This window comes from Eurosta solidaginis, chromosome 4 (genome assembly GCF_040869045.1).
Source record: "Eurosta solidaginis isolate ZX-2024a chromosome 4, ASM4086904v1, whole genome shotgun sequence".
NCBI lineage: Eukaryota > Metazoa > Arthropoda > Insecta > Diptera > Tephritidae > Eurosta > Eurosta solidaginis.
This window is the reverse complement of record NC_090322.1, coordinates 13,119,585-13,238,355: the sequence shown is the minus strand read 5'-3', so window position 1 is coordinate 13,238,355 and position 118,771 is coordinate 13,119,585. Positions and strand designations below refer to the sequence as shown.

The 118,771-nt window shown below is 36.4% G+C and overlaps 2 protein-coding genes and 1 long non-coding RNA gene across 12 annotated transcripts; 2 read left to right on the top strand and 1 right to left on the bottom strand.

The window, feature by feature from the left end:
* Nucleotides 1-2,164: 2,164 nt before the first annotated feature.
* LOC137247640 (uncharacterized) lies at nt 2,165-4,220 on the bottom strand. Of its 2 annotated transcripts, XR_010951872.1 has the most exons (5): nt 4,023-4,220; nt 3,679-3,955; nt 3,360-3,611; nt 2,813-3,289; nt 2,168-2,634 (listed from the first exon to the last, which is right to left on the bottom strand). It is a non-coding gene; the product is annotated as an uncharacterized lncRNA (long non-coding RNA). The 2 variants fall into 2 exon arrangements; XR_010951871.1 differs by having other exon boundaries at nt 2,165-2,634; nt 3,679-4,220.
* A 10,346-nt stretch (nt 4,221-14,566) lies between these two features.
* Nucleotides 14,567-32,189, top strand: LOC137247639 (uncharacterized). 4 transcript variants are annotated; one of them, XM_067778611.1, is made up of 4 exons: nt 14,610-14,691; nt 19,725-19,797; nt 24,711-25,066; nt 31,443-32,189. In XM_067778611.1, the coding sequence occupies exons 3-4, from the start codon at nt 24,729-24,731 to the stop codon at nt 31,981-31,983; spliced, it is 879 nt and encodes a 292-aa protein (XP_067634712.1). In that variant the 5' UTR covers nt 14,610-14,691; nt 19,725-19,797; nt 24,711-24,728; the 3' UTR covers nt 31,984-32,189. The 4 variants fall into 4 exon arrangements, with proteins under 4 accessions (XP_067634710.1, XP_067634711.1, XP_067634712.1 ...); XM_067778609.1 differs by lacking the exon at nt 19,725-19,797 and having other exon boundaries at nt 14,567-14,691; XM_067778610.1 differs by lacking the exon at nt 19,725-19,797 and having other exon boundaries at nt 14,599-14,745.
* An 8,891-nt stretch (nt 32,190-41,080) lies between these two features.
* Nucleotides 41,081-82,946, top strand: LOC137249077 (GATA zinc finger domain-containing protein 10). 6 transcript variants are annotated; one of them, XM_067780231.1, is made up of 4 exons: nt 41,081-41,266; nt 43,093-43,164; nt 78,925-79,415; nt 79,475-82,946. In XM_067780231.1, exons 2-4 carry the CDS (start codon nt 43,144-43,146, stop codon nt 81,132-81,134), a joined length of 2,172 nt encoding a protein of 723 aa, XP_067636332.1. In that variant the 5' UTR covers nt 41,081-41,266; nt 43,093-43,143; the 3' UTR covers nt 81,135-82,946. The 6 variants fall into 6 exon arrangements, with proteins under 6 accessions (XP_067636332.1, XP_067636331.1, XP_067636330.1 ...); XM_067780230.1 differs by having other exon boundaries at nt 41,081-41,279; XM_067780229.1 differs by having other exon boundaries at nt 41,081-41,299.
* Nucleotides 82,947-118,771: the final 35,825 nt, after the last annotated feature.

Sequence of the window (118,771 nt, the reverse complement as noted above, 5' to 3'; positions counted from 1 at the left end):
GCAGTCGCCATGTAAAATCATGCATGTATATGTATTTGGAATGGATATTTTTTTTGCATTCCGTTTTGAATACGGTTTCTATTGATGTGAATACGTCTGTTACATACGTTCTGAAAATCGTTTCATTTTTAATTTTCGCGTATTGACTGGACTGGGGAGATTTGGAGTGTAGCACTTTAAGCTTAAAGTTTTATAAAAATTAATTATTTATGAAAGATGTTAAAAAAATCCAAAACCAGTTTCCTATGGCAGTTTTTTGAAAAGGTGGATCATTCTTTTTCCACATGCAATATTTGCAAAAGCAAAATATCTTATAAAACATCGACCAGTAATTTGAAGAGACATATGATTCGGAGGCATCCGACCGTACAACTGGAAGAGCTTGCGGTAAATTTTAACGACTTCCAAGATTTGTTAGTGTCCCTGTGTATGTATGCATTTCCCTTTGCAGGGTAAACCTCAACCTATCGAAATTGAACCTGTCATTGATACCACCGAAGAGCAGCCATCAACTTCCAGTGCAGCACCAAAACGGATGACACAATGCAAAATTATAAAAAAAACTATCGCCCAATTTCAAAAGAGGGTTTGAATATCAAGCTTCTGCAGTTATTTACTATAGACTTACAACCATTCAGCGTTGTAGACGACAGAGGATTCAGGGAATTTGTGAAATCTTTGAACCCTATGTACATACTCCCAAGCAGACGGGTAGTTTCCAAAACCATGATTCCTGCTTTGTACGAACAGTGCAGACATAAAATGCAAGGAATGACACAAGGCGGCAACAAATTTTGTATTACAACGGATTTTTGGACTTCAAGAAATGTTTCTAGCTTCATTGCTGTGACAGCACATTTTGTATCACCGGAGTTGGAGCTGAAATCCATACTATTGTCGGCTTCAGAGCTCAATATTAACCATACGGCCGAAAACTTAGCTAACGCGATACACAAAATTGTCTGTGACTGGAATGTAGAAAGAAAAATTTTGCTTTCTGTTTCCGATAATGCCAACAACATAAAATGTGCCCTTACAACAAAGTTGAATTAGAAACATTTTGGATGTATGGCTCATACAATGAATTTGATTGTTAAAGATGGGTTGCGTGTAACGGAAGTTGCTGAAATAATCGATAAGATCAAAGGTATAGTTACCTATTTTAAGAAAAGTTCTTCAGCCAATTTTTTTTTCTTCAGCCAACGCAGCCTTTCTGAGCTATCAACGAAACAGTGGCAGGGACCCGTTGAAGCTGATTCAACAAGTTGGGACTAGGTGGAACTCTACTCTTGCAATGATGGAACGATTCGCTGCGCTTGAGGAAGCAGTAAAATGTACGCTAGTTATTTTAAACAGGGGCCTTTTAACCTTGTCCAGTGAAGAATGGAAAATAGTCAAAGATTTATGTATAATATGTCAACCATTCAAAGACGCTACAGTAACCATAAGTGGCGAAACGTATTGTACGGGATCCCTGGTAATACCGATTACAAATGGTCTTCAGGACGTCTACAGGCATTTGCTAACAAAAGTTTGGCCCTATCCTGTGCGCAAGGTTATAGACATTTTTGTAAATGGTATTCGGGAACGATTGGGCAATATCCAAAAAAGCAACACATTTTCTGTAGCTACATTTTTGGATCCTAGGTTTAAATTAATAGCATTGACGGATGAACTAGCTGCAGAAAATTGTAAAAAAATTGTGAAAAGTAATCTTGTGGAACTGTACAGGGCAGAATCGGCTCCCTTGTCTGAGAGTGTAGACGAACCTGCAGAATATTTTCATTCCATTTGGAGCACTTTCGATCAATATGCCAACCAAAATAGACCGAAAGGCAGTGCTGAAGCAAAAAGCATCATTGAAATGCAGCGGTATTTAGAGGATGGAATAGTTTCCATAACAAACAATTCATTTCAGTGGTGGCGCGAAAATAAATATAAATACCCTAAGCTAGCAGATTTGGCAAGGAAATATTTATGTGCACTAGCATCTTCTGTTCCATGTGAAAGTTTTTTCGAAAGCAGGCCAAATAGTTAGTGACCGTCGCTCACGACAAAGTGAAAAAAAACTGAGATGCTTATCTTCTTAAACAGTAATCAAAGTTTTGTATAACATTTTTAAATTAAACGCATCCAAAAAAATATTTTACTAAGATTGATTGAATATGTATTTATATTTAATTTTTTTCTGTATGTACGAATATATACAATTTTTGCAGTTTTATTTCATAAAATATTTTTGGTACCTGTATTTAAATGTTAATTGAACTAAAGGCTGACTATGATAAAATAAAAAGAATTTGATAACAAAAAATTGGGTTTTAAAATTACCACTTATTTATTTATTTAGTAGTCTACCAATTTAACAATTAATCAGATTAAATATAGTTACGGATTACAGATAAATTACAGAAGCATACAAATTGAACAAAATTATATTATAAAATATGTATATATTATTAAAGCAGTTGTCGGGATGGACTGTGATGCCGAGTAACAGGAATTGATTATTAGTGCTGTCGGAATGGAATGCTGTCAGCAGCTGATGTATATTTGTCCAGATGTTGCGATTTATTGGGTTTTAAAAGACGGCGAACCCCCCTAATTATCCACCTCGACCTCCTTATCATGTATCTAAAAGCGAAATTAAACATTTAATTCCTTTCATTATATATACAATGGTGCTTACAAATTATAAATAACGAGTACTCTACAATAACAACAACCTGCTACAACAACACCAACCCAAATCTTAAAATTAATAACTGACGCCTTTATTAATAGATGAAAAACGATTGCAATAATCTCTTACTTGTTCGGCGCACAACCACAGGTGCCCATCCTTTAACAACTTGAGAAAATCGAAACGCTCCTGTATTTGCATATTATGCGGATAACGTCCATCAATACATAAAGTTTTCCGCTCAACATTCGGCATTTCAACAATCATGTTGAGAATTTTATCCATATATGTAGTTAAACTGTTCGTAACAAGTATGATGAAAGTATAATCATTTGGCAAACGTTCAATTACTTGTTGGCGATTAAGTGTTTGCTGAGTGCGCGGAGCACGACTGGGCGAATAAACATACAAGCAACAAATTTCGCGTATTAAACGCTGGTAATACTTGACCTAATACTTATGGCGGTATTTTCTGGTTATGGGCAAGCGTTCAAAAAATCTTTAACACTATTTAGCCTTTAAACCATTCTTATCGTCCTCGGCAAGGCGCCTTATTAGTTCGAGAAGCCGTTCACTCTGACCCTTATTAGTGGCGGTCATACTAGCCTATAGTAAGAAAACATAGTGAAAATTTTAATTATTCTTAAATATCAATTAATGTTAATTTTGTATCTACTTGGAATGATTCAAACAGATGATCCAATTGTTCGGGCGTAAAATCCCAAGCTAATTTCGCCAAAAGGTCATGCACATTCTTAACAATTGCTTCATGTTTGTTAATCTGTGCACGCCATACTGCATCTAAATCTTCAAGTGTTGAGGCGTGTTCTTTTATAGAAATCGTATTTTCTTCTCCAGCTTTTCAACATATTGTAGCTGAGCAAGGCAAGTCTTTCGAGCACAAAACATCAGAAAGTTTGATATAATTCTAGTACCAAATAAAATCGCAATGAAAAAGCCAACATTTTTATATTAAATTGTTTACGTGTACTTACGCTCTGCCGTCAACCAATCCATTTCATCATCGGGCATACAATGCTATTGTTGTTGTGTACGATGTGAATATGAGCTTAGCACTATATTGATTTCATTTAGCGCATTCATTTTACCATTGAAGCTAGATACGTGTAATAGGCGCAATATCATTTTGAGACGAAACAATTCCAGATCACGTAAGAAATCCTCTTCTCCAGGCAAACGACTTGCTAACACACGTGCCGACTTTACAATACCATTAATATATTCGTTCCACCCCTCCGGTTTGGCTTCACACTTCAATTCATCATCAGAGAAACTATATAAGAAATCCAGCATAGCATTCTAAATTTGCATAAAGTACTTAGCAATGGTTGCAGCTGATGTCAACAGCTGCTCGTAGCATTGCTCAAATCAATGCAAGTGTCAATTGGTTATCCAGGCTCTTGTCGGACGTGCCGCCTTTTGTTTGCAGACCACAATGATACAGTTCCAACCAATCCTTTTGGATTTTTTAGTTTTTTTAAATATGACACTGTCATTTCGATGACAGTATCAAATGTTACATGTTTAGTGGAGAGCAAAAAAAGCTTTGAATGTGTGCGTGATCAACCACCGTCCGGTTGGTGATCAACCACCGTCTTGAAGGGTAGCTCTTCCTCTTCCTATGTCACAGTCACAGTCACGGATAAAATACGCCGTGACTGAGAGGTCACAATCACAGATAACATTGTTCCTCAAAAATCACGGGATCTGCCAACATTAATGACTACCGCAAATTTTGAAAACGGATATCGTCTACTTAGTGATGGATTGAAAGATATCGAGAAGTCGATTCTTCTTCAGAGTTGCACAACCAAAATATACGAGCATAATTCCATCATGAATGTGAACCATTGTGAATCAAACTAAAGCCCCCATTACTGATACTTAGCATCAGGCATGCTTAACCAACGAAACGATATCATTTCGTTACGATAATCAACGTTAATAAACGAAACGAAGTCATTTCGTTTCGTTTATTAACGTTAAGATCGTCAAATTAACGAAATGATTTCGTTTCGTTTTCTGCCATATCAAAACGAAATCAAATCGTTTATGTTGATTATTAATTTCAAACTATGCTGGCAAAGCTGATTGATGGCGGAGTCATTAAAGGTGAAAGCATTATCCAAGCTGATTGCAACTTTTCTCATGAATTTTGACAGTACGAACATTTCTCAGAGTATTTTTGACATTACCACCAACGAATTACACAAACAAATTACATAGAGTTTGTGTGTGTATGTGCGCTCGTTGTTGCCACCTTACGGCTTCACCATGGCTATAGCATTGCCAGCACAATTCAAACATAAAGTATCACGTTTTCGTTAACGTTTTTAACGTTAACGAAAGCTTTTCGTTTCGGTTAAAAACGAGATACAATTTATCTTGATAATTTCTTTATCGATAATATTTCGAAGTGTTTCAACGGAAACGGTGGAAATTTTTTGATAAACGATTAGCTTAACGTTAAGGTGCATCCCTGCTTAGCATAGACTTGACTTGACTTGGTGTAGACTTGGCAACTTAGCCACGATTATACTCCACTTGGCGCATACAATCTGGCATCATAATCAGCGTTGGAATTTATTTTTAAATAAATGTCAATTTGTAAGCCAAAATGTCAAAATGAAAAGGAAACAAACAAATGGCATCTCAAAATATAAACGTCACTTAGAACTTACATAGAAAATCAAAATTCAACAGATTTCTAAGTCAAGTTAAGTGTTGCTAAGTTTTGAGTAATCAGTAACATGCAATGTTCATTTAACAGAACTGTAAGTGACAGTTCTCAAGCCGTCAAGTCTATGCTAAGTATCAGTAATGGGCCCTTAAGTGTGATATCTTATCTGTCAACTGCCTGACATGATGTTCAATATGGCTACTTTTTAGCGTTTTCACAGGGTGTTCAATATGGCGACGCATAGGGCCGGCTATCTTCAGCGGATACAGAATGAGACAGCGATAGTCAATTACAAATCAGGTGATCGAATCACTTTGGAATTTTGACGTCTATACAGAAGATATCACACTTAGTTTGATTCACAATGATGTGAACCATATGGATCAATTTGTTGTTGCTTTTGCATGTTAAATTTCTATCCGTATCAGGATCACGCTTCATTGGAACGTAACAGATATGAGGTGAATAATAATTTCAAGTTACTATTGGCAAAGTGAGTAGATTAATAAGAGGGAGCATTGTAGTCGTTCATTCCCCACAAAAATTTGCCGTGTTTTTTAACACGCGTATATCCGTTTACGCTTAAACTTTATATTGACTGCTAAGAGACAAACTATAAATACACCTCTGAAATTGCTGCGCATAAATTTTGTCCTACTAAATTTCAATACGCATTATACTCAGATGTAACTGAAATATGTGTCTTTGTTTCACCCTGTACACTAATTCTATGTATTATATGTGTGTCCACAATTCATCGCAACTGATTCAGCTATATGTTATACCCTATGGCCATCAGAGCGTTGCGTCTCCGCTTTTCGCTACACCCTGTTGCTGTAGCTAGTTGTTTTACCACAGCCGCTAGATGGGTCTCCTAAGCATTATCTAAGCGAAGATAGGCGTTTTTTAACACGCGCAAACGGAACTTATACGCGCGTGTTAAAAAACACGGCTATTGTAAATTTTACCAAGTAGCGCAACGAACAGCTGATCGGTGAAAATTCGCACATTCAAACGCACAGTTCTCGACTCAGTTTCAAAAAAAAACTTTAGATTATTTAACTCAAATTTTAAAGTGAGATAATCCTTACGAATTTATGTGTATAGAATATATAAGGCGTTTTTGTTGTTATTAAAACAATAGTTTTATTTATATTAAAGCTTTTATCATGTTTTTTTTTTTTAACTTTGAAAAAACTCCCAACACCATTCCTTCATTATATGACGTTCGACTGCCTATTCCACTGCCTTCCACTCTATTCGCAACATAACCTCTATTTAAGCTGCCAAACTATATAGTAAACAATGCCCACAATTTGCCCCTGCTTCGTTTTCACCATCAGGATTAAAAAAGTCATGAGCCTAGATATTCGCGCAATTTTAGTGATGTAAATTCCATGGCGCCAGCGCCAATGCGGTGCCAGCTCAATGGTAGCTCCTTGACGCAATGACTCCAAGCGAATTTTTGGCGCTACTTAGTAGTGAGTGCGTTGTACATTTCACTTGCGCTATTGAATGAAACGATCTTTGTGTGTCAGGCACGAGTTTGGTGTTATTGGCGCTACTGGCAATGATGACACTCAGCTGATGACGGTAGCGCTGATACTTCAGCTTTTGAATCAGAGAAAGAATTAATGACCCGTGTAAATTATTATGTCTTTGGCTATTATTGGCTGTGACTTTGAACTAAATAAATGCTGCGGACATAACAACCAAAGTCATTTTTGAGTTTTATATTTTAGATTTAATGCACAATTAATATGGGTATGTTTCAGCAGCCAAATAATAACAGTAGTATTGCTAAAGTGCAGCTTAGTTGATGGAATGTAGCTAATTTCGTTGTGATGATCAATAGATTGTCAACATTTCGTTCAACGAACGCGCGAAATTTCCACATCTGCTCAAATTTTCCGAGATTTTCCATTGTTGATTTCACTTAAGCTGTTATGCCAATATTTTTCAGCCAGCTTACTTCAAATAGGTCACTTTTCCAAAAGCAAAATAAATTACAGCAAAGATTATAGAGTTAAACAGCCTTAAAAAATCAGCTATGTTGAGGCGGACAGCATAGCAAAAAGTATGGTGAATTTCTCTCGCAGCCGTCCTACAAATTCCACAAAGTTTTACAAGTCTACAATGTACCATCTTATAATTTTTAAAACCTTTGCTATTGGAAAAAATTCTCACCATAGGGCCTTTGTCAATCGGAAGTAGTTTACCATAGCGAGAAACCCTTCTACCATTGTGGATAAAACAAGTGTGATATCTTATCCGGTAATAGCAAAGATTATCGAAAATAAAGATGTTGCAGGCGCAAACTTCGGTGGAAAGCAGCGGAGCGTAACAAAATTCTAGTAGGTCACTTTCACCCCACCAAAAACTTCAAATAATTATTAAATAACAAATACAGACAGTGGTAGTTAACAAATTCTGCTGTGGGAAGTGGTGAATGTGACCTACTAGAAGTTTTGTGAAGCGATTTTTCGTCCCTGCAACATCTTTATTTTCGATAATATTTGGTAATAGTCTAAAACAGGGGTCGACTGCTAACCCGACAACAATAATTGGTAATTCTATACGACAGCATGACACTGGTAATACGCGTCCAAAAATATCGAAAGAGGAGTCAAAAGACGCGTATTAATCCTGAAAACAATAATCCGAAGCCCGAAATTAAAAATTGTATCTCTGTCCGGAGATATTTGCAGTTGAAGTTGACGATTTTCATAAGTGTTTTGCGCGGATATAGTTTTGGTCTCCAAAACGGTGTTGGACCCACCCAGGGTAATTTTTTTTTGCGCAAAAATACTATGAATACCAGCCCCCCCCCCCCCCCCCCCCCCCCCCCCTCCCCCCGTTTTCGGAGGGACCCGCGGGCAATTTTTCGGTGTTTCGTTAATATCTTTTGAACAAGTTAAAATTTTTATTTTCCGGTTTCGGATTATTAATACTGATGTCAAGACGCATCATTTGACACCTCTCTCGATATTTTTGGACGCGTATTAGCAGTGTCATGCTGTTGTATAGAATTACCCAATAATCCGAAGGCGGAAAATAAAAAGTTTAACTCATTCAAAATATATTGTTACGAATATTAGCAAAACTAAGGAGTGCTGCCATCTCCAGGCCGATGCTAAGCAGTGACGTGAATTCACATCAATAATTCAATCATTATGTATCTACATAAACGAATCAATAATTGCGTCTACACATATGTACACATTCCGACGAGCAACATTTACATACAAGGCAGCGAGAGATGAGATGTCACACACAGATGAATTTCCTTATACGCTTATGTGTGTGCGGGAGACTGTAAACTACAAACTCACATATGTACATCTGAGAAGCGCTAAAAAGTAGACAATTGTAAACAAGTAGGAACTATATGAGAACTATACACACACGAATATAGTTGGTAAGTTCTGGAAATGGAAGAGCCTAGAAGTATGCAGCGTAAACTATAAAAGCGGGGCAGGCGAGCAAGAAGTGATTCAGTTTGATTTGAGTTGTCAAGCAGTTTGATTAACACGATATCTAGCGAGCAATAGCAGTATTATTTTGAATAGTGGAGTTTCATTTGAGCTATCAGTTTGGTTATTAAGCTATTCGTTGCACAGTTTGAGTGTTATTGTGAAGTATTTTAATAAAGGCCATTTTTCCATTATTCAATATTGGAGTTATTTATTCAACAGTTTAGCGATACGAACCTAGCAAAAGGGCAAATAAGAGGATTTGCAGCAAATTCGTTACAATTGGTGTCAGAAGAGGAATTGTTGAATAAATTCTAGAGGACAACAAGGACATGGCAAAGTTAAGTGAATTGAAGATCCCCCAACTGAAGAAGGAGTTGGAGAGCCGTGGATTGAATACAAGCGGCGTTAAACTCGAACTTCAGGCACGGCTACGAGAAGCAATGGAAGCAGAAGGAATTGATGCGGAAGAGCATGTCTTTCATCTTGATGGCGAGGAGACAACAAAAATTGAAGAGAAGAACGAAATATCGCAGACGGTTACCAGTACAGACTTGAACATGATTTTAGCTGCAATATCTGCTCAAACATCGACAGTGTCATCTCAACTGGCATCACAACTAGAATCGCAGGAGACACTTTTAACATCCAAGATGGAAGCACAAGAGGCACGTATAACAGAAATGTCATCACAAATATCCACAAATATGTCATCACAGCTAGAAGAACAAAAGACATATATGGCAACCCAACTGAAAGAACAAGAGACACGCATAACAGTACAACTAGAAGCACAAGAGGCGCGTATATCATCAAAACTCGAAGCGCGCATGGACGAAAAAATAATGCAGTTTGAAGAAAAATTCGAGGCAGAGGTGGATGCGTTGAGAGGTCGTATACAGGAATTGCAACTTAATCGGCCGGCTGCTTCAGCGAGTAATACAAAGGTAAAAACTCCATCTTTTGACGGTTCTGTTCCTTTCCAGGTCTTCAAGCTTCAGTTTGAGAAGACCGCAGCAGTGAACAACTGGAATGCGGAAGATAAAGTTGCTGCATTGTTCGTGGCATTGAAGGGGCCAGCAGCGGAAATCCTACAGACGATTCCCGAAGGAGAGCGGAACAATTATGAAGCATTGATGGCTGCTGTAGAACGACGTTATGGAAGCGTGCATAGAAAACAGATATTCCAAATTGAGTTGCAAAACCGCTACCAAAAAGCAAATGAGACATTGCAGGAGTTTGCTTCAGATGTTGAAAGGTTGGCTCATCTCGCAAATGCGGACGCACCCGTGGAATACACCGAGAGGGTAAAAATACAGAGTTTTATAAATGGCATAAGGGACGTCGAAACGAAGCGAGCCACATACGCGAACCCAAAGCAAACATTTTCTGAAACGGTGTGCCATGCATTGACTCAGGAAACAGCGTCGCTTCTGTGTAAGCCAGTTTTCAAAGCACGCCGTGTGGAAGTAGAAAGGCCAGAGTGGGTAGACGCAATATTGGAGGCGCTGAAAGGATCGCAAAAGCGGAGTGAAAAAGTTATCAAATGCTTCAAATGCGGGAAGTCCGGTCACATTGCACGTCATTGCGATCTTGGCCTTAATAGTTCCAACAATGTGGGTGGGCGTAAACGCAAAGCTGGAGGAGATGAGCAAGAGCGAGTAAGAGGTAGAGAGCTAGATCCAGCTATTGAATGCCCTGTGATATCTGTGTCGCAAATTGGTAGAAAATCGAGCAGTCTTACTGTCAGAGGGAATGTGGATGGCAACGAACGAATACTGACTGTAGATACGGGCGCATCTCATTCCTTGATCCGATCTGACTTGGTCAACAGGAGAGTAAAACCGTTACCTGGAGCAAAGTTGCGTACGGTCACTGGCGAGTATAACCAAGTTCAGGGAGAAGTGATATGTGAAGTATTGATTGGGAAGGTCATGGTTCTATACAAATTTGTTGTGGCGGAGATTGTTGATGAAGTTATATTGGGAGTGGATTTCTTGGTTGACCATGACATCAAGATCGATATGCAGAGAAGGGTGATGCGTTATGAGAACCAAGATGTGCCACTTAACTTTAGTTTGGAAAAAGGGTTCAGCAGTAATCGGGTACTGGTGGAGAAGACTCGACGAAGGCCACGAAATTCAAAGGTAAAGGTTGATGGAACAAATGGGCCAAACAAATCAAACCCGGAGGTACCTGTGAGAGAAACACTGGCATTGAAAAGCCCTAACGGACGTACTAAAACGAAGAAAGAATGCAAGGGTGGTTTCAAGCCAAGGCACACTACTGTTGTGAAGCGTCGGAACGATACTGATTATGCAAAGCAAATCCGTCCAGCGCAAGCTCTGCGAAGTAGTTCTTCATTGGCCGAGCAACAGAGTGCGAGGGAACGATCGAGGATAATGAGTAGTAAGATGAAACACAGGTACGACAAGGAAAATAATTCGGAAGGTTTCCGGGAGGGAAATTTGGTACTGTTATATAACCCTCACCGGCGGAAAGATGTTCCATCCAAATTTCGGTGCAGTTGGGAAGGCCCGTACAAGGTTGTGAAGAAGATCAGTGATACCATCTACCGCATACAAAGCATTGAGAAACCACGGAGTAGAAGAGTGGTACATATGGCGATGCTAGCGGCGTTTAGATTGGGAGATTTGTCTGATCGGGACGATCAGACTTAGGTGGAGGGCAGTGTTACGAATATTAGCAAAACTAAGGAGTGCTGCCATCTCCAGGCCGATGCTAAGCAGTGACGTGAATTCACATCAATAATTCAATCATTATGTATCTACATAAACGAATCAATAATTGCGTCTACACATATGTACACATTCCGACGAGCAACATTTACATACAAGGCAGCGAGAGATGAGATGTCACACACAGATGAATTTACTTATACGCTTATGTGTGTGCGGGAGACTGTAAACTACAAACTCACATATGTACATCTGAGAAGCGCTAAAAAGTAGACAATTGTAAAGAAGTAGGAACTATATGAGAACTATACACACACGAATATAGTTGGTAAGTTCTGGAAATGGAAGAGCCTAGAAGTATGCAGCGTAAACTATAAAAGCGGGGCAGGCGAGCAAGAAGTGATTCAGTTTGATTTGAGTTGTCAAGCAGTTTGATTAACACGATATCTAGCGAGCAATAGCAGTATTATTTTGAATAGTGGAGTTTCATTTGAGCTATCAGTTTGGTTATTAAGCTATTCGTTGCACAGTTTGAGTGTTATTGTGAAGTATTTTAATAAAGGCCATTTTTCCATTATTCAATATTGGAGTTATTTATTCAACAGTTTAGCGATACGAACCTAGCAAAAGGGCAAATAAGAGGATTTGCAGCAAATTCGTTACAATATTAACGAAAATCCGAAAAATGGCCCGGGTGCCTCCGAAAGCAGGGGTAGTAGTAGCATTGTGAATGATAACTAAGTGGGATATCTTATCTGTCAACTGCCTGACAGGATGTTCAATATGGCTGCTTTTTAGCGTTTTGACAGGGTGTTCAATATAGCGGCGCCTATCTTCAGCGGGTGATAGAAAGAGATACAGAATGAGACAGCGATAGTCAATTACAAATTAGGTGATCCAATCACTTTGGAATTTTGACCCTTTTCCTTCACAAATCACACAAGAAGATTGCGAATTGCGCATGTAAAAATTTACTCTTTTCCTTTAGCTCTTTCTTTTTCTCGCTCTTTTTTTTTATTAGCTCAAGCGTCAACTATGACGTAGATGCGCAGAACGAAGCAATTTTGAACTCGTGAATGCGCAAACTGGGTAGGTGATTTGTGGCACTATAACACGTCGTAACGTGGTTGCATCATTGAAGGGCCACGATGACATGCTTTAATGCGCACGTTCCACCAGTTCATAAAATTGACTGTTTTCTTTTTCTTTCTAAAACCGCCAACAAAAGCTAACCGGAATCCAGCATTGAGTTGACTTGTACTACCGGAAAGCAGATTTTGACAACTCAATAGGTAAAGATTAGATAGTGATACAGTCTGTATTAAACATCTGAAATATGCCGTCCATCTCTTGCACCATGTTTATGTAGTTGGATGCTTTTCGACCAGTGGACAGCCAAGTAACTTTATGAACCTTTTAATCATTGCATGTCGTAATTTTTAACCGATCTTGAAATTTGAAATTATAAAAAAAAGTCGAAAAAAATGTTTTTTCGGTAATAGTCTAGTTGAGGGGTCGACTGCTAATACGCTACCAAAAATATCGAGAGGTATCAAACAACGCGTCTTGACATCAGTATTAATAATCCGAAGGCGCAAAATAAAAATTTTAACTCGTTCTAAAGATATTAACGAAAACCCGAAAAATGACCCGCGGGTCCCTCCGAAACCAGGCGTGGGATCCACAGTATTTTTGCGCAGAACACCTCTCTGCATTGGCGGCCTTCGGTCGCGCTTATAAAAAATTACCCTGGGTGGGTCCAACACCGGTTTGGAGACCAAAACTATATCCGCGCAAACACTTATGTTCACAACTTTTTTTGTGGGTACAACATTACAACAACCACATGAAAATCGCCAACCTCAACTGCAAATATATCCGGACTTAGATAAAACTTTAATTTTCCGCCTTCGGATTATTGTTGTCGAGATTAATACGCGTCTTTTGACACCTCTCTCGATATTTTTGGTAGCGTATTAGCAGTCAACCCCTCAACTAGACTTTTACCATTTTTTCCTTAAACGTTTCGAAAATTTTTAGGTATGTAACTGGCCGTTCCATGAGGACTAAGTGAGTCCGTTGTGTTACCAGAAATCTGTTTAGCGACCAAACTGAAAAACCCTATAAAAAACCAGGACTTATGTTATAAAATAACTCCGTTCTCTTGGCAAATACAAATAAGCTTTCTAGGACCTATGTCACTTGCTGCTTCTAGATATGACAGCTGTATTACTCCTAATAGCTGGAGTCTTAGCATGGCTAAAACGTATGCAATTTGAAAGCCCATAAAATTTTAGTACAAAAAAGAGCAGGTTTCAAGTATCCGAGAGTTTTCGTTAATTTTTAATGATTTTTTCTGTGCAGTTATTGCTATATATGCCTTGCTTTTGGGCAGGTTATTGTTAGCCGACAGGTGTGAACAACAATAATTGGGGTCAAAGTCTCTCTCTGGGTATTCCAGGGCCATGTCCCCACTTGTTGGCTGGTTGGCTAAAAGGTAACTGCCGTGCACATCACCAAAATAAATGTTTCCCTTATCCGAAGCACCTTGGATTTATGTGCTGGGTGACATGTTCAACGCATTTCCTGGTGGTGCGGAAGCGGCATAAATATGCTCCCATTACTCGCCTACATCGTTTTTGTCGAAGATTGCTTTCAGAAATAAGGTGCGAGAGTCAACTACTTCGCTAAGAAGGTCGCGTCGAGGAGATGATAAGCAAGTCAGTACTGCATTGGGAAATCATATAAGTAATGACTTGAAACTTATGGGTCTTCCATGCGCATTTTTTGATCGCCAGTGTTAACTGTTCACAAGCATACTCTAACTTCAACTTTTAAACATAGTTTAATATTTTGTTATTTACGATCGCAAGTCTTACCGTCTCACTTTGCTCTGGAGGAAATGAATGTTAAAGACATCTAACTGCTAATACAACAACAACTCACAAACTTAAGAAGCGCTGTGCGGGTCAAACCAATCAACGTTTGTTGCTGGCAATTAGTACGAAAGGAAACTCAGAAGTTGACGGTTGTGATTTAAGAAAATTCAAATTGTTCGGAATTGTAAAGTAGAAAATAAAAAAGTATCTCGTAAATTCATGAACTAATTACTAAAATCCAAGTTAATAATTTCTGGTAAAAAAATTAATTTTCTTTTGAAAAAAAAAAAAAATCTAAAAATTAAAAAAAGTAAGAAGTTTGTGCTTCACGCCATTCTAAACATAGAAGTGCGCGATTGTAACATCACGGTTTATATTTATTCATGAACGGCAGAGCTATCGAAACGTGGTGGTGGTGGTGGGGAGTTACTGCCTACTTATCAATAATACTCCACAGAAAGTTTTTTAATACTCTCTAAAGTTGTATCTGTGTTCACTTAATAGACAGTACGGATCTTGTGGACTAACTGTTGGCCTAAGTAAGAACGAGCTTGTTCTTCTCGTGGGAGTGCACAAGATCTTTGAATTCATACCACCTTTCATTGGGATCATACCCTTTAAAAGCGTACGTTAAGCCTGCTGGCTTGCTATAACTCCACTGGTGAGTTGGCTGATCCTCTTTCTTGTCTTAAAGATCTATACAACTACGAACATATTAAATGTTGCTTAACACTTTTACCTTGTGTAGTAGTAACGGCAAAGCCAACACCCACAGATATTGGATACGTATATTTTCACTGCTAGTCCTACCGATTTAATTTGGGCCAGAAACTTGAAGACAGATATTGAAAGTAAGATGTGGGAAAAAGCGTCATATCCGTGGATCAGCGGGCGAGATACAAGCAAATAGTTATTAAGGAATTTAAGTTTGATATGTACTGCCGAGTAGCTTACGGCAGTAGCTTAGGGGCAAACAAAGTTTTGAGGCCTTTGCCTAAGTGCGCGAAAAAAGTTTTCTATAGTCCAGTCTTTCGTCCGATTATCTAGGACTCCGAATGTACACAGGCGGATATCGGAGCAGCTAAACCTATTGATGTCACACCACCTTTGTGAAATGTGCTCAGCCAACCAAAGTTAGAATGAAACGATATTGAAGCTAAGACCCAAACTGTAACCAAAATTCTAAGTGAAGCAGAAGGCAAACAATACCTTAAATTCTAGTCTATTATACTAGTATATTTTGCAGAGAGATGGATGCGTACACTTTTCAAACTCCTCGACGCCGTATTTGAATATCTCCGCACATAGTCATCAAAGTCGATTTGGGGAACTTTGGAATCCTTTTCGGGCGCTACATTGCTACCTCCATTTAAGAGGTCAGAGAAGTCTTCCCTGTGCAATCTACCCACTACTGGACATGTGTTACTGGAAGGCCTTGTTTAGTTCTTGCCGGAATACACCCGAGGTTTTAAACCGTACGCCTTTCACCGAGTTTTGGCAAAACTTTCGGGCATTATTCTTTTCTGTAAGTAGCTCTAGCTTTTCTCACACTCACGCCTTTCTGCGTATATTTTTCTTTAAGAAAAGAAGACTCGCTTCCTTTTAAACAGTAATGTTCTCAAAATCTGGGTAGATTGATGCGTGTGGGTAGATTGATGCGTGCTCACCTCCCACGATAAAAGGAGACATCTCTGTTGACGCTACGAAGTCTTTCGGAAATTTAACAGAGACTGTTTTTTCAGCATTGCATTTGTCTCCTTTATGGGGATTATTTCCACGTTGTTGTGTGAATGATTTTCTTGCGGATTCTTCTGGTTAATTTCTTTAATGCTCAGCGCCCATACCGGGCACAAGTAGCATATGAGCGGCTAACCAATTGCTTTATAAGTTAGCAGCGTTTCTTTGTCTTTACGCCAAGTGCTGCCAGCAAGATACTTGAGGATTTTGGTAAGGTATCTTAGATGCAATCGCGTGTGCATGTTCATGGAAGTGTGGGTCACAATCGAACGTCACATCTAATATTTTTATTTGACAGACGTTAACTGTGGATGTCCCATAATACGGACATTTGCTTCGTCCACGTGAAAAATAAGGACGCTGATTTTTAAAGCACAGCTCATCTACAGAAGGGCCAAGCCCCTTGTAATTATCATGCAAAGGCAACAATGGTGGCGCCTTCTGTTAGGGAGGGTTTAGATGTTTCTAAACTGTACCCGATGGCAGCCGCTCACCCAATAATATGCAGTAGACCTTTCAGGACATATATCATTTTAGGTCCTGCAGTAACGTGCCGTGTTTGACTGTTTCGAAGGCTTTCGCCATTCTCGACGTTCAAATGAGAGGCATCCTTTATTGCACCAAGTGTTTTTTGGATGGGCCGGTATCTCATGCTTCCCATCTGGTGAACTTGTGCTCTGAGACAGAATATGCGAGCGGATTTTGGCGATGGCAAGATAGTGATTCAAGTTTTTTGTGGGAACCCCGAAGTTTTTTACCAACACATACAATTTTAAACCAAAATTTTTACCCAAACATAACAAGCCGTTTCTAAATAAAAAGCGGAAATAACTGTTATTTAAGAACTAAAAAAATAAAAGTAAAAAGATAATTTTAACATCAAAATTGTTAATCAAATAAAAAAATAAATATAAATCAAAACAAAGAAGCTGCCCATTTGAAATTCTAGGCTTCATCCGTTTGTTACCAAATTCGCTACAAAAATAATAAAAGAGTACATAAAAGTAATAACAAAAGACAAAGGTGTTTGAAACAGCTAGCCGAATATTTTTTTGTGATTGTGTGTTTTTTTTTTTTAATTTATTTACTTGCTGGCTTTGACACTCGCTCACATTGATATCATATCACCTTTGCAAAGTTTGTTTTGCTCTTTTAGGCCCCTTGATTATTTTTTTAAATTTTTTTGTTTGCTGTAAAAAGTGAATGTACAGCATAGATGGTAATTTAAGAATAATAAAGAAACAATAACAACAAAGTAATTTTCTGCTCAAATACAAGCTTCTAATACGGCAAAGCTGCTGCTTGCTTTATGCGATAGGATGCGCGTTGATGTGACTTTACATGTAGACAGAAATTAATGTTTATTTATAAGCGAATTTTGAAAAGCATGCCGGTTTTCGTTGTTGTTGTTATTTTTTTCAGATTCTTCATTTATGATTTTTGCGTTGACCACGTGATGTGTGGAGTTGCAGCCTATTGGACTTGTTCGCATTTGGCCAAATAAATTTAGTGCACTTATGGCTACAGCTGCATTGTATATATGTATGTAGATGATCATGAGCACGCATGCACATAAAGAAACAATGTCATGCATATGTGTGCGTATATGTCTATGTGTCTAAGCATATTGCTTGTCTTGTTAAAATCAAATTTAGACTTTTTTTGACTTTACGCAATTTCGTAATGCGCTTTTGTTCAAATTAAATAATTTTTGGTACCTTTTTATTATTTATTGCATATTTTACTTAACCAAAATGGTATAAGTATTTCAGCGTAAATAGAGAACAACTTTAATCGATGTGTCTATGTAGTAAAATGATCACCACTAGTGCATATTTTGCAAGACTTCTTAAGCATTTAGAGTGACTGTGTGTTTAAAGGAAGTCAAAAAAAAAAAAGAAAAGCAAGAGGAATTGATTACTAAAAAAAAGTTAAGAAAATTGTGCGCGTTCGTTACAGCAAGTTCAAATCTCATAATGTGATAGAGATATCACATGACAGAGCAGCATACGACTTTAGCAACATACAATACAAGTCCAACTCGCGTAAAGTATTGCAAGTTGTTTGTGAGCTAACAAAAATAAATAAAACGGTCACGTGATAAAACATCAACATATCATAAAAAGTCATATCACTTCTTTTTTGATTCAAAAATGAACAAACACACATTACATGATAAAACATCATATGACATTATACCATATGACAAAAAAGCAAAAAAATTTTGAAGACCGATTAAATACCATTTCAAATCACTTCTTCTATATCACATCGGGGAGTATAATATGAAATCAGGTCTCATCGCAACACGTTGTTGTTGTTGTTGTAGCGATAAGGTTTTTCGCCGAAGGCTTTGGGGAGTGTTATCGATGTGATGGTCCTTTGCCGGATACAGATCCGGTACGCTCAGGTAACACAGCACCAATAAGGTACTAGCCCGACCATCTTGGGAACGATTTATATGGCCACATTAAACCTTCAGGCCATACCTCCCTCCCGACCACCAAGTTCCATTGGGAGCTTGGGGTCGCCAGAGCCTCGTCTTTTAGTGAAACAGGATTCGCCGCGGATAGGAGCGGTTGACAATTGGGTTTGGAGAAGCTATATATGGTGCTGGCAACCTGAAAGGGTTGCGCTACATAGCCCCTTGAATCTGCTATTTTAGTCGCCTCTTACAACAGGCATACCTACGGCGGGTATATTCTAACCCCCTAACCCGCTGGGGGTCATACGACTTAATACCGACAATTTAGTTTAGAATTTTATATTTATGCACAGCTATGTGACTAAAACTAACAAAATATCATGTGCCTAAAAAAAAAATAAAAAAACACGTCTTATAATAAAATATCGTGAGGCAAGAATATAGAAATAACACATCAGGTGATAGGAATATCATATTACAGAATATCACAGGTTAAATCGTGTAATGTAATAAATCATAATAATAAAAAATATATACATTAAAAACAAACGAAATTAATAGAAAAAGTTTCGTGGAAAATAGTCACCTGTGCTCAGTATTTGCTATATATTTGCAGTTGGTTAAAATCAAATGTTATGATGTGATAAATTATCGCAGCGTAAAAAAGTCATAGTCCAATGTTCAAGATTTAACATGGCTTAAATGAAAAAATTAAACGAGTTTCGATAGGCAACAAATTAATAAAAGCATTACATGAACAAAATTGTTCCAAAGGAACTACTACTAATAAATGAAAGATTATATGATTAATATTTGTACTAAGCTGCTCAAATATATTGGAAATTAAGAGTATGAAATAAAAATAAATAACACGTGATGAAAAATCATGTGATAGAAAGCCATATCAAAGCATTCGGAGCTTTGATAATTATATCCAATTCAAATTACGATAAAAAAAATTACCGCATCATTGATTCAGGAAAACTCCTCAAAAATGTAGAAAGATTATAAAATATCTCATGTGATAAAATATCGCGCGATGATAAATCATGTGATTAAATATCATACTATACAATCAAACTGAAATCTAAATTTTTATAATCATATTTATGCACGGGTGTTTGTAGGTATACAACTGTGATTGGACATTCACCAAACTGCTTGCTGCATATGTCCTCATATTGATACGGCTAAATATATGTATGTATACAATTATGTCATATGTATTAGAGGTTTACGCCGATCACTTTATCGGCGGCGGCGGCGTAGGCGGCGCGCCGGCGTACGCCGGTGTTCTTACTTTAAAAGCTTGATTTTTCTACTTAAAAAAATAATATTTAGGAAAGTTTTTGTTTATATGTATTTAAGGAAATCAACGTGTTGGCCATTTCGGAAAGATCCGGGGTTTTTGCATCAAAATCTCGCAGACCGTTCAAAAATTTTCAGGCGTACCTCCTTGCGAAGGGATTGTCCCTCGTTCGCATGCTCCAGAGAGGCTTCGAACCTAACCCCGGTCTTTGAAATTGGTACTGCTGCGTCTGCTGAAAAGATATAGAGATACATAAAATAGTCACACTTTTGTCTGTATATCTCGTGCAAAGCGTAGTTTCACCTAGGGTTAACTCCTAATAATCGTCGCGAACACAATTTCTTTAAATCATTTGTCGCTCCTTGGTGGTCACGCATAAAGGCGACTTAGGGTTGCTATGAATGGTCTATTAGTACTCATTACTATCGTGGCACAGGGCGCCTCCAGTTTTTTCGGCTGTTTTTAAGAGCTAAAATTTCCGATGTGCGAACAGTAGGAATCCCTACCACCAGTCGCTACCACGCCTCCTGAGCCTCACACCATATGCCAGTACAGAAGCTATACGACTGCGACTTCGAACTCATACCTTCGTCGACGTCACTTTCCTAGAAGCTCTAGGTGTAGCTCCGAAGACATTCCAACGGATGCTTTTGTTGCGTTATGCTGCCGAGCTACACTTTGAAACGTTAGGGAGTGACTATTCGGCCAAAGATGCCGCCCTCGAAATCATAAGCAGTCTAAGTGGATGTCATTGCGTCATGGGTGAAAATCCGTATAATCCTCGGCGCATCTACATAATTAAAATTTTACAAGGACCCTGGATAAAATTTTTAAAATGTAGGCCAAAGATTGCAGACGTTTGTGTTCACAACATTGATTTCAATAGTCTTCGTTAAATCAAATTTAGAATGAAAGTCGATGGATTTTAAGTTGAAAGTTGTTAACTACTGTTTTCCGGCCTTACGATATAGGAGCTCATTATGGATGACCGCGTAGCTTCAGTTTTCAGACAAGTTCAACTGTCCACTACGTTAGGGTAGTATCACACACGGTCATTAGTTCCACTGTCTTGGGAAAGCTTTTGCTTCACCACTTTGAGTGTTCTTGCGAAGGACAAAGCCTCACCTGATAGATATATGTGCCTAAGTATTCACAATTTTAAAAGGAGCCGTAACGTGTAGGTGATATTTAAACTTGGTTGATAGGCTATAATCAATGTGATTCACTCCAAGGGACTAGTTTTGGATAGGGCCGCCAACTTTAGGAAATGTCAAACCGGGAGACTTGGGTGTTGAAGGATGAAGTGTGAAAATCAAAATTAACATTTCATACGCTATTGTATAGTTTCGCAAATAAACAACAGATGTTTGAATGTAAGCCCAAGCGATTTTTCAAACCCTTCTCATATGTACATATATCCTCAACTTAAGTATGAGGTAAGAATAATTTCAAAGGAGTGTTTATGCCCCTAAAACCTACCAAAGGATTTTGCGTCACTGATTTCGCTTATTCTTGAGGACAGTTTAAAAACATGTTCGCCTTGGGTCATTTTATTTGAATTAATTGTTCATTATTAATTTTTTCAAAAATACGAAGTGAGTGTATAAATTTATTATATAACTTTTCTTTTAGTATTTTGTTTTAATAACTTGCTGAATTGGGTGATGGAAAGTCCGTGTTAAGCTGACATCGAAAGCGCCTTTTATTTTAAATAACTTTTGAATAGTTATAAAGAGTTAAATTTCGCAATTAGTTGATACCGCTTTCGACTATATCCGACCAATTTTCGACATGAACAATAAATGGCCTAAACAGTCTTAAACGAGTAGAAAATATAGTAACGCGCCGGACGCCGCGCCGCCACGCCGATATTTTTGACATTGGCGTCGCGCATGCGCACGCGGCGTGCGAAAAACGACCAAAATCGGCGGCGGCGGCGGCGTTAATCGGCGGCGTATATCTCTAATATGTATACAATAGCTTAAAATTGGGTTTTGGTAGAACAAGTTTCAAATTTTAATAGATTCATATTTTATTATTCATAACGTCAACCCATTATATCGTTTATAGTTCATAGCAAATAAATGTGTGCTTTAAGTCTTTATTGTGGCGTTAAGGAGATGTTTTTTCGTAGAACTAAAAGCTTTTTATTTTTAAACGGAGATATAAAATTTGAACTAAAAATTTATAAAAAAATGTTTACATTTGAAAAAATTTAATCTTTCTAAGATTTCAATTTTACTTTTCCCTTTAAGTGCTACTTTTTTTTCGTATACCTTTTCGTTATAAATTCACACCCGCTGCGCTTACGCTGTGGTATGCGCTGACCGTGATTCGTGGTTATCTCTTTCACTACTTGAAAAATATGCTATTTTAGAGAGTCATGGGAAATATGTATGTAGCCTTTCTTCTTTTTGTTCGACATCACCTGGTGTCAATCGTAACATATTCAATTTTGGATTTTACTTATGTATCTGTCATTCAACGGCACTCAAGTATTGATCTACTTAACATGAAGAGACAAAAATCTTATTAAATATTGATCGACTTTAAAAGTGCTGAAAATTAATGGAATAAGTGGTGATAAGATTTCATTATAAATTTCGTTTAGCCTTAAAAACGTAAACCAGTTAAATAAAAAGTAAAAAGTAAGAAAGTTTGAGTGAAACTGCATGTTGTACTTATACTCAGCTGTGATACTTATACTAAGCTGTGTGTGTGTCATAACAATTGTTCACGTTTAGCAGACTTTTCTGTTTTTGTTTAATTATATTTTTTAATTTTATCGTTTTTATTTTCTTTTTGTACTAAATTTTATTAAAATTTTTAATTTTTTTCTTAGTTTTATTGAGATCTAGTATTTTTATAAAAAGTTTCCATTGTCTCAATTTAAAATAAATATAAATATAAATTTATATATATTATCTATTTTATTTTATCTATACCAATTGTTTTTGTTAACAATTATTTTTGTTTTATTGGCCATTTGATAAATGATTCCAGTATACAATCCGAGCTCAAGGCCAGAACCATAATTTATATGATAATCATCTTTTTCTCTGTAATTGAAAAATAGTTTTTCGATATTTTTTTTTTTTCATTAAACTATTTTTTCCTATTTTATTTTTTAAAGCTTATTTCATGTTTTATTTGTTTTTTTTTTAACTACTCAATTTTCTTTTTTTATTTTAAAAATATTTTAAACTTTTAATTCTTTCAATTTTAAATCTTTTATTTAATTTAATTTTTTAATTCTCTTAATTTTTTCTCCTATTTTATTTTTTCAAACTTTATTCTATTTTTTGTTTTTTAACTTTTTAATTTTCTTGCTTTGTTGGTTTTTTGGTTTTAAAAATATTTAAAATTTTGTTTTACTTCAATATTTTGGTTTCATATTTCATTATTTTCCTTTAATATATGTAATCTTAATTTTCTTGTTTTGTTTTGTTTTTTTTTTTTTTTTGTAAAATTTTGTTTTATATTTATTTTTTTCCTTTCATATATGTAAGTTTGTTATTATACTTTTTGAATTATTTTTATTTCTGTTTTTAATTTTTTTATTTCTGTAAATTTTTTCCCCTATCTTATTATTTTAAATATTTTTTTCGTTTATTTTTTGATGTTATTTAATTTCTTATAACTTTTTTTTGGTGTTAACATAATTTTATATTTCATTTATTATATTTATTTATTTATCTCAATATTACCTTGCATTTTTATTTATTTTTTTTATTTTTATATATCTTTTAAAATTGATTTAATTTTATTAAAATTTGAAAGTTATTGTTTATTTATTTGTTTTATAATTAAATTTTTTTACTTATATATTAATAATTTTTTATTTGATTATTTTTTTTTATGTTTGAATATTTCTATTTGATTTTCTTATATTTAGTTTTTTTATGTATGCCGTTTTATATTTTATTTTACTTCAATGTTATTTTTCCTTTTTATTAAAATATTTTTTTCCACCGGTCTGATTTTTAAAACAAGTTTTTTTTGATTTAATTTAATCTTAGTAATTTTTTTTATTAGATTTTAATTTTATTATCCTAAATATTTTTTATTACATTTATATTATACACTTGGTTTTAACTCTTCATTTTTTATTCTATTTTATTTCGTAAAGCTCGTCTTTTTTATGTTATTTTATATTTATTTTGTTTCAATATTATTTTTCCTGTTTAAAAAAAACATTCTTCTCACCCGTCTGATTTTTTTTAAATGAAATTTAATTTTATTTAATTTATTCTTAATTTTGTTTTCTTAATTGGCTTTCTATCTTATTACATATTCGGCTGCCACCGTGGTGTGATGGTAGCGTGCTCCGCCTATCACACCGTATGCCCTGGGTTCGCACCACGTGCAAAGCAACCTCAAAGTTTTAGAAATAAGGTTTTTCAATTAGAAGAAAATTTTTCTAAGCGGGGTCACCCCTCGGCAGTGTTTGGCAAGCGCTCCGGTTGTATTTCTGCCATGAAAAGCTCTCAGTGAAAACTCATCTGCCTTGCAGATGCCGTTCGGAGTCGGCATAAAACATGTAGGTCCCGTCCTGCCAATTTGTAGGGAAATCAAGAGGAGCACGACGCAAACTGGAAGAAAAGCTCGGCCTTAGATCTCTTCGGAGGTTATCGCGCCTTACATTTTTTTATTTATTTTTTTTATTTATCACACATTTATGTAAAGTTCATAATTTTTATGTTATTTCATATTTCATTTTATTACAAATTTGTTTTTTTATTTTGCATTATTTTTTACTACACTCTATATATGTAATATCTTCCTCTTTCCCTTATTGTTGCAGAATTCAATAACCAACCATATGACTTCTATTTTATTCATCACATTTTCTTTCATCGCCTTGCTTAGTCAACATAGCAATGGTGCTACACCACAACGACAGCGCTTGACAAATCTGGAGTACGTTTTTCGCTATGGAACGACATTACCTATAGAAGAGCAACAATTTTCTCAGATAAATAATGCACATAACTTCTTATATGATGATGCCGACAAATTTATCAAAGCGCAACAAGATTACTCAATAAAATCCAATGAAATTCAGACGAACACAAAAGACAGAGGAGTCTATTACAATAGTCAAGAGCAGCGGGCGATAGAACCGAGGCGACCTTATTGGGCGCCTGACTATCGTAAAGTGTAAGTTAAATAGTATAAATAAACAAAATTTAGCAGTTAACAAAACAGTTATGACTCTAAAACTCTTTCCGTGTAAATTATATAGAAAACTTAATGAATGACTTATGCAAGTACTGCACTTCTAATCTTTTTACGCATTAATTCTCTATAACGAAAATAAATATCACCTGAAAATGAACACCCTAATATAGATGGTCATATATATGTACATATCTATATTTTTGCAAGTATTTTTATATGCATCTACCGCTTTAACAAAACTTTTAGCTTTGGTGGATTTACAAACAAATTGGTTAGGTTTGTGTTTTCACTAACCCAACGAAAGACTGAAGCAACGAACTTGCCTTTACAAAAGCTAGAAAGCTCTTCTCGCAATTTAGTGGACAAAAAAAAAAACAAACCAATGCATTATTAATGGTTTAAATAACAGCATGTTTTCATGGCACGAAATACATGTCAATACACTTACATACATACATACTCGCATACGTACATATTTATATAAAGCTGCATGTATTTTATGTAAATAACCCAATTCATCTGCCACAGCTTCCTTGTTGGCACTGCAGGTTTTACAGGTAGCTTTTCCAACAAAAATGCTTCCTTTTTTCCAAGTAAAATACAGCAATCAAATTTTTGTTTTGTAATATATATTTGCATGCCTGATTTTATATGTATGCTAAATTATAGGCTGGGACCACTAGTAGACAGGCTCTGGCGAATGGATTTGGCACGGAAGCACAATTGCAAATGCACAAATTTTTTTTTTTTGCAATTGAAAGCGTATTTAACCAAGTAACCATGTGACCTACAGAGAAACTTACATCAAAGCGCACAAATTTTGTTCGCGGATTAAAAAAATAAGAAAAAAAATCTAAAAAGAATGAGATAAAGTAAATAGAGCAATAAAATTTAATAGAATAAAATAATAAACTAAAATTCAGTGTTGCTCCATCTGTTGCAAATCACTGATAATGCTGGATTTGTTTATTGTCAATTACTTTGTTTGACATTCCCAAGTGCTCATGGTTTATTAACAATTGTTTTTTTTGAATACTGAATAAATATAGTTCGTAAGAAGGAATAGAAGTAGCAATTTGTCAGTCAAACAAACCACCGCTGTATAGCTAAATGGTTAGGACAGCGTGCCTAAAGCGGACTGATGATGAATGCTTAGCACCCTTCGAAATGGATCTATCTGCGCAGCTATGGCAGGTAGTCTGAAAAATTTTCTAATTTCTATTCCAAAAACAAAATACAATTTTTCAAATTTAGAAAAATTAAAAAATAACAATAATTATCATTAGAAAAAAAGTATTGTTCTGGCCTTGAGCTCGCATCGAACCTTGAATCAAATAAAATATACTGAAAGAAATGTAATCAAACAAATTTTAGTAAATTAAAATATAATTAAATAAAAAATTAAATTGATTAAAATAAACAAAGTAAATTAAAAAAATAAAATAAAACAAACAAAAAATAAGTAAATTTATATAAAATAAAAAAAGATGAAATGAAATAGAACCAAAATATAAATAAGATAAATAATATAAAATAAAATAAAACAAAATATAATGAAAGTAAATTAAAATGAAATATTACAAACTTAAAAAAAAATTTAATAAAATTTAAAAAAATGTCATCAAGCAAATTTTAATAAAATGAAATAATACAAAATAAAGTATAACAACATAAAATGCAACCAAAAATATGAAATACAAAATAAAATAAAATAAAATTTAATTTAAAAAAATGATAGAACTAAACAAAGTATAATGAAGTACAATGAAATTAAATATTCGGATAATTAAAACAAAAAATGAATAAAATAAACAAACAAAAAAATAAAATTAACAAAATAAAATAATACCAAACAAAAGATGAAACGAATAGAATAAAATAAAAAAGTAAATTAAATAAAACAAAATGAAAAAAAAAAAATAAAATAAATTAAAATGTAAAGAAAAAAGTATAATAAATTAAAACTGAAAATAAATTAAAAGAAATTAAATATACCAAAAAAAAAACATTATAATATGAAATATAGTAAAACAAAAATAATAAGTAAAGTTAAAAATATATCAGAAAATAAGAAAAAAATACCAAAAAAATATAGTATGAAATAAAGTGACACATATAAAAAAATAAGAAAAATAAATGTATAATCAAAAGTTCAAGTAGACGGTTGAGCACCTTGAAGGAAATCTCGGCACTAAAAAGGAAAATTGGTGGTCTGAAGAAAAAAATGAGCAAACCAACAGCACAAAAAAGTTAAAAAAAGTTTTTTTTTTTGTTTGTTCAATAAAAATTATGATTAACAGGCCTGATTAAAATGCTGCAATCAGAACTGCCCCGGATGTCTCCTTATGACACCCGAACACCATCTACATAGTGAGGCCAAAGAGCTCAATATTAAAGAGCACAATGAAATGCTGAGCAAACAGTTCTTGCTTAATTGTCACAAACCAGGACATCCTAGCAAACACCTGCTTGATTTAACACCGCCTCCACGGGGATTAAGGGAACATCTCCTAAAGCACTATGACAAGATCCGACACCTGCCAACACAGCCGTTTGATCCAGACAAGCATAAGTAGGGCCTTAACCAAAATCCACACAGAATCGGTAAACGCCTTTGTCAGGACTCGCCCGGTGAATCCCGTTATTAATATGCAATATCCCACCCTTGCAGAAGAAGAAAGCATACCACCAAGGGAAACACGAGTCACCATGGCCCAAATTCGTTCTGGAAAATGTAACAGGTTAAACTCTTACTTGTCCAGAATCAACCCCGACATATGTAATGTACATATAGCCGTATTTAGCTCAAAATGATTAGTCAAATGAACGACCTTTTCGTTTAACCAAATACTAATAAGTTTGATTGCCATGTTGAAAATGGGATTGACCAAACGTTCTAAGTAATCAAATATTTACAGGACGATAGCTTATTGTTTCGAAGAGGCAATAAATGTGACTAATAATTTTAATCAAACTTGCCAAACTAAAAATGTATTACACAAGCGTGTTCACTTATCGATTAATGATAAGCTAGAATCATTGAGAAATTCAAATCAAGAGATTAGTTTAGTGTAAGAAAAGTGGTTGACCAAAATTAAAGCTTAATTGTTTAATCGACTATATTATATTTAAAAAAAAATTAAGGTTGCAAAAAAACTAACTTCTCTAATCGAGCATTTGATTATACAAAACCCTTCTAATTGATTTTATTTTTCAATTAATCACAAAATTTGTTATGCTAGTAAACTTTCCATTTAATTAAATCAAAAATTATAACCGATTTATTAACTGAGTAATTTAAATGCAATAACTTCAACTTTTGAAGATTAGTACCCCGTTTGAGGATTTAGTTCCCCATTAAAGAATAGCACCGCCTTAGTTTATGTAAATAACATAAACTCAAATAAATTTAATTAGTTCGCGGGCAAAAAAGTGTGTGATCTAAAGTTGAAACAATAGAAAGGGCCTTTTTATTAATCTTGAAATTGATTAACAGTATTGCCTGTAAAATGTATTGTTGTAACTTTAGGTAATCTAGATTTGAACAAATTTGCAACAAGAATGATTAATCATTTTAATCAAAACTTTAGTTTAATCAAAAAGTCAATACCTAATAAATTTTGTTTTCAATTAACCAAATATTTCAATCGGGCACACTATTAGTCTATTTTTTTTGTTTAATTCATTAATCGCGCAACATAAGTATATGCAACTAATCTTAACTAAAATAACTGTAAGTTAATTTTTTTCTGTTTCGACGCTAGTTAGTTAAACGCATTCCAATACCCAGTTTTCCTTTGAACATAAATGCGTTATATGTAATTGCTGCAATTGACGTTTGCCAATGCATTGATGACACCATCAACAAAACTGAGAGTAACAACATCAACCGATGCGTTACAATGCAGCCGCGCAATCGCAAAAGCATACCAAATATTTACATGCATACACACAAGATATTTTCAAAAGCTTAGCAAATTTGTGATTATTGCTCTTAGCAATATTAGATAATTGTGTGTTGAATTACACTTTGGTGTTGTTATTCTGAAAGTTTTAATTGTTTCATACACATTCAAATGTGGTGTGTCACACTGATTAACCAACCGATCGACTAACTGACTGTCTAACGAACTGATTGACTGGGTGAATATGTAGTTATTATTTATGTGAACACAGCAGCCGCAATAATAATAATCAAATAAACCCGTCATACATATACCGTTACAAAATATGTATTGTGATTTTTTTTTTGCAACCGCTCGCCGCGTGCCATTAGGTGAACAATGAAAATACGCTCATAAAACTGACAATAAAAGAAAAAGTTGTAAGAAAACTTAACAGAAAAATGCGTTCAAACTAGGAAAATAGTCATAAACATGCTAAGTGGATTACAATTTTCATTATTGGATGAGCGCACAGAGGGCAACTTTTGATACAAAGTTTGTAAATAAAAGAAAAAAATGCGTTTACACTGAAAACTTAATATCATACCTGTTTTCGTTTTTTTTTTTTTTTTAATTCAGTTATTAAAAATTTTATAAATTTTGCATTTTTTTAAAAATTGAATAAATCTTGCAGAGAAATAAGCGTCTTTAGCTCTCCCACTTTGCCGCTTTTTTGGATAGCACTCATTCATTACGGCCGCTAGAGGGTTAAAACATCACAGAAGGAGTGCTCTTAAATAAAAATGTGTGTACAAAGCACATGGAAAACTAGAGCTTATGAAAGTTTCAAGTTTGCCGCCTTGAAGTATGCAACGTTTTTTTTGTGCTTGCTTTAATTCGAATTTTCTTCGCTAAAGTATTTTGTGTTGTGTAAACACTTAACAATCTTTTTTTCCAAATTGGGAATAATTTTTGCCACAGGAATTATGCATCAAAACAAAAAAGTTTTCTAGGAACAAGGAAACCTGTCTTATAAGCATTTTTTTAATCAACCAAAGCTTTGTATGAATAATTGAAGAAAAAAGTCATATGACGAAAAATTTATCATATTTTGCATGTTCTGAGGAATTTTTTTTGAGTGTACTTCTTATTTACGATTATAGATATAGCAGTACTTGGTATTATAACTTTGCGTTAATATAAATATACGACATATTTAGCTTCTTATTTAGTGAAATATTTCAGCTAAAACGATCTTCTTATTAGCTAGCTGATAAGCCTAATTTGTCTAAAAAATTATTCCTCAGGAAATTTGATTATCGGTGTTCTAAGATAGGATTCCTCTGAGATATTAGTTCAAGCAGCTTATTTATGAAAGTAAATAACGAGACGAGATCATTGTAAATTAATGTGACATACTTTCAGGCTGAATACTTGGAAAAGTAAACAACAGTTCTAGAGGCAGTGGACAGTTTGATACATGCCAAGTCTTGACTTAAATTTGGCTGATTCCACGAAAGTTCAACCATCATAATCTTAGATTTCTATGTGATCATGTTTTTTTTTGTATTTGTCGTCGCCTATTCACTTGAGTCGCTATAACAGATATCAGACAGATCGTGTATAGTCAACAGATCTTCTAATGAAAAAATTTTAAATGTTCCCTTTCTCTGAACCCTGCAAAACTAGCTGAGTTCGCATGTTTTTAACTTCGCTTTAAATAGGTCAGTTATACGGTCTGAAAGAGTTTTTTTTACTAACCAATTAACCAACCTATATATTTCGAAGACACTTTCAGGCCCGTAAGCTGTGTAAGGCCCTTTTTTACACCTTTTCATTGTCCTGTAAGTTTCGATGTCCTCACAGTTCTGACAAGTGATAACTAGGTAGTGATGTTTGGTACCTTTTTAAACAAACTAAGGTTCAACCAAATATCGACTTCCTCAGTATTTTTCTATGTCTAACCGACAGAATATGCCTACTTGCTTGCACATGGTTGAGTTCAGAGTAAGCACGCTATATTCAGTGTCTGCGACAGCACTGTCATTACTTTCTTTGTCACGCCTACTTGATTTCGGGAACTTCACTTGTCAGAGAACACATAAAGTTAGAGCGGACCTTTCATTGCTACGCTATATGATCGTGATTCCTTCTTAATATTAGGCATCTGGAACAGGTTTTATCCATGGCGATAATAAGGTATGCTAATATAAGCGACAGTTTCTCAAATAGCGTCAGCCGAACCTCAGATATCTTGTAATTCCATGTACATATTAATAACTCATTTGGAATCGGACTTGATTAAGGCGGCACCGCAAATTCGTTTCATGCCCTAAAGCAAAGATCTGACTCTATTTAATCCTAAAAAAGTATTTTCAAAAATAACTTTTGTTATAAAAAAATACACATTCAAACTTTAACTAACTTAATTAATTAAAAAAATATATATATATTTACATTTACTCTTTCAGACACCCAAACCCAGCAACATCCGCGCGTCAGTCGTCCCTTGATCATCAAGCATCTCCCCTGCCACTATCCACATATGCTTCCGAAATAATATACGCACCCCGCGCACAATATCACAATGAGCTGCAAGTTCCAACACTGCCTAGCCTCTTCTCTGACGATCCCTTCAGCCACAACACGCAGCATAAACTGCATTCCAATCAAAAGCAGTACGCACCCAAGCGACCACCAGACGTAAACATCCAGCATCGTACGCAACTACCATATCCGCCATCTTTTATTAGTATAACCAGCACCACAAGTACAACAGCACCACCACTTCAGAGCAAACAGAATACGCAAAGCGGTCAAGTAAGCACGAGTCTTACTCTTGTTCCGGATGTGTTTGCTGGGCGCCACCATAAATCATTATTAGACTCGTATATACCCAGCTGGGTGTCGATACGCATGCTACAGCAACAAAAGCTATTGCAAACCAAGCAGTTGCGTCGAATTGCAGCTACACATACGTTAGCGTATCCGATTATGAGAAAGTCAGCCTAAAAGTAGGGCACATTTGTCGAGAGTTGCGCGAGGGCGGATAGGTTTAGGCGCAATATTGGAGAAATGCTTGTAAAATGAAGTATATTTTTAGGCGCGACTTTTGTGGCCTGTTTATAGTCATTTACTAAATACTGTTTAAAATTTTTATTAATATTTTTATAAACATATAAATAAATTATCACCGTTGGAATAAACAAAAAAAAAAATATCTTCGTATATTAATGTTGATGATTGCTTTGGGATGCGTTTATAATCGCTCTTCCTTCAACTCGCTTAGACTAGTGCTTAACTAATATCTGGATCTAGGTTTGATTAAGTTGAAGTGCTTGACTTCAAAAGATCGAACTATTGGACTAAGTCGAAAATCCATTTCTATGTGGAATCGACGGTTGACTGGGTCTTTGTTAGCTAAAATGGTGATTAGCTGCATATTTTACTTGTAGGTTTTGTGATCCTTAGTCTTTTGTGGAGTTAAATTAATTTGGGACTTCGTTGTCCAGTAAAATAATAGCTGATTTGGACAATTATTATATTAGAAAACTCAACACTTAAGCGAGTTTGCGGGATAAGTTGTCCGCTAAAACGTTTTTTATTGAGATTTCTCTAAGAATAAGCCTTCCCATGAAACTTGTATCTATCCGTGACTGGCCGCACAGGATGTAAAGGCTTCGACGAAAAAAAAAATTATATCTAAGGATAGGTTCCAAGTAATCTTGGACCTAAAGTGGAGTTTGGTGCGTATCTGCATAGAACTCGCAAATATTAAAGGCAATTGAAGCACTTACTCTTTTGAAAAAAGCTTGTCTTAAAATGTCTGAGGAGTACAGAGGCAATATGGCATCCAACGGGTATATCATGCAACAACAGAGACGCGAAAAATATGCTTCAAAGTATATAGCTCTTATTCAATTACTCCTTTTCCAGCTCATGCTCTGATGCGAACTCTCACTACTCCTTTCCTGGATGAATCTCTCGCTTTCCAAGGCAGCCAGTTTTATGTATCTACCGAAGCAACTCGGGATTTTTCCTGACCAAGGGATAATTTCACGGCTACAACAACAACAACAAGTAGGAATCTCCCACTCCGCAAAATTATATATTATGTAAATCTGAACTAAATCGATCCGCAAATAAGATTTTTAGCAATTTCTCAATCGAAGCGGCTCCTATTGGTCTGTTTTTTCTTCTTTTTTTCATAAAAGCCTAGGCAAATCTATACAAGGTGAGGGCAAAATGAATTCATACAATTCGCCGTCCAGAAGAATGTCAAATCGTAAAAAAATTTGCCTTGATTTCGATTAACTGACATCGATAACATGATACAACTATCAAGAAGAAGCAATCAGCTGATGGGATAACACCACCTGGTACTGAATTCGCCTTGATCGGTCCAGCCACTTTCTTCTCATTCGATTTTCATCGAATTATTTCAATTTCATTTTTAAATATTTCATAAACCGTTTGAGAATTGCAGATTGACTATTCATGCAGGAATGAAAATTTATTATGATAATTTCTTTAGTTGTGCCCATATCTTCTAATAATAAAAATGACACTTCAAATAAATCACTAAATTAGCTTTCCCATCAATTCATTTATTTCCTGCATGCATAAATTAAAAATGATTGAGTTTGCTTTTCTTTTCATTTTTGTTATTGTTGTATTAATAACTTTAAGCACGATTGTGATGAGTTGTCTCGGCCGCTGATGTTTGATGCCCAAAACAAAATATCTTCGCAAAAAAATTTTGTAGCTACAATTTAGTAGGCAAAGAACAACAAGTATAGCAGCATCAACCAATACTCAAAAAATTACAAAAACAACAAATAGAATAACAACTTTTTTAATACTCATCTTCTCTTTTACGAAAACTCATCTTAAATTAGCTTTGGTACTCACCCGGTGACAGCTCTGGCGTCATCAATTATCACAACAACAAAACTGGAAGAAAAAAAAACAAAAACAATTTATTAAAATTTCTTGAATTGACAGCGTGCAAATCAAAAGCCATAGGGATGCTGTGTCATACAAAAGAAAAATAAAAAAAAATTTCTACCAAGGTGAAAATGACAAGAAATTTCATAAATTAAGAAGTGTCGAAAATAAAAAAAAAAATCGAAAAAGATATAAGTTAAGTGTTGAGTCAATAAATCGTGCTAGAAAATATTGCATTAGATTTATTTGAGAAAACTTTTTAAAAAGTTAGCACTGCATCAATCATTCAGATAAAGGTAAAATGTAGATAAGTGATGATTGTCAGAAGGAGGATAATTCACTTCTTTTTTGGTTAATGCTAAATAACAAAGCCTTGGAAAGCCCAATAAAATGCAGCAGGCTCTGTAAACTTTTGTACTCCTTTTTAGGGCCTTCCAGCATTCAAAGCGTCTTGGACTTCATCTACTCTAGGTCGTTCTACGCTCATGTTGTTGGATTCACTACTGATACTCCCTCAAGGAAGCAATGAGATGAGGAGTTGACATGGAAATTGACAAGGAGCTCAGTGTGAGCCGAAAATTTACGCTGCCCAACCACTGCAGTCTTCGGCCGGCTATGGCTGCTATTAAGGATGCGGTTGGTTGGAGCAATCTGCCGCTTTAGCTTTTACGAAATTTAACATTTAATCAGATAGTACAGGCGGCAGTCTGAGCGCTAAGCGCTGAAGCCGTGGGATTGCTTGGCCTCCCCCGCAGTAGCAAACTGCTTGATAAAAATTTTCTGAGTGCGAGGCAACCAATATATTGATATCTTGGCAGGCAAGCACTTGCAAACTGAACGTGACTACCATTAGAGACTTTGGTGTTTCGCTCGCTCTCTACTGTGGATAGTTGGACCTCGAGTCAGATACGTAAGCATTGAGTTGCACCACATGTTGTCAGCTGTCGAGGTTTTTCTTGCAAGTGTTTCATTGCAAATGCCCCGCTGACCTATTAAGGTTTATAAAGTTCATGTAACCTTCGGAAATTGATTGTTAGATGGGTATTGCCCAATAGGAGTCCATGCGGTGTGTCCTAATCCATATCACCTTGAGGTTGCCATATGGCAAGGCACGATGGACGTGTTAACCACGGCTGACTGCCACATTGAAAACAAAGCAGATACCGTTAAGTTAAGATATTGCCATATGGAAGTAGGGAATTATATTGATGACAACTTGTGAGTGGTCGCACCTATTGGACGGGGCGAAGCACTGCAACAACAATAACAACAGGGAATTATAAAGATGTTGCGTCTTTTTATTTTACACGTAACTACACATATAATAAAAAACCCTTATCTGACATCAAGAGGGAAATTACGTCGGGTGAAACGGGTTAATATACCGGAAAGCCACCTAACTGCGTTGTCTGTGTGGAGGACGATGAGGTGGATTCATTCAGTGATTTTTTGCTCAGCTGCCCAGCCTTTGCGTCCTACGAGACGTATATATCTCGCTCGGTAGACAGTTCCGACTCTCAGTAAAAAATATGCAAAGCCGAGGTCTGTCTTATGATAGAGTCAATATCAACGCATGAGATGTGGTTACACAGCGGACTAGTAAAGTGTTGAAATGGGATGCTCCTTATTTGGACAGAGGCCACTGAACCTAACTTAACCTAAGATTGCGAAGGTTTAGTATTCCTCAGGTCGCATTATCGCAATTTTTTTGATAACCTTCGCTGTGATGCGATGACGGCCGTAAAGGCTTTAATGTTGTTCAAACGTCGTTCTATAAGACAAGAGCTGCTATAGACTGCTGATATAAGCTTTGATCTGTTCTTTGATTTCGTGTTAAGAGAAAAGAGAATGACTATATTATTCCAAGCGAAAGCTCTAGGTCCAGAGAGGGCGTGTACGCTCACGTTAAAAGGAGGAGCGCTAGATGTGCATTTACTCATATAGCCAAGCAGCGCTCATGGCGCTTAAATCACCCTTCATTTCGTCGAGGCCCTCAGCAGCTGCAAGAGATCGCTTCAAGCCACAGCTAGTTCGCGAACATAGCCCTTATATGGGTATCTGGTCACAGCAACATCGAGGGCAACGAGAAGGCAGATGAACTGATGGAAGGACAGCAGCACTGATGGAGGTGGTCGAGATGCATCATCCACTTACAACAATCAAAAGGAACATACATCGCATATTCAAGGAGTTAGCAGTCTCAAACTAGTATTCCTCGAACACCTGAAAGATAACCAAGCACACCTGGTCGAATTACGATAGTAAGAGATCAGATGGCCTATTAAATACGTCAAGAAAATAAATCTTTAGGAACACTGCCACAACCGTGGGACACTGGCCGCTTGGCCTGCATGCCGAGAGAATGGGGATCTCCTTTAACAGCATTTGCGGGAGCTGCGGCGAGGAGAGCAGCAAAGAAACAGTCGCGCACTACCTGTGTGAGTCCCCCAGCTGTAGCACATACTAGGTTTCTAACTATAGGCAGTTATATGCTGCCGGAACTTTGGAAGTAGCTTAATGCTCTGAATTGGGCTATTTACGTGCTCAATACTTTCCATAAGAACTTTTTTGGTTGCATGAATTCGTATGGCTTTTTTACACTTTAAATGTAGGGGGTCCAGCCCCTCTCCACCTTAACGTCAAGCTAGATTCCCACCCCGTCTAATAAACAGTAGATTTAACAAAAAAAAGTATGCCTGGGAATTACGTGCTATTTGTGTACTCCAAAGTAAGCTACCATATGTCACGAAAAACAAAGGGGGGGGGGGGGGGGGGGGGGGCTTGGCTGTATCCCGAAATGACGGAATCAAAACTGGATATTTAAGAGCGTTATGTGCTATTTACGTGTTCAATAGCTCCAATAAGAACTTTTTTGCTTGCATGAATTCGCTTTTTTAAAGCTTTAAATATAGGTGGTCCAGCCCCTGAAGTTACAAAAAAAATACTTAAAATTCGGGCACAAAATTTATACTTTTGGGCAGAAATTAGCACATAAATCCTAGCCTATCAAATTTCAAATCCGTCTTGGCGGGGTCCAACTTGATTGACCTCTTTAATATGCTTCTATTTCAACGATGGCTTGCCCCTTTCGTTTAGGCATTGTACGAACTCGCCTTAGGTTAAGTATCACTTAATGCGGAAAAAAATATAAATAAATAGGAATGGCTATCCATCTGACTTAAATAACTGACTGCTTGTAATGCAAATTATCCACGGTTATTATACAGCTTTCACAAGAGAATTCAAAGACTTAAAAAATTCAAAACCTTAATGATGGATGAAAACACTCATGGAAAAAATGCTCAAATACTAACACACGATCTCAAGCATATACTTTTTTTTTTAATGCTTAAGTACATTAGACAATTGTGAGGAGTAGATGCACTCATAAGCGGCCAGGTTAATAACAATTTAGTGAAAATTTATCACCTTAGGGCAAGTGCTTATTTATAGTTTAGGGTTCATTAGTCAATTAGTATGCAGTTAATGTTTTATAGCCGAAAAATCGCATTAACTTATGTAACAGAGATTACACTTATCTTAAATTTAATATATAGGGATCAAGAAAAATAATTAAGTAATTTTCATACACTGTTACATATATTGACCTGCAAGCTGTGCATTTAAAACAAATGAAGAAAAGTGTTAAATTAGTGTTACCGTGAAAAATGCTTTGATGTCGAGCAGAAGCGCTGATTAAGCCTAAGTTGCATCCACATATGTATACATATGTAAATGTGAACTTATGTATATCCATTACTATACTGCAATATAGGGCATACAAATAAATGTGGCAATTGCTTAATGATGACTTCCTCTCTATAGATGTTGCGAAATCTCTAATTGAATCTAATGATAGATAGATAGTTTGTTTTCAGGTAATGCAATGCGACCTATAGGTCTATTAAGCCCTGTTGTTGTTGTTGTTGTAGCGATAAGGACACTCACCGAAGGCCTTGGTGAGTGCTATCGATGTTGATGGTCCTTTGCCGGATGCAGATCCGATACGTTCCGGTAACAAGCACCATTAAGGTACTTGCCCTACCATCTCGGGAACGATTTGGTATGACCACATGAAACCTTCTAGGCCATACCCCCCTCCCACCCCCTAGATGCATAAGGAACTTGGGATGGCCAGATCCTCCGCCGTTAAGGAAACAGGTCTCGCCACGGATAGGTGGGGTTGACAATTGGGTGGGAGAAGCTATATATTGCGCTGGCAATCCCTTGAAAGGATTGTGCTAAACAACCCCTTGAATCAATTTGGTATTTCAGTCACCTCTTACGACAGGCATACCTACCGCGGATATATTCTAAGCCCCCTAAGTCGCTGGGGGCCCTATTAAGCCCTCATCCTTTGCAGTGCACCTCATCCAAGCAAGGCTTCCTGAGAAAATCCAAGCTTACTTTCTAGCTTTACCAAACCACGAATCACAAGTGTTCTACCTGCAACGGTATCATATTCGAGAAAGATGGGTTCTGCACACTCAGTTTGTGGATGTGGACATGTGGAAATTTCACGCAATTGTTGCTCTCTGAAGTGCGCCTCCTCCTGCCTGAATTCTTCCCTTATCTGCCCTAAAAATCTTGCAGCTGCTGCCTTCCTGGCCACCCCATGCCCTTCCTTGTTTCCACCCACCCCTCTGTGGCCCGGTAACCAAGCCAAACTAGTTGCGTTGTAAGCCTGTAAACGATTCAAACTCTCCGCGCACTCAAGAACTGTTGACGATCTAATCTCAACGGACCATATTGCCTTTGGAGCGGCCTGACAGTCGCTGAATATAACGATTGTCGCTGAATATAGCATTGCTACAACAACATAACGATTCTCTCATTTTAGTGGTATTGCTAGTAGATCTGCACACCCTGCTCGTATAATGACGAAATGGTATAGATAACTTAGTTCTGCGGCCGTTGTTACAAGCTCCATTACCCTCTGATGTCTTCGAGTCATTCCCATAGTCATTCAACCGATTTCCATGTAGCTGGTTCTCAGAAAGACACTAATTTCAAACAAGTCACTGGTAAAAATATGGCAGTGGTTATTCGTCCGGAAATTTTTGGTTTTGTATGAAATGATAAAAAACAGCAGTTAAAAAAAGAAATAAAAAACCAAAAAAAAATTGTAAATATTTGTGCTGAATTTTACGCATGAAAAGGCACAGCCCAGAAAAATAAATTAGCAAAAAAGTCAACGGTTCCCAAAAAATGTCAAGTGACAAAAAGTCGACTGCTGAGTGGAATTTACCCAAACTCGACTGTCAGTTTGAAAACGCCAGTACTGAATTTATCGCATTAATAAGGGCAGCCCAAAAAGATAATTGAAAAAAATCACTGGTCCTAAAAAATCAATAGTGACTAAAAAATCGGCTGCTGAGTGGAATTTAACCAAATCTCGAGGGTCAGTTTGAAAACGCCAGTAGGCACTGCATTTTCCGCATTAATACGGGCAGCCCAAAAAGATAATTGAAAAAATCACTGATTTCAAATAATCACTAGTGACTAAAAAGGCGACTGTGGAGTGTAATATAACCATATCTCGGCTACCAGTTTTGAAACGTCGGTAGTAAATTTTCTGCACGAATAAGAACAGCTCAAAAAAGTAAATAGCAAGTCACCGGTTCCAAAAAATCACTAGTGAAAAGTTGACCTCTGCGCGGAATATAACCATATTTCGGCCACCAGTTTGAAAATGCCAGTACTAAATTTTCCACACGAATAAGGAAAAAAAAATTAAAAATTATAAATCACTGGTTCGAAAAAAACCACTACTGACAAAAAATTCGACGGCTGTACGGAATATAAACATATTTCGGCTGTCTGTTTTAAAACGCCAGTACTGAATTTTCCGAATAAGGACAGCCCAAAAAAATTGTTGACAAAAAAGTCACCGGTTCCAAAATATCTAACATTTTCAGAACGGCACCCGAGATAGCCGAAGTGACATCATTGGGCGTGGGGATTTTTTAAGGACAAGGAACATTTATATCACTAGTGTCCTTTTACGGTTCTCACTATTGAGCTTTTTCGAAACTAGTGACTTTTTTAAACAGGTGAATTATTTTCATACCGACTGAATTATATGTAGAGGGTCTGACAGGTCACTGCTGAGCGGCTGCAATAAAAAAAAAACTTTTTCTGAAGCATTTACCAGTTTGACTTACTTGAAGAATTCCTAACTGAAATCGGAATCAGAAGCTGCATTACAGCTCTAATATGAACTACTACGTTCAAGTTCGTATCTCAATAAATAGCGCAGCAAGTTTTGGAGCTTTTTAACAACTTGGCACATTCATTCACATTAAATAAAATTTTTCGAAACTAAAAAATTACGTTAAAATTATTAGTATTCTAAAAAGAGGGCCAACTGAAAAAGCTCTAATTGGGTCAGCGAAATTTGGCTTTGATTGATATAAAACTTTCCTACACATTTGATTCAATTTAATTAAAGCAAAACCTCATTGTAATTACTAGACTGAAACAAAACGAACAAAAAATTCATTCATCTATTCACTAAAAGCACAACGCCCCTACCGACCTTCTGCTATTTTTAACTTATTTTGAATGCATATTATAATCCATTCAATTGATTTTGCATTGTTTGAATTTGGACAGAGAAAAAATTAAAGGGTTCATTTATGCAAACGCATCTCTAGTTAAATATTTGTTAAACAAAGCATATGTGTAAATTTTATTTTATAGTTTTGAACTTGTACCGACTGTTATTGTTACAATTTTTAAAGCGACATAATTTAACCCTACATAACACATCCACATGCACAAAAATGCGCCATCAACTGATTACAAAATATTGGGCATCATCACACAGCAACACTTCCAAATCTGAGTGGAGCATTTTTTACATGCTCATCATAGATTTGCCTATTTTGCGTACTAATACTCACCACTGTTTTAAGCTGCTTTTGGTGTATAAGCAAACATTATTTAATAAGCCCGATTATCTCTTCATACATAACACTCATGCAGCCACCAACTCTTTCGACTGCATCTCCATCAATAAGATACCACGCTCAGCTGTTAGTCTCTTTTGCTTAAGCTGTTGCCTTAGCTCAATCAGCTGGTTGCAAGATTTTATATCTCACACGCTTCTGGTATATAAACGTAGTGCAATGCTAGCGCCGCTTATAGTGAGTGACGCGTTATTGCAACGTTTGGTGGCACGCAAACACCAACGGTATGAAAAGCAGCAGCATTAAGCAAAACGATCGTTAAAACAATTTAAGTTCAGTGTTAACCGAAACGTAAAAACTTGCTAAAATATAAGAGGGAATTTGTGAAAATATTTCACCCTAACACGACTGGGTGTTGGGTTCAACTGGAAGAAAAAGTCGGAAAATTCTGTGAGATTATTAAGAAAAGGGTATACAAATATACATTTAAAACATTAAAGATTGAAAAACACATAAAATAAAAAAAGTTAAAAAAAAAATTATAGAAAAACAAGTAAAAGAAAAACATGAATGTATGATTGACTATTAATTATTATAAAACAAAAAAATTAAAAAAATTAAAAATAAAACTAAAATAAAATAAATTAATCTAACTTAAGTTTTTTAAGAGTTAATAAGCTTAACACCGGTAAATAATAATTGTTATTAAATAATTATTTTTGGCTTTTTTTGGGAAAAACTGAAAAGAAGGAAAGGAGACTAAAATAAAATAAAATAAAATAAAACAAAATTAAATATAATAAGGTTAAACAAATTACAAAAAAAAATTAAGTGAAAAAATATAGTAAAATATAAAATAAAATAAACTAAAGTAATATAAAATAAAACAAGATAAAATCAAATAAAACAAAATCAAATAACAAAAAATAAAATAAAATAAAACAAATTTAATAAAATAAAATAAAATGAAATAAAATAAAATAAAGTGAAATAAAATTAAATAAAATAAAATACAATAAGATTAAAAATAATATAAATTGAAATGAAATGAAATAAAATATTAAAATAAAATAAAATAAAACAAAATGAAATAAAGTAAAATAAAATAAATTAAAACAAAATAAAATAAAATCAAATAAAACGAATTGAAATGAAATGAATAATAAAATAAAATAAAATAAAATAAAACAAAATGAAATAAAGTAAAATAAAATAAAAAATTAAATAAATTAAAACAAAATAAAATAAAATATAATAAAATGAATTGAAATGAAATGAATAATAAAATAAAATAAAATAAAACCAAATGAAATGAACAACAACTAAGGCATGACGTGGCTGAATGCGTTTGTAACACCTCAACCATCGTAGGAGTGCGGGTTCAAATCCCACTCCCGGGAGAAAAGGATTTGAAGAGATTTACAAGGTATAATCGAAACAGCTGTCGCCTTTTCCGTCCTGATGTCACGTTGTTTAAATTTTTCCCAAATTATTAAATAAAATGAAATTAAATTAAATGAAATAAAGTAAAATTAAATTAGATTAAATTAAACAAAAATAAAATAAAATTAAATAGAATACGGCAAAATATATTAAAATAATACAAAGTAAAATAGAATAAAATAAAGTGAACTAAAATAAAACTAAAATTTAAAAAATTAATAAAAAAATATAATAAAATAAGATAAAATATATAAAATAACAAGAGTAAAATAATATGAAAATAGAATAAATGAAATTAAAAAAAAATTATTAAAATTTAACTAAATAAAGTAAAATGAAATAAAATAAAATAAAATTAACTTAAATTAAGTTAAATAAAATCAAATGAAATTAAATTAAATAAAATCAAATAAAATAAAACATACTAAAATAAACCAAAATTTAATAAGATAAATAAAAACAATGTAAAGTAAAAATTTCAGATTTAAATAAATTGAAAAAAAAAAATATATATAAAAAAATAAAATTAAATTAAACAAAAAAATAAAAATAAATATATAAATAAAAAGCCGAATGATATAAAAAAGGGGGGAAAAAAATAATGCAAAAAAAATTAAATTTAAAACAGTAACGCAGAAAATGATAAAAATCCAAAAATAATCCAATAAAAAAGGTTATTAAAAAACAATTAAATTAAATGCATTTGATTTCAATAACAGTAATGATTTAAACTCTTTTTGTGCAATACTTTTCCCCTACGAAAGTTAGTTATTATTATTTTTTTTTTTAAATAATATTTCAATATTTTGAAAACATTTAGCAAACAGATTGGCTTCCCGCAATTGAAATTTCGCGCAACAACAAGACAAACATGAATGCTCATTTATTACTGGTAAGTTTTCGACAGCCTATGAAAGTATTTAGAATTGGTAAGGCTAACATAAAATATCTCAAATTAAACTCTGCAGTCAAATATTTGCTTCTCAAAAATTTGATCACGTCACAGAAATTTTCTGTATATTAGTGTTTTATATAATTTAAACTAGCAGACCCGGCAGACGTTGTTCTGCCCTAAATTTGGCCTATCTGCACATATTTTAAAAAGCTTTTTTCGTCTAACTCTGCCGCACCCCTCTACACTTTTTCCCAATCTTTTTATTCACTCCTCCCTCCGCCTTTTTCGCTTCATCTCCATCTTCGTCTCATTCTATCTCTTTCTCAATCTCCTTCTCTCTTTTCTCTTCTCTCAAGTTTTTCTCCTTCTTCTTCATCTCTTATTGCCAGTCCCAGAGGGTGGTATGTAGTTTGTTCCAGTCCCATTCCGAGTTTCAGTCCCAGTCCCAGTCCTAGTCCTAATCCCAGTCCCAGTCCGTCTCTGGTATACTTCTGGAAAAAAGCATCGTAAATACTAATATAGGCAAATTTATATACGAAATTTCAGGCAAATCGAATAGGACGTATGTAAATAGGTATGTGGGTATTATTAATTCTTGTTTTTATTTCGGCTTCGCATGCATATTTATCAGTTTTGCCAGGTTTATGCGACTAAATCGAATATCACAATGAACTTTGGAGCTCTCAGCAACAGCTTTCATTTGATATCCATAATACACACACATTCTAGGGGTATCCGGGCGCATGTTTTGGCCTATATCTCGAGACCCTAGTCACTCAGCGGTGTAAAACTTACTCTGTATTATAGCACACATCAACAGCTTCAATTTGATACCCATAATATAAAAACACATTCTAGGTTTATCCGGGTCCATGTTTTGGCCTATATCTCGAGACCGTAGTCACCCAGCGGTGTAAAATTTACCCTGTACTAAAGCATACATAAACAGCTTCAATTTGATACCCATAATGTAAAAACACATTCTAGGTGTATCCGGGTCCACGTTTTGGGCTATATCTCGAGACCCTAGCCTCACAGTTTTATGAAAATTATCCTGTACTATAGCACTCATCAACAGCTTTCATTTGATATCCATATTGTATAAACACAATCTAGGGGTACCCGGGTCCACGTTTTGGGCTATATCTCAAGACCCTAGCCTCCCAGTTGTATGAAAATTATTCTGTACTATAGCACTCATCAACAGTTTTCATTTGATATACACATTGTATAAACACATTCTAGGGGTACCCGGGTCCACGTTTTCGGCTATATCTCGAGAACCTAGCCTCCCAGTTGTATGAAAATTACCCTGTACTATAGCAATCATCAACAGTTTTCATTTGATATACATATTGTATAAACACATTCTAGGGGTACCCGGGTCCACGTTTTGGCCTATATCTTGAGACCCTAGTCACCCAGGGGTATGAAAATTATCCTGTACTATAGCACTCATCAACAGCTTTCATTTGATATACATATTGTATAAACACATTCTAGGGGTACCCGGGTCCACGTTTTGGGCTATATCTCGAGAACCTAGCCTCCCAGTTGTATGAAAATTATCCTGTACTATAGCACTCATCAACAGCTTTCATTTGATATCCATATTGTATAAACACATTCTAGGGGTACCCGGGTCCACGTTTTGATCTGAAGACCCTAGACACGTAGCGAAAAAAAGCTAGACGTTGGCCGATTCTCAGACCTACCCAATATGCTGACAAAATTTCATGAGAATCGGTTCAGGCGTTTCGGAGGAGTTCAGCCTCTAAAACCGTGACAGGGGAATTTTATATATTAGATTAAATAAACTTTTTTACATCACCGACCAGCAAGTTGCCACGTTTCTATATTTGCATACAAATAACCAGAAGATGATGCAGTTAATTTGCGCATGCGCCTTGTGCTGAGAAGAGATAGAAGGCAAAAAGCAGCTTTCATTGCGACCAACTACAACAAACGTTTCATTATAAACAACTAGATGTGTGGGTGTGCGTGCAAGCAATACCGCCCACACTTATGAACACATGTATATGAATTGTACAAATACATACTTATATGTATATAACAGCAACATAAACACACATTGCTATCTGCATGGAAATGCTCGAGAAAATGTTTGTTTTCAAACTTTGATTATGCAACAAAAAGCTGCTTTTCCGACTATCCAACAAATAAAAGTAAAAGTCAGCAAACAAAATAATGAGTGTACGTATGTGTGTGTGTGAAAACTGGCTAACACAACAATACCAAAAAGAAAAACTAAATGAGTAATAAAGAAAATAAATAAGCGAATTTTAGCCGAACTCTAACAGACAGTTCAGTGCTCCTTGTATGACGGCACAGGAGGTTTATTTATAAGTGTATATACAGTGCTTTGCACAATCGAGAAATTTTGTCATATTTGTACAATTTCTGGTATATTAAATAAAAAAACAAAATTTTAATTTATAATGACGCGGGTTGTGGGAGTGGGGGTGGGAGTGCAGTTGGAGTGGGAATAGGAATTGTAGTGGGAATGGGAATTGGAGTGGGAGTGTGATTGTAATTAGGAATAGGAGTGGGCGTTGGGGAGGGAGTGGGAGTGGAAAGAGAGAGAGAGAGATAAATGGAATAAAGCATAGGCAAGAATAAGAGAAAATGGAAGATACAGTAGACGTGAATGGTATAGAGAGAAGAGGGAAACGAGGCTCGCTTTTTGAATGTAGCCAAACCAATTTTCGGACAGGATAAAGTCTTCCGGGTACACTAGTTCGGAATAAAAAAGTTGAATTTTTTTTAAATTTCGCAACTTTCCCAGAATTAAATTTTTGTTTTTTTTTAATTTTAATTAAATTTTTCATTATTCTGTTTTATAAAAACACTTAAAAAAACCCAAAAACCTAGATTTTTAAAATTTAAAAAATCATAGAGAAGGCATAAAGTTAAGGAAATATTTCTTAAAATTTTTGAAAGTTTTCAGGGTATGACTTAAATTTTTTATTTTGAATGTCTGAAAATTTTATTTATTGCAACGAAAAAAAAAAAACTTCTGAATAACGGAATAAAAAAATTGGTACCGAATTTCCGAGAGCTTTGGTACTAAATATCCGTACGAATAAGAACAGCATTTTATTTTAACTAAATTTTATACACTACGACGAATAAACACCCTGTGCTTCAAATTCACGGCTTAGCATGTTTATACATAGGTATGTAGAGAAAACATAATTTTTTTTAATTTTAATTAAATTAAATTCTCATATATAAATCTAGATAAACTTGAACCAAAAACTCCACAAGCTTTTTTTTTTGTAAATTAAAGGAAATAAAAAAATTTCAAAACTATTTATAAAAGATGAAAATGCATTACAAAATGTACTATATATGTGACCCGGTCTATGAAAAGGTGGCTTATGACTCAAACAAAAAGAAGAACACAAACGTCCTGAAGAAATGCTGTTTCTCGCAATTTCTTTTTTGAGTCATAAGCCACCTTTTCATAGACCGGGTCACATTAAAATATGAATATATATTTTTTTTAATTAAGAAAGTTTAATTTTCTTTTAAAAATAAAATAAAGCAAAATCCATCAAAGTAATCAATTTATTAAATTCAAAATTGTTACATTCAAAAACATATTAAAGCTATTCATGAAAGCTCATGTAAGCTCAAAAGCCCAAGCCTTGTAAACCTCGCAAACTTATATAAAAAATTGTTTCATTTGCGAGGTTTCTATTGTTACAAGGTAATTGCGAATTTGAGTGAGTTGGCTTATTGAAAAATAGCTATCAAAAGATTTTCGCTTAAACTTTTTCCATCCAAACCGTGCCATATCATTATGTTAGGCACTGTATTTTGTTGTAGTAAGACTAGTGCACACAAATCAACTTCAACGTAAGTACACGTAATATTTGCTTCAGAGAAAGCACCGTACAGAAAATAATATGTTGTAAGTTGTCATAACATACTATTCGTAAATAGAAGAAAGTTAAATCAAGAGAAAATAAATTAAAAAAAAACTCAGCACTATGGGAGCTAAGCAAGCCACGAAATCCTTAACTAAACACCTCCTACCAAACATCGCCTTTAAAAGTGGATTGCTCATTGCGAGCACATATTTCCGGCATTCATATATATCTGCACTCCCTCTCTGTCTTTCTTGCTCACATCGCTAATTGCTTTGCGCTTGCATCTCATTGACGCCAGTGTTGTGCTATCAACTTAGACACGATTTTTTCAACAAAGTGTAGTTATAAAAAATAACAAGGAAGGCTAAGTTCGGGTGTAACCGAACATTACATACTCAGCTGAGAGCTTTGGAGACAAAATAAGGAAAATCACCATTTAGGAAAATGAACCTTTACCACTTTATTGGTAGATCTACAAACTTTTTAGCCCATTTTCATTTTCTACCACTTCTACCACCAAAGCCCAAAAATCTACCAACATTGGCCTTTGTAAGGAAATTAAGAAACGATTCAATTTCGAAGACGAAAACTTACACCTTTTGGAAAATGTTGATGAAAAAAATATTAATTCTAGTCAAATGACAATGATTGTTCCCTTACTTAAAGCTTTTCACAAGACTTCCATGGAAATTCTTAACAACGAAAGGCGATCATTAATGTTATATGATAAGGAAATAATAGAAAAGATATTTTCCGACGATCTTCTTAAAGGATGGATAAAATTGGGAACTGAAGAGTCTTCTAAAAGAAAATTTGAGTGAATAAATGTTCTCCTTAGCAATATTCCCTCACAGTAGTGCAGCCGCAGAAAGGTAGTTCTCTATAATGAACGACATAAAAACCGCCAAGCGTAATGGATTAAAAATTTCAAGCATTTCCAATCAAATATTAATAAAAGAGTATTGTATCGGACGGACTTTATTTCAGCATCCAATTAAATTAATAAGATTTTATAAAAAATTGTACTTTGTAGAAGGTGATTTTGTTCCTTGTATTTAATAACACCCATATGGAACTAGATTTTTCTTTTGTTTGTCTGACAATTTTTTTTGTTGAAATTCGGTTCTTATTTTAAAAAATTGGTGCACAAGTTCAAACAAGAAATAAATTTGTTTATGAAAGAAATGTAGTAAATGAGCTCGCAAATATTTTCCTGCTATATTTTCATCAGTTTTTTTGAACGAAAATAAAAAAAAGTTTTAAGTAAACGATAACATGCCAAAGTCGGTTATTTTGTGGCAGAAATAAAAAGATGATAAAAAAATTTTAAGGACTACCTTTATATAAATGGACCAAAAAATAGAAGGCAATTTTTCCTTTAATACAGACATAATCTTGTTGAGTTTTGACTAAAAACCTTTAACAATAGCTCTTATAAAAAATTTTGGGATTTAAAACTATAAAGGTATAGCGCAACTTTCAATTTAAGGCAAACCAAGTACTTGGGATTAACTAATTGATTATTTAAAATTTAAGCACGCGCTCTACTTTTATAATTTTAAATCCCAAAATTCTTTTACAAGAGCTATTGTTAAAGTTTCTTAGTCAAAATTCAACAAGATTATGTCTGTATTAAAGGAAAAATTGCCTTCTATTTTTTGGTCTATATATAAAGGTAGTCCTTAAAATTTTTTTATCATCTTTTTATTGTCACTTTTTAGTGCTGCCTACAAAAAAGAATTTGGAATTTTGGGTTCTGACTCACGGCCCAAGTTTCACGACTCTAGCTCACCGGCAAGTTACTCAAAAACCGATCGCAAGATTCCTCTCGTTTTTCAGGGATTTGTAGTTATCTCAATTAGCACGCCACCTAGCGGAACTTTGTTTTCTATAAATTGTATTTTCACCAAGCCTCGAACTGTGTGCCAAGTTTCAAGTCTCTAGGTCATCGCAAAGTTAGTTAGAAATGGATTCCCACATCAAAATTAATTTTCTTAATATCTAGATCCATGCGCCACCTAGTGAAACTTTTTTCATCAAATATTGCATTGTCACCGGGTTCTGACTCACGGCCTAAGTTTCAGGTTTCTAGCCCACCGGGAAGTTACCTAAAAATCGATCGCAAGATTCTCTCCGTTTTTTCAGGGATGTTCAGGGATATTCGTTTATCTCGATTCGTCTGCCACCTGGCGGCATTTTGTTTTCCACGAATCGTAGTGCCATCGACTCGCAAACTATGTGCTAAGTTACAAGTTTCTAGGTAACCGGAAAGTTAGTTAAAAATGGATTGAAAAATTCCCAGATCAAAATTAATTTTCTTAATATCTCGATCCATGCGCCACCTAGAGAACATTTTTTTTATAAAATATTGCATTGTCACCGGGTTCTGACTCACGGCTCAAGTTTCAGGTCTTTAGCTCAACGGGAAGTTACTTAAAAATCGATCGCAAGATTCCCCTCATTTTTCAATGATTTGTAGTTATCTCACTTAGCGCGCCACTTAGCGGAATTTTGTTTTCTGTAGATTGTATTGTCACCAAGCCTCGAACTGTGCGCCAAGTTTCAAGTCTCTAGGTCACCGGGAAGTTAGTTAAACATGGATTGAAAGATTCCCAGATCAAAACCAATTTTCTTAATATCTGGATCCATGCGCCATCTAACGAAATTTTTTGATCAAATATTGCATTGTCACTGCAATTGCGCGTGGAAACGACCACATCAATGCAATGCTGCTCAAGTGCGTGGACTTCAAATTGCTTACCGCTGTCGCTGCTCAATGAAGTAATCTAAATCAAATACCTTTATTATTTACGCGCCATTGGAGCGGCATGCAACCGGTTCAAGCTTCGACTAGCTGAATTCACTTCCATACGTGTTTATTTTGTTGGGTGTTGATAATGGGCTGTGAGCTTTTTGTTTGTTGCTGTTGTTAACCTACGACTGCTTTTTATACTCAGTTGAGCAGAGCTTACAGAGTATATTAAGTTTGATTGGATAACGGTTGGTTGTACATATATAAAGGAATCGAGATAGATATAGACTTCCATATATCAAAATAATCAGGATCGAAAAAAAATGTGATTGAGCCATGTCCGTCCGTCCGTCCGTTAACACGATAACTTGAGTAAATTTTGAGGTATCTTGATGAAATTTGGTATGTAGGTTCCTGAGCACTCATCTCAGATCGCTATTTAAAATGAACGATATCGGACTATAACCACGCCCACTTTTTCGATATCGAAAATTTCGAAAAACCGAAAAAGTGCGATAATTCATTACAAAAGACAGATAAAGCGACGAAACTTGGTAGATGAGTTGAACTTATGCCGCAGAATATAAAACTAGTAAAATTTTGGACAATGGGCGTGGCACCGCCCACTTTTAAAAGAAGGTAATTTAAAACTTTTGCAAGCTGTAATTTGGCAGTCGTTGAAGATATCATGATGAAATTTGGCAGGAACGTTACTCCTATTACTATATGTCTGCTTAATAAAAATTAGCAAAATCGGAGAACGACCACGCCCACTTTTCAAAAAAAATTTTTTTTTAATTCAAATTTTAAAAGAAAAGTTAATATCTTTACAGTATATAAGTAAATTATGTCAAAATTCAACTCCAGTAATGATATGGTGCAACAAAATACAAAAATAAAAGAAAATTTCAAAATGGGCGTGGCTCCGCCCTTTTTCACTTAATTTGTCTACGATACTTTTAACGCCATAAGTCGAACAAAAATTAACCAATCCTTTTAAAATTTGGTAGGGGCATAGATTTTATGACGTTAACTGTTTTCAGTAAAAATGGTCGACATCGGTTGATGCCACGCCCAGTTTTTATACACAGTCGTCCGTCTGTCTTTCCGCATGGTCGTTAACACGATAACTTGAGCAAAAATCGACATATCTTTAATGAACTTAGTTCACGTGCTTACTTGAACTTACTTTATCTTGGTATGAAAAATGAACGAAATCCGACTATGACCACGCCCACTTTTTCGATATCGAAAATTACGAAAAATGAAAAAAATGCCATAATTCTATACCAAATACGAAAAAAGGGATGAAACATGGTAAGGTAATTGGATTGTTTTATTGACGCGAAATATAACTTTAGAAAAAACTTTATAAAATGGTTGTGACACCTACCATATTAAGTAGAAGAAAATGAAAAAGTTCTGCAGGGCGAAATAAAAAACCCTTAAAATCTTGGCAGGTATTACATATATAAATAAATTAGCGGTATCCAACAGATGATGTTCATCTGGTCCATATTTTGGTGGATATCTGGAAAACGCCTTCACATATACAACTACCACCACTCCCTTTTAAAACTCTCATTAATACCTTTAATTTGATACCCATATCGTAAAACTCATTCTAGAGTCACCCCCGGTCCACCTTTATGGCGATATCTCGAAAAGGCGTCCACCTATAGAACTAAGCCCCACGCCCTTTTAAAATACTCATTTACGCCTTTCATTTGATACCCATATCGTACAAACATATTCTAAAGACACTCCTGGTCCACCTTTATGGCGATATCTCGAAAAGGCGAACACCTATAGAACGAAGACCCACTCCCTTTTAAAAATACTCATTAACACCATTCATTTGATACCCATATCGTACAAACAAAGTCTAGAGTCACCCCTGGTCCACCTTTATGGCGATATCTCGAAACGGCGTCCACCTATAGAACTAAGGATTACTCCCTTTTAAAATACTCATTAACACCTTTCTTTTGATACCCATATTGTACAAACAAATTCTAGGGTCACCCCTGGTCCACCTTTATGGCGATATCTCGAAACGGCGTCCACCTATAGAACTAAGGATTACTCCCTTTTAAAATACTCATTAACACCTTTCTTTTGATACCCATATTGTACAAACAAATTCTAGGGTCACCCCTGGTCCACCTTTATGGCGATATCTCGAAACGGCGTCCACCTATAGAACTAAGGATTACTCCCTTTTAAAATACTCATTAACACCTTTCTTTTGATACCCATATTGTACAAACAAATTCTAGGGTCACCCTGGTACACCTTTATGGCGATATCTCGAAAATGCGACCACCTATACAACAACCACCACTCCCTTTTAAAACCCTCATTAATACCTTTAATTTTATACCCATATCGTACAAACTCATTCTAGAGTCACCCCCGGTCCACCTTTATGGCGATATCTCGAAAAGGCGTCCACCTATAGAACTAAGCCCCACGCCCTTTTAAAATACTCATTTACACCTTTCATTTGATACCCATATCGTACAAACATATTCTAAAGACACTCCTGGTCCACCTTTATGGCGATATCTCGAAAAGGCGAACACCTATAGAACGAAGACCCACTCCCTTTTAAAAATACTCATTAACACCATTCATTTGATACCCATATCGTACAAACAAAGTCTAGAGTCACCCCTGGTCCACCTTTATTGCGATACCTCGAAAAGGCGTCCATCTATAGAACTAAGGCCCACTCCCTTTTAAAATACTCATTAACACCTTTCGTTTGATGCCCATATTGTACAAACAAATTCTAGGGTCACCCCTGGTCCACCTTTATGGCGATATCTCGAAACGGCGTCCACCTATAGAACTAAGGATTACTCCCTTTTAAAATACTCATTAACACCTTTCTTTTGATACCCATATTGTACAAACAAATTCTAGGGTCACCCTGGTACACCTTTATGGCGATATCTCGAAAATGCGACCACCTATACAACAACCACCACTCCCTTTTAAAACCCTCATTAATACCTTTAATTTTATACCCATATCGTACAAACACATTCTAGAGTCACCCCTGGTCCACCTTTATGGCGATATTTCGAAACGGCGTCCACCTATAGAACTAAGGCCCACTCCCTTTTAAAATACTCATTAACACCTTTCGTTTGATGCCCATATTGTACAAACAAATTCTAGGGTCACCCCTGGTCCACCTTTATGGCGATATCTCGAAACGGCGTCCACCTATGGAACTAAGGATTACTCCCTTTTAAAATACTCATTAACACCTTTCTTTTGATACCCATATTGTACAAACAAATTCTAGGGTCACCCTGGTACACCTTTATGGCGATATCTCGAAAATGCGACCACCTATACAACAACCACCACTCCCTTTTAAAACCCTCAGTAATACCTTTAATTTTATACCCATATCGTACAAACACATTCTAGAGTCACCCCTGGTCCACCTTTATGGCGATATTTCGAAACGGCGTCCACCTATAGAACTAAGGCCCACTCCCTTTTAAAATACTCATTAACACCTTTCGTTTGATGCCCATATTGTACAAACAAATTCTAGGGTCACCCCTGGTCCACCTTTATGGCGATATCTCGAAACGGCGTCCACCTATGGAACTAAGAATTACTCCCTTTTAAAATACTCATTAACACCTTTCTTTTGATACCCATATCGTACAAACGCATTCTAGAGTCAACCCTGATCCACCTTTATGGCTATATCCCTAAATGGCGTCCACCTATAGAACTATGGCCCACTCCCTCATAAAATACTCTTTATTAATGCCTTTCATTTGATACACATGTCATACAAATACATTCCAGGGTTTCCCTCGGTTCATTTTCCTACATGGTTATTTTCCCTTATGTTGTCACCATAGCTCTCAACTGAGTATGTAATGTTCGGTTACACCCGAACTTAACCTTCCTTACTTGTTATTTCTTGGCTTTGTTGGAAGCTATTTTTTTCTTCTCCTTTCAATAAGTCTTTAAAAATTCATAAAAAATATTTGTCAAATTATAGATATTTATGTAAATATACACCCATGTGCAAATAAATAGGAGAAACATTCATAAAGGAACAATGAATGCTTCACCACTTGCTGAAATGCATCCCATATTGTGAAAATTAACTGAGCTCTGTCGTAAACATCCAATCGTTTGTCCATCTCTATCGCATATATTCAATAATTTACTGAACTCAACAGATTTTCCAAGTTTTCAACAATTTTCATAACGAAAGCGTGTTTTTATAACTCGTTCCAGTATGCAGTTTGGTAGTCTTCTTAATTTCTTGCGTTAAGGTCATACAAAGTTAGACTTTGTTCATTTAAAAGTTTTTTCGCCCACCACTGTACTCAAGTTTAACTTATTTTACAATTCTAAGCTTTGATGATGACCTATTATTATTAAAATTTTTTTCTGTTTTGTTTACTATTTTTTTGTTAGTGTGCTACTTTATTTTAACAGAAAAAAGTTACAAACAATAAACGACCACACATCTTTGGATATAATAATTGTTTGTTGTAGTTGTTGTTGTGATATGACACTTTGTGCTTGTGACATATATTAATGGTATATATATTAAAAAAAATTTATGAGCGCTCGAGTCATACAAAAAGTGATATGTTCAAAGTCAAGTGTGATGTGACATGTAAAATGCAAGCACATTAGGGTGCGTCAAATTGTGTGGAGAAAAATTTTATATAATAAAAAAATCTTATACTATTTTCGGAATTTGTATGTTTTCCTAGCAACGACTACTATGCTACTGATTCTTCTTTGGTAAAATGTGAATGATATTAAAGCTATCCTAAGCATAATAAATCGGTTGCTTCCTTCAGGGTGATAATCGCCTAAGTCAAGAGAAAATGACTTGGCAAAATTAATTTTTTCATAACATTTTATACCAACTAAAAAATTCAAGCGATTTTAGACTTTTTTTTAATTTAAGACTTAGGCTGTTATGACTTCCAACCCCAGATCAAACAGGTAAAGGTGTCTAAGTTCGGGTGTAACTGAACATTATATACTCAGCGTGAGCTTCAATTGTACATTTCATTTCAGATAAATTACTTTTCTATATAACACGTGGCACCGCCCGTTAAAAAGAAATGTCTCCCAATTTCCTCTACACTAAAACTTGATAAGTGAAATATCATTGATTCAAAACTATTTTTTGCTAAGTTATAGCTTAATATTCTAGTCTCCGACCCTTTTTATATCTAAGTTACCGTGGTCTTTAACCGATCCCGTCCACTTTTACTAGAAATATTTTCTGCTATAAGGAAAATATGTGTACACAATTTCATTATGATCCGTTAATTTTTCTTCGAGTTATGGCTCTCGAAGCATAGAAAATTGCTTAGTCATAAAAGGGGCGGTGCCACACCCATTTTCAAAATTTTAGTATTTTCCAATTTAATGTTATAATTTTTTTTTCCTATATATTGTTATAACTAAATCAACTTGGGAAATGAAATACCATTGATATAAAGCTCTTTTTTGCAAAGATACAGCTTATTTTATTCGTCCACGACCCTTTTAAAACTCTTTTATATAAAAGTGGGCGTGGTCCTTAACCGATTTCGTTAATTTTTCTTCAAAGGATTTCTTATAGTAAAGGCAACCTCTCTGCAGAATTTTGATACGATGGGTTTAACGATTTTTGATTTATGATTAATAGTATTTGTAAAATTGATTTTATCACAAGTGAGCGGTGCCACGCCCATTTAAAATTTTTTTTTCAAATTTTTATCAAGAGTCCCAATATCAGACCACACGTCAAATTTCAACATTCTAGGTGTATTATTTACTAAATAATCAGGTTTTTTGTGTTTTCCAAAATGTTATATATATAAAAAGTGGGCGTGTTTATCATCCGATTTCGCTCATTTTCAATACCAACCTATTCTGGGTCCAGATAAGCTCGTGTACCAAATTTGGTGAAGATATCTCAATATTTACTCAAGTTCGCGTGTTAACGGACAGACGGACGGACGGACATGGCTCAATCAAATTTTTTTTCGATACTGATGATTTTGATATATGGAAGTCTATATCTATCTCGATTCCTTTATACCTGCAACTAACCGTTATCAAATAAAAGTTAATATACTCTGTGTGCAAAGCACGCTGAGTAAAAAAGCTGAAATCATTTACTCGTAAGGAAATTCAATATAAGCTTATGCGAAACAGAATGTTGCGTTAAAATTGATAACATGATAACAGATGGCGAGCGCCGTGAGGTGGTGGTAGCGTGCAGCACTTACCACGCCAAAGGTCCGGGGGTCATATCCTGACCAAAGCAATATCAAATTTAGAAAAAAGTTGTTGCGTCATATAACATATAGGTCCGGTTTCGCTAAGTAGGAAAAAGTAAAAGCAAGGACGAGCAGCTTGGCCTTAATCGCCTCGTAGGTATATCGAGCCAAGAATTTTTTTTTTTTGTATATACATAAGGGTGCCCTTAGTTGTTTAGAGAAAAAAGTGTTTGGATTTTCGATCTCACGCCCTAGAAATATGCGTATAACGCAAAAAACAAAACAATACAAAGTATTATGCCAATCTAAAAAGATTCGGAGGTTGCGCAGGGAATTTGAAGTACAGAAAAAGGACGAATTCTAACAATTTCAATGGTCGATATTCCTTTACGTTAGAAACATTTATCCCTCTCAAAGCCACTTTTATATCTTGATTTACTTGATTTTTTAAATGAAATCAATCATATAATAACAGAGCTAAAGACCAAAAAAGAATATAAATAAAAACAGATTTTCTTCATTCATTGTATAGAAGAAAATACCCAGCACCCATCACAAAACAAATTATCTAAATTAAACGCAAGTCCATACCGTTATGAAAAATTTCTAAAAATTCATGCTAAAAAGGTGAAAATTATGCTTACTTGTTGTTGTTGTTGTAGCGATAGACACCCCCCAAAGGTGTTTTGCAAGGCATCAGAAGTTTTGAGCCCGCTGAACTTTTTCTTAATCTTTAATTTCAAGCATTTCGAACCACCCTATACAAGTTCTTATATGGGTGTTATTGTATGACTTAGAAAGGTTGTATGTATGAGCTTAAATTAAATGCAATGGTTACTTTTTGGCTAGTTATGTGTGTTGGCGCTAATTTATTACTTTTATTATTATAAAATTATGGAATCCATAAAAAAATCTGCAAAGGCTTCCATTTGGCATTGAACTCTGTCAAAAAATAAGAAACTAAAGTGTTTTGGGAAGAAATTTACAACAACTAAGGCATGACGTAGCTGAATGCGTTTGTAACCATTTCAACTATCGTAGGAGTGCGGGTTCGACTCCCACTCCCGGGAGAAAAAGACTTTGAAGAGATTTATAAGGTATAATAAAAACAGCTGTCGCCTTGTCCGTCCTGATGTCACGTTGTTTAAATTTTTCCCAAATTATTAAATAAATTATAAAATTCAAAATTGCTTGAAATAAATGTTCATACATTTAAAGTAATACGGGCAATACCCGATTAATTCATATAAAGTGTTGAATGTCGAGTTGTAACGCTGCAATAAGTTGTTTAAATGCCTCAAAGCAAATGGTCTGAAGAAATTATGTTTAATTATTTTTTCAATATTTAAAAATTTTTAATAATTAAAAAGTTCCTGGAAATATGAATGAAGTCTTTGTTTTGCGTAAGACCCACTTATTACTGTTACTATATTTGGTTTAAAATTTTTCCAGTTAATTTAAATTTAAATTGTTTATAATTTATGACTGCAATTTAGCTACATTTACCGTAAGCTCTTCACATTTTGCATTGCAAACTTTACTTACACAGCGAAGTGCATATCGCATCAGGTTCGTTGCTTAAGTCTTTCGTTCGATTGCATTTTTTTTTTTAATTTTTTATGTTTTTATGCATTTTGTTTAATTTATCTTTATTATTTTCCATACAATTGCGGCGAAAGTGCGCGCTGCATGTAACATTTAGACGGGTGCAAGTTGTTTGTCATGAAATGCACGTGCATTTCTGCTGTGATGCAATGCTGTGCAAAACCGGTAAGCACAAATATGTATCCATGGCAACATAAAGATATATACCACAAAAACTCATTGGTAAGCGCATATGAGAAATTGCAATAAGTGGTAATCTGCAAAAACAAAAAATTCACAAAAATGTAAGGTAAACAAAAAACAAATAAGCAAACAGAGAAAACTTAGACAAATGCGTTTGTTGTTTAGGTTAGATTAGATTGAACTGGCCGGTCCGCGGTAACCTCACCTAGACTGAAGGAGTGCATAGTGTTACCAGAAGTTTGTTTAACGACCAAACTGGGAAAACCTTATCAAAAACCAGCACTTATGTAATTAAATAACTCCATACTATTTGCAAATACTATAAGCTTTCTAGGACCTATGCCACATACTGCTTCTAGATCTGATAGCTGTTTCACTCACGTGCTCGATCGTTTCACCCTCCAACGCGCACTGCGTACTTCTGCTATCATGAACTAAGCGTAATTTGGAAGCATGTGACGCCAGAAGCCAGTGTGCATTCAGAATACTCGTCATCAGCCTACAGCTCCCTCTTTTTATGCATGATAAGAGCAACTTTTTTAATTTAATGTTGTAAGACCTGCATATGATCTTGGACACTTTACAGCAGGGATGCACCTTAACGTTAAGCTAATCGTTTATCAAAAACTTTCCACCGTTTCCGTTGAAACACTTCGAAATATTATCGATAAAGAAATTATCAAGATAAATTGTATCTCGTTTTTAACCGAAACGAAAAGCTTTCGTTAACGTTAAAAACGGTAACAAAAACGTGATACTTTATGTTTGAATTGTGCTGGCAATGCTATAGCCATGGTGAAGCCGTAAGGTGGTAACAACGAGCGCACATACACACACAAACTCCATGTAATTTGTTTGTGTAATTCGTTGGTGGTAATGTCAAAAATACTCTGAGAAATGTTCGTACTGTCAAAATTCATGAGAAAAGTTGCAATCAGCTTGGCTAATGCTCTCACCTTTAATGACTCCGCCATCAATCAGCTTTGCCAGCATAGTTTGAAATTAATAATCAACATAAACGATTTGATTTCGTTTTGATATGGCAGAAAACGAAACGAAATCATTTCGTTAATTTGACGTTTTTAACGTTAATAAACGAAGCGAAATGACTTTGTTTCGTTTATTAACGTTAATTATCGTAACGAAATGATATCGGTTCGTTGGTTAAGCATGCCTGCTTTACAGCCACGCGCTTGGATCCACGTCTTTCCTGCTTGATCGCTCATGTGTAGCTCTTGCCTTCCTTTAATCTCGCCCAATCTTATTGGGACGTTTACAACACAAGCTGCGAGGAATGCGAATATGTTTTTTTCATTTCCCACACTTTTATTGGTTGTGCTATGCGAGATTGTTGCACTGATTGCTGGTCGGGTGTATAAATTGATGCGGCGTTTAATCCAGCCACGGCAATACTTTCGCCTGAAAAACACTACACAGTCATCTGGCAGCCTGTAGGATCTGTTTTTTTCGGATCAACGCCATATACCGCAGACTTTACTCTTTCGGTGTACACGTGCATCTCCTTGTCTGCCATTTGAGCACCCATACGCCAAACATCCAACTCTATTGTGGCTCTAAGAACTAGTTCAAAGCGCTAGTCTGTTCGCCAAGTATTAGATGACGCCATACTATTAATGCCATATAATCTGCGCTTCAGCTGCTCCGAAGCATTGAGCCAGCTCTACAGGTGGAATGTTCAAAATATCATAGAGTGCAGGCGTCGTGGTATTTTACTGCTGTCCACCAAACAAGGACTCCATAGTATATGATAGACTTTACAATCGTTGCAAATACCTAGTGAGAGAGGACGGTAGACCCCACACGTACAACCCAGCATTTGTTTACATGCATTAAGTGCCGCTCCGGCCCTCTTCACTCTCTTCTCCACGTTGTGCTTCCACGACAACTTACTGTTTGGAATTATTCATAGATATTTTGTCCAAGGTTTCTCTTTCCCTCCTTAAACTTAGTCTAATTAGGCACCCTATACCACTTAGTAAACAAGACCATATCCGTCATCTCGGCGTTGGAGGTCAACCTGTCATTAGACGCTCATGTATGTAGATCCAACCACACACGATCCAACGTCATCTGCGTACGCGTACGTGCAACCTAAATTTGGCAGGTCTCTCGTCGTACCGCCTAAGTAGTTGGTTGATAACCAGCATCTACAGCAGACTTGGGGTATTAGCCGCCCTGTGGCATGTCCACTGATGTTGTGGCCTTAAACAACCCCCAAAGTGAAGTAATCTTCCTGTAGCTGAGCCGGGTATATTTCAATATAGTTAAGACCATGCATGATGCCCATTCAGAGACATTGCTGAAATCCTCGCTAGAGTCTTAGAAGACTTCTGTGGCGAATATTCCAAGGCTTTCTCTATGCAGTGCCATGTGATGAGTGCTGACCTCGCAATTGGAATCTAAGTAGTCTTTGCCCAGTTCACAAGAAGGAAATCCTGTAAAATGCGCCAACTATCGCGAAATCAGCCTTCTTAGTATTGCATATAGGGTCCTACATAGCTGATTGGATCTTGGAACCTACCATCGACTAGATTTTATGCAATCTTTAATCATTTCAAAATGGTCTGAAATGGTATTTAAGAAAAGTTGCGCCATTTATAAAAGAAAGCTGAGAAACACCAGCACATCTTAAGCGTTTAATTCGCAGCGCAATATACTTGTATTGCCTAATAGGTTAGTTATAAGCATAGCAACCGAAATTTATTTAAACAAATTTTATCAAAAGATATCAATTTTTTTCATGCAAATGAGCGCAAGTGTTACTTCACGTTTTTGTTGTTTTTTTTTTTTTTTTGTGCTTCGTGCAGCGAAGGTCACTTCCATACACGGCATATGTACATATGTTTTTGTTTTTTTTTATATTGTCAACATTTTTATTGCTGTTTTAATTTTCTGCACAATAATTTACAATTGCATTGTTCACACACACGAATATCTGTGTTGATATGTTTCTATAGCTTAAGCAAATTTTAAAATTTGTAAACTTGTGATTATGCGACATCAACAAGCAAGTTCGTTGCTTAAGTCTTTTGTTTACTTGAATTTAGAGCAGCAACAAAAGAGAATTAAATGCATATGTTTGGGAAAAATCTTGTTGGCAATGTTAGCTGTTAGTAGCCAATAAAAATATATAAATGTAAGACGCGGTAACCTCCGAAGAGATTTTAGGCCGAGCTTCTCATCCAATTTGCGTCGTGCTCCTTTTAGTTTTTCCTACAAATTGGCGGGACGGGACCTACTTGTTTTATGCCGACTTCGAACGGCATCTGCAAGGCAGATGACTTTTCACTGAGAAGCTTTACATGGCAGAAATACTCTCGGAGTGTTTGCCAAACACTGCCGAGGGGCAACCCCGCTTAGAAAAATTGTCTTCTAATTGAAAAAACATGTCTCTAAAATTTTGATGTTGCTTTACCCGGGGCGTGAACCCAGGATCTTCGGGGTGGTGGGCGAAGCACTCTACCGTCACACCACGGCGGTCGCCAATAAGTTAGTAGCTAAGAGTTAGCTTTATTTGCTGTTATTTTTAGCAACTAGGGCAACCCAAAATATGCCAAAAAAAATTACTAAGTGTAGGCGCCTATAGAATGTCTTTTAGATCTGAATATATGCTTCAAAATATGCACTAATAATATGTTCTATATTTCGAAACTACGGGGTGGACCAAAAGTACTCACGCTATTTGCTCACAAATCGCTATAACTTTTGCCAATGGCGTCAAATGTCACCTCGGGTTTAATATATGTGAAGCTAACAAACACAGCATAGAAATCTACATAAACTGATTTCCTCTTCAAAGACGTGATATATTCTGAAGGAAGCAGTTACGCGTCGCTTAGTCTCTTGCTTTGATGGTTTGCACTGGCCACCCTATTTTAACCGACCCATACTTATTTGTATGGGTTTCTTTTTTGAAGTCGGCGCTTATGTGAAAACAAACCTCCGACTCTTGAAGCGCTTAGAATTATTATTCGATAGGGTTGATAGAATCTGCCGCCAAAGTTCTAGCAAGTGTGATAGAATCAACATAAAATAGGTCATCAACTCTGGCGACGACAGGCACTTGACAGATGTGATTTTTTAGATTTATGGAATAAAACGATTAACTGTTTAACAATCGAACAAAAACCTCCTAGCAAAAACCAGGGTCTACATATGTTATAAAACAACTCCGTCCTCTTGTCAAATACTATAAGCTTTCTAGGAGCTATGCCACTTGCTGATTCTAGATCTGACAGCTGTATCACTCCTAACAGCTGGAGTCCAGACTGACAAGCGCAGTGCATGAGCAACACATTTGTTCGATCGTTTTCTCTTCCAATCCACACTTGCTACATCTGCTATCACTGACCTAACCTAAATATTAAAGCACGTTACGCCAAAAGGCAGTGTCCAGTCAGAATACCCCTCATGAGTCTATAGTTCTCTCTTTTAAATGATAGGAGTAACTTTGTTAGTCTAAGGTTGTAAGACCTACACATTATCTTCGACAATTTACAACCCTGCGCTGGGGACTATCATTAAAAAAAAATAAAATAAATGTAAGGCGCGATAACCTCCGAAGAGATCTAAGGCCGAGCTTCTCTTCCAATTTGCGTCGTGCTCCTCTTGATTTTTCCCTACAAATTGGCCGGACGGGACCTACATGTTTTATGCCGACTCCGAACGGCATCTGCAAGGCAGATGAGTTTTCACTGAGAGCTTTTCATGGCAGAAATACAATCGGAGCGCTTGCCAGACACTGCCGAGGGGCGACCCCGCTTAGAAAAATTTTCTTCTAATTGAAAAATCTTATTTCTAAAATTTTGATGTTGCTTTGCCCGGGAGTTGAACCCAGGGCATACGGCGTGATAGGCGGAGCACGCTACCATCACACCACGGTGGCCCGGTTATCCCGAATAAAAATTAAATAAAAATATTCTGCATATACTTTTAAACTTTTTCTATACCTTCTCTTGCTTTTTACCCACACCCTTACATTAATGCTGAAAATAAAGTATTGCTCAAATCTCATATTTTTATATGAAATGTAGACATATTTCATGGTTTAATGATTACGAGCCATATAGAAAATATGCTTTTGCATACTTTGGGTTGCCCTGTTAATAACCTGCTTTTTTCGTTTAATGTTACCAATTTTCGTTCATTAGGCCTTGCTGTATTGTTTACCGTTATTTAACAATTTTTTTTCTTCTTCTTCTTCTTTTTAGTGCTTAGATCTTTTAACACTAACAACTTTGTAAAAAACTTGCAAATTTTTAGTTTTTGTTACCATTTGCTGCATTTTATTTCCTCATTGGATTGGAAATATAAATGAAAACACATTTTCTTTAACTTTTTTCAGTTACAAATTTTTTTGTTTTTAAAGATGTTTCATCAAAAAAAATACTTTTGCATTCAAGCAGTCAATCGTAAAAATCATTTTCATCTTTCACACGCTCCAACAATTTGCTTACTCACCTCCACTGGGAGCGCTTAAACGCAATCAATAAAAATAAGTAAACAAACAACAACAACAAAGCTAACTTAAACTAAACCAATCTGTTAGTTGTAGTAAGAATAAACACTGATTTTAGTGGCTAAGAAAAATATACACATATATATATGTATATGTGTCTAACTGCTCATCGAGTGTCAAGCCGTATACTCCGAATCCTATTAAAAAGCTAATATGCACTTATTGTATAGCTTTATTTATTTGTTGTGCCTCATATCGTTAACACACATGTTTTACTTCTCGACTTATTGTTGCAATCGAATTGAGTGAACGTAGTTAAGCTGTTTTTTTTAACCCACTAGTCATTTGATTTTTCATGGAAAATGGAAAGTAAAAGTCTCAAAAATAATTATGAGAAAATACATAAATAACTCAATTATTCGTATACATATATATAAGCATGAGCCATTGTTCAAATGATAAATGCTGTTAATTAATGCAGTCTTTATGAGTTACATAAAATACTCTCACAAATACAAACACACATGCACACAAATGGCTATATTCAAATTAGAATTTAAACATGCAGATTGTATGCACAATATTTTACAAGCACTAAGAAATAGATTTAAAGTCACGCTGAAGATTTTTAAGCATCAGCTAAGAAAACTGTGCTGGTACAGGGTACGACATTTAAAAAAAGTAAGTGAATTCGAAAGACATTTTTATGCGGGTAGTTTTGGAGTGGTTTTCATCTCATTCTCTTCTACTTTATCATCCATTCTTATACCCAGCTGTACTTGTACACAGAGTATTATAATTTTGATTGGATAAAGAATGGTTGAACACGTATAAAGGAATCGAGATAGATATAATAGACAATCATCAGTATCGAAAAAAATTTCCTTTAGTCATGTCCGTCCGTCTGTACGTCCGTTAACATGATAACTTAAGTAAAAACTAGATATCTTTACCAAATTCGGTGTACGAGCCGCAGAAAAGATTGGTACTGAAAATAGGCGAAAACGGACGATAACCACGCCCACTTTTTCGATTTCGAAGATTTAGACAAAATGGAAAAAATTAGATAATTCAAAAACAAACACCGCTAAGCTAATGAAATTAGATGGGTGGATTGGTTCTATGACGCAAAACACAAATTCTAAACAATATAGAAGAAGAAAATTCTGAAGTTCAACAAACCGTAAATCAAAAGCCGTTAAAGATATTACATTGAAATTTGGCAGAGACACTATTAGTTTCCAAATTATATCGATTGCATGAAGACAATCGAAATTGGTTGAAGACCACTCCCACTTTTCCTAAAGGTCTCACCTTAACAAAGTTTACAAAAACTCTATGGTATTAAACTACATTTGACTGATATTCTACCTCATTAGTGGTATGGTTGAGCTAAGAACAAAACTTAGAAAAATTTGCCAAATGGACGTAACGAGCACCTTTTTTTGTGATACGATAAGTTGAACAAAAATCTCCCAATCTGAATGAAATTTTGCCGTAAACATCTCTTTATAGCTACAACTGCTTGTTCTGAAAATGAGCGAAATCGCCTGAAAGCCACTCCTACTTCAGCGTTTCAGGTGCACAGCTGGGTATATTATGTTCGGTTTCACCCGAACTATCACTTTCTTACTTTGGTTCAGCCAACTCCTATTCCCATTCCCACTATCACTCCTACTCCTACTCACACTCTCAATCCAAATCCCAGTCCCACTTGCACTCGCACTCCTATTACCACTTTCATTATCATTCCCACTTGCACTCCTATACCCAATTCCGCTCCCTCCCACACTACCACACCAATTCCATTACTACTCACCATTCCACTCCCATTTCCTCTACTTCTCTCAGTTCAATTCCTTATATATATGAAATCTCTATACCAAACATTGAATACCTGTTTCAGCTGACCGGCCTATTTCAATATCTCTGTTTTTATAAACCACTACGAAACTATGTAAAACTAAAACAAGTACAATTTCTAAAATCGCATTTATCATTACATATTAGATGTAGATAAAAAATTGCTATGTTCTCCTGGCTGATAACATTCCTCTCTGCGATGTATCTACTTTCTCAGTAAACAACGGCACTTGCCATGATGTATCTTTCTTCTGTCTCTCCTCAGTATCTTCACCATTTCACTTTCTCGATTTTTCTCTCTCCTACTTCCACTTAATTCTTCTCCCTCAACCTCCTTTTATTTTTCTTCATCCCATTCATTCTCTTTCACTCCGTCTCCAATTCCCACTCCTATCTCTTAATTTTCCATTTTCTCCTTTTCCGCCTATGGCGTTTTGTATAGCTCTCCCTTTCCCTCTAGCTCTTCGTCGTAACCACCGCACCTTGTTCAAACCCTCATTGAGGCATCCCATTTGATATCCATATTGTGAAAATACACTCTGGGATGACTCTGGTCCACATGTTGTTCCTTATGTGAGAAATGGTTCGACATATACAACGTATACAACAAAAACAAACAACTTAACAAAACTAATTGATAACCAATTATAAGATTAACTTATTATTATTATAGCCAACATTTTAAACAAATCGCACCATCCTGGTGCACTGGGAAGGGTCATGAATATTAATGTTTTGTAGAAGAAAATTGTTTCCAAAACTTTTTTTGTAGAGAAAGAGATTTACCACCACAGAGCCGAACCAAACCCCTTTACAAATCTTTACGTGCCAAGTTATTTAGCCGCCACTGTGCATATTTTCTCAAAACACACATGTTTGTCGCTTTTGTTGATTTAAAGTGGCATTCGTATCATCAACTCAAAGCAGGAAATCATTCAGTTCGCGCACGAACAGCCATACATACTCAAACATCGCGTGCTTATTATACTCTACACACAAACCTATGTATGCATGTGTGCGCGTTCGTATGTGTGTGCTCGTATTAAGCGTATGTTGTTTTTGTTGTTGTTTGCCAGTGCGACGTTAGTAATTTGACCAAAAATGGTTGCAATATTATTAACGCTGCACGGCTGCATCATTTTGGGTGGCTATTTTTTACCGCCAACTAACGGTACTGACAGTGCGCTATTTATCGCTGCTACTACAACAACAACAACAACACAGTACGCTTCGTCATTTGGTTGGCCAAAAACGCTTAGTTAGTGACTATTGTTTGGCTTTTGTGTGGCGCTTTACCAGTTTGCCATTTGAATTTCATTGTGTAGTTGCATGGGTGTGTGTGTGTGTTTGTTTGATGCAGCACCGGGTGCATGTGCTGATATGGTTTCTTACACTGCCACTCATTGCAGTCAAGATTACCGATAATGTTTTTATTATTATTGTTTTTGTTTAGTTTTTGTTATTTGCGGTTTACTGTCTGTCTGTTTGTATGTCTATCTATTTGCGAGTATCTTGACTTATATAAGAGATAGATTGTCAATTGTTGCATATTGCAAAAAAAGTGAATGTTTGAAAAAATTATGCAAGAATATATGTATTAGCATGTACATATATATGTATGTATGTATGTCACTACTTCAATTGTTGTTGTTATCATATTAAATTGCAATTGCTTAACCTCTTTGATTATCTCATTACTTTATTGTTGAATATTAATGTGCTATAACATTAATGTGTGCGAGTGTGGCTGAATGTGTGAAATTTTGCTGGAATGCTGTTGTTGTAATTGCGTGAGCATTTCCATAGAAGCTTAATGAGAGTTCTTCAATTTATATGAATATACCCTGCTGGGTTGGCATAGTTTTAGGTCAAACTCTTAAGTTTTGATGGCTGTTAGAGAGAAATGTGCGATTCTGTTGAGAGTACGTGCTGGAGACAAGGCCAATCGTCGGCAACCAAAAGAAAAAACCTTTGTACTGAGCCACGAAGAAGGCCAAAATCTCCAAATACCATAGCATTAAATGTAAATGCTCAAGGGAGTAGGGTTCCTAACGAAAGCTCTGCACTCATATAAAGAACCAGGCAAGACAAACGTGCCAATTGTTTGAAGGAGAGACGATTGCGAAACAGATAAGGAGACATATTCAGTTATAGAATGTAGAAAATCGACAGGCTTTTATTCATACAACATTCCCATCGATCTCCATATGACCTGCAGTCTTTTACTACGGCATAGCGCTGAATATGCTAACGTACTTAGCTCGTATCTATTCCGTACGTATCCTAAAAAGCTAAAGCTTTTAAAACCATCCTAAAAGAAGCACTGTATACACATTCCGCCAGTAGACCTTGAAGTTTATTCGGTAAATGTTCCAATCAGATTGGGTGAGATATAAGGGCAAGGCTTGCCCAGGATAAACTAAGTGGAAACCAAGCACGAGACTGCAAAGTGTAAAATATTATGTGGAAGTCTTATCATATCCGACTAACAAAATAAGTCTTATCACTCAAAAGAGAGACCTGTAAGCGCCAGATGGGCGCTCTTACCAGACTGTGCCTAGCATATATTGTAATCGTATACTGCACTCACTAGATTCAGACTCCAGCTACTAGGAGTGACGCAATTTTCTGATTTCACTTTCACATTCTCCTAAACGTTTAGCCGTTGCTTAATCCTATAACATTGTCCTCATACGTCAGATGACTGGTTTTTTCTTTTCGGGCTTCCCTTTCCGCCCCACCTAATTCTTTCACTGCCTTCAATAAACAGTTTATCAGCAGCAGTTGAACATGAACATAAAATAGCAGTGCTGAAGTGTACCAAGAGGTTTACTAAAACGTGATTAATACACGCTTGTTGTGTGGGTCCCTAACTGGCATCGTCAAAGCGTGTAGTAGTACTCAAGGAATACAGATCCTAAACCAATAGTCGGTATATTGATGACTGGTAAGCTTTTGTTCAACAACCGGTAGATTGGTGACCGATGAGCCAACGTCCAATAAACAGTGGATGTCCTAAACAAATAGATGGGTATATGTTGAAACTTTTGTTTAATTCGATCGTCTTATAAGCTCACCAGCCGGCCAGGCAACGAACACACCATAAATTGGTGGCACTCAAAGTCACTCACCGGTTTCTAAGGAGTGAAGGGTTGCGTATGATAAGGCATTCAAAGATTGCGTTACTAAGCCACCTGCTCAATCCGCTCCTTCTAAAACTTTGTTAGGTGCAAATACTTTTAGTTAAGTAATTTTAAGATATGATAAATAATTTGAGAATTTAACGCTCTTTCGGTAGGCGAGTGTATCGCGAACGAAATGCCTGCAAGTGATAACTTTTATTGTGACTGTACTTTTCGCTCTCTTGCTAATAGCTTTTCCACGTACATGTGATGCTACTGAAAGAGGCATACAAATTTAGGTAGCAGCTCATTCCATTAGTGACAGTTGTGCTCTGACTTTAGGCATAGTTGCTGTGACGGAATTAAATGTTTGTGCTTTTAAGGAAAGTTTTCAATTAATTAAATAATTAAACAAGTAAAACGATCGAGTGGTGACTGAAAATTCAAAGAGCTAAAAAAAAACATGAAAGCTTAAGGCTGGAAAGAGGCGAAGCAATGGGGAGATTAGTTGTTTGGATGGTGTGACATGGCATGCCGCACCCAAATCGTGTTTTAGTTAGTAAAGATGTTGAAGCCAGAATGACAAATTTATGAAATCGCGGGAGGGGGATGCTCTTGAGTTGAAATCTCTGAATAGTTATCTCCATAAAACCATTTCTCCCGATCTCCCGAATATTGCATTCCAAGCCCTTCTGTATCTAGAACAAAAGCGGAGTTTTCTTCCACAGGAGATTCATAGTGACCTTAGGACCTAAAGAGAAATCTGGATGCTTTGTAGCCTTCGAGCTCAAACCAACGTGCGTAAAGCTGGCAGACCCAAATGCTCAAAAATAAGTTTAAGTTGTTTGAGAATTAAGTGCATTTTAGGTGCTATTTAGGGCCACAAAAGATAATTTAGGTGCTCATTTGGTTTTCGAGATATTCGAAAAAAAGTGTGGGTCTGCTAGCTTGACGTCAAGACAGCAGACCCACAACTTAAATTTCATTTTATTTTAAATAAAAAATATATCAAAATTAGGAGCTATTTAGGTGCTTTTTAGGGCCGCAAAAGATAATTTAGGTTTTCATTTCGTTTTCGGGATATTCGCAAAAAGGTGTGGGTCTGCTAACGTCAAGACAGCAGACCCAAAATTTAATTTTCATTTTTTTTAAATAAAAAGTATATCAAAATTAGGAGCTATTTAGGTGCTTTTTAGGGCCACAAAAGATAATTTAGGTTTTCTTTTCGTTTTCGAGATATTCGCAAAAAGGTGTGGGTCTGCTAGGTTAACGTCAAGACAGCAGACCCACAACTTAAATTTCATTTTATTTTAAATAAAAAATATATCAAAATTAGGAGCTATTTAGGTGCTTTTTAGGGCCACAAAAGATAATTTAGGTTTTCATTTCGTTTTCGGGATATTCGCAAAAAGGTGTGGGTCTGCTAGGTTAACGTCAAGACAGCAGACCCAAAATTTAATTTTCATTTTTTTTAAATAAAAAGTATATCAAAATTAGGAGCTATTTAGGTGCTTTTTAGGGCCACAAAAGATAATTTAGGTTTTCTTTTCGTTTTCGAGATATTCGCAAAAAGGTGTGGGTCTGCTAGGTTAACGTCAAGACAGCAGACCCACAACTTAAATTTCATTTTATTTTAAATAAAAAATATATCAAAATTAGGAGCTATTTAGGTGCTTTTTAGGGCCGCAAAAGATAATTTAGGTTTTCATTTCGTTTTCGGGATATTCGCAAAAAGGTGTGGGTCTGCTAGGTTAACGTCAAGACAGCAGACCCAAAATTTAATTTTCATTTTTTTTAAATAAAAAGTATATCAAAATTAGGAGCTATTTAGGTGCTTTTTAGGGCCACAAAAGATAATTTAGGTTTTCTTTTCGTTTTCGAGATATTCGCAAAAAGGTGTGGGTCTGCTAGGTTAACGTCAAGACAGCAGACCCACAACTTAAATTTCATTTTATTTTAAATAAAAAACAAGTAAGGAAGGTTAAGTTCGGGTGTAACCGAACATTACATACTCAGTTGAGAGCTATGGTGACAACATAAGGGAAAATAACCATGTAGGAAAATGAACCGAGGGAAACCCTGGAATGTGTTTGTATGACATGTGTATCAAATGAAAGGCATTAAAGAGTATTTTATGAGGGAGTGGGCCATAGTTCTATAGGTGGACGCCATTTAGGGATATAGCCATAAAGGTGGATCAGGGTTTACTCTAGAATGCGTTTGTACGATATGGGTATCAAATGAAAGGTATTAATGAGTATTTTAAAAGGGCGTGGACCTAAGTACTATAGATGGACGCCTTTTCGAGATATCGCCGTAAAGATGGATCAGGGGTGACTCTAGAATGCGTTTGTACGATATGGGTATCAAACGAAAGGAGTTAATGAGTATTTTAAGAGGGAGTAGGCCTTAGTTCTATAGGTGGACGCATTTTCGAGGTATCGCCATAAATGTGGACCAGGAGTGTCTTTAGAATATGTTTGTACGATATGGGTATAAAATGAAAGGTGTTAATGAGTATTTTTAAAAGGGAGTGGGCCTTCGTTTTATAGGTGTTCGCCTTTTCGAGATATCGCCATAAAGGTGGACCAGGGGTGACTTTAGAATTTGTTTGTATGATATGGGTATCAAATGAAAGGTGTTAATGATTATTTTAAAAGGGCGTGGGGCTTAGTTCTATAGGTGGACCCCTTTTCGAGATATCGCCATAAAGGTGGACCAGGGGTGACTCTAGAATTCGTTTGTGCAATATGGGTATCAAACGAAAGGAGTTAATGAGTATTTTAAGAGGGAGTGGGCCTTAGTTCTATAGGTGGACGCCTTTTCGAGATATCGCCATAAAGATGGACCAGGTGTGACTCTAGAATGCGTTTGTACGATATGGGTATCAAATGAAAGGTGTTAATGAGTATTTTAAAAGGGAGTAATCCTTAGTTCCATAGGTGGACGCCGTTTCGAGATATCGCCATAAAGGTGGACCAGGGGTGACTCTAGAATTCATTTGTGCAATATGGGTATCAAACGAAAGGATTTAATGAGTATTTTAAGAGGGCGTGGGCCTTTCTGGAACAGTGGGCCATAAAGATGGACCAGGTGTGACTCTAGACTTTGTTTGTACGATATGGGTATCAAATGAAAGGTCTTAATGAGCATTTTAAAAGGGAGTAATCCTTAGTTCCATAGGTGGACGCCGTTTCGAGATATCGCCATAAAGGTGGACCAGGGGTGACTCTAGAATTCGTTTGTGCAATATGGGTATCAAACGAAAGGAGTTAATGAGTATTTTAAGAGGGAGTAGGCCTTAGTTCTATAGGTGGACGCATTTTCGAGGTATCGCCATAAATGTGGACCAGGAGTGTCTTTAGAATATGTTTGTACGATATGGGTATAAAATGAAAGGTGTTAATGAGTATTTTTAAAAGGGAGTGGGCCTTCGTTTTATAGGTGTTCGCCTTTTCGAGATATCGCCATAAAGGTGGACCAGGGGTGACTTTAGAATTTGTTTGTATGATATGGGTATCAAATGAAAGGTGTTAATGATTATTTTAAAAGGGCGTGGGGCTTAGTTCTATAGGTGGACCCCTTTTCGAGATATCGCCATAAAGGTGGACCAGGGGTGACTCTAGAATTCGTTTGTGCAATATGGGTATCAAACGAAAGGAGTTAATGAGTATTTTAAGAGGGAGTGGGCCTTAGTTCTATAGGTGGACGCCTTTTCGAGATATCGCCATAAAGATGGACCAGGTGTGACTCTAGAATGCGTTTGTACGATATGGGTATCAAATGAAAGGTGTTAATGAGTATTTTAAAAGGGAGTAATCCTTAGTTCCATAGGTGGACGCCGTTTCGAGATATCGCCATAAAGGTGGACCAGGGGTGACCCTAGAATTCGTTTGTGCAATATGGGTATCAAACGAAAGGATTTAATGAGTATTTTAAGAGGGAGTGGGCCTTTCTGGAACAGTGGTGACTCTAGACTTTGTTTGTACGATATGGGTATCAAATGAAAGGTGTTAATGAGTATTTTTAAAATGGAGTGGGCCTTCGTTCTATAGGTGTTCGCCTTTTCGAAATATCGCCATAAAGGTGGACCAGGGGTGACTCTAGAATGAGTTTGTACGATATGGGTATCAAATTAAAGGTATTAATGAGAGTTTTAAAAGGGAGTGGTGGTAGTTGTATATGTGAAGGCGTTTTCTAGATATCGACCAAAACGTGGACCAGGGTGACCCAGAACATCATCTGTTGGATACCGCATATTTATTTATATATGTAATACCTGCCAAGATTTTAAGGGTTTTTTATTTCGCCCTGCAGACTTTTTTCATTTTCTTCTACTTAATATGGTAGGTGTCAAAACCATTTTATAAAGTTTTTTCTAAAGTTATATTTCGCGTCAATAAAACAATCCAATTACCTTACCATATTTCATCCCTTTTTTCGTATTTGGTATAGAATTATGGCATTTTTTTCATTTTTCATAATTTTCGATATGGAAAAAGTGGGCGTGGTCATAGTCGGATTTCGTTCATTTTTCATACCAAGATAAAGTGAGTTCAGATAAGTACGTGAACTGAGTTTAGTAAAGATATATCGATTTTTGCTCAAGTTATCGTGTTAACGGCCATGCGGAAGGACAGACGGACGACTGTGTATAAAAACTGGGCGTGGCATCAACCGATTTCGCCCATTTTCACAGAAAACAGTTATCTCCATAAAATCTATGCCCCCACCAAATTTCAAAAGGATTGGTTAATTTTTGTTCGACTTATGGCGTTAAAAGTATCCTAGACAAATTAAATGAAAAAGGGCGGAGCCACGCCCATTTTTAAATTTTCTTTTATTTTTGTATTTTGTTGCACCATATCATTACTGGAGTTGAATCTTGACATAATTTACTTATATACTGTAAAGATATTAAATTTTTTGTTAAAATTTTACTTTTAAAAAATTTTTTTTTTAAAAGTGGGCGTGGTCCTTCTCCGATTTTGCTAATTTTTATTAAGCGTACATATAGTAATAAGAGTAACGTTCCTGCCAAATTTCATCATGATATCTTCAACGACTGCAAAATTACAGCTTGCAAAAATTTTAAATTACCTTCTTTTAAAAGTGGGCGGTGCCACGCCCATTGTCCAAAATTTTACTAATTTTCTATTTTGCGTCATAAGTTCAACTCATCTACCAAGTTTCGTCGCTTTATCGGTCTTTTGTAATGAATTATCGCACTTTTTCCGTTTTTCGAAATTTTCGATATCGAAAAAGTGGGCGTGGTTATAGTCCGATATCGTTCATTTTAAATAGCGATCTGAGATGAGTGCTCAGAAACCTACATACCAAATTTCATCAAGATACCTCAAAATTTACTCAAGTTATCGTGTTAACGGACGGACGGACGGACATGGCTCAATCAAATTTTTTTCGATCCTGATTATTTTGATATATGGAAGTATATATCTATCTCGATTCCTTTATATATGTACAACCAACCGTTATCCAATCAAACTGAATATACTCTGTGAGCTCTGCTCAACTGAGTATAAAAATATATCAAAATTAGGAGCTATTTAGGTGCTTTTTAGGGCCACAAAAGATAATTTAGGTTTTCATTTCGTTTTCGAGATATTCGCAAAATGTGTGGGTCTGCTAGGTTAACGTCAAGACAGCAGACCCACAACTTAAATTTCATTTTATTTTAAATAAAAAATATATCAAAATTAGGAGCTATTTAGGTGCTTTTTAGGGCCACAAAAGATAATTTAGGTTTTCATTTCGTTTTCGAGATATTCGCAAAAAGGTGTGGGTCTGCTAGGTTAACGTCAAGACAGCAGACCCAAAATTTAAATTTCATTTTTTTTAAATAAAAAGTATATCAAAATTAAGAGCTATTTAGGTGCTTTTTAGGGCCACAAAAGATAATTTAGGTTTTCTTTTCGTTTTCGAGATATTCGCAAAAAGGTGTGGGTCTGCTAGGTTAACGTCAAGCTAGCAGACCCAAAATTTAAATTTCATTTTTTTTTTAAATAAAAAGTATATCAAAATTAGGAGCTATTTAGGTGTTTTTTAGGGCCACAAAAGATAATTTAGGTTTTCATTTCGTTTTCGAGATATTCGCAAAAAGGTGTGGGTCTGCTAGGTTAACGTCAAGCTAGCAGACCCAAAATTTAAATTTAATTTTTTTTTAAATAAAAAGTATTTAAGATAATTTAGGTTTTCATTTCGTTTTCGAGATATTCGCAAAAAGGTGTGGGTCTGCTAGGTTAACGTCAAGCTAGCAGACCCAAAATTTAAATTTCATTTTTTTTAAATAAAAAGTATATCAAAATTAGGAACTATTTAGGTGCTTTTTAGGGCCACAAAAGAGCTAGCAGACCCATAATTTAAATTTCATTTTTTTTAAATAAAAAGTATATCAAAATTAGGAGCTATTTAGGTGCTTTTTAGGGCCACAAAAGATAATTTAGGTTTTCATTTCGTTTTCGAGATATTCGCAAAAAGGTGTGGGTCTGCTAAGTTAACGTCAAGCTAGCAGACCCAAAATTTAAATTTCATTTTTTTTAAATAAAAAGTATATCAAAATTAGGAGCTATTTAGGTGCTTTTTAGGGCCACAAAAGATAATTTAGGTTTTCATTTCGTTTTCGAGATATTCGCAAAAAGGTGTGGGTCTGCTAGGTTAACGTCAAGCTAGCAGACCCAAAATTTAAATTTCATTTTTTTTAAATAAAAAGTATATCAAAATTAGGAGCTATTTAGGTGCTTTTTAGGGCCACAAAAGATAATTTAGGATTTCATTTCGTTTTCGAGATATTCGCAAAAAGGTGTGGGTCTGCTAGCTTGACATTAACCTAGCAGACCCACACCTTTTTGCGAATATCTCGAAAACGAAATGAAATCCTAAATTATCTCTTGTGGCCCTAAAAAGCACCTAAATAGCTCCTAATTTTGATATATCTTTTATTTAAAATAAAGTGAAATTTAAGTTGTGGGTCTGCTAGCTTGACGTTAACCTAGCAGACCCACACCTTTTTGCGAATATCTCGAAAACGAAATGAAAACCTAAATTATCTTTTGTGGCCCTAAAAAGCACCTAAATAGCTCCTAATTTCGATATACTTTTTATTTAAAAAAAAAAATGAAATTTAAATTGTGGGTCTGCTAGCTTGACGTTAACTTAGCAGACCCACACCTTTTTGCGAATATATCGAAAACCAAATGAAAACCTAAATTATCTTTTGTGGCCCTAAAAAGCACCTAAATAGCTCCTAATTTTGATATACTTTTTATTTAAAAAAAATGCAAATTTAAATTGTGGGTCTGCTAGCTTGACGTTAACCTAGCAGACCCACATCTTTTTGCGAATATCTCGAAAACGAAATGAAAACCTAAATTATCTTTTGTGGCCCTAAAAAGCACCTAAATAGCTCCTAATTTTGATATACTTTTTATTTAAAAAAAATGAAATTTAAATTTTGGGTCTGATAGCTTGACGTTAACCTAGCAGACCCACACCTTTTTGCGAATATCTCGAAAACGAAATGAAAACCTAAATTATCTTTTGTGGCCCTAAAAAGCACATAAATAGCTCCTAATTTTGATATACTTTTTATTTAAAAAAAATGAAATTTAAATTTTGGGTCTGCTAGCTTGACGTTAACCTAGCAGACCCACACCTTTTTGCGAATATCTCGAAAACGAAATGAAAACCTAAATTATCTTTTGTGGCCCTAAAAAGCACCTAAATAGCTCCTAATTTTGATATACTTTTTATTAAAAAAAAATGAAATTTAAATTTTGGGTCTTCTAGCTTGACGTTAACCTAGCAGACCCACACCTTTTTGTGAATATCTCGAAAACGAAATGAAAACCTAAATTATCTTTTGTGGCCCTAAAAAGCACCTAAATAGCTCCTAATTTTTATATATTTTTTATTTAAAATAAAATGAAATTTAAGTTGTGGGTCTGCTCGCTTGACGTTAACCTAGCAGACCCACACCTTTTTGCGAATATCTCGAAAACGAAATGAAAACCTAAATTATCTTTTGTGGCCCTAAAAAGCACCTAAATAGCTCCTAATTTTGATATACTTTTTATTTAAAAAAAATGAAATTTAAATTTTGGGTCTGCTAGCTTGACGTTAACCTAGCAAACCCACACCTTTTTGCGAATATCTCGAAAACGAAATAAAAACCTAAATTATCTTTTGTGGCCCTAAAAAGCACCTAAATAACTCCTAATTTTGATATATTTTTTATTTAAAATAAAATGAAATTTAAGTTGTGGGTCTGCTAGCTTGACGTTAACCTAGCAGACCCACACCTTTTTGCGAATATCTCAAAAACGAAATGAAAACCTAAATTATCTTTTGTGGCCCTAAAAAGCACCTAAATAGCTCCTAATTTTGATATACGTTTTATTTAAAAAAAATGAAATTTATATTTTGGGTCTGCTAGCTTGACGTTAACCTAGCAGACCCACACCTTTTTGCGAATATCTCGAAAACGAAATGAAAACCTAAATTATATTTTGTGGCCCTAAAAAGCACCAAATAGCTCCTAATTTTGATATACTTTTTATTTAAAAAAAATGAAATTTAAATTGTGGGTCTGCTAGCTTGACGTTAACCTAGCAGACCCACACCTTTTTGCGAATATCTGGAAAGCGAAATGAAAACCTAAATTATCTTTTGTGGCCCTAAAAAGCACCTAAATAGCTCCTAATTTTGATACACTTTTTATTAAAAAAAATGAAATTTAAATTTTGGGTCTGCTAGCTTGACGTTAACCTAGCAGACCCACACCTTTTTGCGAATATCTCGAAAACGAAATGAAAACCTAAATTATCTTTTGTGGCCCTAAAAAGCACCTAAATAGCTCCTAATTTTGATATACTTTTTATTTAAAAAAAATTAAATTTAAATTTTGGGTCTGCTAGCTTGACGTTAACCTAGCAGACCCACACCTTTTTGCGAATATCTCGAAAACGAAATGAAAACCTAAATTATCTTTTGTGGCCCTAAAAAGCACCTAAATAGCTCCTAATTTTGATATACTTTTTATTTAAAAAAAATGAAATTTAAATTGTGGGTCTGCTAGCTTGACGTTAACCTAGCAGACCCACACCTTTTTGCGAATATCTCGAAAACGAAATGAAAACCTAAATTAACTTTTGTGGCCCTAAAAAGCACCTAAATAGCTCCTAATTTTGATATACTTTTTATTAAAAAAAATGAAATTTAAATTTTGGGTCTGCTAGCTTGACGTTAACCTAGCAGACCCACACCTTTTTGCGAATATCTCGAAAACGAAATGAAAACCTAAATTATCTTTTGTGGCCCTAAAAAGCACCTAAATAGCTCCTAATTTTGATATATTTTTTATTTAAAATAAAATGAAATTTAAGTTGTGGGTCTGCTAGCTTGACATTAACCTAGCAGACCCACACTTTTTTGCGAATATCTCGAAAACCAAATGAGCACCTAAATTATCTTTTGTGGCCCTAAATAGCACCTAAAATGCACTTAATTCTCAAACAACTTAAACTTATTTTTGAGCACTTGGGTCTGCCAGCTTTACGCACGTCTCAAACCAGCATATCTTCTCCCACTGTGATTTTTGAGATCTTCAGAGCCTTTCGGCAATATTTTGCCCTATATTACGTAGGCTTTAAGTGCCCCAAAGCGAAAAATTGGTTTCTCAAGAGGCTCATAGCGACAGTGTTTTAATGAAACCAGCTTAGCCTGATTGAAATATCTCGTGGCTTTGAAATTTATGCACACGTACTAAGTTTTCTTCAACAGAAGGTTGAATCATGATTTGCTCTCTCTCCTCGTTTTAGCCAAACCTTACAAGGTCCTTCGAAAAGAAATTATTCACAGAGCAAAGAGCCTAAACTTTCTTTTCTTCTGAAGAGGTTTGATGATGCCGGGACGATATATGGGTTCATCCTGTTTTGCGTCCTCTGGAGCTTACTTGTTTTGTCTTGTCCGAGTGTTTTAAGTGCTGAGGCAAACTTTTCTCACACGAAACAAGTTTTTTTCAATAGGAGACTCGAAGTGCCTCTTATCTGATAAGCACACGCCTGCCTTCAAAGAAATCTTGTATTTCCATTCAACTGCGGACTTGAACCTCCCCAGTTTTTCTCCCCCACAATGTGTCACAATAACTTAATTTGCCTTTATAAGTTCTCTATTAAATCAGTCACCGAGCGAGGTTTCCAACTAGACATTCTCCCGATGGTAAATTTTCTTCTCGACCCAAATTGAAATGCTAGATTGTATACAAATTTCTTGATGGTTCTTGAAGATAGATAGGCAGTTTAGAACTCGTTCTACTTAGGTAAAGATCTACTCTTCTACAACCTAATTTGGATACATACCTTGCACCTATCCTTATATTTATTACGATTCTATCCCCACGTTTAATAAGAACTGGGGACCAACTTAAGCGATTACGAAGCCTTTTCACTGCTATTGGAGAAGTAGGCAGATGCTTTGGCTAGTTTTATCTACAATTCATTTACTTTTCCACCATTTTATAAACTTCCTACTTATTTTCTCTCATTTCTTATTCATATTTTTCCAGCTACCGCTACTCTTGGCCTTGTTCTTCGCCAGCAAACCAACAGATGGCTCTAAAGATGCGAAAGCGAAAAACCACGCGAAACCAATCGACAAAGTAAATTCAACACTGACTACGATAAACACCGATAATGATATTAGAAGAATGTCAAAAGAAACAGAAGGAAGTAGCGAGCTCGCAGGTAATAACGCGACAAAAATCGTAGAAAAAGCGAAATATCCAAAGAAGGTGCATGCGCTGAAAAAGGGCCCGGCAAAAACACCCAACTACTACGCAGTCACAGCAGCAGCACCAAATGGCAAAAGTAAACGCAAGAAAGTGTTGGATGTGACGGCCGTGTTTAAGGACTTGCCCGCTGACGATGTGGAGTTTATCAAAGAGTTGGACAAACAATTTCAGCTGCATGGCGATAAAATCAAAATAAAAGTTGTGCGTGATAACAGCACTGAGACAGAGAAGCTGACTAGCAAACGTACCATCGACGGCGAGTTGGGGTAAGTAGAGATAACAGACAAAGAATTAAAAAATAAACACTTCATTTGTTTCTTTGCAGCTATGGCAGCTATCAGTCACAAAATGGCTACGTCTACGAGCGGCCCAAGTTCATGTTCTATCCATACTCACAGCGCAGCATAGCCGCCGATGTGCCTGGCTATTATCCACCTAAGACAGATGTCAGCATTGAGCTTTCCTACTCATATGAGCTGCAACCGGAAACTTACGTCGAAGATCAGCATCCGCCTAAAGTATTGGATGTGCCACGGCATCCACAACAATCAGCGCCGCAGCAAGACGAGCATGGCGGCTATGAAGAACCGGTTATTGTGTTGCGTATACCCGGACCCACCAAGTACGCCTCTCATCTGCAAACGCTATTGCAACAATATCTCGAGATACGCGCTGCGCAATATTTGCGCATATTGGAAGAAGCAGAAAAACAGCAGCAGCAGCAGCATTACGCAGCACAACATGCGCAGCATGAAGACCATCAGCAAGTTTATCAACAGCAGGAACAGCCGCAGCACGCGCATGTAACAGCGCAAGAGTACGCCGAACCAACTGTAGAGCTGCAGCCACCAGCGCATGAACAGCATTACGCGCAACAAGCGCCACCGTCTACAGCAGAGCATGGGTATGCGCCTGAAGAAAATTATGCACATCAGGTGGCGCCAACACCGCAAGCAGTTGTATATCCTGAAATCGATCAGGTCTATCAAAGTTACAAGGGTAGACTCAATGCACAAGAAGTGGCGCTACATCAACAGCATTTGCAGCGTAATAAGCAGCACCATCAGCATCAGCAGCAAGAACAGCACGTGTCATACATGCCACAAGAACAAGTAGCATATGCACCACAACACCAAGCAGAAATAGAGCAGCCACAGCATGAGCAACAATATTATGTGCAAGCTGCGCAGCAACAAGGCGCGCAGCAATACTACTACGTGCCGGTAGCGCAAATAGGTCCACACGGCAGCCATCATTATCAGAATATTTATTTTATGGCCACAGCGCCACAAGGTGCTTACAATGATCATGCTGCGCACGAAGCGCCCTTGCAACGCCAACCAATCTATGTGCAGGAAGATGAGCAAGGTTTGCAGCAGCAGCACTACCATGAACATCAACAGCAACTGCGACAACACCAACATGCACACGAGCAACACGAGTTAATATCCGCGCATGCTGCCGCTGCTGCTGATGAAAATAGTCCGCGTCAAACGCACACAAAAGTCATTTACACACAAAACGCGGAGAAAGGCGCAGCAGATTATGCTGGCGGCTATACGCTACCATCGATACGCCCCTACGATGGAAAGTCTTCCATCGCCGCTTATCATCAACAACAACAATTGCAAGAGCAGCTGTTACAAGAGCAACAACAGCACCAATTAGATAATGAGCAACTGCAGCAGCATGAGCAGCAACGGCAATACGATTATGACACGCAAATTGGTGCTGAGCATGCGCAGCCATCGGCTGCTATATCACCGCGTCCATTCAATTATCACGCGCATAGCGCCAAGCCAGCGCGGCGTCGTAATCGTAGGCGTGGTGTAGCGACGACCACAACAACAACAACCAGCGCGACTACAACAGCCGCGGAAGATGATGAACATTTGCGTAAGATACGCGAATTTGTGCGTGAAAATTTAGGCGCTAAAATGAGTACGGCGGTAGAGTTTAAAACCACAGCGATTGTGAAGAGTTAGGTGCTGAAGTGAGATGTGAGAGTACCTGAGAGATCTAAGCGCGATTTCATTTGGGCGCTTTTAGTTGGACTGTGCGCCCTAATATAGACTATGAATTGTGAATGAAAAACGAAAGAAATGTCAAGCACACGTGTGTTTTTTATATTTTTTTTTATTTTAAATAGTGTTATTAATTTAAAATTGTTTTATTTTAAATTTTTTTAGTTTTTGTATGCGTAAACACTGGCAGAAATTCTATTTAGATAGATCTTCACAACGAATATTGCGTCCTTCATGTCATAGTACTCTTGCTCTTTGTGCGATAACTTGCAAAGATTTCGAGTTAAGAGCAAATCTGAAACGCTAATTTAATTCAAATTGCTGGCAACTGCTGCTAAATTGATGACTTAAATATAGCTTTATGGTAGAAGTCGGTTGCATTCAGTCATATTCATATTGACAATAAAAGTTTTGAGCTCTAAAATTTTTTTAAGTGCTGTCCAAAATTATCTCTCAAGCGTGTAATTAAGGCACTCAGTATTCATTACCCAAACATTTCTTAAAAAGTATTGTTGATGTCACTTTAAATATCCAATATTTTTCAATATTGCCTTTTGTCATTAGTCTTGGGAAATCCAGTGTTTGAATTGTATTAAAAAGCGCAATTAAAGAAAAATGTTAGCTTTATACGAAAGATAGAAGTGTAGTTTCTCCATGGCATACATACATGTGGTATTGTTTGACCTCGACCCTAATCCTCGGTTGTCACTTTGGACCAGTTGCATCAAAAATTGTCCTTTTCTTTTAGGGTTGGTTCCATTTATCTTTTTTCATATCATATCATATATCATATACCAAACGACCCAAAACCGTGATCGAAAAATTCAGACCTTTCATGAGTTTAAAGCTTTGCCACCCTTGCTAGTAAACCACCTTACAGGGTCGGCATTCAGGAACAAAATTATAGCAAATGTATAGATATCAGCTCATAAATTATTCCAGCCTTCGCTACGCTTAAATCTCATACTCCACAATTTTTAAACAATATCAAGTGCGCAGAAAGCATGCAACATTTAGTACCATGTGGTCATAAGCAATAACCGCCTAAGACCTTTGTAAAAGGACTAGTTAAGCGCGCCTAAAAGCAGGCTGAACTAAAAAAGGGAAATAAATTTTAAAGCTGAAGTGTCTGTATATTCTTAACCAGCAGCCAGATTTTTCTTAGGGCTATGCTAAAACACCAACGTGAACAGTAGCTAAAAAGTATTATGAGCGCCAAAAAGTATGCAACGTATCTATTATATAGCTTCTACCAGAAGTACCTGTTGAAATGTAGTATACCATAAGGCGCAAGTGAATAAAATTGTCAGAAGCATGCAACTCACGTATTTATATAACTGCTACATAGAACTACTTTAGGTAAGATGAGCCGCTTGCAAATTTGCATACTTTTAGGCGCATTGCGTATACTTCTTTTGTGACTTTCCAGTGATAGCTGCCGCCTACAACTATGCCATCTTTTTATGTATATATGCTTATGCTCGGTTTTAGTGCAAGTTTAAACTACAGTTAAAGTTGATTTAAGTTTAACCCTGCCACTTCGTCCGCTTAAGCTTATCGAACAAAGTGGCAAGATCAACTTTAACTGGAGTTTAAACTTGCACTGAAAAATTTGGCATTAGTGATGTGTATTTCCTATTGCGGTTTATGCATAATTGGGCTGTAAAATAAATTTTTCCAAAAAAACAATTTTTATTAATTTTGTGCAATACTTAGTAGTTAAGTTATATATTTTTTACGCAGTGCTCAATAAAATTTTAATAAAATAATATAATGAAAAAAAACTCCAGTACCGCGTGTTTGCCTATATCTTTAATCGATCAGAGTAGTTCTCTTGGCGCTGACAATGTCATACATCTTCCGTTGAGTGGAATATCTAGGAAAGCGACCTGTATCAGAATTTGTTTGAAAAACGACCTAGTTTACAATCTTTGTAAAAACAAAACTCCTAGAAATCTCTCAAAAGCGCCATATCTCAGAATTTGTTTGAAAAACGCCGCATCTCAGCAAAAATACATTATCAGCAGGAATAGTTCGTTTCTGAAGTTAACTCTGAGAAAGAGCATTTTTTAGCTAAATTCTCATATTTAATAAAATTCTGGAATAAGGCGTTTTTGTAATAAGTTTCAAAATATTATCAGCAGGAATAGTTCGTTTCTGAAGTAAACTCTGAGAAAGAGCATTTTTTAGCTAAATTCTCATATTTAATAAAATTCTGGAATAAGGCGTTTTTGTAATAAGTTTCATCATCGATAATCGCACGTTTCAAACAGGATGTAACTGTAGTGAAATTTGTGTACTTCAGTAGAGTTCAGTAATTACTGCTTAGATAAATCGGCGATTGCGGTTGCTAAAAAAAATTAAAGAACTCCACTTGTGTGTAACAAAAGCCTAAAAGTATGCAATGCGATTTTTATAAACCAAATTAGCAATACGCTTAGGTTTTCTTGTTGCATTTCTTCTTCATACAAAATTTCGTAGCTTCTTTCATTTCGCATATTTATTGTGTAATTTACTTTTTTTACTTTTATTTACTTTAGGGGGACTCATGATAGCATATAAACTTATAAGGTATAAAATTATATCCATTTACACACGCGGTTATATGAACGCACCTAGTAATACTCTTGATAAACTTGATTGTTTTTCAGCTGTATTATTTCCAAAAAAATTTTTTTGATTGTTATACAAATTAAAAAATACCAAGATTAAGTGAAAAATCAAAACTAAAACGCCTTTACTTGCTGATGTTGGAGATTTTTGATGAAAATGCCGTCTGTAATGTCTGCAAGGTTGCATTCCTTTGAGTTTACCGCGTTTACACAATGAAATGTGCGCGTAAATTTATACAAATTGTGTAAATGATTTTTCATACAAACTTTGACAGCTCGTGCGTAAACTAGATAAATTTATACGTTTACACACTTTATAAGGCATTTATACGGTTACATGAGTCCCCCTTTTATTTATTTTCTGTAAAAAAAATTACCAATTGGCAATTAGCCACACGCAACATTTTCAGGTGGCGAAAAAACAGAGATTTTTATCACATTTCTTTCATCCACTTTATTGACGTTTTATTCATTCACACACATATAATTTTTTTTTTTAATTTTGTGCGCAATTTTATGATATGCACTGTCTAATTATGCAGAAAATTTTTTATTCAAATCATTTTCTGCTCGCTTTTCTGTGTTGTTTCCTTGCTTCCATACAATTTTCTTGTATTTGTTTTATTTTATTTTTGTTTTTAATTGGTGCTCGTAAATCTGCTTACAATTGCATGCATATTGCCAAATTATTTACATTTTTTGACCACATGCTCGTCCATTCGTCCAAATGCCAATGCTGATGTTCAATTGTATGTGCGCGCATGCGTGTTGGCATTTATCGCGTCAGCGCTTATTATTATTGCATTTTTGCTGCACCAGCATATTATCTGACATAAATCTTATTCGATTTGAATTGATTTGATTTTTTATTTGATATATATGCACATAGAGACGTTTCCTTAAAAGCGACACTGTTACATAATCTTTTTCGTTTGTTAAATACTCTCAGCTGTGCAGTTAAGAAACAGCTCACTTGGACATTTTTTATGTTTCTTCGTTGTGTTACCACATTCTCTAACGGCGAAACCAGCTTCTACTTGGTTTTGAGCGTATCGGAAATTATAAAGCCACATCGATGTTGGAAGTTTCCTCATGGGAGTCGAATAAGTTCCAACCGAGGTAAGTATTCACGTCTCGTCCACGCAAAGGCTAAACAACTGAACATAAAGTGACTGTATAATTCACCCTCGTCGTCCTCTATACAGTGACACGGCTGTCCATTATACTTAAGCGTACCACATGGAAGATCATTGGGCATTGCTCTGTTAAAACTCCACTAACCGTGGCTAGATGAGCTGATGAGATAGCTCAACTAAGCCCTAGGAGTCAACAACAGGCCAGAAAGTCCTCCAAACGCGGCAGGAGGTCGTGTCAGCCCAACATGTGCTAAGCTGGCTTGTGTGCTACTTGTCTAGAAGCAGAGCTATATTTCCAAAGTCCCCACTGACCGACACATTCAATTCACCCGTGCTTGTCGAGGCCAAGAGACCAACCTGCTAGTTTCCAGGGATTTCTTTATGCACTGGCATTAAATAATTGGTATCAAAAATCTTTTTAAATGCCTGCGCAAGTAGGTTCAAGCAATCCCTCGTAGGCCTCGACCTCACGATGGCTGAGCTTAGCGCTTTGATAGCCGCCTGACTGCTAAACTATCCACCAGTTATAGCGACGGATAACATCCCATTTAGAGCAACCTTAATACCGACGCCATCCACCTGGAAAACACGGAAGCTCAAATTGCGAGCTTATGGCAGAATACTCCACCCTCCTGGATCCATCCGTGAAGAGATTCACCAGCATCCGGTCCCAAGTTTATTCCCCACTCCAACCATCGCTTGAAGGAATATGATTGGTGCATGTGGCACAGGTGCAGAAGCCGCTGGCCAGTAGTCTGTCTAACCAGAGATCAAGTCGGTCAGAGTGCAGGAGTACACGTAGTTCGCAAGCTTATATCCCGCGTGACGAAGCGATACTGTCGTCCGTGCTGCGGTCATCCATTCATTAATGCGGTACAGATTCAGCGTAGGTCTTGTACGAAGGGCTCCGCTTATTCCAAGTAGCGTCAATTGCAGCATTGTTTCCAACATTTTGACCGCGGAGAAAGTGTTTGCTTGACCACCATATCGTACAGGCAATATAACACCCTTGGAGAGAGCCGCCAGCGTTTGCCGAATTCTACTCCTGTCGAAGGCAACCGACGCCTTCCTACCCCTGTCCTTCACATTAAAGTTCCATAAAGCGTGATGTCATAATATATAAATAAAATAATTCCAAGGTTCAGCACTCGCTGTACTCCCCCAACAGAGCGTTGTCTAATTCAGGAATTTTGTACCTTCACGTAAACAAAATGGACTCTGTTTTGATAGGGTTGACAGCTAATCCCTATGATTCAGACCACCTAGTTATGACACCTAGGTAGCCCTGAAAAACGGTCCTATATGTATTCACAAATTCAGCCCTGAAAACAATTGCCAGATTATCGTAGTACGCAACCACTTGGCAGCCCCAAGCCTCAGGTCCTAAACCAGGTCGTTCAGTACCACGACCCACACGAAACAGAAGAACATCCCCCGTGGCGTGCCTTTCACACCATTCTCTGAGCAGTAGCTCCCCCTCCCTCTGCCGCAACGGATCTAAAAATCTGCTTATGAATTCTACCAGACTCGATTCGACGCCGCGAAATGCCGCTAGCAGCACATTATTGAAGGATACTTCTATGCAAAGAAAGGCACCCTGCACCTGAGGTAAAGGTGGATATAATAATATATAATTAAAAGATACTGGAAGCATATACGACAGGCTTCTCTACACGAATTCGTGTTAAAAAAAAATCTTATTGTGGACCTCCAGCGTTTGCTGAGGCTTATGTGACCCGGGCTTTAATTAGAATACGTGGTATGGATTCAAGGCTTATGAACTACATGCTTTTCTGCATTCTAACCATCTTCGACTTTAACAATTCATAACACATTATTGTTAGCTGGTACGGCCCCCTTGGTTAGATTCAACACACTCATGCACTGGAGATAAGATTAGGGTGGGGAGCGGATGAATCCCAACTTGACGGTTTGGTAGTGGCATTACTGTCAGCTGCGAATTCAAGTTGATCGCAACAGCATAGGTTGCCGAAATTCAAGATGTGGTAAATGGATTGCTACACAGATATTTTACGGTCAGGGAATTCAACATTTACAGCAGATATTAGAACTCCGAGCTTAACTTGGCTGCCTTGCATTTTTTTCGGTTGTATATTATTTGTGTTCTGGGTAGTAATAACATCCCTGGCAACTGCTATGTGGAATTCGGAGTCCCCCGAAGCACATCTGTTCAGATGTTTCAATGTATCTAGATTCTTTAGGCCGGAGATGGACAATTGCAAATGATTGCACAGCTGAACTCACTGAGGCTCATTTATCTCCCACGCCTCTTTTACCACAACTGTATGAAGTATAAAGAGGTGCAATCATCTAGCCAATGCATACTTGACAAACTAGATTTTTTTAAAATCAAGTGAGTTTGCCTCAGCTTCGGAAGGCTTAAACAAGGTCGAGCTCTAACTTACTTGGAACTCCATACGTCATTGCAGTTAGTAATTAAAGTTTGCATTAACTTTTTTTTAAGCTGGCATATCACAGCGCACTCCTTTGATGTACAGGCGAATTTCTCCTGCTCAGGGGCAGCTGGACCTCATCCTAATTCACCTACTTTAAGGCAGCATCTTATTCTCTTCGCACTCACGTCTTATTGCGTCATTTCTCTTCTTAAGAACATGGGACTTGAACCTTTCTCGTCACGACCAAGTTTACTATCGCCACACTTTGCCTAAATAATGTGCGGTGTTGGTTAGGAGGGAATAAATGCTGTATTTGCTCTGCTAACTTGCCGATATATACAATAAGGATTGGGCGTCGAGATTATTACACTACCATGTGCTAAGAAACTTGATTTTATGATTTACTATGGCTATTGTCTTTAGGCGTCATAGGGGCACAGGCAGTGTTAGTTTTAAGAGTAGCCCTCTATCAAAATGTGCTGACTTTAAGTACAGCGACCATAGTCCTGATGCATAGCTCATAAATTACCAGCCAAATGCCTTTTAACGGCTCGATATATTAGTAGCATATATGGTACAGAAATGTTCACATCGTAACAAGGTTGGTCTTGTACTTAGTCGCTGATTGCGTCAGTTCCACATAGCGAAGAAGCGGAAAAGTTTTCAAATGCGATTATAGCTCAATGATAGCTTCTTTTAGTGGGAAAAGCAAGAGTCGGTATGTATAAAATTAACCTTGTCTGGGACAGGAGGCTTATGAAGAATTCAAATTAACCGCGTTTAGTTTTTTAGTCTATAGAGAATTCAGCAGCCTTCGAGGTCTTATCTTATTGTGAACCATCCCATTACACCCCAGAACTCGCTCAGACGTAATAAACGCTTTCAACTCTGCTGTTAAAATGTTTGACGTTCATCATACGCCCTGCTGTACACAAAAGTCACGCATACGCATTATAAGCTTTTAAGTACTGCAAGCTGCTGGTACCGTGGGGCTTAATGAAATTTTAAAGAAACATCAAGTTTAATGTAGCCATTTATCAGCGTCATTATAGAATTTAAATTATTTTAATGCATTTGAATTCATTTTAAACTACAATACTTCTGTCCTGCCAAAAGGCAATAAAGTAACGAAATCAACAAGGCATGTACCATACAAAAAAAAAACAAACAAAAATTACACATATATTATATAATAGTACTAACATTTATATTGTGCAATGGAAAAAATAAATAATGTGAGTAAAAATAAAATTAAAGCAACAAAAAGTATAACACATAGCAACGCGTCGGCGATGAGTAGGGAAATTTGCAACAACCACACAAAAGCAAAAAATAAGTTACATTTTTTTTAAAAATTACCCAACAATAGCTGGAGGAAGCAATTGTTTTAGGAAAATTTTAGAGAGAGAGAGAGAAAGAAAGCAACCGACGTAAGCGCAGGAAACTCGTTACTGACTTGAAAAGCAACGCGCTAGTTGGCAGTAGAAGACGCTGAAGCCGTCTGAAGCGCTCTGAATCAGCAAGCTACGTAAGCAAAGTGCCAGCTAATTATAACGCATCGAATTAGCGACTATGAAAAGCTGTTTTCTTCACTCTCTGTGCGCTGAAAACAATAGCAAGTGCAAGAAGTTAAAAAACAAAAAATAACAACAGCAAGCGCTGGGCTAGTCAATAGCTAAAGGCATTGTTACAAAGAGGATCATGGAATGACTGCTTGCAAAATAAACATTAGCTGAAATTAGCGGAAAGTTTTACGAAATGCTTTTACAGCAGGCGGCCACCGTGGTGTGATGGTAGCGTGCTCCGCCTATCACACCGTATGCCCTGGGTTCAACTCCCGGGCAAAGCAACATCAAAATTTTAGAAATAAGATTTTTCAATTAGAAGAAAATTTTTCTAAGCGGGGTCGCCCCTCGGCAGTGTCTGGCAAGCGCTCCGATTGTATTTCTGCCATGAAAAGCTCTCAGTGAAAACTCATCTGCCTTGCAGATGCCGTTCGGAGTCGGCATAAAACATGTAGGTCCCGTCCGGCCAATTTGTAGGGAAAAATCAAGAGGAGCACGACGCAAATTGGAAGAGAAGCTCGGCCTTAGATCTCTTCGGAGGTTATCGCGCCTTACATTTATTTTGTTTTTTTTTTTACAGCTACGATGCTAAAAGTTTATAAAGCCCTAACATACTCGCCTAACGTTACTTGCCCAAAAATTGACTTGTCTACATTTGAAATGTTAACATTATTCCTTTCCGTATCATTCCTCTTCTTTCTCTTCTTCTCTAACCTTCAACTTTTCTTCCTGTCCCTGTTCTTCTTTCAAGCCTTTTATCTGATTATCCCAAACTCGCTCGCGGTGTTAGCGAAACTATCGCTTTCGCTTCTCTATATATAGATTCTCTACATCAAAATTGGGAAGCTGATTTAGGTATTTGCGTAAATTTTGAGAATTTAACCCTTTCCTAATAGGGCACGTGGCACCGCCCACTTTTGCCCAAATTCCATACAGATTTATATGCATATATCCTACAAATTGCTTAACATCATAAATTTGAGGCAAATAGGTTCAGATTTTGCCTACCTAAGTAAGTAGGTAAGTAAGATCACATGAATATACTGGAAACTTTTGTCAAGATTGGTTGAGTACTTTTGACGCCTGTAATTAAGAGCAATATGTGTAGCCTACTTTCAGGCAGACTTTCTTTTATTGGGCTTGGAGTTGTGTAACAGTTAGAGTAGTCGATATAATTCATTTTAAGTAAGATGTGTTATGTTATTAAATTAGTATAATTTTATTTCGCATATACATGGTTTGCTGAATCCACCTACATGCAGTTACTAGGTGACTTACATGCCTAAAAGTAGACTTTAAATTTGTGAAAAAGTTGTGTACTAAGAAAATATCGCAAATCTAAAACATTTAAAAAGAAAGAAAGAAGATTTTAACATCGAATACAGATTCAGCTAACTGAAAGCCTTTAGAAAAGTTTTGGCTCATTTCTGGATCTAACATTTGTTGGTCTGTGTAATATGATCCTCTGTGTAACAGCGCCCTAACTTTCATTAACAAGTCTACTCAGTGCTTGTATAGCTGCGCCTTGCATTTGTGTTAATTTTATACATTTTTTCACATGTAAAACTACTTTTCTCGTGTTTACTGTTTTTTCCTTTTTTGCATTTTCTTGGAAGCAACAAAAATATTTACAAATATTTGAAATTCGTTAACAACAAAATGTGTTATGTGAGCAATACATGCATTTTTAGCGCATTATTTTAAGATGGGCGGAATATATGAATGGACGAGGCGAACAACGTTGTAAACGCCATTTTCTGCCCACCACCGCTTCTTGCAGATTACCCTTTACAATGCACTCTTCCAGTGCTAAAATACAATTCTTACAAGATTACGTTTTCCATTATAAATCATAATTTTTGGTTACCCTTAAAAAATAGTATAAGAAAGGCTGGTATATTGCATACCTGGAAACTTTTGATTGGCGCTTACAACGTGTTTCGCGTCAATCATTCATTTTAAAGCGCAAAATCAATTGTACCGTAAATTATTCAAAATCTGAATCTAATCCAAAGTAGCTTTTGATGGCGTGAGTAACACACGCCGACAAAATGTATATCCAGAAATGGGTCGATACTTTTCTAAATTCCTTCGGTATGCTTAATCTACATCCAGAGCCCGATTTTTCATATTATTTCTGGTGTTCGTTATATTCATACCCTAAAAAGGCAAAACTTTCACTTTAACTTTAACTTTATTTTTAACTTTAACTTTCGCTTTAACTTTAACTTTATGATCCGGGGTGGGCGTGAGCTTAGCACCTGCTAACAAGCCAACCTAATATAAACGCACGCAAGTCATTTTCTGTCAAAAATGTCTCATGCACATACAACTTGTACGAGAGCAACTCAAATTGAATTTGCTGCGTGAAAACCTAACTCGATTTCCAATTTTTGTTCTGCGTGACATTTAGATTTGGCGTTTGCACACATGCTTCACATTGTCGCAACGCATGCTTATTTGGGTTAGGGCAAAAAACGCCGGTTGTTTGCGTGCGCTAAAAAACGCAGTGCGGTTTTATTAGGTTGGCTTGTAAGCGACCATATATGTATACGATAAGCGATAGCACAATGACTACTTCGTGAAAATCAACGACAGCTCTTTTAGTTTGATTTCGATGGTCGTACGGTGGGGAAGTGTCGCACGCGCGATTAAAACAGAGTACCAAAGAGTGCGTGTGACACGTGTTCACCGTTCAAGCATTGAAATCAAACTAAATAAATAATTGATTTCGCTTTCGTGCTCGCTATGCGTTCGTGTTTACTAACACATTCTCAATTTGGTAACAGTGTAAATGTAGTGGTGCCCACCGCTGTTTATGATAGAGATCCAATTCTATGTATTTGGCCTGTTGCTAACACCGAACCTTTTCGAACCTTGTTTGACAAATATCCGTTACGGTTTTCTTTAATTTAGTCGCCAAGCCCACGATAAAATCTATGCAATAGCTTAAAATACGGAATCCAAACATTATACCCGAGTCTAACTTCGCGAATCACATGGTCGAGAATGAATGTTCCCCAGCAAACATCAATAAAACAGTTAGGGTTCTTCACATACAAGAAAACGGCCGACACCTCAACGTACTCGAAAACATAGAAATCTACAAACAGAAAACATTCGACGGTAGAATAATAAACGAACAGATAAACAAAATTTCTGACACAATATTCGAGCCTTTAAAACTTGTTTACAAGAAACAAAGTAGTCACACAGGTACAACAGACAAACACACAACAACAAATAAACACATAACAATTAACACACCAAAACAACAAACCCACAAAGAAGGCCAAACGACTAAAATCACGGAATTTTACATACCCCAGTCAGCCTCACAAATCGATTAGTAAACCACCCTCGGTTCTGAATGGACACACAGCACATACACATAACTAAATATACACAAGCATCAATTTTGACAATACCTGCTCATGTACCTACGAACTATAAATACAGGACAACCGACAACAACAGATCAGAACGAAAATCGACACTGATGATGGCACAACGCCGAAACCGGTTTGTCTCAAAACCAAATTTGACTAGGGATGACGGAAAATTGTTCCAATATACATCACTCTTTCTTTTCTTAACAAAGTTTTATTTCTTTGGTATATCCACTTTTGAAACTTGAGATATTGTGCTTTAAAGTGTAATAGCTTTGCGATTTTTTCTTCACACAGCTTTTTTTAATAAACATGAAGTATACTTTTAGGCATGTTAGTCACATAATGTCTGCCAGTAGGTGGCTTCAGCAAAGCATGCATATTTGTAATATAATAATACTATTGCACAAAACAAAACATTTCAATTTAAATAAATTGAATCGACTACTCCAACTGCTTTACAACTCCAAACCTAACCTAGAAAAGTCTGCCCGAAAATATGCTATAAATATTGCTTTTGTTCAAAGCATTCAAAAACGTGGTTTAAAAAAACCTATGTACCAATATGTCAAAAGAAGATATCGGGAAAGACTAAACGGAATCTAGAAAAGTATCGACTCATTTCTGGGTGTCGACATTCTCCAAATTGAGTCGGCCCGTTTAATCCATCAGAGCTATGAGGAATATCAAGACACTCTTTGATGCGCTCGGAAAAAAGCGAGATATGAAACTTACAACTATACAACAATCTGCGGCACAGCTTGTACAAGAAGCGAATAAGACACCGTAGAAATGGTAAAACTCTGGGACGGAAATTTAAATTGTTACCCACCTGGTCCTTCCAGCGGAGTGGGGGCCGCCCTCTTCCTCTGCTTCCATAGGCGGGCTCAGATATAAACACTTTCTTAGCCGGAGCATCATCCTTCATTCGCATAACATGGCCTAGCCAGCGAGGCCGCTGAGTTTTAATTCGATGGACTATATTGATATCTTCGTAAAGCTCGTACAGCTCATCATGAAATCTTCATCGGTACTCGCCGTCGCCGTCGAAGAACTGGAACACCCCCAGACCCGCTTCATCTAATGTTGTCATGGTCCATGCTTCTGCATCATTTAGCAGACCGGATACGATAAGTGACTTGTAGAGCATGATTGTCGTTTTCCGAGAGGACTTTACTTTCAGATTAGTTTCTAAGACTGCACTGTCCTAGAAGACATATCAAAAGCACGGAAATCGGTAAGACATAGTTATTCTTTTTAATTGACTTTAGATTATCCTGTACAATTTTCTTAAGATGTTAAGTTTATTTGGACATCGTCTCACCATCCTCCTCTCATGTCATCTCATAGCTACACCTTCGACAGTAAAGCAAAGATATCGTTAATATCCGCGGAGTATACTCCCGAATCAGATTTACATGCTAAAATAAGAAGAGCTACAAGCTGCAACCCTCTTTCACCTAAATTGAATGATACAGTAATATTTCGCCCGAACAAATCAACCTGCTTGCAAGTGTTTTCAATAGTTGTTGTTATGTAGCAGTGCTTCGCCCCATCCAATAGCTGCGACCACTCAAAAATTTTCATATATTTCTGAAACGGGAGTTCAACAGGTCTGGACTAGAGTGTGAGGGGTGTTAGAGGCGTTGGTTCCACATTGCAATTAAAGAGATGGTTGGTGTCATGTGGGAACACAGTGCAAGCAGGACATACATAGGGGCTGATTCTGGATAGGTAAGAGTTTAACCTGTTACAATATTCAGATCGAAGTTGAGCTAGAGTGGCGCGTATCTCCCTAGGGAGAATGCTTTCCTCTTCTGCGAGTACAGGGTATTTATCATTAAAAACGGGGTTCGCCGGATAATTCCTGACATAGAGCTTCGACGCCTTTTTGCTGATATCACTGAGGACCTGTTTGTGTTTTTCTTCTTCATACGGCATATCGTGGTAACTCAAGTTAGAACCTGCATCGGACTACTTGGCAATTAGTTATCTTCTATAGCGCACTAAGTTTCCTCGATGTTGAATATACATAACTTCCGTCATAGCATAAATGCTGGTGGAGGCCACTTTATACTAATCGCTGAACATGCTGAGATGCGAACCTAGTTCCCAGCAAGAAAGAGCATTTATAACTTATTCTCGTGACACGGAACGGACCATCTTTGGACGTCCTTGAGGTCTGTGAAAATCCCGCGAAATACAATGATCGCGCGACAGTCACATTCACAACTAATTTATTCACCCGGCAGTTTATCTTGTATCACAAACTGCTCAAATCAAGGACGCACCTCACAGTGCTACTGATTGACATTATGTCAATTTTCTTATTCTCACGCAAATTGAGGAAACAATCGAAGGGTCAAATCACCCAAATCTGCGAAAGCTGATTGTCTATATTCGCAGAAGCTAGCCAGCAAAGAAAGACATTTTGAATCTAACTACCAGCGTGAGAAAACTGTATTTCCTTAACTTATAGTTCAGCTATGAATTCTAGTACAAATTTAGATGCTTTGACTCAAGGAGACGTTTGAAAAAAGCTAAGATTTTCATTTGCCACCTTTTCTCCTACAAAAGATTTTGTCGGCGCTCCAATGACGGCTCCAGCGATTATCGGTCAGTGTCAAAGCCGGTTGCGAACATTGTTCACAAAACCAGTTTGATTTATCTATTTTCATATTTTCTTTTGTATGTACATATGTACGTTTGTGGAAATTGAAATGAAATGCCAAAGTCATAGCCATGTGTAGACATGCGAACGTTCAACACTATCCATTCCAGCAGCGAATTAAGGCAAACTGATTATGGCTGGTGCATTATTTTTTATTTGAAAAGAGTTAATATGTAATTGGCGCAACAAAAAAAGAAAACATTAAAAAAAAACAATGGGAACAATACACGAAAGTCGAATTAAGTAGAAGGTGGAAGAGTAGACAACGGAAAAATGCAGGAAAATGCTGAGTATGAGTTGGATAATCCATAATGGAAGGCTTAATTAGTAAGAATGTGTGAAAAGAGAAGAAGGGGAGTAACTGACTTACATACACATATATAAACGAGGACTTATTTATATGGGTCATTTCATCTGAAATTAAACGGTTTACTAATTTGGAGTATAGTTAGTTAACGCAGACTACGACAAGTTACCATTCAGTTCTATTGTAGTTACCTTCCTTATCCTTTCTTCTCCTTTCATGCATCTGGATGTAACTAGTCACCTGGTGGGACTGATTGATGAATTACTCAAGATAAGGAAAGTAGTTTCTTCACTGGCGAGGGTAAATATAACACGTTATGTCGCAACGAGCACACCTCAGGGTGTGTTGCTTTCCCTGCTTCTAGGGAACCTAAAGTAAATTCATTATTAAGAGATACAAGGTGGGGGAGCGAGAAGATTGCGGCTTATGCTAATGACCTAGCTATTGCTTACAGAGGCAAGTTCCCTTAAACTTCATGTGACGTGATGCAGGTAGCATTACAAGAGGTTTCCCTATGGGCCTTCCGAGGCGGGGACAGCGTCAATTGTCTTATATACGAAACAGTACAAAATAACAAACTTACCAGAACTAACAAGTGTGCGCCTACACTTGGCATATAGGACTCACTCCCGCAGTTATCTATACCGCTGTTCGTGATAGTCGTATATTGGTCAGCGTTGGGCAAGGCGTAAAACTTAATCTTGTTGGGTAAAGTTCACAGATCTAGTATGATCAGCATAAGTGGTGCTCTAACAACAACGCCTAGCGAAGCTCTTGAGATCATTCTTGCCATCCTACTATTGTATCTAGCTGGTTATAGACCAGCGGAACGCCAGTCCTGCGTTTAGTATCATCCTCCTAGCACGGTTCGCTGTGCGATCACAACAGCTGCTGAAAGCAACTTTATGGTAAACATTCCCAGTACACTCAGAGAAAAAATCGTTCTAAAACGAACGAAACAAGTTCAAAATTGAGAACATTCGTTGATAAAAGTCTGTTAAGTACGTTTTTTTTCTTAACTCGTGGCCGATGGGCTTGTTTTAAGAACAGTTTTTCCAAGCACACCGTTCGTATTTTATGACCAGTTTGGTATTGATGTGTGAAACTTCTGTGCTCATTTCAAGCACTACTTGGGCTTGATTTAAGATAAATCGTTCTCATGCTTCGAGAACGATTTGGGGTCGATTTAACATTTTTCGGTCTCAATTCAAGAACGGTTCGAGCTTGATCTTTGGTGGGAGGGGAAAGTATTTTTTTTAATCGGTACCCATTTATTTTTTAATAATAATAATTTTTTTGCCATAAATAAAAAATATTTATAACAAAAAAATTTTTATTAAAATTCAAAAATTTAAGAAAAAATGCATAATATGCATTTTTCATTAATTTCTCTTATATACTTAAAACATTTCAGAGTGTGACGGTGATCAAACTCGCGCCACACGATCGCAACCACAACATCATAGCCACTGGGCCACTACAACTGCTTGGTAGCTCGTGCCAAATGTTGTATTTAACATTGTAGTGCATACGAATTGTACCGTTTCATTTTTCTTTAACTTAATTTGAGAACGTTGTACTTAATTTAAGAACATTCGTTCTCATTAATAGAACATTTGTTCATAATTTAAGACCAGCCGTTCTCTTTTCAAGAAAATGGTGTCAGTTCAAGAACAAGGTTGTTGTTTTAAGAACCGGTCGTTCGTTTTTCAAGAACAAATAAGTAAGAACATGAAGAGCTTGAATTGAGTCCGGTGGTGCTGGATTTTAGAACGGCGTTTTTCTCTGAGTGTAGGGATGTTTGGGCAGTCGAATGGGTGCCTTGCTGTTGTCGGCAGCATTTACACCGACGGTTCTAACCGAACGGCAGAGCTGGAGGTGGAGTCTATTCAAGGCACATTGACCCTCAACTCTCCTTCAGACTAACCGATCACTGCAGTATCTTCCAGGCAGAAGTAACAGCCATTTTAGAAGTCGCAGTTATGAAAGGGACACACAATATCGGCAACGAAATCTTTTTTTTTTAGCGATTGTCAGGCTACTATCAAATCTCTTGGCTCTTACTCATTCAATTCTGAACAAACAATAAACTGTCGCTGATCTCTTCAAAATATGTCCCAATAGAAACGTGCCCACTAAAAAAGAAACCCGGCGCACAGTGGCTTCGTGGGAAATTACATTGCTGACGAACGCGCTAGGCAGCGTACGACTAGGCAGATTCTTCCTGACCAATAACGCTTACGTACGCCCTTTGCCATAAGCAAGCTAATGCTTAATGAGCCCATCCACCGTTCAGTCGCTGAAATATGGCTACAAAACACCGGGGTTTCTAACATCGAAACCTGCACAAAATTGGATCCTAAAAGCTACCATCACGCTTACACCTTGTAGGAGTAGTAACGGAACACTACATTATAGGTAAGCATGCCGTAAGGTTAGGAGCGCAATATCGTCGTTTCACAGTAGTTGTAAGGAGGATGAAACGGGGAAAAAACGGTAGTTCATATGATCTGCAAATGTCCGGCGCTAAATGGCGTAAGGCAGCTCTGGAAGCTGGATTTCTAGATAATCTGCGCCAGGTCATATTGTGTGCATCAAGTACTTGGTAGCCTTTATCAGATCCTCAAATTGATTCCAAGAGGAAAGGTAATGGGGTATTTTCGTCATATCACAACGGGCCCAATGTCACTGGCCTTGTTGTGCAACTCGGGCAGCCACTTCAATCTTACCTATTGTAGATAGCGTTTTCACCTATCTAAAATCCACCTAAACCAGATATTTACCATACATAACGAGTCGATTAGTTATGAAACGAGCCTAATTTGAGTTAAATTGAAAACGAAAATTGGCACAAATGCTATTCTATTCGAAAAGGAAGCAAAATCAACATATTTTGCATATCTTTAACATTTTCTTTCTTTGTATGTATATATGTATGTTGTGTATAAATTTGTATAGCTTTTACTGCTTGTTATTATGTGGACTTTGCTTTATGTAACAATACTTATTAAAATATATAAATATGTATAACAACGTTGGACTTGCCATCGAGGCAATTTCGCAGCGGCTAACAGTAAAAAGGTTGTTGCTCCTGAAATTTTCATGGAAAAAAACTTTTTTTGATTAAATATTTATACTGCTGTTAAAACTTTTTTTGGTTTATTTCTAATTCCGTATTAGAAAGAGAAAAAGAAACGAAAAATGTTAAATTTATACAAAACAGAAATGTGTTATTATTTATGAGGATGCGAGTTATTAATGCGGCCAGAAATGAAACAAATATGAGAGCACATATGTACATACATACGTTTAAAACCTTAAGCTGTTTCACATTTTTCTTATTAACGCCGTTTTTCACATTTTTGCGGCAAAAATTTGCATACAGTTTTTTGAGTTAAATCTGAAGCAAATGTGGCATGTGGCATGTGGCATGCTCTACTTACATAAATAGTGTACCTTAATATTTAGCTTTTTGTATGGGCATGTACTACATACATACACGTGTTTTTTGGTATGTAAATACAGATGTACATACATATGTGTATGCGTGTGTAGGTAGCAAACTGTTAACGATCTTGAAATAGCAGGAAATTTTTCTGATTTAATTACTTGCCCTTTGCGGAAATGTGACAGTACAAATGGTAAGTCTGTACTGCTGCCTCTTACTACAACAACAACAACAACAGCAACTACGTGATATTAGACAATCAAGTTATGACATGGAAATGTTTGATTGGGAAAATGTTGGGAAAATATGACTTAATTAAAAAAGGAGTTTATCAAATTTATTTCATACGAGCCGGACACGTGCGCATCTTGCGCAACCAACATAAAAGTATCTTATCAAATATCAACAGAAATCAGCTGTTCTATCAATCAATTAAAACTTACAGTTTGCGCTGCCATTGGTCGTATGGTACCAACTGTCGGTAATGCTGTGCAAATATTCACAATAGTGCCATAGTACAAATAGATTTCATTGTGTGCTCACAATCGTTTATTTCTAACAAATTAATTTAATAAAATATAGCTAAACAAAAGCACTACGACCAAAATTACCCAATGCTCGCTAATAGCCCGCCCGAATCTCCATCTTTACAACCAAAACTTTATTTATAGATTTAGATTCCAAATAAGAGCGAAAAAGGGACCCGTACATAAAAACAGAAATTAGAAATAATATATCATCTGTATCTAATAATGGTCACCTGAATTTTAAATTTTAAATACATACAAAGAAATTTTCGAAATATATTTTAAAATAAAAAATTATGAAACAAAAAAATTTAAAATTTCAAAATCAAGCAAAATTTTAAAACAAAACAACTGTAGCAATGAAAAAAGTTGATCAAATTTCAAAACTAAAAGTATTTTACAAATTTTATTTTAAAACTGAAGTAATTGCAAGTACGCCTAGCTATAAATATTTCTCCGTAAAAAATTTTTTTTTAATAAAAAAACAGAATTTGTAGTTTATAACACTTTTTTCTATCTGAATTAAGTGTTTTTAAAGGGTTGATGTCGAAATTCTGTATGTACAAAATTCTAAAAACAAAATTATGCTTTTTAAAAATTCTGCTTTCAAAATTCTGTATTACAAAATTATGTATTAAAATATATATATATATATTGAAAAAGTGCGTCATGCACAGTAATTCTGCGTAGAAAACTGCATAGGCGGCCTTCGGCCGCGCTTATAAAAAATAACCCTGGGCTACGCCATGCCAAGTCCGGGTGTGTGGTTTAACCGTGGCTACCGCCACGGTGATGTCCTTCTGCGTAGCATACCCTTCTGCGTAGGCGGCCTTCGGCCGCACTTTAAAAAAATAACCCTTAGCCGATCCAACGCCATGCCATGATTCCGGAATTTTGACTTCCAGAATTAAACATGCAGAATTTTGAAAATCCAGAATTTTAAAAAAGCAGAATTTTGTTCAAGCAGAAGTTTTTTGCAATTTACAGAATTTTGTAAGACAGAATAATGACACGCGCCCGTTTTTAAATATAAAGAAATTTTAAAAATTCTAAAATAAAAAATTGTATTTAATTATTAAATAAATTATAAAAAATTTTAAATTTTAAAATATAAAATTATAAAACAAAAAAATTTTTAAATACAAAATTTGTTTAAATTCGAATAGTTTTAATATTTTAATTTGATTGAAATTAAATCAGTGTATGAATTTTTGGTCTTTTAAGTTGAAAGATTTTTTAAAATGAGCTTATCACATTTTTCGCATAGCTGAATTAACTGTTTTTAAATACTAAGTTTTCAAAACTTAAAAATAAAAAAAATTTATTTTAAAATTATAAAACAGTTTTAAAATTTAAAATCGAACAAAATTTTAAAACAAAAAAATTTAACAATGCCAAATTTGATAAATTTTCAAAGCTAAAGCAATTTCACAAATTATATTTTAAAACTGAAATCATTTCAAGGCGAATCCACACGAGGTGATGGAAAAGCGAATTCAACCCAATTCGCCGTGCAGAACCAAGGCGTCGCTGATGGAGTAACACCACCTTGTACTGAATCCGCCTTGATTTCAAGTATTCCAAAGCTTTAAATATTTCTACGTTAACAAAAAAATATAAATATTTCATGCGGTAAATTTAACTCTTAAACAAATTTCACACACAAAAATATTTTTTTTTTGAAATTAAATTAAAATAGTTTGAAAACACACAAACTTAAAAAAAATTTGCTTGGTTTTAAAAATATAAAATTTTTTTAATTAATTCAATGCATAGAATTTGTAGACTTCTAAAATGGAAAATTGAAAAAAGAAATTAGAAAAAAACAAATTTTCGAGCTTTTTCCACACGTTTGTTGCAGAAATTGCAAGTTTTCGAGAAACAAAATGTAAACAAAAAATTTTCGAAAAAACTTTGAAAACATTTTTTGAAAAAAAAAAATAGTTTTCTTCTTATTTATTTCTTAAAACAACTTTAGCATATTGAGGAAGCCATCGGCCAATTACTTTTAACGCATTTGAGCAGCTGCATTGTGTGATTCTACTGATGTTCTTTTAACTAAATTAAAAAAAGGTAAAACCCCTAATCGCATTCGATCTTTTTCACAAGGTTTTCAAATAGGTCAGCCTTCGTCCACTTCCTGGACCAAATTGTAACCCTAAAGCATGCTCAAACCCCCTTGAACACACACACAAAATTTTATCAAAATCGGTCCAGTAGTTTAGGAGAGCTCAGTGACAAACGCACATACAGAACAAATATACATACATATATGTAAACATTAGCATATACATACATATGTACATAGATACATACAAACATACCAAAAATAGGGGCGCTATTTCTATTTTGTACATTCATGTATGTACACATATCCCACTCAAAGCAAGTTTGCTCGTACAATTCACAGCGAACATACACACGAACTGCATTTTCAACCTCTAAATTTTGTGTCACATTTTCTAAAATTTCATAAATTTTTAATGACGCGCTTAAAGAAGTATAACATAAAACATTTTTTTTTACGAAATGTTTTCCTCATTTAAGGTTAGTGTTTTTTCTGAGTGTAAATCAATGTTAGCTTTGACCCCTGTGCGACATCCTTTGGCTATCTCCAATTGGGACCAAAATTTATGTGTAATATTCTTGACCTAGGTGCTACCCTTTGCGTTAATGAGACTGATAGAAATCTTTTATTGGATTTATAAGGTCCACTCTAATGTACATACATATATTCGGCAAATATAAAATCAACTCAACACCACCAACGAAAGTCAGCAAAATCACTTCATAAATCAACCTATTGTCACAAATTTGCTGTGTTAAAAAATATAAAAAAATGTTTGACAATTTTGCCAAATATCAAATCGCAACAGCGGAGTGCTAGACTAAATGAATGCCCCAATGTAAATTCGATGAATGCATGGTTTTCCAGTTTTTGTAAAAAGACAAAAACAAAGCATCTGGATATATTTTGACAATTGATGTTTACCAGCTGTCAAAGTCATGATGACCATTGCCGTGACACTGACGTTCAGCCACGTAAAGGTATTGACAAATGCACTTCCATTGCGCATACTAATTATAAAATCAGTTCAATAACATTAGAAGTAAGGATTTTCATTTTGACAGCAAAGACAATTAAAGGTATCGAACTTAAAACATTTTAAAATTACTCTCGATTGTTGATTGATATATATCAGATTGGCTCGAGGAAAACAATTGCCTGCACTTTGAGACGAACACGGAGGCTCAAGAGTGTTCTAGTTGTAAGCTATAGTGAATAAGCCCACATCTGTTTTCTCGGTTTCGCGCCCAACCCGACAAGAACGCTTCACTACGACGCGACCATTCTCCTTTCACTATTTTATTAACCTTTGGACTATATTTCTCCAACCTGGGATTTTCCGCTTTTTGGCTGGACCACACAATATCTGCACAAACATTTTTCCGTGAGCCTCTCTTCGCCCTATGAATTTCGCGATGCGCTTTCCGCGACATCTGCGGGCTTAAGCATTTCATCGACCTGTCTTCGAAGAAGACTCAGCACTTTGCTTCATTATGGCGGTTGTGCTTTTCCTCTAAATTTTCTTGGATTTGGTAGGTTTAAAGTGGCGGCCTCCGCTGCCTAAGGGGAGGCTAACGTAGGTCATTGTGGCCCGTTGTAATACCACGAAGGAGCTGTTCATTCCTTCTGTAGAAAATGGTTCATACACAAAAGAAGCTAAACCAGACCGTTTTCTTAATGTGGCGCAGAATGACGTTTATTTTTGCAGATCCTAACTCCACAAGGCACCGAAAAGAGTGTCTGTGGAAACATCGGTATATGTATCTTCTTAGAGATCAAGCAGTATTATGTGTACTAGATTGGAAGTTTGGGATTCTTCTAGTTCCTATATGGTGCAACCTCCTTGGGTTGTACCTGGTATGTTTCTTAATGCTCCTGGAATTTAATTCAGTTCGTAGACAGAGGATTTCTAAAGACTTCTCCCTCTCACATAATCTGATAAGGATGGCCTATCAAGGACCCTCCAATCATACCTTGATATATCACGTTCAGAACTCAATGCGATGTTTAGAATATTGCTGGGATGTTGGGCCAACATATGTAGGGACACTACCCCTGTTGGCTATCTGCAAATTGCTTTGCAGGATATTACAAAATATAGACATAGCTCTATTATTTGTATCACCTCCTTCTCACGCATTGTGGTGCGCATTTGCATCCGCGCGGGTGGTCCGCCCTTTGTTCTCTTCATCTTCCTCTAGTCTCTCGTACTACCCTGGTGGGGTTTCCGTATTATGGGTCGTGTAGCAGGATGCCAGAACGAATACTTGCTTATTTTTCGCTCGATGGTCACCACTGTGAGGTCGCCAGTAATGTAATTAGGCAGCATACATGAGTGTAGCTGTTTCGTTACCAGAATTGCCACCCTCATCCATATATGTAATACTTCTCTATCACTACTACTGAACTGTGCAGCCTGTCAAACATTACAGTACAGATATACAACGAGAGAAGGAGACAAAATCTCAAGGCTGTCGTTAAATTTTTGTAAAAAAGGGGCTTAAATATATGTATATTTCAACAAGTCGTCTTGCTTCTATCAATATTGTACGTTAGGCTCTCCAAATGAAAAAGTAAGCTTTTGTTTTCCATTAGTATTATAAAATTTTTATTGGTTTAAGAACTCCGCAGAATAGCATTACCGATTTGTGCTGAATGCGCAGATATACGGATGTAAAGGAGCCCTTAGTGACCAAAACGCGACAAAAAAAGCAAATAATGCCAACTGACAACTACGAATTTCTCATGCACAGAATTAACAGTTACAAAATATGCGTAGGCGCCACGAATGCATTAATTGAAAACAAATCTAGTTAGCGGTCGTAAGATTTTCAGCTGTTATAAGTAAATTTAATATCAACAAGTAAGGAAAGTTAAGTTTGGGTGTAACCGAACATTACATACTCAGCTGAGAGCTTTGGAGACAAAATAAGGGAAAATCACCATATAGGCTAGGGTAACCCTGGAATGTGTTTGTATGACATGGGTATCAAATGGAAGGTATTAAAATGTATTTTAAAAGGGATTGGGCCATAGTTCTATAGGTGGACGCTTTTTCGAGAAATCGCCATAAAGATGGACTAGGGGTGACTCTAGAATGTGTTTATACGATATGGGTATCAAATGAAAGGTGTTAATGAGTATTTTAAAAGGGAGTGGGCCTTAGTTTTATAGGTGAACGCCTTTTCGAGATATCGCCATAAAGGTGGACCAGGGGTGACTCTAGAATGTGTTTGTACGATATGGGTATCAAATGAAAGGTGTTTATGAGTAGTTTAAAAGGGAGTGGGCCTTAGTTCTATAGGTGAACGCCTTTTCGAGATAACGCCATAAAGGTGGACCAGGCGTGACTCTATAATGTGTTTGTACGATATGGGTATCAAACTAAAGGTATTAATGAAGGTTTTGAAAGGGAGTGGCCCTTAGTTGTATATGTGAAGGCGTCAATAAACCAATCCAATCAACATGTTTCATCCCTTTTTTCGTATTTGGTATAGAATTATGACATTTTTTTCATTTTTCGAAATTTTCGATATCGAAAAAGTGGGCGTAGTCATAGTCGGATTTCGCCCATTTTTAACACCAAGATAAAGTGAGTTCAGATAAGTACGTGAACTAAGTTTAGTAAAGATATATCGATTTTTGCTCAAGTTATCGTGTTAACGGCCGAGCGGAAGGTCGCACGGTCGACTGTGTATAAAAACTGAGCGCGGCTTCAACCGATTTCGCCCATTTTCACAGAAAACTGTTATCGTCATAGAAGCTTTGCCCTTACCAAATTTCACAAGGATTGGTAAATTTTTGTTCGACTTATGACATTAAAAGTATTCTAGTCAAATTAAATGAAAAAGGGCGGAGCCACGCCCATTTTGAAATTTTCTTTTATTTTTGTATTTTTTGCATTATATGATTACTGGAGTTGAATGTTGACATAATTTACTTATATACTGTAAAGATATTACATTTTTTCTTAAAATTTGACTTATAAAAAATTTTTTTTAAAAGTTGGCGTCTCTTTATCCGGGTGTGTTAATTTTTATTAAGAACACATATAGTAATAGGAGTAATGTTCCTGCCAAATTTCATCATGATATCTTCAACGACTGCCAAATTACAGCTTGCAAAACTTTGAAATTACCTTCTTTTAAAAGTGGGCGGTGCCACGCCCATTGTCAAAAATTTTACTAATTTTCGATTCTGCGTCATAAGTTCAACCCACCTACCAAGTTTCACCGCTTTATCCGACTTTAGGTAATGAAATATCGCGCTTTTTCTATTTTCGAAATTTTCGATATCGAAAAAGTGGGCGTGGTTATAGTCCGATATCGTTCATTTTAAATAGCGATCTGAGATGAGTGCCCAGAAACCTACATACCAAATTTCATCAAGATATCACAAAATTTACCCAAGTTATCGTGTTAACGGACAGACGGACGGACGAACGGACATGGCTCAATCAAATTTTTTTTCGATACTGATGAGTTTGATATATAGAAGTCTATATCTATCTCGATTCCTTTATACCTGTACAACCAGCCGTTATCCAATCAAAGTTAATATACTCTGTGAGCTCTGCTCAACTGAGTATAAAAATGTCGAAGCGTTGTTTTTTGTGTGATAAAAAGAGAGACAAATTTAATAATACTAGCCGGACCCGCGCGCATGTTGCGCAACAAAATCCAAAACACGCGTCCGGCTAGTATAAATAAATTAGCGGTACCCGAGAGATGATGTTCTGGGCCACCCTGGTCCACATTTTGGTCGATATCTCGAGAACGCCTTCACACCCCTTTTAAAACCCTCATTAATACCTTTAATTTGATACACATATCGTACAAACACATTATAGAGTCACCCCTGGTCCACCTTTATGGTGATATCCGAAAAAGGAGTCGCCCTTTAGAACTAAGGCACACTCCCTTTTAAAATACTCGTTAACACCTTTCATCATTTGATATCCATATCGTACAAACACATTCTAGAGTCACCCCTGGTCCACCTTTATGGCGATATCCCGAAATGGTGTCCACCTATAGAACTATGGCCCACTCCCTTTTAAAATACTCTTTAATACCTTCCATTTGAAACACATGTCATACAAACACATTCCAGGGTTACCCTAGGTTCATTTTGCTAAATGGTGATTTCCCTTATTTTGTCTCCAAAGCTCTCAGCTGAGAATGTAATGTTCGGTTACACCCGAACTTAACCTTCCTTACTTGTTTTTTACTATTTATGTAAATAAAGTACTTTGTATGGCTGCAGCCCATATTTAAATAACAAATACATCAAGCCTTGTATTGTATTTGTTGGCCTTTTCATTGTTTAATCGACTAAACTAATATTTTATAACAATTAGTTTGCAGAAGTTGGGTAAAGGGGATAATGACCCGTTCTCACCCCTTTAATACTTTTTTTACACACGCTACTACAATTCACTAACACTAACAAAGCCCGCGTATGCGCAGAACATACATTTGCACAGTTTCAGCAAATAATGGTTGACAGAAAATTTGCACATTAGGAAGATAGGAAGGTATTGATATAGAAGTATTATATATATGCCCTTATCCTGCCTTTCGATTGTGCATAGTAAATACAAAGCCAGCGTACGCTAAAACCTACCTTTGCTCTCATTCAGAGCCATCACTTCTGCATCAGCGCTCCGTCAAACCCAAGGAGGAGTTCGTTCGATGCCCCTTTACTGTGTTGGAGGTTTATATGTAACACTCGCTACTAGAAACCTTTGCTCTCATTCAGAGCCATCACTTCTGCATCAGCGCTCCGTCAAACCCAAGGAGGAGTTCGTTCGATGCCCCTTTACTGTGTTGGAGGTTTATATGTAACACTCGCTACAGCATGTGCTGTTTCTCACTATTCAACGTCCTCCTCTTGCCCTCTTGGTTTAGTACTTTCGAGGTCCCTTAGAATCTCGCCAGCTTCTAGCATACTTGAGTTGTTATCCTCGGGATTTCTATTTCTGAGTCGCAGATATAATCTGCCTGTGCCAAAGGACATTTTCTAAAGGTATATGTGAGCCTCCAACCTAAGCATAACTACTTTCCTCCTTTTTAGTCTGGACAGATAATTTTGGACAACTTTACAGGTAACTTGATATGTTGCATACTCCCACACCCAACGCACTTATGCAAATTTACCAAAACTGAAGCGACATGAAACATTTTTTTTCACTTTTACAGCCTAGTCTTTCCTAAAAATATCTCAGTCGATTTTGGATTTTTTTTTTTTGTCTCGATTTTTATTTCTGTTTTTAGTTTTCATTTCGCACTATACTAAATGTCAGTTCATCTTTCCAACGTACATTATTTCATACATACATTCATTCAACTCGATCAGCCGTCAATCCTGCCAAGCAGCTACTAAGCACACCATTTTGAAAAGCTGCCAAATGGCCAAAGATCTAACTAAGCATATTTTATTCGATGCGATCCACCAAAGCCAACACCAACATCAACGATCGGTCGCCAGCCCGCCTGGCACCTCCAACGCATGCGCGCACAAACTTTAGTTCGTAAATTTTATTATAAAAGCCAGCGGTCCGATCACTGCCAACACCAATCCGTTTTCTACCGTTAGGCCGTGAATCGCAAAAATGTACGCGCAAAAGACGAAATATTTTTATTTGATAACGATATTGGTTGTAAGTACAAAACTCGTCACAAAAATAGTATTAGATAAATGTGAATAGCAAAGCAATTTGATAACTGAGCAATGGCGATCAAGTGGAGCTGCATGTGAATGAGTGTGTGTGTGTGTATGTGTGTGGATAATGGAAAAGTGAAGCTAAAGACATTTGCGGATAACTTAAAAAAGGACTATTTTAAAAAACAAAGTTGAAACAATCGGCATGAGAGACTTTAGAAAAAAAAAATTTAATCAATACAAAAAGAAAAACCAAATATTACTGTAATAAAATTTTGGTTGAATTAAACCAGAATAAAACAACTTTCAAAGAACAAAAAAAATTTTGAAAAGAATAAAGTTACATCACTTGATTTTAAATAAAAAAAAATTAACACCTCAGAATTTTTTTATCCAAAAAGTCATCAAACTCAAAAACACAACAATGTATATAAATTTAAACTCTTGTACGGTTTCAAAAGTAAAACAACAGTTCTCAAAAATTAAAAACAGATAAATTCTAGTTAACATGAATGTTAATTCAATCTGTTACATTCAAAATTCTAAATTTTTGAAAATCAAATTTCAAAATTTTAAATCTCAAACAAAACCTTAAAGGTATGTAATAATTTCGGAAAAATTGAAACAACGTGACAGCAAGACGGACAAGGCTACAGCTGTTTCGAGATTATACCACGTAAATCTCTTTAAAGCCTTTTCTCCCGTGAGTGGTATTGAAACTCGCATTCCTGTGATGATTGAACTGTTGACCAACACAGTCAGCCAAAGCCATGCCTTTGTTGTTGTGCCACATTTCCCCAAGTGCGTTCCTTGCACAGGTTAATGGTGTTCTAGTTTGTGCCAAAACTACGCTTTGTTGTTGGCGGTTCATTTTAGCCTTGTAAAACCTCTTTCCCGGTAGTAGTATTCGAACCCGCACTCCTGCGATGATTAAACTATTGTTGTTGTTGTTGTAGCGATAAGGACACTCCCCGAATGCCTTAGGGAGTGTTATCGATTTTGATGGTCCTTTTCCAGATGTAGCTCCGGTACGTTCCGGTACCTGGCCCGATCATCTCGGGAACGATTGGTTATGACCACATGCGACCTTCTAGGCCATACCGCCCCCCGTATTTATTCGCCTCTTACGACAGGCATATGTACCTATCGCGGCTATATTCTAACCTCCTAACCCGCTGGGGGTTGATTGAGCTATTTACAATTGCCTTCTTTGCATAGATTCATTCTTTCCACAGTCATACCTTTTTTGTTAGCTTTTGCCAAAGCTATGCATTGTTGTTGGCGGTTAATTTTAAAATTCATAACTAGTTCTTATTTTCAAGTGACATTCAAATCATACCGTTAAAAAAAATTGAAAACTAGTCAAAAAAAAAATTCAAATTTCGTCTCAAAATTTTTTTCTTTTTTAAAACTTCGTTTTCGACTATAATATTAATTTTTTATAATTTATCAATTTTTTTTTCCAAAGAAATCACAACTAAAAAGTACATCAATGTAAAAAAATTGAAGGGTCCTCATTCGCCTGGAAATGTTTTTAGAGAAATTTCGGGACTTTTTTGAATTTCTTCCTTAAATAGAATTGAATAATTCAAATTTGAGTCTTAATTTAACTGAAAACTTAAAAAAAAATCGAAAATTCGCCTAAAAATCTTATTTCTGATTAATACTTCTACTCCCTGATGAAGATGTATAAAAAGTATCGAAACGCGCGCGAGAATAAGGAAAGCGTAGTTTTTTATATTATTTATATCATCTGCCAAGCTCATTAAAGCAAACTAATAAATTTAGAACCTGCAAATAAAAGTTATTTTTAATTTATATCTTTTTGAACAAAATTTGAGTCTTCCGTTTTGATAAAAAAAAATAATTATGAAAAAAAATCAACATTTCATTGTAGAGAATTGTGAGAAATCTTTTTTGCTGACGGCACGTAGAAAGGTCTTTGCGTATTCTCCGCTTATAAGTCTTTAGGGAATCGCCTGATGGATGACCCTTAATCAGGGATAGCCAATAATGAAAATATTCATATTTCTATGAAAATCACAAGAGTTTGAACTTTGTTTTTAGTGAGATCAGATGCAGGCCAGTTTTGTTTTTAATCGAATGACAAGCTTTTGAGTTCTTCATAGGAAATATGAAAATAGTCATTATCGGCGATCTCTGCTCTTAACACAGGCGAGATATGAACACAAAGGCCACTAAGTGTTGCCGATACCACAAAGCCGCAAAGTAATTGGTGACAAAAAAAGTTTTGGTGTTAAGAATACTATGAGCTAGCAGGGGCCTTCCAGTTTTGAGTTTGTGTCAAAGAAGCGACGGGCATACAAAAAGAGCCTGTTGAGAACTCATAGCAAGGCAGACCATAACATTTTCAGAAGCGGTGTACCTTCTTCGCATCGCCATAACAATAACTCTGTGCTTGAAATGTTTAGATATTCAGGTCGACATTTCAGCCGCCAAAATGCATAGTCCTCAAAGGGCCAGTGGTTCATCTATATTTCCGTGCCATAACATACCATTATTCAGCGTAAAAGCTACCTGGATGTCTTCTGATACAAACCGAACAAATCTAGTTATAACCAAATGCGGACATATCGCTACTGCGAGATATAAAGCATAAGTTTATCATATATGTCACATTTATCTCATATCTTTAGCTTTTACACACCTAAAGGGGAGGAGCGAAAAAAGTGCTGATAAATTTATGGGTCTGCGAAGAATTCGTGGTCGGCTTAATGTGTGGATTACCCAATCAATTTTAAGTCTTCCAAGTGAATCATGTAAAGTGACAGAACTTGTACAGCCGAATCGACGGGATATCGAACTTCCGCTGCTCAGTAGCAGCCTTCTTAATAAACGCTAGGCACATAGAGTCGACAACCAAGCAGTCCAACTTAGTTGGTTGTCTTGTTTGCACTCTGTCGAAGTAATTCTCCAAATATTTTCTCTAAACTGGGTGAGTGCCTTTTCATTACTTTGCTTCCGAAGGTGTGTGTCGATGGGAATGCCTTCAAGGCCGGAGAACCTTTAATCATTCGCAACACCTAAGCAAATCAGCGTTATGCTTTTATTAGAAACGCTGTCTTCATATCATATCGAGATGTTAAGAGAGTTTATGTAAAGTTGAGAAGCCTTAGTTGAGATAAATTTTTAAATAAATTTCCAGAGAGAAAGAGCGTGAAGCATAGAACCCTATCGCTATGCAATATAAAAAAAGTAATGTTAGATGCTACAAATGACGAGGTGTTCAGAAGACTTGTGCCAGAGTTAGAAAATCATGGAGTTAATTTTTGAGTAATTTCCCTTTGAACTAGAGATTAACTCTTGGAAAATAATTCATAGCCTGATGACATAGCATTATAACAAGAAAAATCCACAAGGTGGCTCGCGTATCGACGTATTAAGAAACTTATTTACAAATTTGGAGAATCTTGCAATGGATTTTTAACTGGTTTCGAAGTAAGGTTAGGTAAAGAGGACGTGTGTGGGAATTTCTCTAACTTCCACTCGGAGACATTTTTGTCTATTGTGAGTGCCCTCAGGGAGTGCCGGTCCTCAACGAACCACTTGCTTTTTTTTATTAACTTAAGTAGGACTAGAAGATCCATCTTCCCAACCCCAGCCAGACTGTCGTAAAGCCGTGTGTCCGGAAACCTAAATCGTCATGTCAGCAGTTCGGAGCATCGGCAGAGAAAATGTTAAATCAACTCCTCTTCCCTCCTCATCCTGAAAGCTTCTGCAAAGGGAGCTTTTTGGTATGCGCCACCGTCGGAGCATTAGCGATGACCTGTGAAGACAACTGTAAGTACTCTCACTGCAGTTTTCTTTAGCTAGCGAATGAGACTAGTTCCTTTTCTATCCAAACGTGGCCTTAAGTAGGACCTTGAGACCTTGCAAAAACTCGGCAAATTCATTTCCTTCAATAAGCTGTACCCTAAGACCTAGCGACTGTCGATGTATACAGAAAATTTATGTTTACGTACCAATTCAGCGCATATTTATAATTTTTATGAGTTGCGTAGAGGAAATATTCGCCATGGTGTGGAGGTAGTATGGAGGCTCGCATACCACGTCGAAGATCTTGGATTAGAATTCCGGGAAAAACACGATCAAAGTACCTACTTTAGAAAACGGGTTTCTTAGCGAGGAAGCCCCTTGGCCGTGGTTGGGTATAATTGGCTGTATTGCTGTCACCGAAAGGTAGTCTTACATACATATTATTACAGAACATGTTTACGGGAACAGTTACTACTACGATTATGATTACAGTTATGGTTGCGGTTTCATTTCTTGCTTTTAAACGCCACGCTATTGTCTGCCTACCAACGTATAATAGCTCGGGGCGCAGTAGGATAATCAACGCCAGATCATGAGCACAAAGTGAGGATATAAATTAAAATAAAAAACAAAAAAAAACAACAAATGCGATTTGTTGTTGTTAAACTGATATGCTTTTGCTTCAAATATCCGCTTGTGCTGGTTGCCACCAACCAGGCGAAGTGAATGAACCGCTGCAGCACAACGTCTTCAACTGTGTCGGCGCATGTGCCAACAGCGCCTACTGCATACGTTATACCGTTATGCCATTGCATGGCATGAGCGTTGTGCCAAAAAGAAAGCGAAAGTGCTGCAAATGTTAGCTTGCCAATTGCAATTGCATATTGTAGTTGTATTTGTGTGAATGTGTGCGAGTGTGTCTTGATTTAGTTTGTGCTTTCATTACATTTGTGCATTTCTTCGCGGCCGATTGTATAATTGTTTCAGTTTTTTTTCTCAATTTTTTCTTGTTGTTGCTGTTATACTAGACATGTTGCTTAGCTACTTTGCAATTGTTGCACGTAATTACTGTTAATTGGCGTTTGGTAAACGATTGGGAAATAGTATGCTCTGCACAAAAAGTCAATAACATTAGAGCATAAATTGTTGCAGCGTGTTGTTTTTGTTGTTGTTACAATAAAAGTATACGTTAGATACTCGAGTTTGACGTAAAACATTTTGAACTTGGCGGAATTGATTTGATCACTTCACCATTTTGAAGATGTGATGATGATGATGATGCAACATGAATACGGGAAATACGCGCATGCGTGATGTGATGAATTGTTTAATAAGTAAATCTGACTCTGAACTGGTTTATATCACACTTTTGGCTTAAGAGGTTAATTGATTGCATTTTAGGACGAGGAAAATAGCTGCTTAACATTTTTTGTATGAAAAGAGGTGGGAGAAAAGGGGTTAAACAAAATTTCGTTAAAAGCTACTATAGGGTTAAGAAAATTTTTCAGACTTTTTTGTTGCTGTCTCCTCATTATATTATGTATGTCAACCCAACCACTGCGTCAAAATAAAAAATAAATTCAATAGAATATTTTTCTTAGCGGCGGTTATATGGTTAAATATTTTTAGTTGAGTTTTCATCAGAAGCCTGTACTTATCTAAAAACTTATATCGTATTTGGTAAATACGATAAAGCGTTCTTTATTTTTCAATAATTCTTTAGCAACTAAAATTTATTTAGAGTGAAAATATTTTTTTCATTTTGATGTTTTACAAAAAGTTATATAAAAAATTGGTTGATAAAATTAAAATAAACAAGTTGTTTTTTAACAAGTGAATGTCCTACATATTTCCCCCTCCAGAGACTTTGTTTAACGATGAAGTCTCGATCTAAAGCGTACATGACGTGGAATACGACTTCTTACATGAGGGTGTATTGGAACACAAATCGTTCGAGGATCTTCACAAATATCAGTATTAAATACGAATGCTGGCTTGAGTCGATCAATTGATATTGATTTGGTACAATTATTAATATTGACGTTAAAAACTTTATCATTTCTGCTCACCACTAGATATGGACCATCATACGGTGACTGAAGAGACTTTTTAACAGCGTCGCGACGAACATATACATGAGTGCAAGTAGCAAGATCTTTGTGTACGAAAACAGAACGATTTGATTTATACGAAACTTCAATTGGACGCAGCGAGTTCATTGAAGATTTCAGTTGCTTGACAAATTCATCGGAAGGAGACAAATCATTCTTAGCGTCGAAAAAATCACAAGGAAGCTTTAAGGAAGTTCCATAAACCAGCTCAGCAGGACTGGCATTTACATCTTCACGTAAACTTGATCGCAGTCCTAACAGCACAATTGGTAAAATTTCCATCCAGTTTTTAGTGTTGTGACACATGAAAGCAGTCTTCAGCGAACGATGCCACCGCTCAATCATACCGTTGGCACAAGGATGATACGACGTAGTGCGTATTCGTTGAGAACCAAGAAGTTGTGCAAGTTCCTTAAAAAAATTGGATTCAAATTGACGACCTTGATCCGTTGTAATTTTTGAAGGAACTCCAAACCGAGATATCCACCCATGAAATAAAGCTTCCGCCACAGAACGGGCACTTATGTCAACTAAGGGAATTGCTTCCGGCCAACGAGTGAACCGATCAATGCAAGTTAAAATATACGAATATCCATGTGAGGAAGGCAATGGTCCAACAAGGTCAATGTTAATATGCGAGAAACGTGAACTTGGGTTTTCATAACTACCTATCACACTATGATTATGACGATGAATTTTTGATCGCTGACAATTAGCACAAGCTTTTGACCATGTCCTAATATCTTTTTTCAAATTCGGCCATATGAAACGCTGTAGAATTATTCTAGCTGTCGCATTAGCTCCTGGATGAGACATATTGTGAATAGTATTAAAAATGTCTCTCCTAAAACCAAGTGGAATGTATGGTCTTGCATTGGATGTGGATATATCACAAAATATAGGCTTCGACGACGATGGAATTGTTATAGATTTAAAAATTAAAGATGAAGAGCTTGGATTCTCAATTAACTCTTTTAGTTCTGTATCTTCTTCTTGAGCTTTTGCTAACTCTTCATAGTTGATTAGATTCGGAGAATCAATAGTCGAAATTCGTGAGAGAGTATCTGCTATAATATTTTCATTTCCTTTGATATCACGTATGTCGGTGGAAAGTTGCGAGAGAAAATCCAGTTGACGAAACTGCCGAGGCGAAGCTTTTTCAGGTTTCTGTTTAAACGCAAAAGTAAGGGGTTTATGATCCGTATAGATTATAAAATTACGACCCTCTAGCATATAGCGAAAATGCTTTACCGTAAGGTATGCCGCAAGAAGTTCTCTATCATAAGTACTGTAACGTTTCTGGGTGTCATTTAGCTTCAATGAATAGAATCCCAGAGGTTTCCAAACCTCATCAACTTTCTGTTGTAGAACACCACCAATTGCTTCGTCAGATGCATCAACCATAACAGATATCGGTGCAGAATCTATAGGATGAGTCAATAGAGTACCTCGAGACAATTCATTTTTACATTTTTCAAACGCGGATTGAGCTTCAGGTGTCCATTCGATTTGAGATTTGTCATTCTTCTTATTACCTTTCTGATAAATAAGGAGTGGAATTTGCATCTCCGCCGCATGTGGCAAAAATCTTCGGTAAAAATTCAACATCGCAGTAAAACGTCGCACTTCCTTGACAGTTTTCGGTTGCGGAAAGTTTATAATTGCATCAACTTTCTCAGGAATTGGTTGAATGCCTTGAGCAGACACTAAATGGCCGAGAAATGTTACTTTATCTTGTCCAAAATGGCATTTCGCAACATTTACTGTTAGACCATATGACTGAAGGCGATTAAACAATTGCTCAAGATGAAATAAGTGTTGTTCAGAGGATTCAGAAGCAATTAAAACATCGTCGAGATAAGGGAAACAAAAGTCTAACCCTCGAAGAACCTCATGCATGAACCGCTGAAACGTTTGAGCGGCGTTACATAAGCCAAAAGTCATAAATCGGAACTCAAATAATCCGAACGGGGTAATTATAGCCGTTTTTGAAACATCGGTAGGAGCAATCGGAATTTGATTGTAGGCTCGAACTAAATCAATGGTAGAAAAAACTGTCTTTCCTGAGAGCCCATAAGCGAAATCATGGATGTGCGGAATGGGATAACGATCAGGAAGAGTTTGAGCGTTAAGACGACGATAGTCTCCGCACGGACGCCACTGGCCATTTTTCTTTAATACCATATGTAACGGACTTGACCAAGAACTTTTAGATGGGCAACAAAGTCCTTGATCGACCATAAATTGAAACTCTCGTTTTGCAATTTCGAGCTTGTCCGGTGCTAAACGACGAGGCCTTGAGAATATCGGAGGACCTTTTGTCTCGATGACATGTTCAACACAATGAGGAACTTTTTTCTGATGCAACGAATGATTCGTTAAATCCGGATATTTAGATAAAAGTTTATGATATATGGTTGAACTTACAAGAGTCTTTATCGCTGGTAACTCTCTTAATTCACATAACTTACCGGAAGAGCTCAGACCAGTTTCACAATCTACCAAACAGCCTTCTTTTAAATCCACCAACAATCCAAAATGTTTCAAAAAATCTGCGCCAATTATAGGACTGCTAACATCAGCAATAATGAATTCCGAAAGCAAAGGAACGACGTAAACCAAAAGTTGGGGTTAAAAGTTGAGTACCAAATGTGTTGATAACTGTACCATTAGCAGCAAAAAGTTTGTATTTGTCTTGCTTTTTGTTAGATATACCTGCTGATGGGAGAACCGACACATCCGCTCCAGTGTCTATCAAAAACTTTTTGTTGGTGGACTTATCAAAGATATGTAAACGATTAATTGTAGAGTATCGGCCACTAGCTTCATCTAGTGACCGACCGGCGAGTTTCCCTGATGGTGTTGCTTGAATGAACACGGCTGTCGACAATTCCGGGCTTGAGACCTAAATCTACGATGATAATAGCACCACTCGGTTGTATTAGCTGACTTAGTTGTGTAACGCCTATGCGAATTTGAGCGACTTCTGCGTCGAAAGTGTTGTTTTTGAAGATTGCCAATAGCTGTGCTCAAAGTTGTTATTTGTTGTTGAAGATCCGATAGATTAGGAAACGATTGTATTGCTGCGATAGTTGATTGTTGTTGTGCTGAAATTGCTTGAATTTTATCTGCCATTACTGCAAGTTTATCCAACGTTTCAGAAGATGTTGCCAAAACAGCTTGCGTTTGTGAAGGTAGACGTTGTAGCCACAATGTTCGCAGGAAGTCATCGGTAACTCCACCATGCGAGAGACCACGCATTTCCCGCAGAAGACAACTAGATTTTTTGTCCCCTATGTCCAAATCGTTCAACAACTTTTGGATTCTCTTCTCCTCGGAAATTGAAAAATGATCGATGAGACGTTGTTTAAGCTGCGAATATATATTCTGAGGTTGTGCCAGAATAATATCGCTTACCTGACTTAATATATCAGATTCTAATTCAGGAAGAATCGTGAAATATTTTGTTTTCTCTGACACAATTCCGTGATGTTCGAACTGTGCCTCGATTTGTGCAAACCATATCAATGGGTTTTCCTTCCAGAATTTCGGAATTCGTAGATGAATTCCTCCTTGTGAATTGCTTGAAGATGGCACAATCGTGTTGCTGATTGTGGATAGCGGATTCGTGTTTATTGTGGTTGATTGCTGTGATGAAACGGCATTGTCTCCGGAACGTGTATTCGGCATGATGCGTATGAATATGTTCACTGGTTCGGGGTCACCAATATATCGTATTTGATAAATACGATAAAGCGTTCTTTATTTTTCAATAATTCTTTAGCAACTAAAATTTATTTAGAGTGAAAATATTTTTTTCATTTTGATGTTTTACAAAAAGTTATATAAAAAATTGGTTGATAAAATTAAAATAAACAAGTTGTTTTTTAACAAGTGAATGTCCTACAAACTCATCAAACAACTACATAAAAGAGACAAACATATTGTGTAAAGATTTTAGAAGGTTGCTAAAGGATTAAAAAGCGCTAGAAGTTTTTATCGAACAAGTTACACTGAAAGTCATCTGAGTCAAAAAATTACACAAGAAAAATATGAAAATGAGCAATTTTGAAATACACTTTTTTATTAAAAGTTATTCATTTTTTGAAGTTCGTTGGAGGGTTAAGAATCTTTTATTACAACGAATCTTTCGTCTGGCGGTTGGCCAGATATGTAGTATCCTCAGAAGACTTTTCGGCGTGGCTCTGTCATCAGTTTATCACACGATATCAGTAAGTTTTGACAGGTGCCATAAGGTTAACTTCGTCTTAGTAAGGCGCTGGAGGCGGGACTGGGTGCAAAGAAAGGATGCATTTTCAATCTACAAAAAGGTTACAAAATGTAATGCGATGTGAGAGCGGGTGTCTTTTGTGCTTATCTTAAGGTGTCGCTGTCAGTCCATCTTACCAACTTTGCTAATACCTTCCAAGCGGCAGGTCTGGCTATAGAGAGGGCGTGTACGCTCCTTTCAGAGAACTCGGTGAAGGGGCGCCAGATCTGCATTTACTCAGATAACCAAGCAGCCTCATGGCGCTTAACTTCTTCATAATTTTGTCTAAGGCTGTCGTCAGCAGCTGCAAAAGGTGGTTTCAAGCCACAGCTTACTTTTTTTTTTTTTTTTTTTTTTTTTTTAATGGACGTTGTGGCAGCGCGCTGCCCTCAAGTGGCCCAATGAAACCAGGCTAATCCTGTTCACGCGATCGATTTATATATATATATAATAACTTTTTTTTTTTTTTTTTTTTTTTTGCCGAGTCTTTGATGGGCAGCGGTTTGTCAAGCGTCACGATCTGAGACTGCTCAGCTACAGAAGAAATTTCATCAGCCAAGCGTAATACTTAAAGAGAACAGAAGCAAACGTATTATACATTAATTTAGAGAAGTGAGAACAATCTTTTTTATAGAAA

Bases quoted from the DNA above. Each gene is read 5' to 3' on its own strand.
- LOC137247639 (XM_067778609.1), top strand. From the start codon at position 24,729: ATGACTTCTATTTTATTCATCACATTTTCTTTCATCGCCTTGCTTAGT. The intron at 25,067-31,442 runs GTAAGTTAAATA...TTACTCTTTCAG, and splicing joins GCGCCTGACTATCGTAAAGT to ACACCCAAACCCAGCAACAT.
- LOC137249077 (XM_067780231.1), top strand. From the start codon at position 43,144: ATGAATGCTCATTTATTACTG. The intron at 43,165-78,924 runs GTAAGTTTTCGA...ATATTTTTCCAG, and splicing joins TGAATGCTCATTTATTACTG to CTACCGCTACTCTTGGCCTT. The intron at 79,416-79,474 runs GTAAGTAGAGAT...GTTTCTTTGCAG, and splicing joins ACCATCGACGGCGAGTTGGG to CTATGGCAGCTATCAGTCAC.